At 63.2% G+C, this 101317-nt stretch overlaps 3 protein-coding genes across 3 annotated transcripts; 2 read left to right on the plus strand and 1 right to left on the minus strand.

Moving 5' to 3' along the window:
- Nucleotides 1-2559: 2559 nt before the first annotated feature.
- Nucleotides 2560-16347, minus strand: ADGRA1 (adhesion G protein-coupled receptor A1). The gene is made up of 6 exons (XM_055118916.1): nucleotides 15739-16347; nucleotides 12340-12467; nucleotides 11871-11994; nucleotides 9628-9773; nucleotides 4023-4121; nucleotides 2560-3787 (listed from the first exon to the last, which is right to left on the minus strand). Exons 1-6 carry the CDS (start codon nucleotides 15739-15741, stop codon nucleotides 2704-2706), a joined length of 1584 nt encoding a protein of 527 aa, XP_054974891.1. The 5' UTR covers nucleotides 15742-16347; the 3' UTR covers nucleotides 2560-2703.
- Nucleotides 16348-36885: 20538 nt separating this feature from the next.
- Nucleotides 36886-91737, plus strand: CFAP46 (cilia and flagella associated protein 46). The gene is made up of 59 exons (XM_055119112.1): nucleotides 36886-36934; nucleotides 37483-37607; nucleotides 37671-37802; nucleotides 38141-38205; nucleotides 38657-38818; nucleotides 39351-39474; nucleotides 41032-41126; nucleotides 42763-42873; nucleotides 45207-45306; nucleotides 50013-50111; nucleotides 50397-50587; nucleotides 52190-52418; nucleotides 52487-52607; nucleotides 53077-53200; nucleotides 54415-54528; nucleotides 54882-55014; nucleotides 55505-55638; nucleotides 56037-56249; nucleotides 57118-57283; nucleotides 57592-57738; nucleotides 58153-58264; nucleotides 58661-58823; nucleotides 64506-64637; nucleotides 65529-65691; nucleotides 67442-67526; nucleotides 68041-68179; nucleotides 69048-69231; nucleotides 69963-70122; nucleotides 70219-70442; nucleotides 70643-70819; nucleotides 70927-71076; nucleotides 71350-71498; nucleotides 72900-72998; nucleotides 73267-73393; nucleotides 73529-73675; nucleotides 74413-74613; nucleotides 74853-74959; nucleotides 75420-75584; nucleotides 76411-76546; nucleotides 82143-82331; nucleotides 82660-82848; nucleotides 83143-83277; nucleotides 83645-83824; nucleotides 83915-84085; nucleotides 84917-85014; nucleotides 85141-85217; nucleotides 86060-86169; nucleotides 86204-86322; nucleotides 86639-86718; nucleotides 86810-86971; nucleotides 88405-88472; nucleotides 88543-88600; nucleotides 88672-88707; nucleotides 88961-89063; nucleotides 89516-89628; nucleotides 89704-89785; nucleotides 89891-90030; nucleotides 90963-91043; nucleotides 91599-91737. Exons 1-59 carry the CDS (start codon nucleotides 36886-36888, stop codon nucleotides 91721-91723), a joined length of 7770 nt encoding a protein of 2589 aa, XP_054975087.1. The 3' UTR covers nucleotides 91724-91737.
- Nucleotides 91738-99486: 7749 nt separating this feature from the next.
- Nucleotides 99487-100703, plus strand: NKX6-2 (NK6 homeobox 2). Its single transcript, XM_055119259.1, has 3 exons — nucleotides 99487-99961; nucleotides 100045-100217; nucleotides 100314-100703. Exons 1-3 carry the CDS (start codon nucleotides 99556-99558, stop codon nucleotides 100563-100565), a joined length of 831 nt encoding a protein of 276 aa, XP_054975234.1. The 5' UTR covers nucleotides 99487-99555; the 3' UTR covers nucleotides 100566-100703.
- Nucleotides 100704-101317: the final 614 nt, after the last annotated feature.

The following is a 101317-nucleotide window of genomic DNA, read 5'->3' on the forward strand; positions in this document are numbered from 1 at the left end:
CCCCGGAAGCCCCCCACCCTGAACTTCTCCACACGACCCTCATGTGGCGTGGGAGAGGGGAGGGCACAGCTGAGGCCCTGCTGGACCCTGGCGTGGCCCATCTTTCTCTAGACCTGCCTGTGGTACCACACCACCTGTGGGGGCCGGGGGCAGCTGGTGAGGTCTCTCTGAGCACTAACAGTTCAGAACAGTGTGGGGAACCCCACGGCTGTCTCCTCACAAGTGACGCTCACTCTGGGGGGAGAGTCTTCAGAGTGGGCGGGCTCTGCACCTGGGGCTGAGAGTCTGCATGACCAGGGGCCGTGCGCATGTGAGTGACCGAGAGGAGGGCTTCGCAGGGAGTCTCAGTGACTGGGGGACTGGAGAGAGTCTGAGTGACTGGGAGGCTCTGAGTGTGCTTGACTAGGGAACCCTGAGGGAGTGAGAGTGACGGGGGCTCTGAGGGAGTCTGAGTGACAGGGGGCTCTGAGTCTGTCACTGGGAGGCCAGGGGGCTCTGAGTGTGTGACTGGAGGTCTTTGAGGGAGTCTCTGTGACTGGAGGTCTCTGAGGGAGTCTCTGTGGGAGTCTCTGTGACTGGAGGTCTCTGAGGGAGTCTCTGTGACTGGGGGTCTCTGAGGCTGGGGGTCTCCAAGGGAATCTGCACGACAAGGGGGCTCTGAGGGAGTCTGAGTGACAGGGGGCTCTGAGTCTGTCACTGGGAGGCCAGGGGGCTCTGAGTGTGTGACTGGAGGTCTTTGAGGGAGTCTCTGTGACTGGGGGTCTCTGAGGGAGTCTCTGTGACAGGGGTCTCTGAAGGAGTCTCTGTGACTGGGGGTCTCTGAGGCTGGGGGTCTCCAAGGGAATCTGCACGACAAGGGGGCTCTGAGGGAGTCTGAGTGACAGGGGGCTCTGAGTCTGTCACTGGGAGGCCAGGGGGCTCTGAATGTGTGACTGGAGGTCTCTGACGGAGTCTCTGTGACTGGAGGTCTCTGAGGGAGTCTCTGTGGGAGTCTCTGTGACTGGAGGTCTCTGAGGGAGTCTCTGTGGGAGTCTCTGTGACTGGAGGTCTCTGAGGGAGTCTCTGAGGGTGTCTCTGTGACTGGGGGTCTCTGAGCCTGGGGGTCTCCAAGGGAATCTGCACGACAAGGGGGCTCTGAGGGAGTCTGAGTGACTGGGGGTGCTCTGGGTGAGTCTGCGTGGCTGGGGGCTCCGAGGGGGGTTGCGTGACTGGAGTCTGCGTGACCAGACGCTGGGTTTTCCTTTGGTTGGTTCTGAATTGGGAGCGGGGAGTAGAGGGGAGCAGAATGAGGGAAATAAACCTGTCCTGTGCCCCAGTTTAAGACTCACCTCACTTGCCCCTACTTCTGCACCACCTCCTGTGGGCGGTGACCTTCAGACAGGGTCACTGGAGTGGGGACAGGAGCCGCCTGTGCTCTGCGTGGCTGCGGGGCCGTGCGCGTGTGCCTGGGGCGGGCTCTGAGGGCACCGGGGCTTCATCCTGCTGTTCTGTGCTGATGGTACCTGCAGGCCTCCTGCCGGGTCTCCTTGGGGACGGCTGGTGCCCGAGGGCCCCCAGCCCTCCTGTCACGGTGGCCCCACCTTGCTGGAGCCTCCTGGCCAGAGCTGGCTGTGACCTGGAGGCACTGAGTGCCCCCTCCCTGCCTGTCCCCACCGGACTGCGAGCAGGGGGCCCTCAGGCGTCTAGGGCAGGCGGCGGGAGCGTCCCGTCTCGGGCCAGTGGGGGACACGCCCCGCCCGCCCTGCCCCGGAGCTGACCGGCACGTGCAGGAGAGCAGGTCACCGTCCCCTCCCCGGGGTGCATCCCCCGACACTCACGATTCCGAGTGATTCTGGGGCAAGCCCTATCCTGGAGCAGAGCTGGGGGGGGTGAGTGTCCCACGGGGGGGGGGGGCTCTGCACGACTCATCATGACCACAGGACTGAGTGCGTGCCCTGGGCCCTGGCCCGCCCCACCCCTGCCTCCTGCAGGGCCCAGCTGGTCCGTCTCTGCCCTTTTCGGGGTTGCCTGGCCCCACGGCGCGGCTGAACTCACGGTCTGGCCTGCGCAGGGGCGAGGCCCAGAGCCCCGTCATGGCTCAGGACAGGGCCTGGGGGCGCCAGCAGCGAGCACCGGGGGGACTGTCCACCCTGGGCAGTGTGTGGGGACCCGGACTGGGCTCTGTGGGGGCTGCCCGACCCCTGAGGTGCAGGGACTGGGCTGGCCGCCAGGCCGTGGTCGCGGGGCTCTGGGGTTGCCGGCAGAGCCACGGCACACGGCACACAGCACACGCAACCTCGCCGCAAACACTGTATTTGCTGATGACCTACAGCGAACGCCGCGGGACTGCGGGCTTCCTGCGAGGCAGCGGGCAGCGGCCCCGAGTGTGCGACCGCTGTCCTGGGAGACGGGCGGGCCCGCGGGGAGGGGCCACCCCCCTCCGTCCCGTCCCGGGGGGAGAGCTGAGCCCCCGAAGGCACAGAAGAGCCCGAGGCCCCCAGGCCTGCAGCTCCCCAGGGGTCCATGAGCCCAGGGCCCGCGGGTGCCGGGCCTGTGTCCAGGCAGGGCCCGAGAGGGGGCCGTGGGCAGTGACCGGCACCCAGGGCCAGCCCCAGGGGCTCCAGCTGCTCCCCCCTCGGGACAGAGTCTCACAGCACACGTGTGGGGCGTGGGGGGCGTGGTGCCTTGTGTCCGCGGGGGGGGGGGGGGCCCGCAGGGGCCCGACTACACGCTGGTCTCGTTCCTCCAGGGCCCTGTCCGGATGCTGACCATGCAGCGGGCCCCGTGCTCGTCGCCCCGGAACAGCCCGTTGAGGCCGGGGCCCCCGCAGGGCAGCGACTGTGTCCTGTGGAGCATCTCCAGGTGGACGGGGCCGCAGGCCGCCTCCCGGCCGGGCCGCAGGCCACAGCCGTAGAGCCCGTCGGGCTGGCTGAGCACGGGGAAGGCGCCGCCCTGCGCGCAGCAGGCCAGCGCATGCGCGCCCAGCGGGCCCTCCAGCGAGCTGGGCGCGCTGTCCGTGCACGAGCTCTGGGGGCTGCCGTCCAGGCTGGACGGGAGGTGGTAGTCGAAGGCCTGCTGGGCGCAGGGCGGCCGTGTCCGGGGCAGCAGGTGGTGTCCGCACACGTCCTCTTCCAGCAGCTGCTCGCGGCGCCGCGTGGCACAGCAGGGCGTGGCCGGCGACAGGCAGCTGGGGTGGCCCGGGGCCGGCAGGCCGGCCAGCTGGCAGGGCCCGGCCGGCAGGTGGCCGAAGCCGCGGGGCTGGCCGGGACAGGGCGAGTCTGGCAGGCAGGCGGGCGGCCCAAGCGCCTCCCCGTCGGCGTGGGGCGCGGGCCGGGCGCAGAGCGGGCCGGCGGGGGGCTCCGCGCGGGCGGGGCAGCAGGCCCACCAGCGCTGCCACACGTCCTCCCGCTTGGCGCAGTGGTGGATGAGCACGAAGAGCCCCAGGGTCACGCAGAAGGCGCCGTACAGGCAGCTGAAGACCATGTCCAGCAGGGGGCCCTGCGTCACGGCCAGCGCCCCGAAGGCCCAGGTGGCCGCGAACAGGCCGAGCGAGCAGGCGGCCGCGCGCAGCTGGGCGGGCAGCGAGTGCTCGTTCTGCAGCAGCGAGGCGGCCAGCGCGGGGCGGGCGGGCGGCGAGCCGGGGGGCGCCCGCGGCCGCTCCTCGGGGACCTCCCGGAGCTCGTACCTGCGCTCCGGGTGCCGCCGCAGCTGCACGTAGGCGCCCAGCAGGTACACGCAGGTGCCCAGGGCGATGAAGGCCGCCGGCCCGTAGAAGGCGCCCAGGCTGGGCTCCCAGGCCATCCAGCAGCTGCGGGGAGAGGGCAGTGGGGGACGGGCCTCCTGGGCAGCACGGTCCCCCCCGCCCCCGCACGGCCGCTCTCCTGGCCAGAGGCTGGCAGGTGGGGGGGCGCCGGGAGCGAGCAGCAGCGTGCGGCCCTGGGGTCCATCCCCAGCGCAGGGGAGGGGGGTGGGCACAGGGGTCAGCTCTGGTCTCAGGACCACAGGGACACGAAGGGGGGTCTGGACACGGGGGCTCAACTCACTATGCCGAGTCCTCGTCCTCCTTCCCGTAGTTGCGGATGTTCGTGGCGGCTGTGACCCCACAGATGATGAAGGGGACCCCCCCACCAATGAGGTAGGACCTACAGGAAGGAGAGCGGGGAGGAGAGAGGCCCTCAGCACCCCAACCTCACTGGCCAGACACAGGAAGGACACAGGGATAGACACGGCACAGACATAGGATAGGCATGGGATGAACACGGCAGACACGAGAAAGACATGGGGATGGGCATGCGATTGTTGCAGGACGGACGTGGGGACAGACACGGGGCAGACACAGACAGACACAGGATGGACAAGGGACACACAAGGGGCAGACACAATCCAGAGGGGGGACAGGCAAGGGATGGACAAGAGGTGGGCACAGGATGGACAAGGGATGGACAAGGGATGGACATGGGATGGACACGGGATGGACACAGGATGGACAAGGGATGGACACAGGATGGACATAGGATGGACAAGGGATGGACATAGGATGGACACGGGATGGACAAGGGATGGACACAGGATGGACATGAGATGGACACAGGATGGACACGGGATGGACACAGGATGGACACAGGATGGACAAGGGATGGACACAAGATGGACACGGGATGGACAAGGGATGGACACAGGATGGACACGGGATGGACAAGGGATGGACACAGGATGGACATGGGATGGGTGTGGGATGGACGTGGGACTATCTGTTCTGCTTTGGGGGAACGGAGGGAAGAGGCAGGGGCGGCAGTCTGGGGGAAGCAGCCTGCCAGACCCCCCTCCCCCTCCTCCCTTTCCTTCCCCCCAGTCCCTTCCCCTCCCCTCTCTGTATCCTCCCCCTCCTCTTATCCCGCCCCTCCCCTCCCCTACCCTACCCTCCCGTCCTTCCTAGCTCCCTCCATGCCACCTCCCTTCCTCTGAGCCCTCCCCCAGCTCTTCCCATCCCTGCCCCTGCTATGACCCTGGCGGGCCCAGCGGGCCTTCACATGCTGAGAAACACGGACAGAGGGAGCTCCTCAGGGGGGTGAGGGCCTGTGATGGGCCCTTGGTGGGGCCGGGGGGCTTGCCTGTGAGTGCTCCGGCAGCCTGACCGTGGGGTGAGCACTGCAGCCTCGGGGAGGGTGGGGACCCTGGGACAGGGCCAGCCCCTGCGACCTGGCTCTCAGGAGCGCCTGCAGCCAGCCCACCGCACCGGGCACCGCCGTGGGGGACAGAGGCTGCCGCAGGGGAGCGGTGTGGTGATGTCCAGAGACCACCCTCCGCTCCCAGAAACTCCAGGGGTCACCCCACGGGGCTCAGGGGATGCTGGGGCTGCAGTGCTCAGCTGCCCCTCCACTGAACGTCAGCCTGTCCCTCCCCCTACACGCCAGTCTGCCCCTACCTCTGCACATCGGCTTGACCTCACCCCTACATACCAGCCTGAACCCCTCACCCCTGCACACCAGCCTGGCCCTCACCCCTGCATGCTAGCCTGACCCTTCACCCTGCACGCCATCCTGAACCCCCACCCCTGCACACCAGCCTGGCCCTCACCCCTGCATGCTAGCCTGACCCTTCACCCTGCACGCCATCCTGAACCCCCACCCCTGCACACCAGCCTGGCCCTCACCCCTGCATGCTAGCCTGACCCTTCACCCTGCACGCCATCCTGAACCCCTCACCCCTGCACACCAGTCTGACTCTCACCTCTGCATGCTAGGCTGACCTTTCACCCCTGTACGCTATCCTGAACCCCTCACCCCTGCACACCAGCCTGACCCCTCACCCCTGCGTGCTCAGCTGCCCGAGGCCATGCAGGGACAGGGGGAATACGGCTGCACCTGCCTGGCTTCTTGGACTGGCCACGGGAAATGTGTTTTACCCGTGACGAGACCACAGAGTCTAACCCCCACAGAGCCACGAAAATCCACGGGCCGGAAGTGGGGAGGTTGGTTAAAGTGGGATTCGCAGGAGCAGCAAAGTGATCCGGGAGGTTAAAGAATGCAGAGAAGAGAGGGGTGACACGGCAGCAGTGACTGGGGGCTGTCCTGACAGCGGGGGCACCACCGTCCCCCCGAGGCAGAGCAGGTGAGGGACGCCCAGCGCGTGGTGTCCCGTGGACACGCAGGCTTCTTGGAGTGACTGGGGCCACAGGGAAGGTGCGTCCCAGAGTAAGAGGGCAGTGGACGTGGCACGGGACAGGCCTGCTCCCCTCGCTCAGTGCCGAGGGGCCCAGCTGAGCCACTGGCAGTCCTGGCCAGGCGCCCCGGTCGCGCCGTGGACGCGATGCCTGCAGAGCCAGCCGGGAGCACAGCGGGAACAGGCTCCAGCCTGGTGAGACCGTGCGGCTGCCCTCCGGCCGCACACCGGGACCCACGGACTGAGAGCTGCTCCCGGCCCCGCAGGGCTTGGGCGGCAGGATGAGGGGACTGTGCTCCCAGGGAGTGGCAGGGCCGCGCCCACCCGGGGCCCGACGGCCGTGGCCCGAGGCTCAGGTCCTGCCCCCGCCCCCGAAGGCCAGGCTCACACGAGCCACGGGAGACCAGGACCAGCTCTGGAGACAGGCACAGAGCTGGGACCCTGCGGTCCTGGAGACCCCCCTGGCCAAGTGCGGGGGCCAAGGGCAGACCCGGGAGAAAGGCCAGGCAGAAGGGAAGCAGCAGGGGCAGCGCCCAGGGGTGAGGCGCTTCCTCAGCCTGAGGGTGGACACCTGAGGGTGGAGCTGTCTGACAGGAGCAGCCCAAGGCCAGGGGACGTGTCCACACCATATCCCCACAGCAGAGTGAGCAAGGATGGCCCCACGGTGAAGTCCAGGGCACCCGCAATGACGACCTCTCAACGACCCTGGTGAGGACATTAGGTGGCCCGAGACGGACGGCTGGTGCCTCAGACTAGCTCTGACTGGGGCAGTGGACAGGGTCTGAGAGAGTCGCCTCTGACAAACGCACCCCCGAGCCACACGGAGGGCAGGGAGCCGAGAGGGTGTGGGCGGGGCCACACAGGCCCCGCTGGTGGCCAGGTAGCACATGGCACATCGGGGTCAGTGGCAGCAAGCGAGGTAAGGTGTCCAGCAGACAAGGGGCCTGACTTCTCCCAGCAGGGCAGGTCACTTCACACGCTCACCCACAGCTGCTCAGAGACTCAGCGCTCCTTCAGAACAGACGTGGCACAGGCGTGGCACAGACGTGGCACAGGCACTGATATGGAGTAGATGCAACCTAGACATGGCACAAATGTGGCACAGACATGGCACAGGCACTGATGTGGAGCAGACGTGACCCAGACATGGTACAGACATGGGATAGATGCGGCACAGACATGGTATGTATGTGGCACAGACATGGCACAGACATGGTATGTATGTGGCCCAGATGTTGCACAGACATGGGATGTATGTGGCACAGACGTGGTACAGATGTGGCACAGGCACTGATGTGGAGCAGACGTGACCCAGATGTGGCCTGAGCATGGTGCTCGCCAAGGCTCTGTGACAGACACAGCTGCACCAGCCTTCTGGGTTCCCTCCCCAGGGTGACAAGCATTTCCACGAGGTCAGCATCAGGTGTGCTCAGGGCCAGGGATGCAGACGTGGCACAGGCATGGCACAGACATGGCACAGGCGTGGCACAGATGTGGCACAGACATGGCACAGGCGTGGCACAGACGTGGCACAGGCATGGCACAGACGTGGCACAGACGTCTGTCATGTGGTCTGCTCGGGTATGGGGGTCTGCTCAGTGGAGGGCGTCGCCTCGAAGGATGGGATTTTCAGGCTGGAAGAGGTGGACAGAGGCCTCTGGCCCCGAGCGTGAGAACAGAGCAGGAGCCCTGGGGCCCGAGTCAGGCGCTGGCCCCTCCCCCTCCCCACCCTGGGAAGGCCCCGTCGGCTCACTCGCTACCAGCACCAGCCAGGCTGCGCCCGAGACAGGCTGGAGCCCCCGGTCTGTCCACGTTGGCCCGGCATGCCACTGGAGAGGGCCACGGGGCCACAGCCCCAGGACGGCACCTGGGACAGAGCCTGCAGAGTGAGTGTTCCCTGCGCCCCCTGTGCCGTGGCGCCTCTGACCAGGAGCCCAGAACCCAAAGTCAGAAACCCCCCACCACAAGCCCAGGCCACAAGCCTCAGACCACGAGCCAGGGAGAGCTCAGACCACCAACTGCCCCCAGAACTGGCCTTAGGCTCCGGACTGCACTGTCTGACCACGAGGCCCAGGCAGGGCCTGGCCAGGTTTCTCTGGGCACTCTGGAGAATCGGGCAGGAAGGCCAGTGGCCTTGGTCCCAACGTACCCCCAGGAGACTGGGCACAGCCAGGAAATGCATCTGAAGGCGATCTGGAAAGCCCGGGGGACTGGGCTTCCCACGGGGACGGGACTAAAGCACTGGCCCACACCGCTGGTCGTGGTCAGGGCCTCGGTCCCATGGGGACCCCATGGTCAGGAGGTGCTTCCTGAGAGCAGCCCGTTTCCTGCAGGTCTGCTACCGCAGAGAGGCAGGCTCGGGTCCGAGGTCACTGTGTAAATAAAGCTGCAGCCCTCAACACAGCCCTACTCACACCCCCCACCCCACCCCAGGACCCCCACCCATGTTCCCCAATCCTCAGCACCCAGCAAGGGTTCCTGGACAGTTTCCAGGGCAGAGCCGAGACCCCACGAGAGGCCCTGGCCTGAGCCCCCCAGCTCCCAGGGTTCCCCTGCTTCCAAGGCCCCTCCATTCCCCATCCCTCCTGCCCCATCCCTCCAGCCCCAGGCCCCGTCCCCCCAGCCCTCAGCCTGTACCCCCATCCCCCGGCCCCATCCCCCCAGCCCCCGACCTGTCCCCCAGCTTCCGGCCTGTCCCCTTAGCCCCGTCCCCTCAGCTCCTGGCCTGTCCCCCGCCCCCGGCCTGTCCCCCTGCCCCTGGCCTGTCCCCCAGCTTCCGGCCTGTCCCCTTAGCCCCATCCCCTCAGCTCCTGGCCTGTCCCCCCGCCCCCGGCCTGTCCCCCAGCCCCCGGCCCCAGTCCCCGGCCTGTCCCAAGCCCCCGACCTGTCCCCCAGCTTCTGGCCTGTCCCCTTAGCCCCCGGCCTGTCCCCCCAGCCCCCAGCCCCGACCCCCAGCCCCTGGCCCCGTCCCCCAGGCCCCGGCCTGTCCCCTTGCCCCTGGCCTGTCCCCCCAGCCCCCGGCCCCGTCCCCCCAGCCCCCAGCCCTGACCCCCAGCCCCTGGCCCCGTCCCCCCAGCCCCCGGCCTGTCCCCTCGCCCCTGGCCTGTCCCCCCAGCCCCCGGCCTGTCCCCTCGCCCCTGGCCTGTCCCCCCAGTCCCCGGCCTGTCCCCCAAGCCCCTGGCCCCGTCCCCCAAGCCCCCGGCCTGTCCCCTCGCCCCTGGCCTGTCCCCCCAGTCCCCGGCCTGTCCCCCAAGCCCCCGGCCCCGTCCCCCAAGCCCCCGGCCTGTCCCCTCGCCCCTGGCCTGTCCCCCAGCTCCCGGCCTGTCCCCCCAGCCCTTGGTCTGTCCCCCCAGCTTCCGGCCTGTACACCTAGCCCCCAGCCTGTCCCCCCCGCCCCATCCCCCCAGCCCCCGGCCTGTCCCCCCACCCCTGCCTGTCCCCCAGCTCCCAGTCTCCATGCGCCCCCGCCCTGCCCGGCTCTGATACCTGAGCAGAGGCTGCCTGGGGCCGGGCTGCTGGTGGGCACTGGGGCACGGTGGGGCCTTCTTGGTCACCTGCTCGTAGATGCTCCTGGCGGCCACGCCAAGCCACAGCATGGCGGACAGGGTGCAGAAGTGCAGCGTCACACCCACCTGCGGGTGCAGACACTCAGCACTGGGCAGCGGGACCCCCACACCGCCCAGGAGCCACGACAGCAGCCGTGAAGGCAGCCGGAGGGGAGTCCCGGGAGAAGCCACACAGGAGCCCAATGGGACCCCTGAGAGCACCCTGAGGGGAGCCCCCAGCAGCCACAGCAGGGGCCCGGCAGTGGCACGCAGGGCTGGAGCCGCAGGGGCGTCTGCGGGGGCGCCTGTCGGGCGGGAGGGCAGTGGGGCATTGTGCCCCGGGGTCTGCGGGATCCCGAGTGCTTCCTCACGGCCCACACGAGGGGCCAGGGCCCCTGAGCACTGAGCAAGGAGTCAGCCCTGAGTACAGAGTCAGGAGAAATCCCTGAGCACGAGCTAGTGCACGAGGGGCCAGGGGCTCGGCCACCCCGGAGCCCCCCGGTTGGGGCCCAGAGCAGGCTGGGATGGACCGGCCCCTCTCTGCTGCCTGCAGCAGGGTCCAGGGGCCCGGCCCCAGAGACCCCAGAAGGTGCCACCTCCAGCTGGACCCTCAGAGGAGAGCAGAGACAGGCCGGGCTGCCCTCAGCCGGCCTCCAGGCCAGCTCTGCGGCCATGACCCTCGACCCTGCTCTCCTCTGTGCTGTGACGGGCCCAGGGCCAGGAGAGGCTCATGGGGCTGCAGGCGCACACAGGAGCCACAGTGGCTACGGGGACCCGGGGCATCTGGAGGGGGTGGAGACAGGAGGCCGGGTCTGTGCCAGTGGGCACCCCACACCCAGGCAGTGCCCCTAGAATGGACGGGCACAAGCAATTCTGCTTGTGTCTGTTTGGGTTTGGGGGCCACACTCAGGGGTGCTCAGGACTCACTCCTGGCTCTGTCCTGGGGGCTCAGTCCTCGCTCAGTGCTCAGGGCTGACTCCTGGCTCTGTGCTCAGGGCTCACTCCAGGCTCTGTGCTTGGGGCTCACCCCTCGCTCAGTGCTCAGGGATCTCTCCTGGCTCTGTGCTCAGGGCTGACTCCTTGCTCAGTGCTCAGGGATCTCTCCTGGCTCTGTGCTCAGGGCTCACTCCTGGTGGTCTTGGGGAGCCCCCGTGGTGCTGTCTCCTGGCTTCTGACCGGTCCGAGGTGTGTCTCGAGGGCCTCCCTGGGGCAAGTCCCTCTGCACATTTCCTCTCCGTGCGCTGGGCTCCCCCACCCTGGCTGCTCCGTGTGCCTGGAGCCGGGTGTGGGCTTGTCCCAGAATGCCTATCTGAGGCGCTGGGCAGAGGAAAGGCGGCCTGAAGGCTGAGCTTGGCGCCGCTGCCTCGTGGCTCTTCTCCGAGGGGCAGCCCGGGAGCCCCACATGGCCTGGGGAGGTGGAGTCAGGTGCCAGGGGGCTGTGGGGGGCCCCACCGAGGTCAGCTCCCTGGGTGTGTCCGCCTGCCGCCGGAGGGACACTCGAGTCCTGGTTCTCAAGGTGCTGCTGCCACCGGCGGTGCCCTTCAGCTGAGGGCAGCAGAACCTTCCGGAATGGGCCACGCGGCCCCAGGTGACGGCAGGTGGCTTTCTGGCTCACGGGCTTGCTGGCCTCAGCCTTGCAAGGAAGGGGCCCTCATGCCCGACACCACCACTGCCTGCGATCCTGGCAGGACTGGGGGGGTCCCAGGAAGAGCGGGACAAGGCCAACCCAGCCCCTCAGCACAGCCGTGGCCAGTGGGTGGGTAACAGGTTGACTGGTGGCCAACAAGGCTGACAGGCCACCTGGCCGATGGGTCACCTGCCGCTGGGTCACCTGGCCGCTGGGTCACCTGGCCGCTGGGTCACCTGGCTGATGGGTTACCTGCCGCTGGGTCACCTGGCCGCTGGGTCACCTGGCCGCTGGGTCACCTGGCTGATGGGTTACCTGGCCGATGGGTTACCTGGCCGCTGGGTCACCTGGCCGCTGGGTCACCTGGCTGATGGGTCACCCGACTGATGGGTCACCTGCCGCTGGATCACCTGACCGCTGGGCCACCTGGCTGATGGGTCACCCGACTGATGGGTCACCTGGCTGATGGGTCACCCGGCTGATGGGTCACCCGGCCAATATGCCACCTGGCTTTCCCATTGCAGTGTGGGGCCTTGGGGCCGGGGTGCAGGACTCACCGCCTGGCAGAGGCCTGGGTACTTGGTGTGGTTGATGCCGCCGGCAAACACGGAGAAGGTGAGGGCTGTGTGCACACAGAAATTGAGCAGCACGTGGCGGCCCTCGCGGCTGATGCGAATTGCGCTGTGGAAAAGGGCACATGTGATGACCGCTGCCCGCTGTGCCCCTCAGCTCCTGGGATGGGGGGCGCCCAGGGCGTGCAGGGGTCTCAGCCTGACCTCAGCCCCTCGGCGGTGACAGAGGCTGATGGGGGAGCGGGAGGGAGGGTTGTGGGGGGCCCTCACCCCAATTCCATGTACCCACCCAGGGCCTGGGGGCTGTGGGGGTGCGGGGGCCTGTCCCAGCTCTGGGCTGTGGGGGGTGTGGGGGCCCGTCCCAGCTCTGGGCTGTGGGGGGTGTGGGGGCCCGTCCCAGCTCTGGGCTGTGGGGGGGTGCGGGGCCCGTCCCAGCTCTGGGCTGTGGGCTCACCTCTGGTGCACGAGGTAGGTGATCACAGACGCCAGCAGGCACAGCAGCATGACAGCAGTGCAGGCATACACCACGGGGTGCAGGAACTCCCCTGGGTGCTGGGGCGGGGACAGGACACTCTTCAGATCCTGCAGGACATGGGAGCAGAACGTTGCGGGCTTTCCTGGGAGCAGACGCCCACAGTGGGGTCTCTGCCCCTTGGGGCTTGGCTGCCCCCTCAGGGCCAGTGTGTCTGGTCTCACGGGGGTGCCCGGGGAGCAAGGGCAAAGTGCCCACTGCCAGGACGCCCAGGCCGGGATCGGAGGGCTGTTCCCTGGGAGGCTCCTCTTCAGTCGGACGGAGCGAGTGGGCTGCCAAGGGCCGAGGCGGAAGCCGGAGCCGTGGTGCCCCGAGGCCGAGCCACAGGGGAGAGCACGGGCAAGGTCACAGGCCGAGAGGACAGTGTGGCCTGCGGGGGCGTGCGCCCCCTGCTGGGCCCCGTGCCCTCTGCAGCTGCCCAGAGGGTCAGTCAGGGAGCCTGGGGCCACGTGGTTGCTGGGGAGATCAGGTCTGTGCCTGCAGACTGTTCTAGAAGCGCAGGCATGGACACCCTCCCCAGGCCTCGGCCTCGCCCATGGGACTGAGGGCTCAGTGCTTGGACCAGGGCCCCATCCCCGTGAGCCCCTTTGTCTTCTTGGGGGGGCCTCCTGAGTGGTCCTCAGGGGTGTGGGGTCACTCTGGGGGATCCTGTCAACCAGGCCAGTGGGTCAGCGCCAGGATAAGGAGCTGTGGAGGCCCGAGCATGACCAGACGGTGCTGGGTGCCCTGCACAGTCTCCACGTACAAGCAGCCCGACGGCCAGCACCAGGCTCCTGGGGGACAAAAGAGGAGGAGGGACAGTGGCCCGGACACTGTCCAGGCGCTGGACAGTGCAGATCTGCCAAGGGCCTTTCCCTGCGGACACTGGGGGCTGGTGACTGGGTCCAGCTTGCAGGGTGCCCAGTGGCTGTGTCCACTGGTGGGGGAGCCGAGGGAGGAGGAAGCCCATCACCCCCACTTCCCTCCAGACGCCTGACCCATAGCCTGGGCAGCAGCTGGTGGTGGACTCTGCCTCCAGGACTCGCGGCAACTCCAAGGGCCCAGCCCTACAGAGGTGTCAGGCCCTGTCCAGCTCAGGCCTGGCTGGACAGCTCCGAGCCTGGGTGCCCAGGGCGGGCCAGGCCAGGGCCAGCGGGGTTCTGTCTCCACTTGGCCTCTGCTGTGTCCAGCTCTCTGGACGTGGGTAGCCACAAACAGGAGCGATGTGTGTCCCCTCTGGGTGTTGCCTGTTTGGGTCCCCACCCCATGAGGCCTCGTCTCTGTCCCCCACCCTCAGGCCGGCCCCCAGCCAGGCTCGGCCACCTGCTGTATCTGGGCCCTGGCACACGGGAGGCTGCAACCAGCGCACGCCCACGAGGCGTGGCACCAGGAGGTGTCCACCAGCGGGACCTCTGCCCTGAGGTGCCGGCGTAGGTCGTGCTGACGTCTCTGCTGTCCAGTGTGGCCATGAGGGTCTCACTTTGGGGGGCCCTGAGAGCAGCTGCTCGGCCTGCGCCCCAGTCTGGGCTGGGCAAACCCAGCCTCCGCAGGCCAGCGGCTGCCTGGGCCTGCCTCCTGGACACTGACCTGGCCAGTGTGTCTGACCAGAGCTCACGGGCAGGACGGTGGTTCCTTGGGGGCCCTGCCCAGGTGTGAACCTACAGCCTCAGGAAGCGTCTTGGCGCGCAGTTCTGAGACCTGCTTTCTCCTTAGTCTTCACTTCCGAAACTCCAGGTCTGAGTGCTACCAGTGAGGTTGTTTGGGAGCCATACCTGGCTCTGTGCTTGGGGCCCACTCCCGGCTCTGTGCTTGGGGCTCACTCCTGGCTCTGTGCTTGGGGCTCACTCCTGGCTCTGTGCTCAGGGCTCACTCCCAGCTCAGTGCTCAGGGCTGATTCCCAGCTCTATGCTTGCGGTTCATTCCTGGCTCTGTGCTCAGGGCTCACTCCCGGCTCTATGCTTGGGGTTCATTCCTGGCTCTGTGCTTGAGGCTCACTCCTGGCTCTGTGCTCATGGCTCGCTCCCAGCTCAGTGCTCAGGGCTGATTCCTGGATCTGTGCTCAGGGCTCACTCCTGGCTCTATGCTTGGGGTTCACTCCTGGCTCTGTGCTCAGGGATCACGCCTGTCTCTGTGCTCAGGGCTGACTCCTGGCTTTGTGCTCAGGAATCACGCCTGGCTCTGTGCTCAGAGCTGACTCCTGCTCTGTGCTCAAGGGTCACTCCTGACTCTGCTCGGGGCTCATTCCTGGCTCTATGCTTGGGGCTCACTCCTGTCTCTGTGCTTGGGGCTCACTCCTGTCTCTGTGCTCGGGGCTCACTCCTGGCTGTGCTCAGGGCTAACTCTTGGCTCTGTGCTCAAGGATCACTCTTGGCTCTGTGCTCTGTGCTCACTCCTGTCTCTGTGCTTGGGGCTCACTCCTGGCTGTGCTCGGGGGTCACTCCTGGCTCTGTGCTTGGGGCTGAATCCTGGTCGGCAGCATGTGAGACAAGTGCTTTACTCTGTCCTCTCTCTCCTGCCTCCAAAGGGCTGTAGTCCCGGAACAGGTTTGCAGAGGGCAGTGGGGTGGGCCTGGGCACTGGGAGCTGGAGTGAGCGGGGGTCTGCCGAGAAGCGGCTTTGGCCTTAGCACCCCCCATCTTGCTCAGAAGGACCAAAGGTGAGAGGTGTGACCAAGCACCCTCGGCCATGGTGGCTGGCTCCATATGCCAGCTCTGTGTGGGCCGGGGGCCTCTCGGCCAGGTGTGGCACGGCACACACAACAGGTGCCTGTGCCCCGCAGCCACCACTGCCAGGTAGGAACGACGCCTGGGCGCGGCGTAAGCAGCATGCGGAGGTGACTCTAGGTTCTGGCAGAAGCGTCTGACGGTATCAGACGGAACCAGAGAGGGGGTGACTCAGGCTCTGCTCCAGAAGCGGCCCTGGATCTGCAGAGAGCTCGTGGGGCTGTGGGGGGCCACTCTCTCACCTGTGCCCACCCGCTGTCCAGCACACACAGTGCCCGGCCGTCCTCGACCCCGGACACCGCACGCAGGGGGGCGGGCAGCAGTCTTGGGGACCCCTTCCCCAGGGAAGCCGTCCCTCCTCACTGCCCTCTGCCCACCGCTGAGCGGGCTGGGGACCCCGGGGGGCTCAGCCCACCGCCCCCAGCTGGACGAGGGTTTCACAGGTCACAGAGCCGGGCAGGCTGTCGCCGGCTGATGAAACGCTCCAACATTGCGGCAACTAATTAGTATGATGCTCGCGAGCCTCCCAGGCACAGCGAACGCGGGACCCTGGTCCTGCCGCCCCCGCTGCTGCCGCCCGGCCGCCCCCTCCCCAGCCGCGGCCTCCCACCCCGACTCACCATGGGCTCTGCCAAGTTGCCGGAGGGCGAGCAGGGTGGAGGGGCCGCACCCAGGCCCTACGTGGCTCCCGCCTCCATGGCCAGCAGAAGGTCAGGGCGCGGGCCCGGGGCTGGGCCGTGCGGGGCCCGCGGGGGGTCCCCCGCGCCCATCTGCGGGGAGGGGCCCGGGCGGGGCGGGTGGCGCCCCCAGCAGCGCCTGTTGCAGGACCCCGGGCAGGGGCGCGGGCCGGACCCGCCGGACCCCGGGCCGGGCAGGGGCGCGGGCGGACCCGACTCGCCGGCCCGCGGGGCCGCCGCTGCCCTCCCCTAGGCCGGGCCGCGCGGGGGGCCGCGCTCGCAGCCCGCCAGCAACAGATGCGGGCCCGGCCCGCCCCGAGCCGTCGCCATGGACACGGAGCCGCGGCCCCCGCCGCAGGCCGATGGTTCTTCCCGCGCCCGCCGCGCGCCCTTAAAGGGACCGGCCGCCCGCCCGGCCGCCACACGGTCCAGGGCGCCCCGGGGCCAGCGCAGCGTGAGTCAGCACGGGACCTGCCCGTCGCCGTCGTGCCCCTGCCCCGGCCAGGGACCCCCGCCCCGCCCCGCCCCGCCCCGGGCCCCGCCCCGGCCCCGCCCCGCTAGGCCCCTACCAGCCCTCACCAACAGGCCCCGCCCACAAGGCTCCGCCCACACGGTCCCGCCCACACCCCCGCACCCAGGCCCCGCCCGCCCACACAACCCAGCCCATTCAAGCCCCGCCCAGGCCCCGCCCCACAGCCCTCACACAGCTCCGCCCACAGAGCCCCGCCCAAAAACTATCAGGCCCTGCCCACCAGGCCCCGCCCACAAGCCCCCATCCAGGCCCCGCCCATGTAGCCCCGCCCCATTCGGGCCCCTCCCCATACACCTCACCACCAGCTCCCCTCCCCGCTCACTAAGCTCCGCCCACATGGTCCTGCCCACTAGACCCCCATCCAGGCCCCACTCCTTACCCCTCTCCATCCAGATCCCGCCCACCAACTTTCTTCTCTCCAGGCCCCTAGCTCAGGGCCTAGGCCCCTCCCCCTTCAAACCCTTCTCACTCCACAGCCCCCCCAGCCCCCCTTGCCAGGCCCTTCTAGGTCCTGCCTCACCCTGAAGACTCCCCTTCTACAGTCCCGTCCCCCACCAGACCCTGCCCCATCCTGTCCCTTCCTCCAGGCCCCTCCCTCTCTATGTCCTTCCCCTTTAGACTCTGCCCCTCCAGGCCCTTCCCAGGCCCCGCCCCTCCAGAGCCCCCCCCCTCCAGGCTCCTCCCCCTCCAGGATTGTCCCCCTCCATGGCCCTCCCCCGTGGGTCCCTCCGACTCCAGATCTCCCCCCCGCAGCCCAACCCCAGTCCAGGCTGGTGGGGTCCCTGAAAATATCATTAGGGAAGGGCAGGTGGATCCCAGGAATAGGAGTCCTGTCTACAGGTGTTGGGGTCAACCCAAGCTTTCTGCTCGGGTCCCCTGGAGCAGTCACTGGTGGGATGTGGGGCTGGGTGTGCCTGGGCCCCCAGCAAGGATGAGGCCCCTCCCTGCGTCCTGCTGGTCCCAGCTCCCAGCCACCCCACGGGCCGGAGCCTGTGCTATGGGGGCACCCGAAGGAAGAGGAGGGTCAGGCCTCCTGCTGCTCAGCTCACCAAGCCTTCACTGCAGAGAGGATTCTCATTTCTGTCCCCATCTTCCCTGTCCCCATGTCCCCGTGTCCCCTGACCATGTCCCCATGTCCCTGTGTCCCCTGACCATGTCCCCAGGTCCCCGTGTCCCCTGACCATGTCCCCATGTCCCTGTGTCCCCCGACCCGTATCCCATGTCCCCGTGTCCCCTGACCATGTCCCCATGTCCCTGTGTCCCCTGACCCGTATCCCATGTCCCGTGTCCCAGAGGCTTGTCTCAGAGCAGCTCCTGTCTGCCCTGTGTCCTCCTGGGCTGTCCTGGGCAGCAGAGAGTACACGTTCCTCACAGCACACAGGTCTGTTGTGGACAGCAGAGTGGACAGGGCCGGCTGTGGCCACGGTTCTCCACCACAGGCCACACCTGCGGCTCCCATGTGCACCTGCCTTGGAGTCTTTTGCTCGCGGGGAGTTTCCACCTCAGAGAACGTCACTGTGGTATTGCCATGGCTCTCTGGGGGCCCGGTGGGACCTGACTCCGGGGGAACAGGAAGCAGCACCAGGATCGGTGGTTCAGTCTCACAGGGTTGAGTCCCAGGTCAGACCCGCAGGGACGAGCCACAGGGCAGGGAGCGGTGGGCACCTGACTCTCGGGGAGAGCCTATGTGGAAGTGTCCCTGAGTGCCTCTCTGTGACCTGTGGTGACCAGGGGCTCCCTCCTCAGCCCTGCGGGGGTGAGGCCCAGCGGGAGGGGAACTGGCCCTGGAATGGACCCCCGATGCTCACAAGGTCCTTCCTGGAAAAGCCTCGGAAGCCTCCAAGGTCTGGGGCCTCTGTGCATCTGCGGGTGACCTGAAGAGAAAAGACCCTCCGGGGCCACAGCTGGATGGCCCTGTGTGGGGTGGTGAGGCCACATCTGGAAGGCTCTGAGTGGGGGCGGGGGAGCACATCTGGAAGTCTCGTGGGGTTGGTGAGGGCACATCTGGAAGGCTCTGAGTGGGCACCTGCTCCTGCAGCCTCAAGGGCTGGGGCTGTCGCAGACGCGTCCCCTCACTGAAGCCCAGTGCTGTGTCTACCGACTGGCCGTGCCTCTGGACCCGCCTTGCCTGCAGCAGGCTGGCCCACTGACACGGACTCTCTCACCCCCAACCCTGCCCTGCTCTCATTCATCATCTGGGCTGGTGCACTGGGCCATGGGGCAAGCCCTGGGCGGTGGGTGCTGCCTCGGGACACCGTCACCTTGTGGCAGACCCTGCTGCAGCTGTATCACCGCATCGCTGTCCCACGGGACCTGCACTTGGTGTGGCTTTGCCTCCGGCCCTGACCCATCTGGCGTGCCCCAGCTGGACCCCGCTGACGTGGCTGAGTGACCCACCTGACAGAATCCACCGGTGCCTGCTAGTTCTTGCCAGGCTTCTGGTAATGGTGCCAAACCTGCCTTGGGCTGCAGGATGCAACATACCTTGGCAATTCTGTTAAGAAAATGCTTTCCTTCAAAATTAATATTCCTCAGCCACTGACTTTTCTAGTATTAGCAATCTTGGCACATCATGGCATTCTCTCATGCTTCATATCTGAAACAATTTTTATTCTCCTTTCAATATCCTGAAGCCTAAAAATAATCTTTTTATTTTTAAATTTCTAATCATTTTCCAGCTGGTATTCTTGCTTCTGCTGTTAGAATAGCAGAGTTTTGGAAAATCAGAACTGTTCCCTGATGGAGCATGGTGAGCCCACCTCAGATCTCCACTGGTTTCCTCCAAGGAGAAAGCAGAGGGGCTGGCAAGTCCCTTTCAGAGCACATGAGTCAGAGCAACAGAGTGTGAATGCAAGAGATAGGTACCGGTGTACATACAGGTATGAGTGCAGAGATACATGCACACAGGCATGTGAGTGAATGTGTCAGACTGTATACACAGCATGAGAGTGTGAAGGAGCTGGTGACACAGTGTGAGTGTGAAGGAGTCGGTGACACAGCATGAGAGTGTGAAGGAGTCGGTGACTCAGCGTGAAAGTGTGAAGGAGCTGGTGACACAGTGTGAGTGTGAAGGAGTCGGTGACACAGTGTGAGAGTGTGAAGGAATCGGTGACACAGTTGACACAGTGTGAGTGTGAAGGAGTCGGTGACACAGTGTGAGTGTGAAGGTGTCGGTGACACAGTGTGAGAGTGTGAAGGAGTCGGTGACACAGTGTGAGTGTGAAGGAGTCGGTGACACAGTGTGAGTGTGAAGGTGTCGGTGACACAGTGTGAGAGTGTGAAGGTGTCGGTGACACAGTGTGAGAGTGTGAAGGTCTCAGGGACACAGTGAGTGTGAAGGTGTCAGTGACACAGTGTGAGAGTGTGAGTGTTTGTCTGAGATCCATGTGCAGACATCTGGGCTTCCAGAAACACACATATCTTTTTTTAAAAATTTTTTTTAATAGTTTGGGGCTGGAGTGATAGCACAGCGGATAGGGCCTTTGCCTTGCACGTGGCCGACCCGGGTTCGATTCCCAGCACCCCATATGGTCCCCTGAGCACTGCCAGGGGTAATTCCTGAGTGCAGAGCCAGGAGTGACCCCTGTGCATCGCCGGGTGTGACCCAAAAAGCAAACAAAAAAAAAATTCATTAGTGAATCACTGTGAGGTACAGTAACAGACTTACAAACTTTTGTGCTTGTAAAACATGTACATCTTTATTATCTCCACACTCAGGACACGTGGACCTGGGCCAGCAATCTGCATTTGTAGTACACAATGCACACCAGGACTTACCTTTACACATAGGGCACACACGTGTGCACTTACGGGACTGATATCTGTGTGCTCGAGACACACATGCACACCTGTGACACCACTGCACATACAGGACACACATTCACCATATGCCTGCATGCTCAGGGACTGCGCCTAGACTGCATCTGTGCATGGAGAACACACACGTACAACCCGGGCAGATGCCGTCCTGCCCCTCTGGGTCGCGGTGTCTGTGGGTTCGTGTCTCAGCACTCGGGATTCTCCTCTCACACACTTCAGGATGCTCTATTTTCAAAGTCTATAAAAAACTAAAATCCTCATTGCTTTTAAAATCTGGTTCACAAAGTCTGACTGTGTGGCCAGGTCACCCAACACTCCTCACTGTTTTCTGGTCAGACCGAGGACACAGGTGAGACAGAGGTGTGAGGGTGGAGGCAGGGACCCTCACGCGGTGGCAGGGTGGTTACCTGTACCCCAGGCCCTGGCTTATCCCAGGGCGGGGCGAGGGAGCCCTGGGGCTCAGATCCCTCTCCAGGGAGGACTCTGCTCCCCAGGGCTCAGTCATCTCGGGTCCCTGGGGAGTGTGTGGGGTCCTAGTTCCCTGGGGCACTGACCTGTGTCCCCCACTGAGGTACACAGCCCAGGCAGGAGGTGCTGTCCATCCTGAGTCACGCCACGGGCAACTCTCATCCCTCTGCTCCTCCTCAGCAGGAAATCAGGGCTGAGGAGCCACTTTGCATCCTTGAGTGTCCGTCTCAGACCTCCCTTCCCTGGGTTTAAGCGAGATCCTTGATATGTGTGTAGGACCCCTGACATGTGTGTGGGACCCTTCTCGGACATGTATGTGAAGCCTCTGTGGACATGTATGTGAGGCTTCCCTGGACACGTATGTGAGGTCTCTCTGGACATGGCCCAGTTCCCTCTGGTGACCTTACCGTGGTAGGGTCCTGGCTCAGTGGAAGTCCCCTCCCTCTGGGGCCCTGCTCTTGGGCGGTGCCCCGTGGCCACATCACCTCCCGGCCTGTGGCTCTGTTCACCAGACTGCCCTGGGTTCTGTTGATGCCAGCTGACCCTCAGAGGCCAGAACCCTCCTCTGCCGTCCCAAGTGCCCTTGGGAGGGCTGGATGTCACCTCCCCACCTGACTCCATGCTGTGCCCCCAGGCCCCCTTCAGAGCTTGCGGAGGGACTGTCCATTCAGCCGCCCACAGGCCTCCCTGCTGTCCGGATGACCATCCTGCTCTCAGGCCACTTGTCCCCCCACTGCATTGGTGTCACCACGCCAGCATCATGACGACCCCACCCAGCCAGCAGAGTCCTGTCACTTCAACCCAGCACAGCTGATGGGATGGACCACGCCCGGCGTCATGCCACAGCCACCCCCACCTCCACCTGTGGACCAGGCTCCCCGGAGGCTGCAGGCAGAGGGCGCGGAGGGCTCGTCTTGGGGTGTGCACTGCCTGGAGGGTGCAGCCCAGGAAAGCTCTGAAGGCCCTGTGCCCCTCTGCCCCCCGCAAGGTGCCAAACTGGCTTCCTGTTTCCATCTTAGCATAGAGGAGAGGCTACGGGAAGGTTCTAGAACTGGGATTTCTCTCTCTGCAGCAGTCCCTTGGGGACCTGTGTGTCCTGTACAGTGTGGCATCAGCCGTGTGTTCGCTCAAGGGACATGTGGCTTGCAGGACGGAGGCAGGACGTCCGCCCTTTCCCGCCCACAGGGGTGAGCTGCTCAGACAGGAATGGGCTCGGCTGGAGAGAGGAACCGAGGTTTCTCTTAGAACAAGTCTTGCTGTAGCCCAGTTGGGACTGAGCAGCCCCCAGTGAGACTGTCCACGTGTCCGGGGCCAGGTGGGTTTAGGACAGCAGGTTGGTCCTGATAGAACAAGGCAACCACCGCCAGGGCCTCCAACAGCTGTGTGGATGCGTCTGCGTGGACGTGTCTGTGTGGATATGCTTGTGTCTGTGTATGTGTCTGTAAGGATGGCTCTGTGTCTATGTGTCGTGTGCACATATCTGTGTGGGTGTGTCTGCGTGGATGGGTCTGTGTGGATGTCTGTGTCTGTGCATACATATCTGTGTGTATGTGTCTGTGTGGATGTATCTTTGTGGATGGGTCTATGTAGATGTGGAGGTGTCTGTGTAGACATATCTGTTCAGACATGTCTGTGTGGAATGTCTGTGTAGATTGGTCTGTGTGGACATGTGAGAGTGAGTATGTCTGTGTGGATGTATCTGTGTGGACATTCTGTGTGGATGTGTCTGTGTGTACATATCTGTGTGGGCATGTCTGTATGTATGGGTCCATGTGGATGTGACTGTGTGGACATGTTGGTGTGGACATTCTGTGTGGATGGGTCTATGTGGACATGTCTGTGTGGATGTGTCTGTGTGCACCTATGTTGTTGGGGGTCTCCTTCTTCTGGTCTCTGTTCTGCACGCTCCCTCGCCCAGCAAGAGGCCACCGCTCAGAACCCTGAAGACTGGGCCGATCTTCCCTTCCTGTAAAGAAAAGCGTCCGGGGAAAAGAGCAAGTTTCTATGCTGCCGCCTCCACAAATGAGCACACGAGCACAGCGGGGGTCCTGTCCAGCAGTTTCAATTTTATTAAACGATGGGCATAACTTTATATAGGCTTGAGCATTTGGGGGAGAAATACAGGCAGTCACTACTCACACTGGTTAGAACAAACATGGTTTCATCACAGTTCTGTAGATAGGATTACATTGTTTCATCACAGTTCTGTAGATAGGATTACATTGTTTCATCACAGTTCTGTAGAGAGGAGTACATTGTTTCATCACAGTTCTACAGATAGGATTACATTGTTTCATCACAGTTCTACAGATAGGAGTACATTGTTTCATCACAGTTCCATAGATAGGGTTAAATTCTTCCTTTGTGATCATAATGGTTAGACTGTCACCCACATATCTGACATATCCTGTACCCTGGTCACATTGACCTGGCTTCCTGAGTGGTCTGGGAACATGCATCCGGGCCTGAGCCCAGGGATTGGTGTGGCACTTCGAAGCAGACCAAAAGGGGCTTTTCTCCCAACACATATGTAGGGACACGTTTATGAGGATGTGTCTATATGGACGTGTCTGTGTGGACATGACTGTGTGGATGTGTCTGTGTCTCTGTTTTGTGTCTGTGTGGATGTGTCTGTGTGCGTGTATCTGCCCTTCAAAGCTCACACCTGCCCACCCCAGAGCTCACACCTGCTCCACCCTCACAGTGCGCTCATACCTGTCCAGCCTTAACTCAGCTGTGAGACAGCACATACCTGCCATTCGTCTTGAATCTGGCCAAGAGGCTGGAGGAGACTCACCCCTCAGATTGTTTTCTGATCCTCCAGACCAGGCAATTGTCAGCAGTGCAGCACGGGTCACAGGCAAGGACAGGCTTAGCCTGAGCGCTCACAACTGCACCCTCGGACAGACCCATGGGCACGTCTATCCCCACTCTGTGCTGGCTTTCATGTGCTCATTCGGCACTCGTGAGGTGTGGGAGTGGCTCATGTGCCCATGTGATTCTTACGCTAGCTCCTGTACAGTCCAACTGTTCCTCACCCTGTACCACATCTGGCATTTCAGGGTGATGGTGGTTTAAGAGAGTCCCAGAAATTCCGGAGACAGAAGATACAGTGTGAGTCTCATGTTTTCTGTGTGGTATCACATGTGCTTCCCATGTTCTCCATGTGAGATCATGCATGTGTTCCATGTTCTCTGAGATCACGTGAAAATTCCATGGTGCCTATGTGAGAGCATATGTGAATTCCTATTCCCTGTGCGAGAGCATGTGTAAACCCCATGTTCCCCTTGTGAGATCATGCATATGCTCCATGTTCCCAGTGTGAGATCATGTGTGAACCTCATGTTCCCCGTGTGGCCCCCCTGTCATGTTTGAGGCTGTTGGCTGCCCTTCTGGGGATTGCTCTGGCTCCTCCGTCCTGTGCTTGGCATCTCTTGCTGGCCCCGACAGCCCCTGAGACCCTCCCCGCACTCTCCCCAGCCCCTGGTTCCTTTCGGAAGGGCAGGCTGCACTGAGTGGAGGCTGACATGGAGGTGTCCCCCTGATGGGCAGTGCCCAGCCTACTGCTTTGCTCTCCTCTGTCCTCTTCTCTCACTGCTTCGGGGGACGGTCTGTCCACTGGCTTCTCAGGAGCAGGGTCACGTTCCTGCTACCAGAGCAGATTTCCCGCTGTCGCCGTGCGAGCAGCTCTGCTGCATGGCTGGAGGAGTCCACTGAGCAGATGGTGCCTTTGTCCTCTGTCCCCCCAGCGGCCATCCCCTCCTCGGCATTCATGAGGCCGTGGGCTGTCCAGGTCTCCCAGAGGACAAGCCTTGACCCTGGGGTCCCTGAGCCTGTGGTCTCCTCCGGTTCCCTCAGCCCTGCCCCTAGATCTCTCTTTGGACAGTGTCCACAGTGGGCCTATTGACCGAGGCTCTAGGAGGACCTGCATGGTCCAGAACCTGCCCTGCATCCCCCCTGTTGACCTTGCTGTCCTCCTCCAGTGGCCGGGCCCCAGGTGGGCTGCGCCCTCAGTCCAGCTCCTGACGCCGGCAGCACGGTCCACCTGGTGTGGACACACGTGGCCAGCAGGGTCTAGATCTAGACTGCTGCGGTCACCACGGGTAAGAGGTCGACCTTGGTCGTGATGGATGGAAGAGGCTTCTGCTCTTCCTGGGTGTGGCCTGAGCACTGAGGGGAGAGCCGAGGCTGAGCTCACGGGCCCCACGCAGCGCCAGGAGGCAGCCCGCATGGGAAGCTGAGCCTTCTCCTGCACTGGGCGTCTTCAACCCACTTTCCCAGAGCCCATTAAACCGCTTTCTGTAAATTAGCAGAGCAGACTAACTCTCCAGCTAGAGGCCGGGGGGCAGGCTGTGTGCACGCGTGCCTGTGCACTGTCTGCAGAAACGTTCCTCACACGTGCACACCTGCTTCTGCCGACTGCTCGGGCTTGGGCGGCTTCTTCCCTGCACTGTCCCTCAGCACACGCTGCCCTTCTGAGGCCAGAGCAGAGCCCGGGCGACAGGCACCATGCCCCCGCCCATGGCACTGCTGACCTCCCTCGGCAGGGGGGGTCTGGCCACCTCTGAGCCCCGGGAAGCCCAGGAGGAGCTTGGGTCAGGCACCAGGAGGCATTTGGCACAGGGCCAGTGGGGACCCAGACTCCTGTCCGCGAGGATGGGCTCAGCTTTGGGCAGGCGTCCCCTGCCCCACGTGACCCCTGCCTCAGGGGTCAGGTCCAGAGAGCCTGAAGAGAGGAAAGGGCCAGAGAGCCGCTGTGCCAGCTGCTGTGAACTCTTCCTTCTGGAATCTTCTTTTCACGCTCATCCTAGCAGTGGGTCCACTCCCTGAGGCATGGCGGCAGTAGGAGCTAGTGCCCGGGGGGTTGGCAGTGTGACGTCCGGCTGCAGAGTAAAGCCACATGGGGCGAGGACTGTGCTCTCTGAGCCAGAGGCCACAGCTCCCGCTCTCGGGGAGCTCCTGGGCACCTTAGAGCAATGCGAGCGGGAGCCTTCCACGGCAGAGACCACTGCAGGTGGGGGGGGGGGGGGCGTCTGCCAGCTCTGTGCTGTTCCCAGGACAGAATCACTTCCTTTCACCCGCATCCCCAGGAGCTGACAAGACCCAGAAGAGTCTCCCTGTCCCCCCAGGGTGCCAGGCGCTTTGTGGGCGGTGCCAGGGGCAGGTGAGCGGTGCCTGGAGCCAACTGGGGGGTGGCAGGAGCCCAACAGGCAGTACCAGGAGCTGAGTGAGTGGTGCCAGGGGCCGGGGGGTGGTGTCAGAGGTCAGGGCGGTGCTCAGGAGCACAGGCAGCTGCTCCAGTGCCCAGCCCTGCGGCTGGGCCTTAGCTGCCTAGAGGCCAGACAGAACTGGTCTCCGCCCTGCCCCCACCTGCCGGGTCTGCCCTGAGGGACCCTGAGCCCCTGCCACTGGCTCGCCCCGGGGGCAGGTGTGCGGAGGGGGTCTGCTTGGGCCCGGCCACTGCCGTGGAGTCTCCTGGCGCTCACCCTGTGCCCGGGGTGAGCCTCTGCGTGACGGACCCTCCTCCAGGGACCCCCAGATTTCCTGAGGGCACCGGCTGGGCTGGATGGCCTCTGCCTGCAGCCCGAGGGGTAGTCTGTGCCCCAGCAAGACCCTGAAACTGGGGTGTCCCAGCCCACACAGCTGGACAGGCCAAGGGAGGAGCCTCGGGCACCTCCTGACTTCTGGACGCCAGGGGACCACCACTGCCCCACTCCCAATGTGCAGCCCAGGAAACCCCAGAGCCCCTCACCCCCCCAAAGCTCAGTCTGCGGTCCTGCCCTTCCCCACCCGAGCTGGCTGAGATGGGCAGTCCAGAGAGGGGCACCCAGGGACCCTGCCAAGGCCTGAGTCCAGAGAGGGGCACCCAGGGACCCTGCCAAGGCCTGAGTCCAGCCACGCCTCTTCTGATGGGACAAGGCAGCTGGGCTCCTCCCTGGGGCCACTGTCCTAGGGCGCAGGGGCGCAGGAGGGGTGACTGCGGGTTCAGACCTACGGGGGCTGAGCCGTCAGGCGGAAGGTGCAGAGCCTTGTCTGCCCCGGCCCCCCGCAGCAGGGCTCCTGGTGGCCCGGTGGTCTTGCGCACCCCTGCAGCTGCCACGTGCTCCCAGAGTGGAGAGTGCGTCTGCGGGCACGTCGCAGACGGGCGGCGTGCGGCCCTGAGCCGGGGGGTCTGCAGCAGGGACGCCGGCCGCTCCAGGCTGCGCTTTTAAGATTTTATTTTTAACTGGAACATCTAGGCCCCGTGGGCCGGGCGGGAGGCCTCTGGCTCAAAAGACACTTTCAAAGACAGGCTCCTTCTGTCAGAGCGGCCGGCCCGGGTGGGCGTGGGCAGGAGCAGGGCGCGAGTCAGGCAACTTTGTCAGAAGTCCCTGGCAGGCAATGACCGAAGCCAGGAGCAAGACGAACCCGCGGCGCGGGGGCTCTGCTCTGTGCTCAGGACGGCGGTGCACTGGGGGCGAAAGGGGTCCCAAGCGGGATGAATCTGGGAGGCCCCGACCTCAGGCTGCTGGAAGGCGACAAGGGGAGCCAACGGCCCAGCCCTGGGCCCAGGCCGGCCTATGTGAGCAGCGGCCCCCTGCCCGAGGAAGCACATGGGGCCCCGTGTCCCCCATGGCTGGGCCGCGAGCGGCGGCCAAGGTGGGCAGAGGGGCTTGGCTCTGCCCCGCCGTGGCCAGGGGGAGAGGCCACATGGCATCACGTGGGGCAGTGCACAAAGACCAAGACATTCAGGGCAGCAAATAAGACGGCCAGGAGGGCCCTGGTCTTGCACACAGCTGTCCTCAGGTCAGCCCTGGTGCCTCAGTGCCCCACCCCCACTGAGCCGGGCAGGCCCAGGGCACAGCCAGGCATGATGCCAAAGTAAAGCCCAGCTGGAAATGAGAGACAGATCGCCATCTTCTGAGCCCAGCCTGGCCCTGGGCACGTGGGGGAGGCTGGGCCTCGTGTGGCCCCCGCGCCCCCTGTGGAGGCCCATGAGCCAAGGGCAGGACAGCAGGATCCAGGCCCTGAGGTCAGTGCTCACACAGTGCCTGCACCACCACGCACCCCCTCCCTCCTGCTCAGAGTTGGGGCTGGAAGTTCCCTGTAAGCTCAGGGTGAGGCCCCAAGGGACGCGGGGCTGCGGGGGAGGCAGGAGCCCGGGGGAGGCAGGAGCGCTGGGAGGACAGTGCATCTTCCTGCCACACAGAGAGTCTCACCTCAAAGGGGCCTTTCATCTAAATCCGTGCAGGGGCCTGTCCTCGCGGCTCAGAAAGCGTCGCTGCTGGGGCCGTCGGGGACGAGGCTCGGCCTGGGCAGCTAATGTTCTCAGCACAAAGGAGCTCACGGGGCTCGTCCAGGTTCCACAAAAGCAGAATGACGTTTTTCAGAGCAGAAACATCCCTTCATTTTCTTTAAAAAAAAAAAACACCCAAAAAACCAAACCCAAAAAACATCCTGTGCAGAGTCGTGGGGTGAAAGCAGCACGGCCGTCTGGGCCTAATTGGGAAAAGTCTTCAAAGCCCAAACAAGCCCAGTGCGTCCCCCGCGAGGGCTGCACCCCTGCTCTGAGGGCCGCACCCCTGCTCCCCTGCTCTGAGGGCCGTGCCCCTGCTCCCCTGCTCTGAGGGCTGCACCCCTGCTCTGAGGCCGTGCCCCTGCACCCCTGCTCTGAGGGCTGTGCCCCTGCACCCCTGCTCTGAGGGCCACACCCCTGCTCCCCTGCTCTGAGGGCTGCACCCCTGCTCCCCTGCTCTGAGGGCTACACCCCTGCCCCCCTGCTCTGAGGGCTGCACCCCTGCCCCCCTGCTCTGAGGGCCAGACCCCTGCTCCCCTGCTCTGAGGGCTACACCCCTGCCCCCCTGCTCTGAGGGCTACACCCCTGCTCCCCTGCTCTGAGGGCCAGACCCCTGCTCCCCTGCTCTGAGGGCTACACCCCTGCCCCCCTGCTCTGAGGGCTGCACCCTGCTCTCCTGCTCTGAGGGCTACACCCCTGCCCCCCTGCTCTGAGGGCTACACCCCTGCTCCCCTGCTCTGAGGGCTACACCCCTGCTCCCCTGCTCTGAGGGCTACACCCCTGCCCCCCTGCTCTGAGGGCTACACCCCTGCCCCCCTGCTCTGAGGGCTACACCCCTGCTCCCCTGCTCTGAGGGCTACACCCCTGCCCCCCTGCTCTGAGGGCTGCACCCCTGCTCCCCTGCTCTGAGGGCTACACCCCTGCCCCCCTGCTCTGAGGGCTGCACCCCTGCCCCCCTGCTCTGAGGGCCAGACCCCTGCTCCCCTGCTCTGAGGGCTACACCCCTGCCCCCCTGCTCTGAGGGCTACACCCCTGCTCCCCTGCTCTGAGGGCCAGACCCCTGCTCCCCTGCTCTGAGGGCTACACCCCTGCCCCCCTGCTCTGAGGGCTGCACCCTGCTCTCCTGCTCTGAGGGCTACACCCCTGCCCCCCTGCTCTGAGGGCTACACCCCTGCTCCCCTGCTCTGAGGGCTACACCCCTGCTCCCCTGCTCTGAGGGCTACACCCCTGCCCCCTGCTCTGAAGGCCGCACCCCTGTGCCCCTGCTCTCAGGGCCATGCACTGGTCACCTACCCTCTGATTCCAGCCGCTGGTGGGTAGACTCCGGTGGGCAGCTGAGTCCTGACGAGACTCTCCCTGGGGTGGAGTGTGCTGAGGCACATAGGCATGTGGAGGTGGGCTGTGCAGGGGACCATGTGACATGGGCGGGCGGTGAGGTCTGCATGTGTGTGTGTGTGTGTGTGTGTGTGTGTGTGTGTATGTGCGCGCGCAGAGGCACCGTGTGCTTGTCTGCGTTGCAGTGGTGTGCATGCGCTGTGTGTGTGTGCTGTGCATGCATGTCTGCATGGGCCGCGCTGCGTGTGAGTGTGCTGTGCACGCATGTCTGCATGGGCCGCGCTGCGTGTGTGTGTGCTGTGCACGCATGTCTGCATGGGCCGCGCTGCGTGTGTGTGTGCTGTGCACGCATGTCTGCATGGGCCGCGCTGCGTGTGAGTGTGGTGTGGGGGTCCTGGTGCAGGAGCTGCCCTGAGCACCAGGCTTCACCTCACTTCCTCCGTCTCTCCTGGGCGGCTGTTCCCAGCTCCCCGGTGAGTGTCGCGAGCTCAGGGGCACAGCCTGGCCCAGACCCTGAAGCGGGCTCACTAGCCCGAGAACTGGGCAGGTGTGGGGCCCCACAGGGGCACGCTTGGGGTGTGGGCCGGACCCTGGGGAACAGAGATCACGAGCCTGCGGGCTGCCCCCACACCCACAGGCCTGGCAGGGATGGGGCCCCCTCCCCACTCCCCGCGGCCAGAGAGGGGTCCGAGGGAGTCAGGACACGGGGCTGGAGGGGTCCGAGGGTGTCAGGACAGGGGGCTGGACACGGGGCTGGAGGGGTCCGAGGGAGTCAGGACACGGGGCTGGAGGGGTCCGAGGGAGTCAGGATACGGGGCTGGAGGGGTTCGAGGGAGTCAGGACACGGAGCCACCGACAAAAGCCCGTGTCCCACAGTGCCCACCTGGAGCGGCTGGGCTGGGGTGCGTCCGAAGTCCACTCCAGGAGGGGCAGCCACTCGCCACCCGGCCTGGCGTGGCCCCTGCTTCACAGCATCAAAGGGCTGCGGGAAAAGCCCTGGGTCCCTCTCTGGTGCCATCCTGACCCCGTGGCCCGCAGCCCGGGGCCGCTGCCTGGCCCCCGCCTCTCTCCTGTCAGAGCTCTGTGGCTTGGCTGGGGGCCGCGTGTGACCCCGGGTGGGTGCCTGCGTGTCATCTTATTGCTGATTTCCACAGCCACTCTGTGGGACACTGCGTACCCCCCCCCAGGCTAACGGTAGCCCGGGCAGTGCCGCTGCGGCCAGGCCCAGCCCAGGCCCTGTAGGAAGAGCCCCCGCCCGGCGCGAGGTGGGTGAGGGGCCACAGACAGAGCCGCTCACGTCTATTTTTAGCTCCTCGCCTGTGCTCTCGTGGCGCCTTGATTGCGGGTAATCGGTGTGGGCGGGAGCCCACGCTCCTCTCTGCTGATTAGACCATCACGGGCAGCGGGAGGCAGGACTCCGTCCCCACACCCCACACTGACTCAAGGCCGCGGTCAATCTGGCCTTCCAGAAGCCCCCCTCCCCAGCCCTGCACCCAGGAGCAGAGACTGTCCAGGCGTCCTGCTGTGTCCCGAGGGGGCCCTGGCTGGCCCCAGGAGCCACCTGCTCTCCCGCCTTCTCTCTGCAGCGCTGCTCTGCCCGGGTCCGAGCAGGACAGGGGTCCAGCTGTGCCCTGTGGCGGGCCCGTGCGTCCGTCCGGCGTGGCCTGCCGTGAGGGCCGAGGATGAGGCCCTCCACCTTCCAGCTCAGGGTGGGGGCCGGGAACCCTCTCATGCAGCAGAGCCCTGGGAGGCCCCGGTGGCCTCTGCTAACCCTGCGTCCCTGGTGTCCACTCTACGCCTGGACAGCATGTCCTCCAGCACCATGGACAGCTCAGGGCAGCTGCCTCAGACACCTGCTGGTCCTGTGGATGCTTCTGGACGCGTCTAGCCGACTCCTTCTGCAGACCCTGAGTCTCAGGTGCTTGTTCCTGGTCACCCTGAGCTTCCAGGGCGCAGCCTATCACTGACCATTTCTGCAACGAGAGGCTCGTCCCTGAGGCCACCCAGACAACTGTCTCAGGAGGCCCAGAGTGTGCTGACTGTATCCTGGGGACAGAGGCGGGGCAGGGGAGGGGCTGCCCAGGGGGCCAGAGGGGACAGGGAATGTGCTGAGTGGACCCAGGGGGCCCTCAGGGGACAGGGGAGGTTCTGACTTGTGGCCAAGGGGAGCCTGTGTCTCCAGCCCCCAGGGCTGCAGGCCCCCTGGCCTGGTCCCCTTTTGTGCAGCTTGGTGGCAGCTTTGTGGCAGGGGCTGGCCCTGGAACACTTTGCAGAGGTGCCATGGACAGATGTGGTTTCAGTGCTCACTTGGCCTTTCATGCCTCGGTTTCCCAGTGGTGGAGGCAGAGTCTGCCTGAGACCCAGGGCCCGGGAGGGCTTGTCCAGCACTCACAGGCTGCCCGAGGGAGTTGGCATCTGTCCGTGGGTGCCAAGGGCTCAGTCCCGCATGGACACGAAATGGTGTCCACACATGGTGGGGCGTTGCACTGCCTCCTGGGCTCTGTCCAGCCGGTTCCCCGGCCTCAGCGCCCAGAGGTGAGGACTGGGGCAGAGTGTCCGGAGCCCCAGCCTGTGGCTTACCTACCCTGTGCTCCTCCACCCCGCCCTCCATCTCGGGAACGCTGGTACTTGTAAGATGCACGGTTTTAATTAAGCAGAAAAACGTCCGGCTGGCTGCTTGGTGAATATTTCATTAGCAACAGTATTGATCACCCGGCGGCAAGGGCTGCCTCCTGCCGCACCTCAGCCGAGCCGAGCAGGCTGCTCGTACAGCCCTAGGGAGGGCAGAGCCCAGGAGGGCTCCCCGACACCGGCCTGCCACCCCTGGCCTGCGGAGAGCATGGCTGGTGACAGACGAGGCCTCGGCACGGGAGACACCCGTGACAAGCTGAGCATGGATCCCGCACGCTGAGCCTGAACACCCCACCCTGAGGCACAGCCCGGTCTGTGAGCAGGGGGGGGACGGGCGTGACAGGGGCTGGGCCTCCATGGGAGGGTGCCAGAGCCCACTGACCACAAAGACCCTGTGGGCGCTTGTCCCAGGGACTAGTCTCCCGTCTCACAGGACCTGCTGCTCAGAGAGGCAGGGCCTCTGAACTTTGGCCTGTCCTGCTGCTGTGGGCAGGTGCCGGCTGCAGCGTGACCGCTGACCACTGAAGCCCAGGGGGACCGTTATCCTCAAGGTTCACACTGTGCAAGTCCGTGATAGCCAAGATCGCTGTGGACCCTCAGAACAGACACCACTAGCATGTATGCTCATAGCCGCAGTCACCCTGCCCCACAACCTCACCCCTGCACAGCCCACACTCTACCCCACTACCTCACCCCTGCAACCTCACCCCTGCACAGCCCACACCCTACCCCACTACCTCACCCCTGCAACCTCACCCCTGCACAGCCCACACCCTATCCTGCAGCCTCACCCCCAAAACCTCACCCCTGCAACCTCACCCCTGCACAGCCCACACCCTCATCCCACAACCTCACCCCTGCAACCTCACCCCTGCACAGCCCACACCCTTATCCCACAACCTCACCCCTGCAACCTCACCCCTGCACAGCCCACACCCTTATCCCACAACCTCACCCCTGCAACCTCACCCCTGCACAGTCCACACTCTACCCCACTACCTCACCCCTGCAACCTCACCCCTGCACAGTCCACACTCTACCCCACTACCTCACCCCTGCAACCTCACCCCTGCAGAGCCCACACCCTATCCTGCAGCCTCATCCCCAAAACCTCACCCCTGCAACTTCACCCCTGCACAGCCCACACCCTATCCTGCAGCCTCACCCCAAAAACCTCACCCCTGCAACCTCACCCCTGCACAGCCCACACTCTACCCCACTACCTCACCCCTGCAACCTCACCCTGCACAGCCCACACCCTCATCCCACAACCTCACCCCTGCAACCTCACCCCTGCAACCTCACCCCTGCAACCTCACCCCTGCACAGCCCACACCCTCATCCCACAACCTCACCCCCGAAACCTCGCCCCTGCACAGCTCACACCTGTGTAATCACAAAGCGGCTAGGGAAAACCCCAGTGGCTCTTCCTTTTGCTGCCCATGTTCGGTGGACTCGGGCCACTCCCCCTCCCGGGAGGGCCAATGCCATGGGCAGATGAAGGAGGAAAGGAAGCCGCCAGGCTGGTTGGTGATCAGTTGCCGTTTATTCCCTTCTCCCCACGCGCCTGCTTAGTCTCACCGAGCCCCCCATTCCAGTCTCACCCTGCCCCTCATTCCCAGCTCCTCCTGTCTCTCCCACTCATCTCTCCACCCTCCCTCTCGCAGCCGCGTCTCTATCTCTCACGTGCCTACATTCTTCTCCCTCTGGCCCCTTGCTAGTCTCTCCGTGCTCCATCTTGCTGCCCCGTCTCTCGTCTCTCTCTCCTCTCTCACCAGCTCCCACCACACCCACAGCAAAATCAGCACATGAAAACCCTTCTTGATCAGGCGCAAGGGCAGAAGTACCACCTAGGGGTGCTTCTCCTCTCCTTAGGCCAATAACTTAATTAACATCTTAATTCTACTTCTTAATATTATTTATTTTGTATGGACACAGTAAGAGATACATTAAGCTTGTAGGGTGGCTCTCCTGGGGACATCTCGCTATAGATTTCAGACTACAGTGCTCAGGCCAGATTAATCTTTCCAGGGTTCTATCTAATTGTACTTTTTGGATCATGACAGAATTTGTCCATGACCAAGCTCTTAACTTATAGTTAAGTATTGTGGTGCTTTGGCCTGGCCCATTTTGATGCCAGGGTAGCTCACAGCTTGCCCTGTGTCCATCCAGTCCCTCATCGGGACCCTGCTTTTTGGGTGCTAGGAAGTAAGGGCGACTGAGGCTTAAGTTGAGAGAACAGACGCCCAGGAGTGAATATCATTTGGAGTCAATTAACTCCCAAGTTACAAAAGCATAGCATTAACTGTCTTCCTGTGTCTATTCAAAAAGGACATTGCTCTGAATTAACTGTGCAGAGGACTTAAGGAGAAGAGAAAAGCAATTTTACAAGTTAATGGAGTCTGATTAGGAGATAAAGGTGATTGGTTTGGGAAGCAGAGCACAAAGAGGTTGAAAATAAACACAGAAGAATGGGAGCACTGTGTTGGGAGTAACCCAATAAACCTAAGCTCCCTGCAGCAAGGCAGAAAGGACAAACCAATGTTATCACACCCTTATCCCACAACCTCACCCCCCGCAACCTCACCCCTGCACAGCCCACACCCTACCCCGCAACCTCACCCCCACAACCTCACCCCTGCATAGCCCACACCCGCATCTCATACAGTCCAAATCTCCACACCCTCTCACATGCACATTCCCAAACCTAAACCCTCACTGCATCACACCTTCACTCTGCAACCACACACCCTCACCCCTACACACTTCACGCCCTCACACCTCACATCTGCACACTCCACACTGCATGTGCACACCTTTATACCTTCTCACCCTCACCCCCTCACCCATGCACATCTTCATCCTTCACATACCCCTGCAATGCTCATACTTTTACATCCTCACTCCTGCATACCCTCAAACCTCACATCCTCACCCCTCCATGCCCTCATTCCCGCAACCCTCTTCTTACCCTTACTCCTGCACACCCCACCCCTGCAATCCTCACAGACTAACGCTCGCATGGCCGCACACCCTCCCAGCATCGCAGCAGTGCATCTATCTGCTTCAGTGTGTTAAGGCCTCACTCGAGGCCTTCCCAGACCTCGAGAGCTGTGTGGGGACCTACCAGCAGGAGAGCTGGTATTGCCTCAAGTGTGGGGTGTCTGACTCCCACACCTGTATATGAGGAGCTGGGCCTCAAGACCAGGCACAATGGTGGGTGGACACTGGACCTCGCATCTGTCAGAGGAGGGTAAGTGAGCATCAGAACGTTTGCTGCCTTCCCAAGGAATGGGGTGTCTCCCCACCAGCACCCCTTCCTTCACAAGGGTCCCAGAGATCAGAGCATCTGTTTTCCTGGGCCGGCTCTGTGGGTCCCACCAGCTGGCATCCAGACTGTCTGCACCGGCTGTGCCCAGACCTGAAGGCACCCTGGAGCAGAATCCCCCAGCCCCCACACGCCGACTCTAGCGTCCAAGGGGCCCACGAAAACCATCGGCCGTGAGTGCAGACAGGAGGAGTCAATGACCCTCCAGAAGCTTCCAGAACCAGAAAAGCCACCTACAGAAGGCCAGGGAAGCTGACCGTCCTTGTGGGAGCCCCAAGTGTGCAGCCCACAGCCCTGGGGATCCCTGAAGCTGGACCAGCCTCGCGGGACCTTGCTCAGAGATCATCGACCACCGACGCCCAGGACAAGCCAACTCTTACTTCTGTGATGATGTTTGGTTTAGCTTTATTCTTCGGAGATGCTGGGGCCACCAGGCCCACACCAGGGGGCCAGGGATCAAACTCAGGCCCTTGTGCACGCCAGGCCAGTGCTCTGCTGTGGACGGTCCCCCAGCCAGGAACTGTAGGTCTCTGCAGGAATTCTCTGGTCTCTGGAGAGCCCAGGGCACAGCCCTCAGGACCGCGTGGCAAGACCCGGGTACCACAGTGGGCGGCTCCCACACGTCACTGGGGCAGGGGGCTCGCACAGGGATGAGGGCCCTCCTGGAGGGGTGTCTGCTGAGTCCTGGGCACGGCATGCTGCTGCCAGGAATCTCATCTGCCCTCACCCCAGCCCCAGAGAGAGCACAGGGCTTCGTATCTGCACAGAACCTGCACCCTCGAGCACGGAGCGAGGGCCAGAGACAGACAGACAGACAGAGACCCGGGCAGGGAGCACCGGCTGCTCTCATCCTTCGCAGCTGTGCCTGAGGGCCAGCAGCGACTTGAGCAGGGGGTGACGGGTGGGCCGAGCACCATCCTGGCTGCACCTCTGTTCTGGCCCTGGTAAGTAATTTTTGCTGACTGTCACGTCAGCATCCTGCAGTGGTTAGCAAATCTGAGAGCATCATTACATAAATGGGGAATTTCCCCCCTTGGAAAAATGAATCACTGAGCTACACAGTTGCAGAGTTGTTTGTTCGTGATCGGGTGTCAGTCAGGCAGTGTTCCAGCACCCAGCCCTTCCCCAGTGCATGTTTCCCTTCAGACTTGATAGACCAAGGAGCCTAAGGCTCGGCCGGGAAATACTGGCTTCCAAGGATGAAGAGGAGGAGAGGGGGCTAGTAGGTACACACGGGGCTCTTCATCCCCCGGAAGCTAATGCACATTCTTCTCAGAGCCACGGGACTTTCTCCACGGTTGGCGCACGCTGGGCCACAAAACCAGCTCCATAAGGTCAGGAGGGTAGAAACTGTTTCACTGTCTTCTCAGACTATGGTACATGGAAAATAGAGGTTAACCAGACACAGAAACGGAGACCCCAACCAACACCTGGAAATCAAACGGGAAAGCGTCAAAGCCCCGTGTTCCACAGCGTTTGTCGACTTTGTAGTTGTGCTGACGTCTACCGTGCTGCAGTTACTGCCCCCTCCACCTCCCGAGTTGGCTCCGAGCTGCCCCTCCCGCGCTGCCCCTCCCGCCCAAGCCTGGCCGCGCGCGCCAAGCCGCGGCCCAGCGCGTCGGCGTCCTCGTTGCTAGGCAACCGGCCGCCCGCGGAAGCCAACGGCCCTTGCGAAGGCCGAGGGCCGGGAGCAGACGCACCATGGACCTGGTCCTCATGCAGGAGCTGACCCGCGCCGAGAACCAGAACGGTGGGCGCCCCCGGGGGTCCCCAAGCCCCCCACCCCCTCCTGGGGTCTCGAACTCGCTCGCCAGGTGACCCGGGGCACCCGGACCCTGCAGACTCCCTAGCGCGACCCTGAGAAGCTGCCCTCCGCGGCTGGGGCCCACCCCGAGGACCCTTGACCTGGGCCCCAAACCCCAAACCAGGGCAACCCCAGGCTGCTAGGACAACTGAGCATCGGCCCCGCCAGCCCCACGCCACCCTGGTGCGGGGACACCGTCACCTTCCCCATTCCTGGAGACGCCCGCTCACAGAAATGGGTCCCAGCACCCAGCGCAGCCGTGAGAGGACAGGACCCGCCACTGCAGTTGGAGGAGGCAGGAACCCCCACCCCAGTGAGAGGCGGGGACCCTCTGCAGCAGCCCTCAGCCAGTCGTGAGCCGCTCAGCCTGAGGCTTTGGTGGCTGTGGAGGTTCCTGAGTCCTTCTGGCTATTTCCTCCCTGGGGGGGGGGCCCGCCAGTCTCCGTCCACAGAGGGGCCTCCTGGGCCCCCCTCTCCTGACAGCCCCCTTCCAGATGTGTCTGCGCTGCAGCGGGCCTATGACCTGATCAAGTCGTCCAACATGGGCAAGTCGGAGCTGGACCCCGCCGAGAGCTTCAGTCCTGACCTGCTGGTCCTGTGTGCAGAGCGGGCTCTGAAGGTGGGGGTCTGGCCCGGGTGCGGGCAGGAGGCTCCTCCCGCAGCTCACAGCGTCTCCCTGCAGATGGGGCAGCCGGAGCTGGCCGAGGACTGTATCCGGATGTACTTCAAGGTCAAGAGTCCCGTCACCCAGTTCCTGGGCCGAGCCCACCTGTGCCGGGCCCAGCTGAGCGCCCCCAAGTCCACGGAGAACCTGGTGAGAGGCACCTGCTCCCTAGCCTCAGTCCTCCTGGGACACACCCTCCTGCTGAGATGCAGGCGAGCCCCTTGCTGGCCCCTCCCCGCTCAGGACAGGGCTGGGTCAGGTGTGAGGTCTTCAGCCTCTGCAGCCCGGTGTGGTGGCCCCGCCACGCTGGCCTTGGTCACCAGCAGGGGAAGCTCTGGCTGCAACGACACTCGCATACAGGCAGCATGTGGGGTCACGGGGTGCTGGGTCACAGGCCTGGGCCACAGAGCTCTGGGGTGTTGGCTGCTGGGCAGGGCCGGGCTGAGGTCAGTGACGTGCCACCGGGTGCCATCTTCGTGCCGTTGCAGGAGGAGTTTGAGAACTGTGTCACCGAGTACATGAAGGTCGTCAGCTTTGCCAAAGCCGAGCCCAGGTGGTGGTTCTGGGCACGGGGAGGGGAGGGCAAAGGGTCCTGTGGGCAGTTCCAGGGTCCTTGTGGGCCCAGGAGGGTGGCCAATGCTCCGGCCCGCTGCCCTCTGGGCCCCGGCCTGGTCTGTGCCCCCTGCCTGTGCTCGCTGCGGAGCTCGTGGAGCTCCCAGGGAGGCTGGGGCCGGCCTGTGTGCAGGATACCCGGGGCCCGGGCAAGAGTGGACGGGGGACACAGGGCTGGGCGTGGGGAGAGCCTCAGCGGGCCTTCAGAGAGACCCGGGGGCCCCCTTATCTCCCACTCACCCCTATGCTTGCTCCTCCCCGGCCCCCCACTTCCCGCCTCCTGCTCGCCCGCCTCTCACGTCTGCGCCCAGAGCGGACCCCAGGGCAAAGGGTCCTGTGGGCAGCTGCAGGGTCCTCGCGGGGCCAGGCCATCACAGGCTCCCTGTGCGCAGGTACTACTTCCTGGTGTACAACGCCTCGGTCCTCTACTGGCAGATGGTCAGGCCCTTCCTCAAGCCGGGCTACCACCACCACGTCATCCCCAGCCTGTCCCACATCGTCAGCGTGTTGAACCAGACGGAGGAGGACACCGAGTGGCGGGCGGAGCTGATGCTGTGAGTGGCCCCGCGGGTGGGCTGCCGCCCTCTGCCCCTCAGAACCGGGGGGGGGGGGTTGGCGGGGGACTCGAGATGCCACCTCGGCGGTTGCCGGCCAGCTCATGGCTTAAACATCTCTGCACACTGAGCCTTAATCTGGCTGCCAGGTTAGCACAAAGCCCAGCAGGAGTGGGCACTGCCCAGGGAGCAGCCCCGGGCGAGGCGGCTCCAGCGGGACAGAGGCCAACACTCGTGCAGGCCACACCGGGTGCTGCCTGGCGGCGGTGTCTGGATTAGGAGCCCCTCTCCCCCTCGTGGCTCTCTGGAGAGAGGAACGCTCGCTCTCTCTCTCGCTCTGTCTGTCTGTCTCGGGTCTGAAAATGCAGGTGCAGCCCCCTGGCCGTGTTGAGCCGCCTTCCCGTGTGCCGCTGACCCAGGAGTCTCTGGGGCTTGGGGTATCAGGAATCGTAGCAGAGAGACTGGACAGCAGATACTTCAGCAGGAGCAGCTTCCTCTGGGGTCTGACATCCAGCTCTCTGGTGTTCTCCAGGGCACTTCTTGAGTGTTATCTACAGGCTGGGAAGATGGAGGAGGCCTCAAAATTTTGTTCCATCACAGCACCGTTCATAAAAGATTACGTGCCACAGAGATATCGACAAATATTTGCTCTTATGGTCAGTATGCATATAAAATATAGATAGAGGTCATTTTCTTTTTTCTTTTTTTTTTTTTTTTTTGCATTTTGGGTCACACCCGGCGATGCTCAGGGGTTACTCCTGGCTCATGCACTCAGGAATTACTCCTGGCGGTGCTCAGGGGACCATATGGGATGTTGGGAATCGAACCTGGGTCGGCCACGTGCAAGGCAAACGCCCTACCCGCTGTGCTCCAGCCCCCATTTTCTTTTTTTTTAAGTTGCTTTTTGGGTCACACCTGGTGATGCACAGGGGTTACTCCAGGCTCTGCACTCAGAAATTACTCCTGGCAGTGCTCAGGGGACCATATGGGATGCTGGGAATCGAACCTGGGTCGGCCGTGTGCAAGGCAAACGCCCTCCCCGCTGTGCTATCGCTCCAGCCCTAGAGGTCATTTTATTAACTGTGGAGACATCCAACAGGTCTTTCCACTGAGAGATGCAGAGACCCGTGTGCACAGGTACAGGGGACGGGCGCAGCCAGCCTTCTCTCTCCTGGCAAGAGTGTCCCAGAACAGTGCCGCTAAGAAATAAGGAAAACAGTGAATTTTTGAAGATGAAGTGGTCACCTAGATTTATAAAGAACAGGCATCATTGACGAAGCTTTGTGTGTGGAAAATCAACTTAGTTACCCATGGAAAACTAGATCTACCACATGAGAACATGTTTTTCGGTTGTTCAGGGTGCTGGGTGCCAGGACGGGGCTGTGGCTCAGGTGGCGCAGCACAGGCCTTGCCTGGCAGAGCCTGAGTTTGAGCTCTGCTGCCACATGTGCCCTGGGTGAAATCCATGGCATCTAGCACCTCAGTATGAGCCTGGCGCGTCCTCGGGACCCAGCACCACTGGCCTAAGCACCACACGGCCAGACCCAGCATCTCCAGGAGTGGACCCTGGCTTTTTTTTCTTTTTGGGTCACACCCAGGGATGCTCAGGGGTTACTCCTGGCTCTGCACTCAGGGATTACCCCTGGCGGTGCTCAGGGGACCATATGGGATGCTGGGAATCGAACCCGGGTCAGCCGCGTGCAAGGCAAACGCCCTCCCCGCTGTGCTATCGCTCCAGCCCCCCCCATATATATATATTTTTAAAATAGCTTGAATGTTGTCGCGCGCCGCTTCGTCCAGCGAAGAAACACGCAACTCGGAGATCCTTTTGGCTGCGATTTATTTAGGAACTTTCTCATGCGTTAGAGAAGAAATCAGGAACGGGGACATGGAGTAAGGAGGAAAAGGGGACGCATGAGGGAGAACCGACTAGCTAGGTGACTTCCCCCCTTATATACTTCTCCCTGCCTGTTTGCCCTCAAGTGTCTGCAGCTGATAAACCAGCCATAACTTGTGAGCGTGACAAGACATCCTGATTCCCCATCAGGTGTTGTTCACGAAGCACGGTGCAACCAACAAGAAACAGGTGTTCACGAAGCATGGTTCTATGGAGGCTCTCCACAGAATGTTATCAAAATGGCAATTGCCACAGATTCCAGATCTCTTCCAAATTGTTTAGGCTCAGGTCAGCATTCTGTTTCGCTTCCTAACAGGTGCAGCATGAACTAATGGATGAACATCAGTTAAAAGAGGAGACAAAAGACTCCATCAGTCTGTTTGTCACTTTCCACCTTAATCAGATAAGAGCGTGAGTAGTTTGGGGAGGGAGAGCAAGACCATTTCACAGGCTGAGTCTGGGGACCTGCCTTTTGCCAGGCTTGTGGCTGTGGAGCTGAGAAGACACTTTGGAAGATTCTGGAGAGCAGGAGGGAGTGTGAGGAGATCTTGGGGTATGTGTGTCTGAGGAGATCTCACCATGTGTGTATGTGTGTGTGTGTGTGTGTCTGAGGAGAGGAGACATCACTGTGTGTGTTTATGTGTCCAAGGAGACCTCAGTGTGTGTCTGTGTATGTCTGAGTATACCTCAGTGGTGTGTATGTATGTGTGTGTGTGAGAGAGAAAGAGAGATCTTAGATCATGCTTGAGGAGATTTCAGTGTGTCTGAGGAGATCTCAGTGTGTGTGTGTGTGTGTGTATGTGTGTATGTATGCATAAGGAGATCTCATTATGGGTGTGTCTGAAGAGATCTCAGTGTGTTTATGAGGAGATCTCAGCATGTGTGTATGTGTGTGTGTGTGTGTGTGTGTCTGAGGAGAGGAGACATCATTGTGTGTGTTTATGTGTCCAAGGAGACCTCAGTGTGTGTCTGTGTATGTCTGAGTATACCTCAGTGTGTATGTATGTATGTGTGTGTGTGAGAGAGAAAGAGAGATCTTAGATCGTGCTTGAGGAGATCTCAGTGTGTCTGAGATCTCAGTGTGTGTGTGTGTGTATGCGTGCATAAGGAGATCTCATTATGGGTGTGTGTGAAGAGATCTCAGTGTGTCTGAGGAGATCTCAGTGTGTGTGTGTGTGTGTGTGTGTGTGTGTATGCGTGCATAAGGAGATCTCATTATGGGTGTGTCTGAAGAGATCTCAGTGTGTCTGAGGAGATCTCAGTGTGTGTGTGTGTGTGTGTGTGTGTGTGTGTGTGTGTGTATAAGGAGATCTCATTATGGGTGTGTCTGAAGAGATCTCAGTGTGTCTGAGGAGATCTCAGTGTGTGTGTGTGTGTGTGTGTGTGTGTGTGTGTGTATAAGGAGATCTCATTATGGGTGTGTCTGAAGAGATCTCAGTGTGTCTGAGGAGATCTCAGTGTGTGTGTGTGTGTGTGTGTGTGTGTGTGTGTGTGTGTGTATAAGGAGATCTCATTATGGGTGTGTCTGAAGAGATCTCAGTGTGTCTGAGGAGATCTCAGTGTGTGTGTGTGTGTATGTGTGTGTGTATGCGTGCATAAGGAGATCTCATTATGGGTGTGTCTGAAGAGATCTCAGTGTGTTTATGAGGAGATCTCAGCGTGTGTGTGTGAGATCTCAGTGTGTCTGAGGAAACCAGGAGATGTCAGTGCATGACATTAGACCTCAGAGAGTGTGGCTAGATGGCGTGTCGCGCTTCACTGTGCCTGTGAGGAGGTGGGATGCTGCAGTGAAGTGTGTTGCTTTATGTTGCCGTACTCCTAGAGCCCAGGGCTTGGCTATGGTTCAGACCGAGAGACTAGTGTCTATTCTTCCTGGTATTTTCACTTTAGGGGCGGGGAGGCACAAGCAGGGTCTTGTGGGAATTATCTTGGAGAAACTTGGGGAGGAAGGAGTGATTTCAGCTTCATCTTTGAGGAGGACAAGGCTCAGACTTAGTTCCCGTTGATTGGCGTGGCTTTTAAAATGGAATACTTGAATTAATTCTAGAAAGTTGGAGAAAGGTGAAGTACCTGAAGATTTCATGGAAACTCTGGAGCAGAGTCACAAGCAGCTGGATCTGTATAATCACGAGACCTTCCCTTCAGTCAAAGAAGAGAAGTAAGTGTGTTTTCCACAGCTACAGAATCATGCAGATTCATTAAGTTCGTGAAAATGTGAAAGATCAGAAAGAGGAGCCCGGCTATCCCACCAGTGCTCCAGGGCTGGTACTTTTGAGGTACTACCTGGGATATTTAATTCCATAGCCCTTTTGAAACAAACTTTATTTATTTTTTTTATAATTTATTTATTTTTAATTAGAGAATCACCGTGAGGGTACAGTTACAGATTTATATACTTTTGTGCTTATACTTCCCTCATACAAAGTTCGGGAACCCATCCCTTCACCAGTGCCCATTCTCCACCACCCGTAAACCCAGTGTCCCTCCCACCCTCCCCACTCCCATCTCCCCCCCACCCCACCCTGCCACTGTGGCAGGGCATTCCCTTCTGTTCTCTCTCTCTAATTAGCTGTTGTGGTTTGCAATAAAGGTGTTGAGTGGCCGCTGTGTTCAGTCTCTAACCCTCATTCAGCCCGCAACTCCTTTCCCCCACATGGCCTTCAACTACAATGTAGTTGGTGATCGCTTCTCTGAGTTGCCCTTTCCCCGGAACGTGAGGCCAGCCGCGAAGCCATGGGGTCAACCTCCTGGTACTTATTTCTACGGTTCTTGGGTATTAGTCTCCCACTCTGATATTCTATATACCATAGATGAGTGCAGTCTTTCTATGTCTGTCTCTCTCTTTCTGACTCATTTCACTCAGCATGAAACTTTTGAAACAAACTTTAGCGTGTGCCTACCAGGGCTTTTGTGTTCCTGCAGTACCACACCTTTTCAAGTTGCTCAACAAGCAACACTTTAAGTGGGTACAGGGTGTGTGTGTGTGTGTGTGTGTGTGTGTGTGTGTGTGTGTGTGTGTGTGTGCGTGTGCGTGCTCCTGGGAAAGCCCTGGGTTGCCTGACAGCCTGCAGCTGAGTGGTCTATCAGAGGGTCTGCAATGTCCTCTGGGTGACCCCACAGGGAGGGCAGTTTGCTTCTGGACACGGTGTCATGCGGGCAGGCTGGCCCTCTGAGGGCAGCCACTTCCCTTTCAGCTTCCCTCACTCATTGCCCCAGTGAGGTTCCTGCTCAGCCAGGTTTGGGGCCTGAGCTTCTCCTCCTCCTCCTCCTCCTCACCGTCTTTTGGGTTCTCAAAGACGGCCTCACCGCCGATAAGCGAAGCTGCTGTCTTGACTGTAACGCGTTCTTGCAGGCTGCTTTCAGCCTGTCACTGGTAGGTGTGGGGCCGAGGTGTGCTTCCCCCGAGACAGGTTCAGGCCCATGTCGGCTGTCTGTGCACGTGGTTGCGCGCACAGTGGAGAGGGGCGTCCGCTGCTGACCCTAGTCCTTGGGAGAGGGCTGTCTGGGCAGAGACTCACGGTGAGGACGGGCAGGAGCGGGAGGCAGGGACGCAGGGCACTCGGGAACAGCCAGCAGCCGGCGGCCGGGGCAGAGGAGGCAAAGGCGCCTCTTGAGGGGAGCGCAGCCCTGAGGGCGGGACCTGCAGCATCACAGCCCAGAGCCTTGTACAAGGGAGTTAGTGGAATCACGGCAACCGCCACTGCAAGCGGCACTACTGCAGCCCCAGGCTGGCAGGCCGGTCTCCTCCCAGCTGTCAGCCTGAGTGTCTGCGCAGCCAAGGCAGGGGGCTGGCAGGGAGGCAGCTGCCTCAGTGTGTAGAGGTCTCTGGCCGGCGCTGGCCTGGGCTGCCACTGATGTGGGGCTCAGAGACATCCCCTGGCCCATCTCCACCGGCAGGAGAAGTGACCACAGAACCCCCAGGCCAGAGGAAGCAAAGACACATTTTTAAAACGACTTTCTTCACGTTTCTCTCATTTTAAATTTCTTTTTTTTTGCTTTTTGGGTCACACCCGGCGATGCTCAGGGGTTACTCCTGGCTCATGCACTCAGGAATTACTCATGGCAGTGCTCAGGGGACCATATGGGATGCTGGGAATCGTACCTGGGTCAGCTGCGTGCAAGGCAAACCCCCTTCCCGCTGTGCTATCACTCCAGCCCCTCATTTTAAATTTCTTATGTTGTCATAGAGAGTTTGAGAATGGCATTGTCTATTTTCAAAATTGCAATTTTTAACTTGCTGTTTCCTCCTAAATTGCGCTCTTTCTTAGGTTCCTTCCTTGATTTTGGAGTCTGTGCCACACCTGGCAGTGCCCGGGTGCTGGGGCCCCTGGGTCCCCACAGAGTGGCACTTCTGCCCTCTGGACTCTCATGGGCACTTTCCTCTTGTGACTTCTGATTTCTTGGCCACATTCTATTATTGACTAGCAGAAGCGTCTCCTGGAGACGTCCTGTGCCCTCGCCCCACAGCCCTGTGTCCCTGTCGCTCTCCAGGACGCTCCTGCTCTTTGAATTGGCTCATCTTGCTCTGGTCTTGAAATGCCAGAAAATCGTCTCCAACTGCTTGTCAGACCTAAGGATGATTTCCGGCACAGTGAGTGACCCCTGGTGTGGGCCTGTTAGGGCTGGCCTGTCCCTGAGTCTCTCAAGCCCCCGCCCCGCCCCAGCGGTCTCCCGATGGCCCACCTGCACCCCAGAGTCCCTCTGCCTTGCATGTCTGTGGGCCCAGTTGTGCCCTCGGAAGGTGGCCTGTTGGTGACTGAAGGAACTTCGGAGGGTCTGCGGGAGACTGTCAATATGTGCAGGTGGGCCATGGACAGTTCTGGAAGGTGGTGTAAGGCAGAGGAGCTGTGCACCCCTCTCGGGACCCCCCCCAAGGGAAGCCCAACCCTGGCCACATCTGCACTGTCCTCACCCCTGCAGCTCCTAGGGTCTGCACCCACACCACTGCCCTCCGGGGCTAAGCATCAGCCAGGGTGACACCCTCCCTAGGGAGAAGCAGGAGAGATAGATTTGCTGACGCTCCACTGGGCAGTGCTCGGGGCCCTGGAGCTGCACAGCGGCCACTTCCGCTGCAGAGAGATGAGGGAAAAACCTGGCGGTGCTGACACAGACCTGGCACGGGGCCCACTGGCCTCTCCCTCCCCAGCTGAAGGCCCTCCCCCCCAGAAGCCACCATGCCCCACAGATGCTGCAAGGGGCACAGAGGGCACAACCCACAAAAGGTCCCCCAGTGTCCCAGTGCCTGCCCCAAGGAGAAGTTGAGAACCAACAGGACTGATTTGAGGATGCAAGTCGGTGAGCATAATTTCATGGAACAGAAAGGAGGGTGAAGGCCACACCACCTAGAGCACTTGAGAAAGCTTGGCAGATCCTGTGTAAAGGGACTCACCTCAGCTGACACCGGGCACGTGTGGAAGGGACTCACCTCAGCAGACACAGGGCACGTGAGGAAGGAACTCACCTCAGCAGACACTGGGCGCCTGTGGAAGGAACTCACCTCAGCAGACACAGGGCGTGTGTGGAAGGGACTCACCTCAGCAGACACCGGTCACCTGTGGAAGGGACTCACCTCAGCAGACACAGGGCGTGTGTGGAAGGGACTCACCTCAGCAGACACAGGGCGTGTGTGGAAGGGACTCACCTCAGCAGACACTGGGCGAGTGTAGAAGGGATTCACCTCAGCAGACACTGGGCGCCTGTGGAAGGGACTCACCTCAGCAGACACAGGGCGAGTGTGGAAGGGACTCAACTCAGCAGACACAGGGCGTGTGTGGAAGGGACTCACCTCAGCAGACACCGGGCACGTGAGGAAGGGACTCACCTCAGCAGACACTGGGCACCTGTGGAAGGGACTCACCTCAGCAGACACTGGGCGCGTGTGGAAGGGATTCACCTCAGCCGACACCGGGCGCGTGTAGAAGGGATTCACCTCAGCAGACACTGGGCGCGTGTGGAAGGGACTCACCTCAGCAGACACAGGGCGCCTGTGGAAGGGACTCACCTCAGCAGACACAGGGCGCCTGTGGAAGGGACTCACCTCAGCAGACACAGGGCGCCTGTGGAAGGGACTCACCTCAGCAGACACTGGGCACCTGTGGAAGGGACTCACCTCAGCAGACACAGGGCACCTATAAAAGGGACTCACCTCAGTAGACACTGGGCACGTGTGGAAGGGACTCACCTCAGCAGACACAGGGCACGTGTGGAAGGGACTCACCTCAGTAGACACTGGGCGAGTGTAGAAGGGACTCATCTCAGCAGACACAGGGCATGTGTTGAAGGGACTCACCTCAGCAGACACAGGGATGTGGGAGAAGCACCATTCACTTCATCACTAACATAGGAAAGCTAGAACTTTCTCTTTATATCAACAACAGAGCTAGAGTGCTGCTTTCATCATTTCTGTTTAGCACTAGAAGTTCTGGGCTGGAGCGATAGCACAGCGGTTGGGCGTTCGCCTTTCACATGGCCGACCCGAGTTCGATTCCTTCGCCCCTCTCGGAGAGCCCGGCAAGCTACCGAGAGTATCCAGCCCGCGCGGCAGAGCCTGGCAAGCTCCCCGTGCATATTGGATATGCCAAAAACAGTAACAATAAGTCTCTCAATGAGAGACGTTACTGGTGCCCGCTCGAACAAATCAATGAGCAACGGGATGACGGGATGACTAGAAGTTCTAGTCAAAGCAGTTTTTCAAGTAAAAAAACACATCAAAAATTTCACCCAACGTGTTAAAAAATAGTGAACGAATTTTGTAGAGTTTCAGCAGTCAAAATACACATCCAAGAATCAGCATGTGTCAGTGTCTTCTTCCCAGTGATTCTCATTCCAACGTGTTTACTGACAAGGTCTGAAAGAGCTCCGAAAGCAACTTCATGTGCACAGGTTCTGGAAACTAGAAGGGAGTGACAGGAGGACCTTGAGGCAAGGGAGGGAAAGGCCTTTGTGGACACTAAAATGGACATGTTGATGAGACAACCTGCAGGGGACAGGGGTGAATGGAAGGTAGGTCTGCGTCTTGGATCAGAGGAATCAAGGTTCTTAAAATGTCCAGAAAACCAAAATCAGGTATCTACAGGCTCACTGTGAACCTTCAGAATCCGGCTCAGTTTCTCACACCGACGGAAAGAACAATTCTAAAATGTGTATGCAACTGCGAAGGACCATAAACACTGACAGAAACCCTGAGAAACCACCCGTCCCATCAGCCCTCACACGAGCTCGGTCTTCAGGATGAGGGGCGCTGGCCCGTGGGAAGAGACCAGGACGCCAGATGCTAGCTTCTCTGGGATGCCCCCCCAAACCGCACAGCACAGAAAGGGTGGCCTGCCTGGACCCCCTCTGAGCACAGCCAAGAGCAACTCCACGTGCAGCATCTAGTGACCCTGTGTACAGGGCTTCCGGGGGGCCCGAGAGCAGAAGCGCTGCTCCCGGAAAGCAGACGGCCTGTGGCGTGAGAGACGGGCCCCAGCCATCTGACACGGAGTGATCTCTGCAGCATCTGAGGAACCTGCACTCCTCAGGAGGAAAGGCAACCTGCGAGTGAGCAGAACGGCAAAGGGTCCGAGCAGGAATCTTCCTGGCGAGGGAGTTCAGGTGGCTGCTGTGTGCGGGAGGGAACACGAATCGAGGCTGCCCTCAGCCCGGAGCCTGCCTGTGTCAGGAAGGACCTGGTCAAGGGACAAATGCGGGGGCAGTCTGCTAAGGAGGCTGCACGGCTCCTCCGTGTGGCCAATGGCCCTGCTGTGACATCGGGCTCGGGGACAGCTGCTCCGCCGTGTCCGTGCCGCGGGTTCTGTGGCAGTCACATTGTGCAAACACATGGTCTGCCTGCAGGTGGAGGGGTAAAGCTGGCGCGGGAAGCTCTGCTCAGCAGGCAGGCCTCCTGCCACTCGCCACCCGTGAGTGAGGCCCAGGCTGTCCCGAGTGACGCGCCACCAGGCGGGAGTGCGGGTGGGGGGCGTGTCAGGGCTCCTGGCTACCAGGCGGGGGTCCCGAGCAGCCCCGAGGCTGGTGGTGTGCTTAGAGAGGCCCCGCGCAGTGAAGCCAATGTCTTCCAAAGCCACTTGCTTTCATCTTGGGACAGATGCCAAGTCGCGCTTACTCCTTAGATATTTATAATTTTGTCAATGATTCCTCAATAAAATTGGTTAAATTTTTATATTGGATGTGTGGCTTTGGGGAGGTTTGGGCCGCATCTGGTGGTGCTCAGCAGCTCTTTCTGGTTCTGCGCTTAGGGGGAACTGTCCGCAGTGCTCAGAGGACCCTGTGGTATCGAGGCCAAATTGCAGCTGGCCGCACCCCTCAGCACTAGGGTCTGATCACACACAAAGCAGCAGACATCCACAGGGAAGCAAAGAGACACGAAGGACACACTGCGTGTGTGTGTGTGTGTGTTTAGTGATGTGTGTGGGGAAATCATGATGTGTGTGATCTTGGTGTGTGTGAGGAGAGCTCTGTGTGTGTGTGTGTGTGAAAACTGTGGTGTGTGAGGAAATCGTGTGTGTGAGAAAATTGTGGTGTGTGAGGAAATCATGCTGTGTGAGAAAATTGTGGTGTGTGAGGAAATCATGGTGTGTGTGAGATCACTGTATGTGTGAGGATATCGTGGTGTTTGTGCGGAGATCCGGTGTGAGTGTGAGGAGATCCCAGTCGAGGGCTCAGTGCCAGAGGCAAGGCGCTGGTCGCCGAGGACCCTTCACTCTGACTGCGGCGGCAGCTCCCGCCTCTCCCTCCCTCTGGAACCTCCAACTCAGGAGGTGCAAACTGGCACACCTGCTTCCATGTTCGAAAGGACGTGAAGAAGAACCCGGAGGAGCAGCTCAGGGGGACCTGTGGGCCCAGGCCTTCCGGGCACTTCCGTGGGGCTGTGCCCTCCAGCTCTGAGGCACTCCGTGGGCCTTGCTGGGGCCTCTCGAGGCCTGGGGTTGAGGCGGGAAGGTGGTTTCCGGCTGCTTCTCTGTGGTGTGCAGTGATGGCCCTGGCCCTCTGGCCCACGCGGTCTCCTTCCCGGCAGCTGCCCGGACCTGAGGACATGTGTGCATCGCCTGTGCCAGCTGCCCCTGTCCCCACACTGACCCTCTGGGCGGGGAGGGCGCGAGGGGCCAGAGTCTGGTGAAACAGACCCTCCCTCGGGGAAAGGTTGCAGGTGCTGAGCTTCCACGGAAACGGTCGAAGTCTTTCTGACCCGCATTTGTGCTCCAGTTCTCAGTGTGGGGTGTTCAGTGCGAGCGAACGGTGCGTGAGTCTGCGTGAGGCAGCCCAGCTGTGCCCGGGCTCACGCGGACCCTCGGCCTGCAGGACCCGGGGAAGCTCATTGAGATCGAGTGCCTGGAGGGTGAGCTTGAAGCCCTGAGCCTGGAGAGTGAGATGATGTCCTACATGCGCTCGGCTGTGGAGGTGAGCCTGCGGCACCGCACGGTTTAGCGGCTTCGAGGGGCGGGTGGGTGCTGGGCCCCAGCCTGATGGGGCCCCGCGGTCGGGGGCAGGGTGAGGGGCCCCAAGGTCGGCATCGGAGGTCCTGGCCGTGGCTGAGTAGGAGGACCTGGGTCCCGTTGGCCAGTGGCTACTCAGAGCAGGTCCCGCCTCTCCTCCCCTCCCCCGCCTGTGAGGACTTGGCCCCGCGGGGAAGGGCCTCAGCCCCTGCAGGCGGGCGGCGCGGCCTCACGGCGTGTCTGTGTGCAGGCCCAGCTGAGCATCACCAGGCAGCTGGACGTGGCCCTGAAGCAGGCGCTGCGCCTGGGCGACCCGCGGGTCATCCACGTGGTGTGCGCCACGCAGTGGAACCTGTGTCTGCCCCTCCTGCAGCACAGCCTCCGCACCCGCCTGCGCGGGCCGCTCAGCACCATCGCACACGTGCTGGAGAGGATGGACAGGTAAGGCCCCGGGGCACGGCCGGGTCGCAGCCCGCCCAGGCCGGGGCACGGGGTCAGCGTGGGGGTCAGGACCTGAGTGTTGTCGTCACTGGGCCGGCGTCCACCCTCAGCCAGGCCCTAAGGGGGCGTGGCCAGATGGGTCACTGACGCCTACACCTGCCCACGCCCACGCCGTGTCTGCGCCTACGCCCGTGTCTTACACGCCTGGTCCCACGCTGTGTCTGTGCCTCCCTGTGTCTTACACGCCTGCTCCCATGCCGTGTCTGCGCCTACACCCGTGTCTTACACGCCTGGTCCCATGCCGTGTCTGTGCTTCCCCGTGTCTTACACGCCTGCTCCCACACCATGTCTGTGCCTCCCCGTGTCTTACACGCCTGCTCCCACACCATGTCTGTGCCTCCCCGTGTCTTACACGCCTGCTCCCACACCATGTCTGTACCTATACCCGTGTCTTACATGCCTGGTCCCACGCCGTGTCTGCGCCTACACCCGTGTCTTACACGCCTGCTCCCACACCATGTCTGTGCCTCCCTGTGTCTTACACGCCTGGTCCATGCATGTCTGTGCCTCCCCGTGTCTGAACCTGTGCTTGTACCCGTGTACCTACACCTGCCTCTGCTCCCACACCTGTGTCTGAACTTAAACCTGGACTCACATCACTTCCACCTGTATCCACACCTGGCCCACACCCACAAGCACACTGTAGTTATATCCTGTCTCCACACACGTGCTTATGACCCACGTGGACACACACACATGCTCATGGCCCATGTGGACACACACGTGCTCATGACCCATGTGGACACACACACACATGCGCGTGGCCCATGTGGACACACATATGCTCATGACCCATGTGGACAAACACACACATGCGCGTGGCCCATGTGGACACACACGTGCTCATGACCCACGTGGACACACACACATGCTCATGGCCCATGTGGACACACACGTGCTCATGACCCACGTGGACAAACACACACATGTGCGTGGCCCATGTGGACACACACACATGCTCAGGGCCCACATGGACACACACACACATGCACGTGGCCCATGTGGACACACACATGTGCTCATGACCCACATGGACACACACACACATGCACGTGGCCCATGTGGACACACACATGTGCTTGTGGCCTATGTAGACACACACACATGCTCAGGGCCCACATGGACACACATATACGTGCTCGTGTCCCACATGGACACACAACATGCTCGTGGCCCACATGGACACGTGTACTCCTGGCCTATGTAGACACACACACGTGTTTGTGGCCCACATAGACACACACAACTGAGTCCTGAGCCCGGCCCTGAGGCCCAGGCACTGCCTCACCAGTCAGAAGCCGCGGGCCAGCGCCCTGTGCTTCGTCCCCTCGGGCTGGCTGCTGTCCTGTGTCTGCGCCCACACGTGTGTGTCCAGGCCGACACCGACGTGTTCTGGAGGCTGGGAGTCGCACTCCTGGGTGAGCTGGGCTGGGTTCTGGCCCCCGGTGGCCCGGCTGTTGGCAGAGCAGCTGCCTCGGCAGGGGCTGGGTGTGGGCGTGGCCGCGGGCCGGGCCGGCCCCTGCAGCCGCTGTCCCGCCGCAGCCTCATGCTGCAGCTGCGCTGCCAAGTGCACATGGAGCTGGCGCACATCGAGGAGGACGAGGACCGCCTGGAGCTCGCCATGGAGCACCTGAGGAAGGCCCTGCGGCTCGACAGCCTGGGCCTCTACCAGGAGCAGCTGCAGCTCTCCCTCAGGCAGCTGCACCTCTGCACCACGCTCTACCAGACCCCCGAGCGCGCCGAGGACAGGGCCATCCTGGCCATCGAGCAGGTGCGGCGGCTGGCCTTGCCCCGGGCCGGCCTGGGCGGCCACGCCCCCTCAGCGCCCACTCCCCACAGGCCAAGAAAGCCACCCCCAAGGACAGCGTGCGCAAGAAGCGGGCACTCCTGGTGAACGCCGGCCTGGCCCTCGCCCCCGACACCTTCCAGATCGTGCTGGACAGTGAGAACGAGGCCAAAGGTCAGGGCCGTGCCTGCCCCGACCGTCCAGTCTCTTCCTCGGGACCTGGCCCACTGTGCCCTTTGAACTTGCTCCACCCACAGGACTCGGAAGTCATGGGGTCAGGACCGTCCTGGGTCCCCCACTCCACTGCCCTCCAGCTGGCGTCCCACTCACCTTGGCCGCCCAGCCTCATGCAGGGGACTCTTGGCTCTGGGGCGCGCCCTCCCACTCCCGCCCGAGCCGAAGTGACCCCAGCCTGGGCCTGTGGGGGTGGGGCAGGCCGGGCAGTGCGGCCTTCTCAGCTCTCCCCTGGGCCCAGTGTGCTGTCCCCAGCCTGTCCCCCGGGTGTGAGCAGCCTTGTTGCCACAGAGGCCGCCTGCCCTGGGCTGTGCCCGCCGGGAGGGGTGGCAAAGCCTGAGCCCTGCCCGTGTGCCGCTGTGGCAGGTGGGTGGGGGCGGTGCCGGAGTGAGGGCTCTGTCCCCCCCAGTCTCCACCGGGAAGCACCGAGGCCGCTTCACCCACCTCTTCGCCAAGGCGCGGCACCACATCATCTGCGTGGAAAAGGCCGCGGGGCACCTGAGGCGCCTGGGAAACAAGAACAACCAGGAGAGGTGAGAGGAGGGGGCCACAGGTGTCACTGGGAGGCCTCAGCGCCCGCACCACGTACCTGAGCCCGCACCTGCTCCCACACCTGAGCCCACACCTGAGCCCACACCTGCTCCCACACCTGAGCCCACACCTGCACCCATACCTGAGCCCACACCTGAGCCCACACCTGAGCCCACACCTGCACCCACACCTGAGCCCACACCTGAGCCCACACCTGAGCCCACACCTGAGCCCACACCTGCTCCCACACCTGAGCCCACACCTGTAACACACCTGTGCCCACACCTGAGCCCACACCTGCACCCATACCTGCTCCCACACCTGAGCCCACACCTGAGCCCACACCTGAGCCCACACCTGCACCCACACCTGAGCCCGCACCTGCTCCCACACCTGAGCCCACACCTGAGCCCACCTGAGCCCACACCTGAGTCCACACCTGAGCCCACACGTGAGCCCACACCTGCACCCATACCTGCACCCACACCTGAGCCCACACCTGAGCCCACACCTGCTCCCACACCTGAGCCCACACCTGAGCCCACACCTGCTCCCACACCTGAGACAACACCTGAGCCCACACCTGCTCCCACACCTGAGCCCACACCTGAGCCCACACCTGCGCCCACACCTGCACCCACACCTGAGCCCACACCTGCTCCCACACCTGAGCCCACACCTGAGCCCACACCTGAGCCCACACCTGCGCCCACACCTGCACCCACACCTGAGCCCACACCTGAGCCCACACCTGTAACACACCTGTGCCCACACCTGCACCCTCACCTGCTCCCACACCTGAGCCCACACCTGAGCCCACACCTGAGCCCGCACCTGTTCCCACACCTGAGCCCACACCTGAGTCCACCTGAGCCCACACCTGCACCCACACCTGTAACACACCTGTGCCCACACCTGCACCCACACCTGCTCCCACACCTGAGCCCACACCTGAGCCCACACCTGCTCCCACACCTGAGCCCACACCTGAGCCCACACCTGAGCCCACATCTGCTCCCACACCTGAGCCCACACCTGTAACACACCTGAGCCCACACCTGAGCCCGCACCTGCTCCCACACCTGAGCCCACCTGAGCCCACACCTGCACCCACACCTGAGCCCACACCTGAGCCCACACCTGCACCCATACCTGAGCCCACACCTGAGCCCTCACCTGCACCCCACCTGGGGCTGCCATCTTGGCACCGGGGCAGGATCTGGATCTGGACGGAGCTGGTGAAGGTGGCCCGGAAGCAGGGCGTGTGGGACGTGTGCCGGACGGCGTGCCACTTCTGTCTGCTCTACGACAGCATCAAGGCGAAGAAGCTGCTGAGGGCTACCCGCAAGGGAGCAGGTGGGCAGAGCCGGGCAGGCGTGGCGCGAGGTGGGCGCAGGGCAGTGGCACGGGAGGGTGGCAGGGCCGCCTTCTGGATGCGGGTGCCCGAGGCCTGGGCAGCGGGGGCCCTGTGCGGCTCTGTCGTGTCTCCCTTCGGCCAGGCCTGTCACTCGGGGTGCCGGGGCTCAGAGGGGGCGGGGGGCGAGGGGTGGGCTCTGAGCAAGCCCAGCCCAGTGGTCGCCCTGAACCCACGTGTGCCCCCTGGCTGGGCCGGGAAGGGCCCTCCTGCCGCCCTCAGGGGACGCCCGGAGCTGGGAACTCTTGGGGGGCCACACCTTGGGACAGTGAGGCTCCTGCAGGGAGGAAGAGGCGAGGCCAGGAGGACCCCCTGCTGGAGGCGCAGACTCAGTCGGACCTGATCGTGCTGTCCCCCGAGCTGAAGCGGAAGTTCGCGGAGGTGGGCTTCATCTGCGGCGAGGTAGGCACGCGGATGCACGGACAGACGGGCTCAGCGCATGGCTGCAGCCAGGGCGGGTCTGCACACTGCCGAGGAGAGCGCAGGCTCTGGGCCAGGAGGTGGGCATGGGGCGGGGAGGGGGCGGGGACGGGGCGGGGCTGGGGCTGGGGCTGGGGAGGGGCTGGGGCGGGGGAGGGGCTGGGGCGGGGGATGGGAGGGGCGGGGACAGGGCAGGGCTGGGGCTGGGGACGGGGCGGGGCTGGGGCTAGGGATGGGGTGGGGACGGGGTGGGGACGGGGCGGGGCTGGGCTCTGGGCTGGGCTGGGGTCGGGCCGGGCTGCCGGGTGTGAGGTGCCTGGAGAACTTTGGCTTCTCCCATCTCCGAGGCCGAGGTGGGTTCTCAGGGCGCCGGGCAGCGCCGGGTGCCAGCAGGGCACTGTGTGCTGCGGGCGAGAGGGGCTGGGAGCAGAGCCGTGGGGGTCCTCCACCTGACCCTGCCCGCCCCCTGCAGGCCACCATCCAGCTGCTCCAGGCGGAGGGGGTGAAGCTGAACGACAGCCCCCAGCCCCCTGCGGACCTGAGCCAGCACGCGGCCGGCTTCGTGCTGGAGTCCCCGGAGGACAATGAGGAGTGGCTTCTGTACAGGTGGTGGCCAGGGCGCGGCCCAGAGCGCTAGGGTGGGGGCGGGGCGGGCCTGGCGCCTGCAGGGACCCTCGAGCTGTGTCGGAGTGCCGGGGTCAGGGGGCCGGGCCACGGTGGGCAGCGGTGGCGAAACCTGGGCCCAGAGCTGGCCTGGCCCCCAGACCTCCCAGCGGTCTCAGCTGTGGCCGCTGTGATGTGGAATCCGCATGCAGCCTGGACAGGGCTCCGACCGCCGGGACCCCACCCACACCTGGGCCAGCACCTGCCCGCCTGCGGCACAGGGAGCCCAGGAGGTGGGCGGGAGCCGCGGGTGGGGGGACAGGGAGCGTGCTTGCAGGGACTCCACTGGCTGCCGCCGAGGGCGTGTGGTGCCCGTCCTGAGTGCCCGGTGCCTGTGGCAGCACGTGGATCACGAACCTGTCCCAGCTGGCCATGAGCAGCTGGCTGCGGGCAGCCGAGATTGGCCGCGAGCTGCAGGAGCCGTGGATCGTGCAGAACGCCACGGCGTACGTGCTGAACCACAACTACCACCTCCTCGTGGCCGGGCGGCAGAGGGAGCTGGTGGGCGCCTTGCACCAGCTCCTGGGCATCATCAAGTCCGTGGGCCGCTGCGGGTAGGTGTGTCGGAGTCCTAGCGGGGAGGGGAGCGGGGCTGCTCGGGCGGAGGGCGGGGCAGGGGGCTCCCGCTCCCCGAGGGCCCACGGCCCCAGCCAGTGGCTGAAGAGCTAACGTGCGTCTACGCAGCCGTGTGGGCGTGGGGCGGGGAGGTGGTCTCCGCAGCTATCAGCGCTGGGGACCCCAAAGGTTCTTGGGGAGGGGTCCCGGGTGCTGCGAGGAGTGAGGGGCAGCTCGGGGAGACCAGCCCTCTCCACACTGGACGCTCTGAAGTCAGGGCCCTGGCCAGTCGAACCCGGCACACTGGAGTACGATCTCCCGGTCACAGGACTTACTCCCTCCAGGAGAGGGAGAGGGAAGGGGAGAAGCCTCTGCCCTGACCCCCCACGCACCGCGAACCCCTGCCGCCGGAGAAAGAACCAGGCGGAGTGGGGAAGGCTGGTGGTCAGTCAGCAGTCGCTTTATTAGCTCTGGCACGGGGGTCTCTGCAGGTGCATCTCGGGGGCAGCCCACGCGGGTCACGTTACCCGGCTAGGCTCAGTGCAGATGCGAAGGATTCACACCTCCCAGGGTCAGGTGTCAGCTCAGGCCGATGGTGCCTGTGACACCCCTCGGCCTCCACCCGAGTGCCTGCGAGGGTGGGGGCTGAGGCAAGCCCCCGGGCCCCCGTAAGCAGGGCCGGGATTTAGTCAGTCCCGGGCCGGCTACTGAGACCCCAGCGCTCTGCCGTGCCGCTGGCCAAGCCTGTGGGAGCGGCTTCCACGCCCGGTGTGGGGCCTCCGGGGGGCGGGCGGGGAGCACGAGGCCCCACGGAGCCCTGGCCCCCGGGCGTGACCAGGACAGAGGCGCTTCCTGCCCTCCCTCCAGAGACCCCTTGATCGAGGCCTCCGTGTGCAACAACCTCGCCCGAGGCCTGATTCTCAGCTGGATCCCGGCCCACCCCCCGGAAAGGTCTAGAAAGCCTGTACGCTCGAATCTCCAGCACGTGCCCCTGGACGCTAACGCTGCCTCCGAGATCGGGACTGCAGTGGAGGTGGGGGCCGGGGCCCTGGGGGCCGGGCGGGGGCCAGCAGGGGCTGTGTGGCTCCTGCCCTTCGCTTGCTCTGACCCCCTCGAGGGTGGCCGGGGAGAGGACCAGCCCGTGGTCACTGCAGACTGGGGGTGTCTGGGTTGGCAGCCAGGCCTGTCTGCAGAGGGAGCACTGGGGCAGGAGCTGTGGCCCCTGGCGCCCTGCAGCGCAAGCCTGGGGAGCAGGGGCCGGGCCCCGCGGCCACAAGGGCGGGGAGGGCGGGGGGGCGTGGGCCTGCACAAACCTGGCTGTCAGCGGCGCGTCCCCTCCAGGTCTGCGAGCTGGCCCTGAGCCTGTCTGGGGGGGCAGTGCCCGGGGAGGACATCCCTGTCCAGGTGCGCCAGCAGCTCATCGCCACTTGGGTGAAGGCCAAACAGCTGCTGCAGCAGCAGATCGGGCCGAGGCTGGGCCCCGAGGAGGTGAGCAGGGCCCGAGGCCGGGCCCGGAGGAGGTGAGCAGGGCCTCGGCTGGGCCTGGGGGAGGTGAGCGGGGGCCGAGGCTGGGCCCGGGGGAGGTGAGCAGGGCCCGCGGCTGGGCCCGGAGGAGGTGAGCAGGGCCCGCGGCCGGGCCCGGAGGAGGTGAGCAGGGGTCGCGGCCGGGCCCGGGGGAGGTGAGCGGGTGCCGCGGCTGGGCCCGGAGGAGGTGAGCAGGGCCCGCGGCTGGGCCCGGAGGAGGTGAGCGGGGGCCGGCCGCCCGCTGAGCCGCCCAATGCTGCACGCCTCCCGCCTCGCGCCTTGGGCTCCGCCCTGTGGGGGACACGGGCCGTGTGCCTGGGCTGGACTGCAGCCGGCCGAGTGCCGGGCTCACGGCTCCCCGTCCTGCCCACCCCGCAGGGCACCAGCGAGAAGGTGAGCACTGTGAGCAGGGTCCTCGTGGCTCTGGAGATGTTCTCCTGCAACGGGCTGGGCCTCATGGACTTCACCGTGCCCCCACTGGCCCAGGCAGGTGCCCGCCTCTCCCCCCCTCGCCCCCAGCCTCCCCGTCCCAGGGCTTCTGGCTCCCGAGTGACCCGCACCTGGGCTGCACCTCCTGCCCCAGGGTCCTGGGGGCACAGGGTGCCTGGACAGGCAGGTCCCCAGGGCCCTGCCCCCCCCACAGTGTCCCCCAGGGCCCTGTTCCCACCCCCACAGTGTCCCCCAGGGCCCTGTTCCCACCCCCACAGTGTCCCCCAGGGCCCTGCCCCCCCAGTGCCCCCCAGGCATGTTCCAGGCTCTGGGTGCTGCCCCTCTTTCGTCCGGTGGCAGGGCTGTGGGCTGACTGCCGAGGCCCTGCCTGCTGTCCGCAGCCCGGGTGTCCTCGGCCCAGCACTGGGCAGCTGATGGCAGTTCCTTGAGCAGGTAGTGTCCATGGCGTCCGAGTGCAACTGGACAGACCCCGTGGTGGAGCTGCAGGCCTACATGAGGCTGGCCCACTTCGCCTACGCGGCCCGCAGTCACGAGCTCACCGTGTCCTGCGCCCAGAGGGCCGTCCAGATGGCCATCACGCTCCTGAGGGTGACCAACCCGTAAGCCACCCTGGGCGGCTGCTGGGGCCGGTGGGGAGGGTCAGGCTCGTGCCGCCCGGGGTGCCCACTGGCCAGACGGGGTCTGTCCCTGCCCCCGAGGGCCCGCAGCAGGCAGGAGTGCCCAGGCCGGGAGCCACAGCTGTGACGTGGCCTCGCCCAGCGGGCGCCACCAGGGAACATGGCAGGAGGGAAATGTGTGCTGCCCATTCCAGCTGGCCAGACAGTGGCCTCTGGTCATGGGCAGAGAGAATACGGGGGAGAACCGGCCACACTCACGGTCAGAAGGCGAAGGCAGGTCTGGGCCTCAGCACTCAGTCCTGGCAAGGCGGGAGGGACCGGGGGGACGTGGGGGAGGGGGCCGGCTGCCCCCTCTGGGCAGGACAGGGACGGGGCATGTGGCTCTCTTGGTCGTGTGCAGTGAGCTTTGGCCTCAAGTCGTGTACAGCCTTCCTGAGCACGTCCGAGAGCAGGTCAGTGCCCAGGGGGCCCAGGGGCACCTCCAGGACTCGGCGGGCAGGGCCGGGTCAGGCCTGCAGCCCCGAGAGCACCGACACGCCTCACCAGCCCCCTGCAGTCGAGTCTTACTTTAGAGCAGCGAATCTTAACTCTCTGGATGTTAATAGAGTCACCCATCCACGCACACACACGTGTACCTCTGTCCACACACACACACCCACGTGTACCTCTGTCCACACACACACACACGTGTACCTCTGTCCACACACACACACCCACGTGTACCTCTGTCCACACACACACACGTGTACCTCTGTCCACACACACACACTCACACACACACATGTACCTCTGTCCACACACACACGCACACACACACGTGTACCTCTGTCCACACACACACACTCACACACACACGTGTACCTCTGTCCACACACACACACGTGTACCTCTGTCCACACACACACACACGTGTACCTCTGTCCACACACACGTGTACCTCTGTCCACACACACACGTGTACCTCTGTCCACACACACACACGTGTACCTCTGTCCACACACACATGCACACACACACGTGTACCTCTGTCCACACACACACGTGTACCTCTGTCCACACACACACGCACACACACACGTGTACCTCTGTCCACACACACACGTGTACCTCTGTCCACACACACACACTCACACGTGTACCTCTGTCCACACACACACGCACACACACACGTGTACCTCTGTCCACACACACACGTGTACCTCTGTCCACACACACACGTGTACCTCTGTCCACACACACACACACTCACACACACACGTGTACCTCTGTCCACACACACACGCGCGCGCGCACACACATGCGCACACACACTCACACACACACGCGCGCAAGCGCACACGTGTACCTCTGTCCACACACACACACACTCACACACACGTGTACCTCTGTCCACACACACACACACTCACACACACACGTGTACCTCTGTCCACACACACACGCGCGCGCGCACACACATGCGCACACACACTCACACACACACGCGCGCAAGCGCACACGTGTACCTCTGTCCACACACACACGTGTACCTCTGTCCACACACACACACACACGTGTACCTCTGTCCACGCACACACGCGCACACACACACACGCACACATGCACGGGCGCATGTCCTGGGCGGAAGAGCCTGGCGGGCAGAGCCACACTGCGGACCAGGGCGCCCTCTGGTGGCAGCCAGTGTGACCCGCGGCTCCCTCCTCGCCTCCCCCTGGTGTGCAGACACCTGTCCCCGGCTCTCCAGTCACACAGACAGGACCCGCGGTCCACAGGGGCTGCAGCTCTGGTGATGCACCTTCAAACAATGGTTACACTTATTTCCAAATGTTTATGTTCATTTTTTCTATTTTACAAGTTGTGTGTCAAAACTCTAGTGTAGACTTGGTCATGGTAATTTTTAGAATAGTGGTGAAAATAATCCTTGCTATTTGTTAAAAAATATAGTACAGGGGCCAGAGTGAAAGTTTAGTTGGGGGGGAGGGCGCTTGCCTTGCACACGGCTGTCCCAGGTTCAATCCCTGGCACCCATATGGTCCCCTGAGCACCACCAGGAGTAACTCGTGAGCACAGAATCAGGAGTGACCCCTGAGCACCACCGAAGGTGACCCAAAAACAAAAGCAAAAGTGTGGTTACTAATAAATTTGTATTTTCAACTCTCAAGTGCATAGTAACTAGAATCATCTTCATACAGATATTATTAATGTAAAAAACATTAGCAAGAACACTCACATCGTTAACCAGAATTATAAAGAAAGGATTAAGGGAACAGAGTTTAATGAGTTCTCTCATTTTGAGGAGAGTGAGAGCCACAAGTGCTCTTTGAGGAGAGTGACAGATTAGTGCTGTCACTCTAAGCAGGTGACAGAACTAGTTCTCTCACTTTGAGGAGGTGAGTGACACAGACAAGCTCTAACTCTGAGGAGGTGACCCAGCAAGTGCTCTTTAAGGAGGTGTGTGGCAGAGAAAATGATCTCACTCTGAGGAAGTGAGAGATAGAGATAAGCGCTCTCACTCTGAGGAGATGACAGAGAACTAGCTCTCTCACTCTGAGAAGGCGCACGGCAGAGATAAGACTGTCACTCTGAGGAGGTGACAGAGAACAAACTCTCACTCTGAGATGCCTAACAGAACAAGCACTCTCATTCTGAGCAGGTGACAGAACCAGTGCTCTCATTCTGAAGAGACAAGTGACAGAGAAAAGTGCTCTCACACTCTGAGGAGATGAGTGACAGTACATGCACTCTTATGCTGAGGTGGTGACTGACAGAGAACCACCAGTCTCCTCGTGTGAAGGCATGCTGTGCAACACCGGTTTCTCAGTGCTTACAAAGGCAGCCCTGGAATGTGGGTCTAGGCTTGAGAGAGATTTGGACTGCTCAATAAGAGTCAGGGTGATCTCTCTCAAGTCCCCAGACGTTCAGAAAAACCCACCTCAGGAATAGGGCTGACTACAAAGATCAACAGGACGAAGATGCTCACCGTTCCATCAGCTGCCTGACACCTGAAACCTGTTTTCCTTTAACTGAAGCCTCCTAACCAACATTCTTGACTAAAAAACACCAGAGTCCAGGATAAAACGTAATTCTAGCCGTGGTAAAAACATCTATCTGACCCACACCAGGTGAAAGGTCAACAGGTCCAGACATAGCACAAGAGCTGAAATCGTAAGACAACGATTTCAAGCCGCTTTATAAATACATGAAAGGATTTTTAATGGAGGAATGAGAATGTAGCTGGGAAGTTTCAGCCAAGAAGTGGAGAGTACGTAGAGAATCAGGAGAAATCTCAAGACCGAAAACGCAGTGTCTGAAGTGGAAATATCACCAGGCGAGCGGGGCCCCTGGGCCTGGAGCGTGACAGGTGGGTGTGGGGGACCTCACAGGGCCAGGGCAGGACCTGGACTCCAGCTGGCCACGCCCTGGCCTGATAAAGTAAGTCAACGGGCCACTGAAACAGACTCCCGGGAGCAGAGACCAAAAAAAAAAAAAAGGCAGAGTTTGGGGCCAGGGAGGGAGAGCACAGGCCGTAGGACACGCCATGCACATGCGTGACACGGCTTTGCGGGAGGGGGAGCCTGGGCCGCAGCACACGCCATGCAAGTGCCCCCACAGAAACAGCAGAACGTGGCCGCTAGGGGGCATCCTAGGAGGACCGAGGCCAGAGCACGGGGCAAAAACATTTATTTGAAAATGACACTGAAAAGTATTTTAAGTTGCGTTTAAAATATCGATCCAGAGAACCAAGAATGTTGGTGAACTGTGAGCAGGATGAGCCAAGGAACACGTGGTTTCACGGCGAGCCACGTGGCGTACAGCCACGGCCGAATCACGGTGCCGACTCTGCAGCTCGGAGGATTGGCTGAGAACCCGTCCGAGAGGACTGCAGAGCGTGAAACAGAAGGAAGAGTGGCCTGAAAGACGCTTCTGGGGGCCGGTTGGGGAAGTCCCCTTTGGGTGGACCAAAGGCCTCTCACTTGACTCGGCCGTTTAAAAGACACTTTCATGTTCAAAGGCGTGTGTGAGTGACATCCAGAAAAACTGGACAGAAGGACCTCGTCCACTGCCCAGGGAATGTGAGCCCCTCAGGCAGCCGCGTGGAGACCCTCGGAGAGGTCAAGGCAGAGCTTGCACCTGACCCGGGTTCCACCTGCCCTCAGACAGCAGCACTGATTTGGAACGGGGTCTACACGGCCTCTGGTCCAACGGCCAGGATATGAAAACACCCTGAACGTCAGCGACAGATGAACAGACAGAGACACAGCAGGACGCTCTGCGGCCGGAAGGGAAGGCCGGGCCCCGCCTGGGACGGGCATCGTGGGCAGCGAAGCGAGTCCGAGGGAGGAGGACGAGGACCAGCTGACGTCCAGAGAACCGAAGGAGGGCACAGGCAGTCTGCGTGATGAGGGACAGGATGGACCCAGGGCAAGCTGTGAGCCACCCTGGCATCGAAAAGGGCCAGGCCAAAGCGCCACAATACTCAACTATAAGTTGAAATCATGGTCATAGACAAATGCTGTCTTGATCCAAAAGTAATGACGAGGCTAGGACCCTGCTGGGGTTAGGAAGACTAACCTGGCCTGAGCACTGTGGTCTGGAATATAAGTGAATGTCCTCAGGAAGAACCAAACTTTAAGTCTGATATATCTCTTACTGTGCCCATACAGAATGACATTGCTAGAAACATTAGAAGTAGATTTACTGCAACTAATTAAGTGGGTTACTAGCTGAGGAAGGAAGAAAGGGACACACCCTGGATGGGATCCCGCCCTTGAGCGGGTCTCCTAGTAATCTGGAGAAATCTCCTTAGATGAGATCTTGTTAATCTCCTGGAGGAGTGGTCTTACCCCTCTTTGTTGGTTTGTTAATGTTCAACCCACCTTTGTGTCACCGCCCTGTGTGACTGCTGTGTAAACTAAGACTGTAAGGGAAGTGGAGGGAGAAGACACAGAAGCAGAGCACAGAGCGAAAGAGAATCAGGGAGTCATCGGAGCCAGAGGCAGGGGAAAGAAGGAGCACAAAGCGAGTGAGAATCAGAGAGTCAGAGTCAGAAGTGAGAGCGAGTGGGGCTCAGAGAGAGAAGCAGACGGGCCCCGGAGAGAGAGATTGGAAGAAGAGAGGTCGGAAGAGACCAGAGGAGAGATGACAGAGACAGTCAGAGATAGAGAGACAGACAGAAGAGAGCACAGCGGACACAGAAGCGGAGCATCTAGGAGGAGCCATCCCAATCTGGTCCATACACAGCGGCTCGAGAGCACCGAATGCGAGCAGCAAGAGAGAGAGAGCGCCGCCCCGAGAGCCCGCGAACAGCACACACACATCCCCCCCTTCTGCGTGTGTGCGTTTGTGGTTCTTACAGCAGGCCCCAGCCCGAGCAGCTGGGCAAGCACCTGCTCACAGAGGAAGGCGCCAGGTGCCCCTCGAGCTCGTTGGTCAGTAGAGGCCCAAGGAGAGGAGCTGTTTTCAGTTCCCGAGGCCTCTCAGAGAACCGCAACCTGGGCGGGGCCACCTTGGAGGTCCACTCGCCCCCCAGAGCCAGCTCTGCCCCGAGCGTCTGTGTGTGGGCTGATGCCCACAGTGAGATTGGGGTGGGGTGCCCTGGGCTTCCAGAGTCAGGCCCAGCACTGCCCCTGGGCCCGTGTCCACGGAGCTCTCGTCTCTCCGCAGGGCCGAGGTCCCGCTGCTGGCCGAGATGCTGAGCAGCACCTGCTACGTCCAGGGCCGCAGCGTCATAGAGAACATGAAGGGCCAGAAGAGGCTGCGGCACGTGGCGGCCAGGGCCTTCCTGGAGGGCGTGAGGTGCACACGGGGGAGGGGGGGTGCTGAGTGTGTCCTGTGTGCGGCTGTGTCTTACACAGCTGTGCCCTGTGTGGATGTGTCCTGTGTGTGTGCGCCCTGTGTGTGTGTGTCCTGTGTGAGTGTGTCCTGTGTGACTGTGTCCTGTGTGACTGTGTCCTGTTTGTGTGCACCCTGTGTGTGTGTGCCCTGTGTGACTGTGTCCTGTGTGTCTGTGTCCTGTGTGACTGTGTCCTGTGTGTCTGTGTCCTGTTTGTGTGCACCCTGTGTGTGTGTGCCCTGTGTGACTGTGTCCTGTGTGTGTGTGCCCTGTGTGACTGTGTCCTGTGTGACTGTGTCCTGTGTGGGTGTGTCCTGTGTGGGTGTGTCCTGTGTGGGTGTGTCCTGTGTGGGTGTGTCCTGTGTGGGTGTGCCCTGTGTGTCTGTGCCCTGTGTGACTGTGTCCTGTGTGGGTGTGTCTTGAGTGTGTCCTGTGTGGGAGTTTTCTGTGTGGCATTTGTCCTGTGTGTTCTTGTGGAGGTTTCCTGCTTGTGCTGTGTCATGTTCTGGGCTGTGTTGTGTGTGTGTGTATGTGTGTGTGTGTGTCCTGTGGTGTACAACGTGGCAGCTTCTGTGCAAGACTCTGGTCATCCCCAGTGGCCCCTCAGTCCCAGGCTTGCTTGCTGCAGGGAAGCTCTGGCTCCTGCGGGCAGCTGACTGAAGTGTGCAGGGCCTGTGCAGGGCACCCCAGGAACGTGTGCTGAGAGGCAGGGGCTGGGCTCCCGGGTCCTGCCTTCTCTGTTCGCCCTCTGCTGTGGTCGCTGTCCTGGAGTGACTGTCATGCGGACGTGTCTCCGTGGCCGGCGCCCTGGGCGTGACGCTGTCGCTGGCCTCGGCCCCGGGTCTCCTTCCCAGGTTCGCCGGCATTGCAGAGAGCAGCGCCCTGGTGCTGCTGGGCGCGCGGCTCTTCTGGAACTCGTGGCTCCCCATGCTGGACTCGGCGGCCAGCAGGAAGATGTGCCGAAGTGGCCTGCAAAAGGTCATCAACATCATCAACAGGACGGAGGCCAAGAAACCGGTACTGTGGCCACAAGCACAGGCTCTGGGTTGCGGCACAGGTGGGCTCTGAGACGAGCACCGTGACTGAGGGGCTTGATGCCACAGAAGCCCCTCAGGGCAGCAGCTCGACTCACTCAGAATGTCTGGGGCAGGGAGGAGCGGCTGGCTTGGTGCAGCACCGAGTGTGGGAAGCTTCCTCAGGGCCTGATGGCTCTGTGAGGTCCGGGGGGCCGTTCTGGGTGGCTGGCACCCCCTTACCCCAGCGGTGGGTGGGACCCTGCAACTTCACCCCCTGGAAGCTGCTGCTGGGCTCTGCAGTGTCACCCTGTGCACGCCCAGCCCTGCAGGAGTCTCTTGGGGACCAGTCTCCTCTCCAGACTCCAGAGGGCTCCCGCGGCCCATCTGGGCACAGTCACAGTGGCCTCATGGGATCCAGCCCCCTCCGCCATGTGGCAGGACCCGTCATCTGTTCACACCACTGCAGCCTGCATGGGTGTTTGCCTGTGTCACCAAGGCACTGCTAAGACTGTGGCTTTCGCTGGTTTTGGGTCTCCCCCTGGGACTGGGATTGCTGTAACCTGCAGGTTCACTGTCCAAGTGCACAAGGCCCACCACTGTTTCCACAGCAGGGGCACCGGGGTGCCACACCTCTCCTCGCCACGAAGAACAGCCACTCTGGGTCTGACTGACTATGAAATGCTGAGGGAGAGCTGCTCTGTCTGACTGTGAGACACTGAGGGGCAGCCAACCTGAGTCTGACTGGGAGATACTGAGGGGCAGTTTCTCTGAGTCTGAATGATGTGAGACACTGAGGGTCAGCCACTCCATGTCTGACTGAGACACTGAGGGACAGTCAATCCATGTCTGACTGACCGAGACACTGAGGGACAGCCACTCCCTGTCTGACTGACTAAAACACTGAGGACAGCCACTCCATGCATGGCTGACTGAGACACTGAGGGACAGCCACTCCCTGTCTGACTGACTAAAACACTGAGGACAGCCACTCCATGTCCGACTGACTAAAACACTGAGGACAGCCACTCCATGTCCGACTGACTAAAACACTGAGGACAGCCACTCCATACATGGCTGAGACAGTGAGGGACAGCCACTCCATGTCTGACTGACTAAGACACTGAGGACAGCCACTCCATGCATGGCTGACTCAGACACTGAGGGACAGCCACTCCCTGTCTGACTCAGACACTGAGGGACAGCCACTCCATGTCTGACTGACTAAAACACTGAGGACAGCCACTCCATGTCCGACTGACTAAAACACTGAGGACAGCCACTCCATACATGGCTGACTGAGATAGTGAGGGACAGCCACTCCTTGTCTGACTGACTAAAACACTGAGGACAGCCACTCCATGCATGGCTGACTGAGACAGTGAGGGACAGCCACTCCATGTCTGACTGACTAAAACACTGAGGACAGCCACTCCATGCATGGCTGACTGAGATAGTGAGGGACAGCCACTCCATGTCTGACTGACTAAAACACTGAGGGACAGCCACTCCATGCATGGCTGACTGAGACAGTGAGGGACAGCTGTTCTGAGTTGACTGGTTGTATGCAGTAGCTAAGTTTGTGGTGAGAACCTTTCCTTATGGGTGAAAACAGCTTTTTTTTGTAACTCAGTATTTCAGAAACTGTGCTCCAACTTTTACAACTAGTTGTGGAGCCCGATGTAAACTTACCTGTGAAGTTTAGTAGATCATGATTTTCTGCTCTGTGTTTGCTCTATTTGCTTTTACCTCAGAAAAAGCGAAAGATATTGCTTCTGCATCAGTGGCCGACAGCAGACTTCCAAAGTGGAGGGAGCAGTGACGGCTACTTCCTCCCAGGTTTGTGGTGCCAGTGTCTGGGCTGGGCGGCCCTAGCAGAGAGGCAGCTCTGTTCTAACGGGAGGCCCACAAACTCCACGGACGCTCCTGAGGTACACACAGGGAGGCTATGCCCACATGCTCACGTGACCTGTTACTCTCAGCGGCAGAGTGCTAGGAATCCAGCCTCTGGATCACTCTGAGGCGAACGCCGTCCTTCACTCCCTGTAGATCACTTGCCTGGCTTAGAACAACCAAAGCTTATTCACAGCACCAAATCCTACTTAGAGGAAAAGAGGATCTTTCGCCAAAAAATGACAGTCTGTGTCGCCACAAGGCTCCGAGGGTGCCTTGGGTGCCTGTGCTCACAGCACAGGGTGACGCGCGTGTCCACGGTACCAGAGCTGGGAACAAGAGATCCCGGGCACGGACACGCGTGGAAGCTGGGCCGAGCGAGGGCCACCCCTGAGTGTCCCTCAGCAGCCGGGCCGAGCTCTGCGCCAGGCCACGTGCTGCCCTCAGGTGCCGCCCACAGGTGCCGAGGAAGATCTGACGCTGCGGGCTGCGCTCTACGGCCTCCTGTTCCACAGCTACGCTGACAACGAGGACTGGGCAGGCGGCCTCAAGGTGCTGGGCGAGGCCGCCCAGGTGCTGCCGCGGACCCCGCACCGGCTGTGAGTGCCAAGACCCCCCGCGGCACCAACCTGCTTTGGCATGGCCACTCTGCCCCCTTCAGAAGCCACAGCCTGCGCCCAGTGGTCCCCTCTCTGCCCTCTGTGTGTGGGGCCAGTGCTCCCATCCTCCCTCGCTGCATGGGGCCAGTGCTCCCCGTCCTCCCTCGCTGTGTGGGGCCAGTGCTCCCCGTCCTCCCTCGCTGCATGGGGCCAGTGCCCCCGTCCTCCCTCGCTGTGTGGGGCCAGTGCCCCTGTCCTCCCTCGCTGCATGGGGCCAGTGCCCCCGTCCTCCCTCGCTGCACGGGGCCAGTGCTCCCCTGTGCTCCCTCGCTGTGTGGGGCCAGTGCTCCCCGTCCTCCCTCGCTGCATGGGGCCAGTGCCCCCGTCCTCCCTCGCTGCATGGGGCCAGTGCTCCCCTGTGCTCCCTCGCTGTGTGGGGCCAGTGCTCCCCGTCCTCCCTCGCTGTGTGGGGCCAGTGCTCCCATCCTCCCTCGCTGTGTGGGGCCAGTGCTCCCGTCCTCCCTCACTGCGTGGGGCCAGTGCTCCCCCGTGCTCCCTTGCTGTGTGGGGCCAGTGCTCCCCCGTGCTCCCTTGCTGCGTGGGGCCAGTGCTCCCCTGTCCTCCCTTGCTGTGTGGGGCCAGTGTTCCCCTGCCCTCCCTCGCTGCGTGGGGCCAGTGCTCCCCCGTGCTCCCTCACTGCGTGGGGTCAGTGCGCCCCCGTCCTCCCTCGCTGCATGGGGCCAGTGCTCCCCGTGCTCCCTCGCTGCGTGGGGCCAGTGCTCCCCGTGCTCCCTCGCTGCGTGGGGCCAGTGCTCCCCCGTCCTCCCTCGCTGCGTGGGGCCAGTGCTCCCTGCTCTCTCCGCTCCAGCCTGATCTTCAAGCACATGATCATTGTCAAGGCCAAGCTGGGCCAGAACTTCCTGATGGAGATTCAGAAGTTCAAGGACGAGAGTGAGGACTACGTGGCGCACATGTGGTACCGCCTGGCCTTGAACTCCAAGAACATCCACGGCCAGATGATGTGCTACCAGAATGCCATCCAGGCCTTGCAGGTGCGGGGCGGGAGGAGTGGCCCGGCCAGGCCCTGCCCACCTCAGTGAGCCTCAGGGGCTCGAGGGGCCGGGGGCACGTCCCGCCAGCCTCTGAGCCTCGGGCACGTGCCCATGCCCCAGAGCCCAGGAGGATCCTCCCAGTGGGCTCCGGGGGGCTGTGCTGGCTTGTCTGAAGGGAACGTGAGGCGCCTAGGGACAGAGACGTCCCGTGGACTGTGCAGCCAGCACTGTGCCCGCCCGAGCAGAGGCAGGATGCAGCCACGTGCCCCCTCTGGAGCCCAGGCATGGGCTGTGCCCATTGGGCCCCCGGGAAACTGGCTACCTCACCCCACTGTGTGGTCGGTGGACACCAGGTCCTGTGGCCGGAACCAAAGCAGGGCCACAGCAGGGCGGCCACTTCCCTCTTGTCCCCCTTTTGTGGGGAACAGGTGCTTCTAGCAAGTTCTCAAAGGGACCAGCCATTGCCAAAGGGACGTCAGGACATTTCGTCTCCCCAGACCCCGGGCCCACCAGCTTCTCTCGCACCCGCTCGCTCCTGCCCCAGCCCTCTCCCCTCGCCCCTGCCCCAGCCCTCTCCCCTCGCCCCTGCCCCAGCCCTCTCCCCTCGCCCCTGCCCCAGCCCTCTCCCTCCTCACCCCACCGCCCAGGGCGTCTTGGGGTCTGGGGCGTCCTGCAGGCAGTGTGGGCTCTGGGACCCTGTGGGGCTCGGCTGACCGGGGCGGTGTCTGCAGAGGCCGGAGAGCAGATGGCAGAAGGTAGACTACATCCTGGAGTTCAGCAAGTGGCTGTACTACAGACAGTTCCCGCTGGACAACGTGGTCTTCCTGCTCAAGTGGGCCATCAGCATCCTGCTGCGGATGGGGCCCACCCGGGAGGTGCCCGAGCAGGCAGGTGGGCGCGCCGGGCCTGCCCTGGCACAGCAGCCTGGCGCTCCCCGGGCCGGGCCGGGCAGGCTCCTGGGAGCGGGGGGCCTGGGGCCGGGAGCAGGGCCTGGCTCACGGCCCGGTGGCCCCCGTGTCACAGAGGAGCCCCCGGAGAAGGCCGAGAGCCAGACGCCGAGCCCGAGCTGCTGGGAGAGGCTGAGCAGCGTGCGGCAGCTGGAGGCGCTGGCCCGGGCCCACACGCTGCTGGCGCTGGTGGCCACGGCCGCCTCGCCTCACCACGAGGACCACTGCCTGCTGGCCTGCGCCTTCTTCCAGCACATCTGGAAGGTGGGAGGGCGCCATCCCCCCGCCCGAGCTGCCCCTGCCAGGGCCGCACCACCAGCGGTGGGGTGGGTGGCTGCCGGTGTCCCCAGGCTGGTGGCCTCAGCAGTACCCGGCTGTGAGAGGCCGCGGGGACGAGGGCTGAGCAGAGCAGCGGGGACACGCGTGTCCGGCAGACCTGCTGAGCGTGGTCTTCTCCCTGCTAGGTTTCCTTGCGAGCGGTCCAACAAACCATTTCTGAGCAGAAAACCAGAGCGGTGGGCAGCACTCACGCGGCAGTGAGCTCTCAGTCGCTCTCGAACAAGAGAGAGCGGGACAAGAGGAAGGAGAGGGAGAGAGGGAAGGAGGAGAAGACCAAGGAGCAGAGCAAGGAGCTGAAGCCGGTGAGCCCAGCCCTCCCCGCCCGGGCGGGCCGTGTCTGGGCGCAGGCAGACGTGGCGCGGGCCTCACGGCTGGCCGCAGAGCCGCCACCTCCAGCTGCACTTTTCAGAGCCAGTCCCTGACTCCCGCCAAGCATCTGGAGGATCTCCCGGCCAGCACCACCGAGTGGGCGTCCTACTCCTGCCCCGTGGAGGTGGTGTCCGTGCTCCAGATGGACAGGAGCGACTTCACTGTCAATGCCGTCAGCATCCCGAAGCCCGTGAGTCGATGTCAGACTGGTCTGAGGCTGCAGCCTCTCTCTGCCTCTCGGAGGGGCGCTCCCCCTCCTGTGAGCTCGAGCCTGGAGACCCCTCCCACCCGCGGCTAAGGAGTGGCCGCCTCAGCCAGCCTCACTCCCCTGGCTCTGCTCAGGGCCAGGCACTTGTGTGGGTGCATAAGGAGTCTCTCTTCTCACAAGGGCGAGACGCTCGTGGCCAGGGAGGGTGCAGGCCCGCAGCCACAGGGCAGACCCCTCTCGCTGGGTGTTTCCCAGACGTACACGCTGTACTACGTGGACCAGCTGGTGAAGGCGCTGCAGAAACTGTCTCTGCACCAGCTCACCGTCCCCCTCCTGCAGCTCGGGGTGCTGATCGCCGACTCGGTTCTGGAGAACCAGAGCATCAGGGATCTCTACCACCTCCGGTCAGTGGCCCCGTCCCTCCCGCGAGTGGGCTGCCCCTCCCCAAAGAACACAAGAATGACCAGCCATGAATGCATGAAGTCCAGGGCAAATCCCCAGGTTTCTTTTCTTTCTTTCTTTCTTTCTTTCTTTCTTTCTTTCTTTCTTTCTTTCTTTCTTTCTTTCTTTCTTTCTTTCTTTCTTTCTTTCTTTCTTTCTTTCTCTCTCTTTTCCTCTTTCCCTCTCTCTCTCTTTCCCTCTCTTTCTTTCTTTCTTTCTTTCTTTCTTTCTTTCTTTCTTTCTTTCTTTCTTTCTTTCTTTCTTTCTTTCTTTCTTTCTTTCTCTTTTCCTCTTTCCCTCTTTCTTTCTTTCTTTCTTTCTTTCTTTCTTTCTTTCTTTCTTTCTTTCTTTCTTTTCCTTTCTTTCCTTTCCTTTCTTTCTTTCTCTCTTTCTCTCTTTTCCTCTTTCCCTCTTTCCCTCTCTTTCTCTCTCTCTTTCTTTCTTTCTTTCTTTCTTTTTTTTTTTTGCTTTTTGGGTCACACCTGGCGATGCACAGGGGTTACTCCTGGCTTTGCACTCAGGAATTACCCCTGGCTGTGCTCAGGGGACCATATGGGATGCTGGGATTTCAACCTGGGTCGGCCGCGTGCAAGGCAAATGCCCTACCCGCTGTGCTATCTCTCCAGCCCCCTCTTTCTTCCTTTCTTTCTTTCTTTCTTTCTTTCTTTCTTTCTTTCTTTCTTTCTTTCTTTCTTTCTTTCTTTCTTTCTTTCTTTCTTTCTTTCTTTCTCTCTTTCTCTCTCTTTTCCTCTTTCCCTCTCTTTCTCTCTTTCTTTCTTTCTCTCTTTCTTTCTTTCTTTCTTTCTTTCTTTCTTTCTTTCTTTCTTTCTTTCTTTCTTTCTTTCTTTCTTTCTTTCTTTCTTTCTTTCCTTCTTCACTGTGAGATGCAGTTACAAGCTTTCATGTTCGAGTCTCAGTCACACAATGATCACACACCCATCCCTCCACGAGTGCACGTTCCCCACCACCAATGTCCCCAGCATGCCCCCTCCCCTGCCTCCATGGCAGACAGTTTCCCCCATACTCTCTCTCTGCTTTGGGCATTACAGACCCCCAGGTGTGCTTGACCTACGTGGGGGGGGGGGGGCGCGAGGGAGGAAGCCGAGCTTAGTGGCTCGGGCCCCAGAACGGCTGCAGGGGTCCTTGGTGGCACCTGTGTCTCCCCGAAGTGGGTTCAGAAGAAACCCCCTCGGGGCTGGAGCGTGGCCCCGAGTGGACCAAGGCCCCGCGTCTCTCTCGAATGAGACACAAGGAAACTCAGCATTTCTGCCCCGACTGGGAGGCCCAGGCAGCCTCCCCAGGGCCTGTTCGTGTGGGTCCGATGGGTCCCAGGTCAGCAGCACCGACTCTCCTCACTGGCCCAGACTCGCCCTGGTCTGCACGGAGCTGGGGCTGAAGGAGGCTGCGGCTCAGCACGAGGACGTGGTCGGCCAGGTGTACATCACCGAGGCAGAGCAGGCTAGGTGTGCGCGGCGGGGACAGGCGCGGGGCGTCCCGGGAGGGGCAGTGGGCCAGCGAGGGCCTGTGAGCCCGGGTAGGGCTCGGGCAGCAGAGGCCCCGGGGCGGCTGCGGGTGGGTGTGCTGGCCGGCCCGCGGAGGCCCACAGTGCTGCCCCGGGGTGTGGGTGGAGGCGGCCCTGGAAGCAGGGTCTGCGGCGCGAGGGGCAGCATTTCTCGGCCCAGTGAGACGGGCAGTTCCTGAGCTGCCCAGCTCCCGCCCGGCCCGCCCCAGCTGTAGGAAGGAGATGGCGCTGCGGAAGGAGAAGAGCAAGGACGCCCTGATGGACAGCGACGCCCAGCCCCTGCCCCCGGCCCCCCGCCAGCAGGAGCTCCCCAAGCCCCTGGTGGCCATGGACAAGGTGCGGCTGGAGGCACCTGGAGGCGCCTCTCCCTGCGGCCGCGCGGACCTCCCCTCCCCGTGTGGGAAGGCGGGGGTGGGGCAGGAGGAGCCCCAGGGCAGGGTCAGCTGAGGACACAGCGTGTCCTGTGGACAGATTCTGAAGATGAAGGAAGAGAACAGGAAGGCCCTGGAGGGCACGTCCTTCCCGCACCTGTGGACCCTCAAGGCGGAGGTCCTGCTGGAGATGGAGCTCTACCAGCCGGCCAGGCTGCTCCTGTCCGAGGCCTACCTGGCGTTCCAGGTGAGGAGCCCTGCTCGAACCCCATCCTGGCTGCAGCCCCAGCCCCGCCCACGGCCCCAGCCCCGCCCACGGCCCCAGCCCCGCCCACGGCCCCAGCCCCGCCCCTATCCCCACCTCAGCCCCGCCCATACCTCCCGAGGACCCTCCCACAACCCCAAAGCCCCGCCTACGTCCATCCAGACCCGCCCACGACCCCGCCCATAGTCTCCAGCCCCGCCCACAGCCCGCCCACACCCTCAGCCGCAGCCCCGCCCACGGCCCCCGCCCCTCAGTTCCCTCCCGCAGCTGCAGTCCCAGCCCTGTGGGCCAGACCTAGCTCCGTCTACACCGCACTGCAGCTGCCTGTTTGCTTCCAGCACTGGCTTTCCTGGGGAGGGTGTGGCTCTGGGGCCCTGTGGGCGGGCCAGGGTGTCTCCCGGAGAGGGGCGGGCCAGGCTGTGCCTCAGGCCGCAGCGGGGCACGTAGGTGCTGGGACAGGTGTGCCGTCCAGGTAGGGTGCAGGGTGCAGTCTCGGGGCGGGCAGCGCTCTGCCCTGCCCTGCCCTGCCCTGCCCTGCGTGGCGGGGTCGCACTCCGAGCCGCAGAGGCCAGACTCCGGCCTGGCTGTCAGCTGCCCGAAGGCCCGGGGGCCGTGGACTGGCGCAGGGCTGCCCTCCCTGTGCCCAGGAGCCCCTGGAGGAGCTGCTGGCCCGGAGCCACGCGAGCCCTTCCCCCCTGCCGGCCTCGTGTCCCCCCCAGGAGCTGGGGGACCCCTTGGCCCAGTCCCGGTGCCTGTGTCTGCTGGCGCAGCTGGCGAACAGGGAGCGAGACTTCAGGGGCGCCAGGCGGATGGTGGAGGAGGCCCAGCAGCTGGGGGGCGGCGAGGAGTTCTGGCTCTGCTCCACGCTGACCCTGGTCGATGCCATCCTGGCCATGGGCCCGGGACGCCAGAGCATGGAGGTGAGGCGGGGCCAGGGCGGGGCCCGGGCGGGGCCCGGGCGGGGCCCGGGCGGGGCCTGGGCGGGGCCTGGGGGCCTGGGCGGGGCCACGGCGGGGCCAGGGCGGGGGGGGTGGCTGGGCGGGGCCTGGGCGGACCTGGGCGGGGCCTGGGCGGGCCTGGGCGGGCCTGGGCGGGGCCAGGGCGGGGCCAGGGCGGGGCCAGGGCGGTGAGGGCCGAGGCTGCAGCCTGCACCCCGCAGGTCCCCTGGCTGCTGCAGAGACTCATCGACGCCTTCACGGAGCTCAAGAAGGAGCGTCCCAATCGCACCTCTGTCCTGGAGCGCATGATCACAGAGCTCGAGTCCAGGTGCCGTCAGGCCCCACGAGGAGCCCCCGCCCCGAGCCCGGGGCCTTGCACCCCTGCCCTTGCCGACGCCCTGTGCTGGGGTGGACATCTGGGCCCTCCACGGGCAGGGCACAGGGCTTCTGGGGACGCGTGACGGGGCCGGCGCTGCAGGGGGCTCAGGGAAGCTCTCTCGCGGCTGCAGCCCAGGGTCCCGGTCTCTGCCGGAGCCCTGGGTGCGCCCGCCTGTTGGCGCAGGGAGCACGTCCCTCAGCCTCCACCCCGGCTGACGGCTCTGAGTCTCAGCCTCCGGGCACAGGCGGAGCGGGAGAGCCTGTCTGGCCTGTGCCCGCGTGGGCTCGGCCCTGCTGGGCCCTCCTGAGAGCGTCCCCCTCCTGGCTGGCTCCACGGGGCCCCCGGTCCCGCTCTCCGGTGTGGCCTCCTCGGCCGCGCCCCGCTCTGAGCGAGACCGCGCGGCCCCCAGGTTTCTGAGCATGCAGGTGCGGAGCGCCCGGGAGCAGCCGGGGCTGTGCATGCAGCTGCTGTGCCGGCTGGACGAGTCGCTGCTGGACCTGGGGAAGAGGCTGCTCAGGTGTGGCTGCGGCGAGAAGTGTGTGGACGTCATGCTGGAGCGCGTGGAGATCAAGAAGTGTGTGGGCTGACGCGGGCCACGGGGTCTGTGTGGGCGGGAGGGGCGGCGACAGGCGCCAGGCGCCGGCTCCCAGTCTGGTGGCCGCTCCCCGTCCCCTGCATCTCCACTGAGAAGGGCCCCCTGCTCCCCGGGGTCATGGGCGTCCCCTCAGGGCACCACCACGGGGCCTGACACCCTCGGTGACACTCGGCACAGCTGCCCACCTCACCACCACATGTCCCTTCACACCCACAGCCGCCTCCTTCACACAGGCACCCGTGGGCCCAGGCCACGGGACCTGGGCTGGGGTGGGGGCAGGAGTGGGGGTGCCGGGTGGGCCCAAGGCCTCTCGTTACATATTGGCTTTTGTCTCAGGGCGACCACACATGGTGCTGGGGGAACCCAGGGATTTAAGCCTGTGTGTGTGTGCGGGTGTGTGTGTGTGTGTGTGCGTGTGTGCGTGTGTGTGTGTGTGTGTGTGTGTGTGTGTGTGTGTGTGTGTGTGTGTGCTGGAGCACAGTAGTTTTCAGTGAAACTTACTTAGAAAGGTGTGAGGGGAGAGAGAGGGAGCAATGCGCGTTCTTCTCCCGAGTGGGAGTCGGCAGGAAAGAGACGGAGGCAAGCCAGTGGGGGCGTGTTCCCGGGAGGGTCCGGGCCGAAGAGCGAGCTGGTGTGTCTCAGGCTGACTGTGCCCAGGGCAGTGCGGGCCGTCAGCCCAGGGTGGCTGTGTGGTCTCGCCCCTTCCTCATGTTCGCCTGCCGACGTGGGAGGTCTCTCACCCGGGGCCAGGGCCGGCCCGCCCTGAGCCTGCCCTGAGCCTGCCCTGCCCCCGCTCTCTCTGCAGGCTGTGCGCCCAGCGGGAGGAGGGCGAGGAGGCGAGGGCCGCGAATTACCTGGAGGCCTATGGCTTGGCGTCCGGCGCCGTGGCCAGAGGGGAGGCACGTTACCACACCATCCGCTTCCTGCTGGCCCAGCACGAGGTGAGCACGTGGCCTCCCGAGTTCCCCGACAGCGGGGTGCAAGGCCGGGCGTCCCGCAGACACTCTCAGTCCGCCCCAGAGACAGGCCCGGGCCCGGTCCGTGACTGCAGCCAGGCCGAGGCATGGCGGGGGCCTTCCCGGGGTCCCAGTCACGGGCCGCAGGGCGTGCATCACAGAGTGGGGGCGGGGGCCCGGGGTCCAGAGGAGGAGCCCCAGCAGAGCCCACCGGCCGGCAGGGTGAGAGTGGGAGGGTGCAGATGTGTGAGCACCATGCAGGGAGCTGAGCTGTGGCGCCCTGTGGGGGAGGGGGTGGCCCCGTGGGCAGTGGGGGTCCGCGTGGCATCCGAGACCACGTGGGCTGAGAGACGCTATGGCCCCCACCCCCGAGCCAGGAGGCCTGCGTGGAGGGCAGGGGGGAAGCCAGGAGGGCCGACGAGGGAAGGGGCACCGGCAAGGCTCCTCCACCTCCTGGGCCCGGCCCCGTCGCAGGGGCAGGGGCCGACCCGCCACACTGCACGAGAAGGTGCTGGCGAGTGGAGTGGACGGGCGAAAGGGAGAGGCTGAGCCACGCGGCTGCTCAGCTGTGGGCAGTGTCCCAGGGCGGGGGCCGTGCCCTCTGCCCAGACCCCGCTGACCCTGCGTGCAGAGTGCGGCAGCCACACACTCGCCGTGACTCCCGCCCGCTGAGGGTGCGCAGTGGTGGGTGGGTCTGTGGCACCGACACAGGTGGCAGCCGGGGAGCTGGGCCGCCAGGCACCGGGGTGTGTGCCCTGGCGGGCAATGGCACCGGTCCCTCGGCGTGGGCACTGCTGCCACCAGGGGCATGAAGTGGAGCTGCAGACGTAGGGAAGTGAGAGAGACGCCCCGTGGCGCAGGAGGGAGGAGAATTCTCGGGCCCACGTACTTGGTCCAGCCAGACCCAGAGCACAGAGCAGGTGCCTACTGCTGGCCAGGGGACAGCCGGGCTCAGAGCACGGAGCCCTGCCACGGTCCGAGTGTGGCAGGTGGCACGGAGCCAACCCACAGTCCTGCCCGCACAGAGTGAGAAAGAGCAAGTGGAAATCAATGACGTACAAAGCAAAGAGGAAAATCAATAAAACCCCAAGCGGCTCTTTGAAGAGATCGACAGATTGATACAGTTTCCCCGCCAGCGGTCAGCCCGAAGGACAGCCCGAGCGCTGTGACCCCCGGCGCGACAGTCCCTCCGCACGCACCGTGTGGTCGGCCGGGCCCCTGGGTCGGTCCCAGATCACGGCGGAGGTGCTTCTGCTGAGCACGGCGGCCACGCCCTGTCACCTCCCCAGGAGCTCCCGCCAGCAGCCGAGGATGAGGGGATGCTGCGACTGTCCCGGGGCCAGTGTTACGCTGGCGGGGAACGGAGCCAGCGACGGTAGCAGCAGGCCAGCCGCTCTTCGTGAGCACTGTGTGTCGGTGTTGAGCCTCTCAGGAAATGGCAGTGATGTTTCAGGAATGTCTCATCACCGCCAGCAGGGTTCGCGTCTCTCCGGTCTCAGCTTTGCGGGGCGGTGGAGTCGAGGCTGGGAGGTCTCCAATACTTGGCGTGTGTCATCCACTTCCCTGCTTGTAAGGTGTCGTTTGGAAGGTCTGTTGCGATGCTTGTATTTGAGGGTTTTCTCCTCGGCTTGTTTTAAGCAGTCTGTCTGTCCCTGTCTGTCCTGTCTGTCCCTATCTGTCCCTGTCTGTCTGTCTGTCCCTGTCTGTCCCTGTCTGTCTGTCTGTCCCTGTCTGTCCCTGTCTGTCTGTCCCTATCTGTCCCTGTCTGTCTGTCTGTCCCTGTCTGTCCCTGTCTGTCTGTCTGTCCCTGTCTGTCCTGTCTGTCCCTATCTGTCCCTGTCTGTCTGTCTGTCCCTGTCTGTCCCTGTCTGTCTGTCTGTTCCTGTAGGTCCAGTCTGTCCCTATCTGTCCCTGTCTGTCTGTCTGTCCCTATCTGTCCCTGTCTGTCCCTGTCTGTCCCTATCTGTCCCTGTCTGTCTGTCTGTCTGTCCCTATCTGTCCCTGTCTGTCTGTCTGTCCTTGTCTGTCCTGTCTGTCCCTATCTGTCCTGTCTGTCCCTGCCTGTCTGTCTGTCTGTTTGTCCCTGTCTATCTGTCCCTGTCTGTCTGTTTGTCCCTGTCTGTCTGTCTTTTTGTCCCTGTCTGTCCTGTCTGTCCCTGTCTGTCCCTGTCTGTCTGTCTGTCCCTGTCTGTCCCTGTCTGTCTGTCTGTCCCTGTCTGTCTGTCTGTCCCTGTCTGTCCTGTCTGTCCCTGTCTGTCCCTGTCTGTCTGTCTGTCCCTGTCTGTCCTGTCTGTCTGTCTGTTTGTCTCTGTCTGTCTGTCCCTATCTGTCCCTGTCTGTCTGTCTGTCTCTGTCTCTCTGTCCCTGTCTGTTTTTGTTTTACCATTTCCATTACTGTGCACTTGGTACTGTTTTATCTTTTAGTCTACTGTAGTGGGTGTTCTTTGGGCCTCGAGTCTGCAGAAGCTTCTCTCCAGAGCCCCCAGTTCTCTCTTGCTCCCTTTCTCCCCTTCCATCTATCAGGAATCTTACATTCTTTTCTACTTCTTAATCTGTTCTGTTCTTTTGCCGCTTCATTGTCGTTGCTCTCTAGCATTTTACCTTAAATATTGATGATACGGTTTTCTGCATGCTGAATTATGTGCTGTGACTTGCTATTATATTCTTAAACTCCTTCAATTCCACTTGTATGAACTCTTTGATACCTCAGTTCATGCTTTAGCTGGTTGAAGTTTTCTTCCAGATATTTCTTTATTTTTATTGCCATTGTATGAAGCGTTGATTTGAGGTTCTCCTCAATGAGCTTGATGATTGCCTGGGCTTCTGTCCCTGTCTTCCAAATAAATTCCTTTATTTAAAGGAATTTACAGGAACTATATATAAAGTTTCCAGCTGGCTGGTCAGCCGAAAAAATAGCCAGAGCATCCCGGGTAGGACATGAGCGATGTGATGGCCCCCAGTGCCGACACAGTCCCTCCACGTGGCACCAGGTTTGTGGGTGCTGTGGCTTGAGCTTCATATTCCCAATTATCTGAGATCTGACTTTATTTGTTATTTCTCAGCAAGCGGTTACTACTTACAATCGGTGAATCTAACAGTTTCTGTGCCCTTAAGATGCTATGTTAGTGGCCATGCAGGTGAACATTTACTCCTGTCTACATACCAGGGTTATTATGGAAGCATTCAAGGACAACTGTCAGAACTTAGGAGCCCTTAGAGTTAGTGGGGTTGAGGGAGTAGAGCTGGTTTTGGGTTTGCAGGCTGGGCGGCGAGGCCTTCCCTGGCCCCTGGCACAGAGTGACGGTGGGGTCAGAGCCGCTGACACTTTAGCTGTTTCTGAGTTTAAGCAGCTCTTGTGTTAACTCTTGGTGGAAGGAACTTTGAAGCACACCCCGCCCCAGCAACCCAGACTCACACGGGATTCCCAGCTCACTCGCTGAAGCAAGAGGAAGTGAGAGCTGTCTCCGAGGGAAAGGGAGATGGAGGTCACGTGCGTTCATGAAGAACAAGGTCCTTGTGTAAATAGTCCCAAAAACTCAGTAAAGGAACACGCTGACAGGCAGGCACACGCAAGCACAGGAGGACTGAACAGTACTGACAGACTGACACACAGACACATGCACACACTGACACACACAGGCACACACTGTACACACCTGACACGCACACACATACACACTGACACAAACTCACTGACAGACTGAAAAACACTGACAAACATACACAGACACACTGACACACACGCACACACACACACTGACAGACTGACATGCCGACAGACACACAAACTCACTGACACACAATAAACACATTAGCACAAGCTCTGACACACACTGACAAACAAATTGACGCAAAGTCTCACGAGAACAGGGCTGCCTGTGTGTGGGGCTCAGGAAGTGACCAGCCTCAGGACCTCCTAGGCTTGTCCATCTGGGCCAAAGCAAAGAGGACAAAGCAGTGGGGAGGTGAAGACGAGCGGCGACACAGAGCCATTGCGCCTGGGGAGAACCAGGCAGGAGCCAGGGCAGTGCACCCTCGGGCCAGGTGGGCGTGCGCGGATCTACGCTGAGAAAAACCCGCAAGTGTACACCGGACCTGTGGGAGCAGCCCCTCTTGTGAAAATGATTTTCTCCTCCCGGGGCACAGTGAGGGACACATGGCTTCCTGCATACGTGTGTCCCGGCTGCCAACATCCTTGTCATAGGAGCAGACGCTGAAGCTAACTTGGACCAGACTTTGGGTCTAGAGGAATTTAGTGTGCCTAGAAACATCAGCTGTGCGTGCACTCACATGCACACATTCGTGCACCTCACATGCACGCTCACGCACACACATACACACATGTATGCACATGCTGGCACACATACATACATACATGCACACATACACACACTCATGCCCACACATGCACAAACATGAGCACACACATGAACACACCTGAACACACATAAATGTGCACACTCACATGCACACACATGCACACATGCTAACATGCACACACATACCCGCATGCACACACATGCACACACATAAATGTGCACACTCACATGCACACACATGCACACATGCTAACATGCACACACATACACACATGCACACACATGCACACATGCTAACATGCATACACATACACACATGCTCACACATGCACACAGTAGTATGCGCATGCACTCATGCACACTCACATGCACACACATGTACACATATTCACATGTGCACACACTTGTGTGCATACAGATGCACATACACACATGCCCACGCATGCACACATACTCACACACATTACACATTCATGCACACATACTCATATGTGCACACTTGCATGCACACATGAACACACATGCACACATTCACATGTATGCATACTCATATGACACATGCGCACACACATGCACACACTCACATGTACATTCATACACATATGCACATACTTGCATGCACACATGTGCTCACACATGCACACATGCGCACACACATGCACACATGTGTGCACACACAGAGAATGGGTTATCAGTATAACCCCAGAGGCAGGAGAGACTCAGCAGTGCTGGGGAAGCAAACCTGGAACCCGAACATGCTTCCGGTGATCACAGCCAACATGTCAGAGCTAGAGCTGCACCTGGCAGAGAACGAGGTAGCACCTTTGTGACCTATGCCACGAGTAGCCCCGGGCCTGCTGAGGGGGGCGTCAGCATGCAGGACTGAAAGGAGGTGCCTGCAAGCCACATCTCCCACAAAAATTCCAGGTTGTGGGAAGAATTCTAGGAATTGGGCAGGAAACAGTCCGGGCAGACACCGGCAGGCTCCCCAGACACACGGAGGCTGGCGCCGGCACGGCTGTTGGGAGGATGGTCACCCGCAGATGCTCCCAGCCGGGCGCTAGTGACTGCCTCCCTGAGTCGGCCTCGGGGTGAGCTGCCTTCTGGTGTCTGCTGGCCAGAGAGGAAAGCACGCCATCGGCAGGGCGGTCGGCTCTGCAGGGCCACCCTCGGGGGCCGCCTGGGCCTGCCCGAGGCCACCAGGACCCATGCTGGAGATGCGCCCTGCAGGAGAGGGTGCTGAGCACGCCGTGGCCCTGCAGGTGCAGACCCCCAGCAGCCCCGTGGCGTGGAGCCTGGTGCACCTCAAGCTCGGCCTCGTGGGGCTGTCCCTGGAGCTGCTGCAGCTGCTCTGGCAGGAGGAGCGAGTGCGGCAGGCAGAGCAGAGCAGCATGGGCGAGGTGCTGGCCGCGTACCTGCGCAGCATCCGGGAGCTCAGCGCCAGCACCGTGGTGAGGCCGCGGGAGTGGACGGGAGGCCCCCGCCCCGGGACTGGCCACTGGACCCTGCCTGCCAGCCACGCCCTGTCAGGCCAGAGTCGCGTGTTCTAGACGGTTGGGCGGGTCTTGGTCACCCAGAGGAGGCAGCTCCCCTCAGAGGCGTCCGAAGTCCCAGAGCCGCCTTAGGGGACAGTTGGGGATGGAGCCGAGGTCAGCGGGACACTAACTACCCTGACCCTGTCCCGCACCCGGGGCAGGCAGGGACCTTTGCCGAGCCCGGGCTGAGCTGAGGCCCGGGGGCCAGTGCCCTGCCGGCTCAGCACAGCGTCTGTGCCCACAGAGGTGGCTGGCCCTGGGGCGGACCCTGGCGCACTCGACGCTGGCACAGCTGGGCAGCCTGCAGCCCCTGGTGGCCCACTGCCCCCCGCTGCGCGCCCGCTACCTGGGCCTGGCGGGGAAGGCCCTGCGCCTGCTGGCCGAGCAGGCTGCCCCCCTGCACCCCGCCTTCCGCTGGGGGGACGGGCTCTCGGTAGGTGCAGGGGCTGGGGGCGGCGGGCCTGGGAGGAGGGGGGCCGTGCCCCAGAACACGGGCGGGTGGCAGGTGCCTTGGTGCTGTGCTGGCCTCCGCCACCCTGCAGCTCCCACAGGCTGTGGCCCCTGTGTCCGCGCCCCCTTCGCAGTGAGGCCCCTGGTTCTACGTGCCCACCCAGAGTCCGCCCTGCAGCTGGTGTCCAGCCCCGGGCAGGACTCGTGCACGAGGCAGGGGGCCCTGCAGGGGAGGGGGAGCAGAGACCCTCACAGGTGCTTCTGGGCCTCTCCCCAGGCCGCCGAGCCGAGCATCCTGCAGGGCCTGCGGCGGGACTGGGAGACCAAGGGGAACACGCCCCCCGGGGCCAGCCTGCCCACCCCCAGGGAGGCGCCATCCGAGCTGCTCATCCAGAAGAGCTGGGAACTGAAGGTGGGTCCCGTCTCCTGGACCCCCGCGCCCTCCACGGCCCGAGCCCCATATCCCCGCACCCCTGTGCCCCTGCATGCCCCGGGGGCCCCAAGTCCCCACACCCCTGCTCCCTTCCACTCCCCGGGACCCCGAGTCCCCACACCCCTGTGCCCCTCCACTCCCAACGGGGCCCCATATCCCCACACTCCTGCGCCCCTCCACTCCCAAAGGGGCCCCGTATCCCCACACCCCTGCGCCCCTCCACTCCCCAGGAGCCCCGTATCCCCGCACCCCTGTGCCCATCCACGCCCCGGGGGTCCTGCATCCCAGTCTCCCTCCTGCGCCGTGGTGCCGCGACCCCGGCCTGAGGCTAGGCTGGTGCCCGCAGAGGCGGCTGCTCCAGGCCCAGCAGCTCCTGGCGCAGGCGTCCGAGGTGCTGCTGCAGGGCCTGCACTTGGCCCTGGGGCAGTGCCTGCTGGACGTGGCGGCGGCCGCCAGCCTGCAGATGGTGGAGTGTGTGGGCACCCTGGACCCCTTCGCCGCCTGCCAGTTCCTGGCGTTGTCTCAGGTAGGGCCCCAGGCTGCCCCGGGGCCCTGAGCCTGGGCGGCGGGCAGCAGGGACGCCGGGCCGCATGGCGTGGACACGCCGTCCTTCCAGAGCTGCTCGGCCTCAGGCACGATGCGGGAGGTGCTGCTCACGGCCACGGCCGACACGGGCAGCTCACAGCTGGCCGCGCTGCTGCACCTGGAGCAGAGGCTGCGGCACCTGGGCCGGACGTCCACCAGGCTCTTCGCCAGCGTGGAGCGGCGGCTGGACACCAGCTTCAAGGTGAGCCGCCGCCCGCTGCCCTGCCCCCGGCCAGGCCTCAGGGCTCTGGCCCCAGCACGGCTCCTCGGCTGGACCTGCTCCTGCACCCCCAGGTGGCCCCGGCACGGCCCCTGCACGGTCCCCTGCGTGCCCCTGCACGGCCACGCGCACAAGTCAGTGCACCGTCCCTCACCCCAGGCCTCTCTCCTTTGCTCACGGAGCACTTTCCTCTCCGGGGCTGTCCTGAGGGGGGCACCGGGCAGTGTCCACCCTGGGAGCCCAGTGCAGCGCGAGCCGCCTGATGGGCCAAAGCCCCGCCCCCCTCATGGCCACTGTAGGGCTGCAAGAGCACGACAGGCGTGGGGAGCCGGGAAGCAGGTGTGAAGATGTAGAAAGGAGACCCCAGGAAGGAACACGGGAGCGTCCGGGAGGCAGTCGAGCCCGGGGACTCGGGAGCACCTTCCTTTAGGGGCACCCAAAGCCACTGCACAAGAGACACAGGGAAAGAACAACAGACACGGCCCGCGGGTGGCACCTTATGTGAGGCCTGGGGTGGGCCAGTGGGTGCCCCACACTCCGGTGCAGACGGTGGGACCCCCCCACGTGTCAGAGGGGCCTGGAGCCTGTGCCGAATGGGCTGCCACCAGGCCCGCCGCCCTGGGCACAGAGGAACGTGGCTCGGCGTGCCATGGACTGTGACTCTGCAGGCTGGGTGCCGGGTCTCCGCAGGGCCCCACTGCCCCCAGGGGTGCCGAGGAGGCGGTGTCGGCCCTGCTGGGGGTGGGCCTGGGGGAAGAGGCTTGGTGTCCCGCACCCCTCGCGGCCGCACGGTGAGACCACCGTGCCTCACAGGCGTGGCAGAACCTGGGCGTCACGGAGCAGCACTTCAGCCTCCTCGGCGACCTCTCGCCCGCCTACCGCCTCCTGCTCCTGCACCACGGGCCGGACAGGTGAGGCCTGCGGCGGACAGTGGCCACGGCTCTGGGACACGGACCCAGATGCCCTCAGCCCATCCACACAGCGGGCTCTGGGCTCTCGGTGACTGTGGCCAGGCTCTGACCCCATGTCCGTGACAGGGCCCATCTGTACGGGGCGGCCTTCGAGCGGGCCCAGGTCACCCCCACGGCCCGAGGGAAGCCGATGCAGATGGGGGGTGAGTGACACTGCGTCTGTGTAGGGGAAAGCACACCTGGCCCCCAGGAACCAGCAGGCAGGAGAGTCTCCGGGTGGGGGGACAGTCCCAGTGTCTGTCTGTGGGGAGAGTCCCAGTGTCTGTCTGTGGGGACAGCCCCAGTGTCTGTCTGTGGGGACAGCCCCAGTGTCTGTCTGTGGGGAGAGTCCCAGTGTCTGTCTGTGGGGACAGCCCCAGTGTCTGTCTGTGGGGACAGCCCCAGTGTCTGTCTGTGGGGAGAGCCCCAGTGTCTGTCTGTGGGGACAGCCCCAGTGTCTGTCTGTGGGGAGAGTCCCAGTGTCTGTCTGTGGGGAGAGTCCCAGTGTCTGTCTGTGGGGAGAGTCCCAGTGTCTGTCTGTGGGGAGAGTCCCAGTGTCTGTCTGTGGGGACAGCCCTAGTGTCTGTCTGTGGGGAGAGTCCCAGTGTCTGTCTGTGGGGAGAGTCCCAGTGTCTGTCTGTGGGGACAGCCCTAGTGTCTGTCTGTGGGGAGAGTCCCAGTGTCTGTCTGTGGGGAGAGTCCCAGTGTCTGTCTGTGGGGACAGCCCATGTCTTTCCTCAGGCACTTGCCACTTGCTTATGGAACCTGGGGGCCTCCCAGCCCATGCAGCTAGGGAAGCTCCTTCTTGGTGCCTTCAGGCCCCCTTTGGTACCCATAGCCCCTGGACTTTGGTCCCTTCTCAGGAAGGGGAGGACTTCTTCCCAGGGCTCCAGGCCGCCGGTCTCAGCCCATGACCCCCGGTGCGGGGAGGAAGGACCTGGGCAGCAGGGCACCTCCTGGGGCGCCCACCCAGGCGCTGCCCGGTCTGGCCTGGTCTGGTTCCTAGGTGCGTGCAGGGTGGCCCGGGGGGCCGTGAGCCCCGAAGCCTTCTCTGCCCTGCTGGCCAGCGCCCGGCAGCTTCAGGAGCAGAGCCAGGTAGCCGGGGCGGGGCGCAGGGTGGCAGGGTGCGAGGGCGGGAGGCGAGTGCGAGCCGGCCCTTGCACTGCAGGTGAAGAGAGAGGGCTGCCTGCAGCTCACGGACCTGCTGCGGCCCATGGAGCAGTACCTGGCCCCCCTGAGCCCGCTGCTGACCTGGGCTCTGGACAGCAGGTCAGGGGGGGGCGGGGCCTCGGGGTCCGGGAGGCGGCCCTGGGTGCTGGCGGGGGGCAGCTCTCCTCCCCTCGTTCTCCCTGACTGCTCTGCCGCCCTCGGACACTCAGGTGGGGCGGGGGTGGCGCCCCTGCCTCCGGGGGCCCCGCGTGCCTCGAGCTGGCCCCGGCTGCACAGGGCTCCAGCCTCTGGGGAAGCAGCAGTGGCAGGGCCAGTGGCGCCCCGGATGTGACCACTGGAGCGTCCTGGGCACAGGCCAGCCCTGTTCCAGAACTTTCTTCTAGCCCTGAGCATCTCTGCGTGCCTTGGCCTCCAGGACACAGAACCCCCCGGCGGTGCCAGACGTGGGGAAGGCCAAAGGCAGAGATAAGGACCGGAGACCGTCCACCAGCCAGGGTGAGCCCCGGCAGCCTCCTCGGAGCAGCCTGCACCCGGCCAGGGGCTGCGAGCCGCAGGGACCCCGGCCCTGAGCGCTGTGTCCCCCCAGTCCAGCCCGAGCCTGCGGACAGTATCATCATCATCGCAGACCAGCCGCTGCTCGAGCTGCCTCTGGAGGGGCTCTCGGTGCTCGCTGAGTCGCCTGCCACGTCCCTGTCCCGGGACTTCTCCCTGCAGATGCTGAGTGAGCGACTCCGCAAGGCCGAGACAGGTGCGCGCCAGGGCCCCGCCCCTCCCCAGGGCCCCGCCCCTGCTCCCTGGGCCCCTCCCCTCCCCCAGGGCCCCGCCCTCCTCCCTGGCCCCGCCCCTCCTCCATGGCCCCGCAGCTCCTCCCAGGGCCCCGCCCCTCCCCAGGGTCCCCCTCCTCCCAAGGCCCCGCCCCTCGCCGCAAGGCCCCGCCCCTCGCCGCAAGGCCCCGCCCCTCCTCTCAGGGCCCTGCCCCTTCCTGCCCCCTCCCTGGGCCCCGCCCCCTCCTCTTCCCAGGGCCCGACCCCCTCCCCCTCTCCCCCCTCCCCCCCTCCTCCCCATTCTCTCCTCCTCCCAGGACCCTGCTCCCCACTCCAGGGACCCCTCACTTCAGCCCCACCAGGAACCCTATACTTCACCTGGGACCCTCATGCTCCCTCCCTGCTGGGATCATGTGCTGGACCATGTGTGGGGGCTGTGTGTGGGTCCATGTGTGGGTCTATGTGGGTCCATGTGTGGGTCCGTGTGTGTGCGTGTGGGGACTATGTATGGAACCACGTGTGGGACCATGTGTGGGTCCATGTGGGTCCGTGTGTGTGCGTGTGTGGGTCCGTGTGGGTGCGTGTGTGTGCGTGTGGGGACTGTGTATGTGACTGTGTGTGGGTCCATGTCGGTCCGTGTGTGTGTGTGGGGACTGTGTATGGAACCATGTGTGGGTCCATGTGGGTCCGTGTGTGTGCGTGTGGGGACTGTGTATGTGACTGTGTGTGGGTCCATGTCGGTCCGTGTGTGTGTGTGGGGACTGTGTATGGAACCATGTGTGGGTCCATGTGGGTCCGTGTGTGTGCGTGTGGGGACTGTGTATGGAACCGTGTGTGGGTCCGTGTGTGTCCTTGTGTGTGCGTGTGGGGACTGTGTATGTGACTGTGTGGGTCCGTGTGGGTCCGTGTGTGCGTGTGGGGACTGTGTATGTGACTGTGTGTGGGTCCGTGTGGGTCCGTGTGTGTGCGTGTGGGGACTGTGTGTGTGACTGTGTGTGGGTCCGTGTGTGTGCGTGTGGGGACTGTGTATGTGACTGTGTGTGGGTCCGTGTGTGTGCGTGTGGGGACTGTGTGTGTGACTGTGTGTGGGTCCATGTGGGTCCGTGTGTGCGTGTGGGGACTGTGTATGTGACTGTGTGTGGGTCTGTGTGGGTCCGTGTGTGCGTGTGGGGACTGTGTATGTGACTGTGTGTGGGTCCATGTGGGTCCGTGTGTGCGTGTGAGGACTGTGTGTGTGACTGTGTGGGACTTTGTGGGGCTGCGTGTGGAGGGAGCGAGTCTCTGCCGTCCTGGCGCCTCCCACTCACAGTGGCTGAGAAATGGTCCAGGCGCCCCCAGTGCCCCTGGGGCTGGGTGTGGGCCGGGCTCCTCAGCTTGCGCGCCTCAGCCCCAGAGGTGACGCCGCCTTACTCCTCAGACGGCAGCGCGAGGCTGGAGACCAGAGCAGCCCTGAGGAAGCCGGGGCCGGCCAAGAAGGGCAAGAAGGTAGGGCCGGCCCGAGTTGCCCCGGGACGTGGCCGAGCCACCCCCGCTGACCAGGCCCCATGTCCTGCAGGCGGCCACCCGCACCCTGCCTCCCGACTGTGCCGTCGTGGACACGGACGGCATCAAGTGTATCCTTTAAGGCCCCTCGAGGCGACCCCCCCCCCCCGCCCCTGCTCGTGGCTCCTTAACTGTGGGCCAGACATTGTGGACCCCAGTGAGGGGGACAAGGGCTTAGGTGAGCCCAAGGCCCCACACCAGGACCTGTGCCCAGGGGCTCCGCTTCCGCCCTCACTGCCCACTCCGAGACCCTCCCCCCGCGCCCCTCCCCCGCCCCTCCCCCACGCCACTCCCCACGCCCCTCCCCCTCTCCACCTCCCCCTTGCCCCTCCCCCTCATCCCTCCCCCTCCCCTCTCCCTTCCCCCTCTCCCCTCCCCCCTCCCCCGTGCCCCTCCCCTCTCGCCCCACCCCCACTGCTCTCTCTCTTCAGAGCCGCTGTGCCCCGTGTCTGTGGCCCGGGAGATCCTGGACAGGTTCCAGGAGTCGCTCACCACTCACTGGACAGGTCACCTGGGCAGAGCGTCTTTCCCAAGGTGGGTCTGGCCGGGACTGTGCTGGGGACACCCATGGGTCTTTGCAGAGCCCCGTCCCGAGAGGGCGCTGCACATGCCCTGGCGCAGGCTGGTCCGGCCCTCTGGTTCCTGTGCCTGCCTGGCCCCCCTCCCCTCCCCCCCGGGCCTGCTGGGGCCAGCGAGCGTGTGCTGTCCGTGTGCTGTCCGTGTGCTGGCCGTGGGCTGGCCGTGCGCTGGCCGTGCGCTGGCCGCTGGCCGTGTGCTGGCGTGGGCTGGCCGTGTGCTGGCCGTGTGCTGGCCGTGTGCTGGCCGTGTGCTGGCCGTGTGCTGCCGTGGGCTGGCCGTGGGCTGGCCGTGTGCTGGCATGTGCTGGCCGTGTGCTGGTCATAGGCTGGCCGTGTGCTGGCCGTGGGCTGGCGTGTGCTGGCCGTGGGCCGGCCCGAGCCCCGTGGCAGCGCCTCTCGCCCCTGCAGCCAGGCCGACTGGGAGCACGTCCTGGGCAGCTGCAGCGGCTTCTTCTTCTACGGGATGGGCCCCTTCCTGTCCCACCTGCGGGCCGAGAGGCTGGCCGCCACGAGCCTGGAAGGTGCGTGTCCACACAGGCGGGCAGGTGGGCCCTCCCCGCGGGCCGGCATGACGGACCCCCCCCACCGCCCCGCAGACTGCCGGCTGATGGTGCTGCTGGACCTGACCAGCTCCCACAGAACCCTGCGCAGACACGGGCAGCTCGAAGAGCGCGGCAGGTGCCCCCTCCCCTCCCCGCCCTGCAGCCTGGTGCCCCGGGGCGGGCGGGGCCTGGGCTGGCGCCCCCTTGGCGTGCTGTAGCGAGCGCGGGTGGGCCCCTGCAGCCTGTCCTCGCAGCGGGCCCTGGAGAAGCCCGTGGAGACGGCCGTCCTGCTCAGCCTCGCGGGGGCGCACAGCGTGCTCAGCAACCAGTGGCCCACGGAGCAGCCCGCCAACGTGCTGCGGGCAGGGATGCTCTGGGAGAGTGAGCGCCCCCCTCCCCCCCTCCCCCCTCCAACCCTCAACCCCGCCTCCCCCACCTCTTTCCTCTTCACCGCTCTCCTCCCCTCACCGCTACCCTCCACTCCTCACCCCTTCCCTCTCTTCAACCTCAGCCCCCACCTCTCCCCTCCTTACTGTTCCCCTCTGCTCCTTTCCCCTCACGCCTCTTTTCCTCATCTCTTCACCCCTCCCATCCCAGCTCCTCCCCACCCCTCCTGGCTCCTCCCCTCTTCGCCCCTCCTCTCCCCTTCTCTCTGTCCCTCCCCTTCATCCCTTTCCTCACTTTTCCCTCCTCCCTCTCACATCTTCCCTCCACTCCTCACCCCTCCCCTCCTTTCCCTTCTCACCTCTCCCCATCTCTCCTCTTCTCATACCCCCTCACATCTCCCCCACTGTCCCCTCCACACCTCTTCCCTTCCCTCCACTCCTTACCTCTTCTCTCCTCCACACTGCACCCCAGCATTCCTCTCACCCCTCTCTTCCACACCTCACCTCTCCCCTCTCCCCTGTCTTCTTCACCCCTCCCATAGTCTCCACACGTCTCTGCCCTTCTCTTCACATCTCCCCACCTCTCTCCTCCTCACCCCTCCCCTCCACGCCTCCATACTTCCCTCCCTCTCCCTTCTGGACCATTCCCTCCCATGTCTCTCCTCTTCACATCTCACCTCACACCTTCCCTCTCCTCCCCACCTCCCTTCCTCTTTCTCTCCTCTGCCCTCCTGTCCCTCACTCCTCCTTCCCTCCCCTCTTCCCCTCTCCCCTCCCCTTCTTCCTCCTTCCCTTCCCCTCATTCCTCCTCCCCCTCACTCCTTCTTCCCTCCCCTCTCTCCCTTCCCCTTCCCTCTCCCTCCTCCCCTCCCCCCTTCCCCTCAGCTGCCTGCCACAGGGATGCCCACCTCCACTCTCCCTCCCCAGATCTGCTGCTGTCCGCCAGGCCCATTGGGCGAGCCCTGCGGGCCCTTCAGAAGATGGAAGCGGAGGACTTGACGAAGCCAGGTACCCGAGCCCGCCGGTCAGGGTGGGGGCTTGTCCTCCGGGGTCCCAGCCACGAGGCTGGGGTCACAGACAGAGTGCTGTGGCCCAAGCAAGTGCTCCCGGGACGTGTGTGCGTGCGTGCGAGTGTGCGCGGTTGTGTGACGGTGTGGGAGCGTGGGAGCATGTGTGTGCGTGCGCGCGAGTGTGTGACTGCGCGTGCGCGCGTGTGCGAGTGTGTGACAGTGCGCATGTGTGCGCGTGTGTGCGCGTGCGAGTGACAGTGCGCGTGTGTGCGCGTGCGTGCGTGTGCGAGTGTATGACAGTGCGCGTGCGTGCGTGTGCGTGTGACAGTGCGCGTGCGTGCGTGTGCGAGTGTGACAGTGCGCGTGTGTGCGCGTGGGTGTGTGTGCGAGTGTGTGACAGTGCGCGTGCGTGCGTGTGCGAGTGTGTGACAGTGCGAGTGTGTGGCAGTGCGCGTGCGCGCGTGTGCGAGTGTGTGACAGTGCGCGCGCGTGCGTGTGCGTGTGAGCGGCTGCTCCGGCCAGTGAGGCCCAGGCCCTCCCGTGCCGCCCGCAGAGGAGCTGCCGCCGGTGCTGAGAGAGAGGCTGTCGCTGCTGCGGGAGCAGCTCCCGGGCGCCCACTGGCCGGCCGTCACCCTCAACGCGGTCCTGTACGGGCTGCCACGCCAGGTCATCGGCTGAAGGCGCCAGCGCCCCGCGGACCGACAGAAGACGGGGCTCTGGGCGGGCGGGGCGGGGGGAGGGGCGGGGCGGGGGGAGGGGCGGGGGCTCTGCGCCCGGAAGCAGTGCCAGTGCGGGGGCGGTTCCTGGTTCTGGGCTTCTCAGTAAACAGCTGGGCAGCCTCTGGCTTCTGGGGTCTGAGAACGCCACCGCCCCACCTGTGTGCCTGTGACTGCCCGTGTGTGTATATATCTGTGTGTGAGCGCACCTGCATGCATGTGTGTACTCGTGTGCATGGGGGGGTGTCTGCGTGTGTGCGCGTGTGGGGATGCCTGTATGCCTGTGTGCACTCGTGTATGTGGGTGCCTGTGTGCATGTATGTACTTGTGTGTGCATGTCGGGGATGCCTGCATGTGTATACTTGTGTGCATGTGTGAGGTGTCTATGCGTGTATGTACTCGTGTGCATGGGAGATGTCTGCATGCATGTGTGTACTCGCGTGTGTAGGGTAACTGCATGTGTGTGTATTCGTGTGCGTGGGTCTGTGGTGGGGAGTCCTGGAGCTGTTGCTCTGGGAAATACGGGACCCTCTCCTGTGAGACTGCATGTGCAGAGGCCAGCATCCCCTCACCCAGGGAGGGGCTCTCCCCAACCCTCACTGGAGGAAAGGACTCCTCCCTACACACATGTGCATGCGTGGTGGCCCATCATAACTTTATTTAGTACCTGCCAGCAGTCATGGACACGTGATTCCCACAGAAGTCTGATGGATGGAGGTCCGTGTTACAGGAATCGGTGGGGAGTGTACGTGAGGGCTAGCAGACAACCCGTAGGATAACATTCCACAGGGTGACATGCATGAACATGTGACATAGTCATGTATGCAGCCATGCAAACAAGCACGCAACTATAAACACACTCATATGTAGACATACAAATATGCACACATGTGTTGCCAACTGGCACCTGAACATCTCCCAACGCGCACACACACACACACGCCACATAGCTGCACCCATGCGCACACATTCACACATCTAAAATACACAACACATATTACCATACTCCTGGGCACACCGGCTCACACGTGTTCACTCACTCACACATCTGACATACATGTGCACACCTACACATGACCACACATGCACACCTGCTCACACACATTCCCACACACATCTGATATACACATGCATATATACACATGCTCACATGTGTTCATCTTCCCGTGTACATCTGATATACTTGAAACCTCCCCCAGGTACACAGACACAAACACGTGTCACACCACAACTACACACATGGCTTCACCTATGTCCTTTACTCCATGTACACACGCATGCAAACCTGCACACACCACACAGATGCACATGGTGCGTGTGTTCACCTCCCTCCTGACACACTGCCACACATACCTGCACAAGCTACCACAGGCATGCACTAGCAGTTGTGCAGCTTTCTTTGTGCACACACATGCACACAGCCACGCACTCACAACAACACACGTGTGTGCATGTGCACACTGCCATACATCCAGGCACACATGGCACACGCACGCCCACACGCCAGGTGAAGAGGGCAGCGGTGGCTGTTGCCCCGTCCCTGGCAGCTCTCAGACGTCACGGAGGGAAGCACGGAGCAGCACGCATTGCGTGACTTCCTGTGAAGCTACAGTAAATTCAAGATCAAAGTTTTTAAAATTTAAGCTAAAAAGCTTGCCCCCTTCTGATGACATTGATGTTGTTTGGTTTTTCATCTCTTCAAATATATACACATACTTGTTCCAGTTTTTAAAAAGCTAACTAATGATCAGGAAATCAATTCAAATCCGAGTGGCCCTGGAGAGATGAGCTTTCTTCTAGAAAGGTGCTGGCACCCACCCAAACAACAAGAATAAAAGCTTCTGGAGATATTTCATCTAAGCAGCACCACATTTTTTACCTTACAGTGTGTCCACGCAAGCGAGGAATATTTAACAGTGAGTGTGATTCCATGCATCAAAGGCCTTACAATAACTTTCTGAATTATGTCCCAGCAACATAACAAATCACATTATCAATTAGCTCCTATAACAGAAGTGGCAATCTGTAATATATTCAAGCATGGAAAAATTGCCTAGGTGAAATTTATGTAACCCTAAAAACTATAAGGAGAGAAAAGATGGCTTGGAATTTATTGGTGATAAGAGGGGCCGGGATGTAATTCGCACTGAGCGGCCCCGAGCAGGGCAGACTCTGGACGGGTTCCAGAAAGGACGCAGGTCCGGGTCGGGAGGGCGCCTGTCTCCGGGCCCAGCCTCCGACTTCCCCGAGGCCACGTGACTGGCTGCATGGGCCTAGGAGGAGGCCAGCTGCTGACCGTGGCCTCTGGAGCACCATCCCCTGAGCCCGTCACCACTGAGACCAGCTTTGGGCCCCGGGAGGGGTGACGGCCCGGCTCCCAGCCTAGGAGCACAGCACACCTGTGAGCAGGTGTTCCAGGAAGAGCCCCTGCCCTCCCCGCCCCGCCCTCTGCACCTGCCGTGGGCACCCCTGCCCGGGACCGTCCCACGCGGCACGCCAGGTGGCTCTGGGCAGGGCTGTGTCCAGCGTGGGCTGCAGGGGCAGTAGACGCTGCACAGCCTCGGGCTCTGCATGCACCGTCAGTCCCAGATCCCGTTTCTCAGCTCAGGGCTTGAAAAACCTGCAGGACGCACAGGTGGGCCTGGGGGGCGGGGGGCTCTCAGGCGGGCAGCGGCCGTGACCCACAGGCAGGCAGGACGGGCGTCCGGACTGACTTTGGTGAAGAGATGAGGGGCTGATTAAAGCGCTTGTGTGTGACGTCCACTGAGGCCCCACTCGACACTGGTCCCTAATAGTTTAATTTCTGAATTAAATAATTAAAACTCTATTTTCAATTGCTGTGAACAATTGTTTTCCTTAATGATCTTCCTGCAGGAGCCAGTAATTTTCTACCTTGTAAAAGTGATTCACGGGCATCATTACACCATAGTTCTGGCGTCTGCTGCCAGCCGCGCCATTTGTATTCAATTAACGCTCCGGCCACAGCGGAAGGCTCGTGCAGCCGTCCCCGTTTTATTATGATGATGATGAAGATAGAAACAACCCATTTAATTATCCCATTTCCCACAGAGAAATCAATTTTCACAGGTCTTCGCCCAGAGAAGGGGGCCGAGCGGCCGGGCTTCTGGGAAGGGCGTGTGGGAGCAGGTCCAGCACCTCAGCATGCCCTGAGGGGCCGGCTCATCCCCACTGCTGCCTGGGGCCAGGACATGGTGGGCGTGGGGGGGGTGGGGGGGTGCGGACCCAGCCGGCTCCTCACCCAGAACCTCTGGCCAGTCTGATCTAACTGATGCTTCTATCACAGCCTCAGCCCAGACGCACCCATTCCCTCGGGGAGGCTGTGCTCCCCCTTGCACCCAGGTGACAAGACACTGGGGTCGGGGCTCACCTTCCCCTTTTCCAGGCACTGGGACCAGCCAGGAACGTCTGGTTTGAGGAGAGGCTGTGCAGACCGTGGGCGGTGGCACATGCCCGCAGTTCTGCCACCGGGGTAAGAAAGTGGAGAAGGGGCCCCGGAAGGCAAGCGGTCAGCCTGCTCAGGGCTCCACACCCTCCCAACTCTGTAGGGGGCCCCACGCCATTGGGACCCACACCCCCAAGTATGTGCCCTGGTCACCTGACTCCTTCCGCCGCCAGCCCCCTCAGTGGTCAGCAGTGGCTGGGAGATGGGCCTGGGGGCCCGACCTGTCTGTCGGGGTCCCGGACCTCTGGCCAGGTGCCCGCTTCCGGGCAAAGTCTGTGTGGCTTTGTGGATGGGGCCACCACGAGGGGCACTGGCCGCCCACCCTCCTGGGCTATGTCCCCGCTCCTTTGTCCCAGCGCCGCCTCCCTCCATGCCCACCTGTCCGGGTGCCCCAGGAAGGGCAGGGTAGTCGCAGCCCCGGCCCCGTGCCTGGGTGCTCTCTTGGGAGAAAGTGCTGGAATGGCCTGACCACGGGAGATGGCGCCAGAAGGAGCTGACACTGAGCAGGATCAAGGTGCGAGGGGGTTCCGCATGTAGGAAGCAGTGTGAGCCCACCTGCTGACCCCTACCTCACACAGCCACACTCGCACACACGCACACTGCCGTACACAGGTGCACACTCTCAATGCCAAAACCACAGGCCTGGAGGCAGAGAACTGGTAAAGCCCCTCAAAGATCAGGGAGGAGCCTGCGGCAGCACCTGTGTCCCTGCGTCCCCTCAGCTCCCCGTGCCGTAGTGTCCTGAGGCACAGCTGGCACCCCGGCTGGGGGTGACCCCCTCCCTGCCTTCCCTCTGGAACCTGGTCCCCCTCTCTCCTCCTCATCTCCTCCCGTCGGTGCCCTGGAATCTCTTCTGCAGGAACAGAAGAGGAGCCCGGGGCCCCGGGGTGCTATTCCTGTTCTCGGCACCTGGCTGTGACCGCCAGTGGTCTGCATGCTGCATGCCCACATGGCCAGCTGACCCACCTCCATCCCCAAAGGATCCCCATCACTGTTTGGGAACTGGGGGAGCCGTGCCTGTGGTCAGCACAGAACTGGGGACTCCGTGCCCTGACCAGTTCTCTGACCCGGCTGCCGGACACCACAGGAGGACAGGGCACTTCCACAGGACCCTCCCCCCCAACTCCTTGGGCTGGTCATGGGTGCTGGGTGCTCTGGGGAGCTGAGGGGCAGCGTGGGCCAAGCTGGCCCCGACGCCCCCAGCTGCGGCCTCTGAGCTGCCCGGTTACAGCAGTGGCCCTGCTGTGTACACACCATGTTGCACGGATGTGTTCACCCTCCTCTGGGGAGCCCCAGGCTCCAGCACCCTGGGCCCCACCGTGTGGCACCAGGCAGGGAATCGGCGTGGACCTGCCCACATGAGGGCTCCGGCTGGTCCTGTACTGCCGGGTGAGCCCGTGGCCACATCGCAGCCAAGGAGGGGAAGGGCAGCCGGTGGAAGCTCACCCGGACTGCACAGGCCCCGGGTCTGAGACCACGGACCGCCCAGCGCTTGCTGCCGTGGGCCACAGGGGGTCACAGGTCTGCGGAGGAGAATGGCACAGAATGCACGCCAGGTTACCGGGCAGGCGGGCTCAGCTCCTCCAGCCTCCCGGGGCTCGTTCAGAAATGCTCTGGCACTCGGACGGGGACCCCAGGGAGCCAGGACAGGAGAGACACGCCCGGGGGTGTGCACCGGGGAGGGGGGGCAGCGGGGACTTCAAAGCTGCAAGGAGTGCCCAGGGAGCCGGGGTGAGCCACTGGGGCCCCGTTACTGCTGGGAGCACCAAGTGCGCATCACAGTTGGAGAACCCAGGCGGGTTTCCTCTGCCCCCGCCGTGCCCATGCGAGGCGCGTCCCCTTTCTGCCTTTCACCTGCCCCAGACAAAGCCACGCGCGGCACCCACAGGGAAGGGCGCAGCGGCCTTGCGGCCGGATGGCCAGCAGGGGGCGCGCAGGGGCGGTGCCGCCGCGGCAGCGGAGACCAAGGTGAGTGCGAGGCGCGGCGGGGGCGGGAACGGGTCTGCCCCGTAGCCGCTGGGTGGACCCACCGGACGGTCCCGGTGGTACCGGGTTTGCAGAGGCTGCCCAGTGAGACAAGACCGAGAGAGCGTGGCCAGGCCTCGTGAGCCCCGCCACAGTCCCCTCTTGGTTCCCGCTGGCCCCAGAGAGAGACCCAGCAAGCCCACAGGGGCCACTTCCCAGGCCGGCATCCCACATTCAGGGCGCACCCCACTATCGGGGCGCACCCCACCATCCAGGGGCCACCCCACCATCAGGGGGTACCCCACCATTAGGGGGCACCCCACCATCCAGGGGCCACCCCACCATCAGGGGGACCCCACCACCCAGGGGCGCACCCCACTATCCGGGGTGCACCCCACCATCAGGGGGTACCCCACCTTCCAGGGCGCAACCCACTATCCAGGGGTGTACCCCACCATCAGGGCGTACCCCACTATCCAGGGGCCACCCCACCATCCAGGGGCCACCCCACCATCAGGTGCACCCCACCATCAGGGCGCATCCCACCATCCAGGGGCGCACTCCACCATCCAGGGGCGGACCCACCATCAGGGCGTAACCCCACCATCCAGGAGCGCACCCCACCATCCAGGGGCGCACCCCAGCATCCAGGGCGCAACGCAGCATCCATTGCCGCTTGCTCTGCCCCAGGCCTTATCGGGGCCACAGAGCCAATGCGCTGAACCGAGTCAGTCAATCAGGGTGGCAGCCGGAGTGGACACCGGAGAGGCTGGGAGCTGTGCGGGGAGGCTTGCCCTCAGGCAGTGGATACGGGCGTCCTGGCGGCTGGAGGCAGCCGGACTGGGTGTTCCAAGAGGCTTAGCTGAGGCCGCCCTTCCCCGCGCTGCCCTCCGCGTGCGACATCACGGGTGACCTCGCAGGTTTGGGCTCACCGGGCGCGGGCAGGTTTCATTCCTCAGCTGCGGGGGGCCCAGCTGCGGCCGGGAGCGGAACCTTCCTTCGCCCCAGCACAGGGTGGGCCGGGGAGAGGAGTGTCCGTTGCGCACCAGACGGAGGGGCCGCGAGGGCCCCGGGAAGCGGTGCCTTCGAGGCAGCGACGCGGGAGCGCAGCAGCCGGGCGGGCGCGGCGGGTTGCGCCCGGCCGGAGAGCGGCCCCGCGGGCCATGCGCCGGACGCCCGCGCCAGGACAACTCGCCGCGAGCGCATTTCCGACCCGCGGCCCGTGCGGGTGTCCGGGAGACACAAAACGAAAACGTCCGCCGCCCAGGTCGTGCCGCGAGCGGACGCCGAGGCCCTGCTGGGCGCGCGAGCCGCTCCAGCCCCAAGCCCCAGAAAAGCGGCGACCGACGCCCCGCGCCGTCCAGGAAGCCGGTCGGCCCCGCCCGCTCGGGGTCTCGCTCGGGCGCGCAGCCCTACAGCGGCGCTGTCACCCGCGCTTAATTAATGGGGCGCCGCCCAGCCTGACGCGGCGCCGGCTCCCTCCCCGCCGGCCCCGGCGCTCTGCAGGTCGCTGAGCCCCGCCGTGCGCCCGAACCACAGCGCAGGACGTGGCTCCGACGCTCCCGGGGCTTCGGGCCCCCGCTCGGGCCGCGCGTGTCCAGTCCCAGCCCGGGAGGTCCCGGGTCCGGAGCAGCAGCGCTCCGGGCTCGCGTTGTCTCGGGCGCCCGGGCAGGAGGGCGCGGACGTCCTCGCAGGGGCCGGCCGGCTGCAGCGGGGGCCGCACCGACACGGGCGGGCCTCCCCCCCCCGCCCCCCGGCCCTCCCCGCTCCCGCCCAGCCCGAGAGCGGGCGGCCGAGCCACAGGCCCGACGGCGCGAGGCTTCGCGCGCGCTGCGCCCCGCGGGCCCCCAAATCTGCATGCTTGCGGGCAATAAAGTATGCTCGCGAGTTTCCCGATTTCCCATTAAAGCCTTTGCCTAACTAAACTCCCATCCGCCGGGATTTATTTCGTCCCCGGGGAGATAAATCAGGGGGCAAATTTACAACCGGGGACACCTGCGGCGCTAATGGGCGCATCATGGAGTGCGGCCGGCGGGGGCGCGCGGCCGGCGGGGCGCTGGCCAATGGCCGGGCCGCGGGCGCCCGCAGCCAATCAGCGCGCGCGCCGCTCAGGGGCCCCGCGGTTATCAGCGCGTCCGGCCCGCTCCGCGCCGCTCCGACCGGCCCGGGAGCCGCCGCCGCCGCCCCGCGCCCCGCGCCCCGCACCCCGGCCGCGCCCGCGCCCCGCGCCCCGCGCCCCGCGCCCGCCCTCGGGGCCGTCGGCGTCGCGCCCCGCGCCCGCCCGGGCTGCGCGCGAACTTCCCGGGCCGGCGGGCGCGGCGGCGGCGGGGCCCGGATGGGCGCCCGGGCCGGCGGCGGCGGCGCCCATGGACGCTAACCGGCCGGGCGCGTTCGTGCTGGGCAGTGCGCCGCTGGCCGCGCTGCACAACATGGCCGAGATGAAGGCGTCGTTGTTCCCCTACGCGCTGCAGGGCCCCGCCGGCTTCAAGGCGCCCGCGCTGGGCGGCCTGGGCGCGCAGCTGCCGCTGGGCACCCCGCACGGCATCAGCGACATCCTGGGGCGGCCGGTGGGCGCGGCGGGCGGCGGCCTCCTGGGCGGGCTCCCGCGTCTCAACGGGCTCGCCTCGTCGGCCGGCGTCTACTTCGGGCCCGCGGCCGCCGTGGCGCGCGGCTACCCCAAGCCGCTGGCCGAGCTGCCCGGGCGCCCGCCCATCTTCTGGCCCGGCGTGGTGCAGGGCTCGCCCTGGAGGGACCCGCGCCTGGCCGGCCCGGGTAAGTGGCCCGCGCGGGGGGTGTGCCGTGCGCGGGGCGGGCGCGGCCCGCGGGGGCCAGCGCGCTCACCGCCCTCCTTGCAGCCCCGGCCGGCGGCGGGCTGGACAAGGACGGCAAGAAGAAGCACTCGCGGCCGACCTTCTCGGGCCAGCAGATCTTCGCGCTGGAGAAGACCTTCGAGCAGACCAAGTACCTGGCGGGCCCCGAGCGCGCGCGCCTCGCCTACTCCCTGGGCATGACCGAGAGCCAAGTCAAGGTGAGCGCGCGGCGGCGGCTGTCCCGGCGGCTCCTCGCGCGCGGGCGGGCGAGTGGGCCGCGCCGGGGCCGCCGTCTGACCGGCCCCGCCGCGCAGGTGTGGTTCCAGAACCGCCGGACCAAGTGGCGCAAGCGGCACGCGGCCGAGATGGCTTCGGCCAAGAAGAAGCAGGACTCGGACGCCGAGAAGCTGAAAGTGGGCGGCTCGGACGCCGAGGACGACGACGAGTACAACCGGCCCCTGGACCCCAACTCGGACGACGAGAAGATCACGCGGCTTCTGAAGAAGCACAAACCCTCGAACTTGGCGCTGGTCAGCCCGTGCGGCGGCGGCGCGGGGGACGCGTGAGCCGAGCGGGCGCGGCGGAGCGCGGGCCGGGCGGGGCTATATTTTTTACAGAGGAAGTCGCGGAGGGGCGAGCGGGGCCCCGCGCCGAGGCCGCTCGGTGCAGACACTTTGTACGATCAATAAATTATTTAACTCGTCCCTGTCGGGCCGCTCCCGAGGCCGCCCCGCCTGTTTCTTCCGGCTCAAGCCGCCGGGGCCCCTGGAGCGGCGGCGCGGGTCGGCGAGACGCGGAGGCTCGGCGGGACGGGCGCCTGGGCGCGAGGCTCGGAACCCGCGGCCGGGAGAGTCGAGCTCCCGGCCCGCCGCTGCAGAGGCCGTGGGGAAGAAGCCGCCGGCCGGCCCGAGGCCGGGCAGGTAAGCTCCTCGGCCCTCCACCCCGGGGCGCCTCCCGGGCACCTGCAAGCCGGGTGAGCTCGGTGGCTCCTGCGGACCGAGTGGTCGGGCCACGCGGGACGCTCCTGCCCCAGGCGCATCCTCCCCTCTGCGCTGCCCGTTCGGGTGCTGAGGCTGCCCATGAAACCGGGCCTTGGAAGCGTGGCCCCTGGGCGTTCCTCAACCTTCCCTAGCGGGATGTGGCTGCGGAGAAACCCCCGAAGGCGCTGCGCGAAGATCTAGGGCGACCCGGGGTCGTCCCGTCTCCCAGGGCCGGAGGTCTCGCACACCTGGCCGCACTCCCTCCGGGTGGGCCCTCGGGGCGCGGGCAGTGGAGGGAGGGAGAGGAGCCACATAACAATGGCCCGACCTCAGCGGGC

This window comes from Sorex araneus, chromosome 11, assembly GCF_027595985.1.
Source record: "Sorex araneus isolate mSorAra2 chromosome 11, mSorAra2.pri, whole genome shotgun sequence".
Taxonomy (NCBI): Eukaryota; Metazoa; Chordata; class Mammalia; order Eulipotyphla; family Soricidae; genus Sorex; species Sorex araneus.

What these genes read in the sequence shown, in the direction of transcription:
- ADGRA1 (XM_055118916.1), bottom strand. An exon ending in CCCAGGCAGCCTCTGCTCAG is followed by an intron (nt 4,122 to 9,627) that starts GTATCAGAGCCG and finishes TCCTTCCTGTAG; the next exon opens with GTCCTACCTCATTGGTGGGG. An exon ending in GAGGACGAGGACTCGGCATA is followed by an intron (nt 3,788 to 4,022) that starts GTGAGTTGAGCC and finishes CTCTCCCCGCAG; the next exon opens with CTGCTGGATGGCCTGGGAGC.
- CFAP46 (XM_055119112.1), top strand. Translation starts at nt 36,886, where the DNA reads ATGGACCTGGTCCTCATGCAGGAGCTGACCCGCGCCGAGAACCAGAAC. An exon ending in ACCGAGGCAGAGCAGGCTAG is followed by an intron (nt 72,999 to 73,266) that starts GTGTGCGCGGCG and finishes GGCCCGCCCCAG; the next exon opens with CTGTAGGAAGGAGATGGCGC. An exon ending in TCCTGCTGGCCCAGCACGAG is followed by an intron (nt 76,547 to 82,142) that starts GTGAGCACGTGG and finishes GTGGCCCTGCAG; the next exon opens with GTGCAGACCCCCAGCAGCCC.
- NKX6-2 (XM_055119259.1), top strand. Translation starts at nt 99,556, where the DNA reads ATGGACGCTAACCGGCCGGGCGCGTTCGTGCTGGGCAGTGCGCCGCTG. An exon ending in CCCGCGCCTGGCCGGCCCGG is followed by an intron (nt 99,962 to 100,044) that starts GTAAGTGGCCCG and finishes CCCTCCTTGCAG; the next exon opens with CCCCGGCCGGCGGCGGGCTG. An exon ending in TGACCGAGAGCCAAGTCAAG is followed by an intron (nt 100,218 to 100,313) that starts GTGAGCGCGCGG and finishes CCCGCCGCGCAG; the next exon opens with GTGTGGTTCCAGAACCGCCG.